Below are 144,179 nucleotides of genomic sequence, written 5' to 3' on the forward strand. Positions count from 1 at the left end.
TAATACTATCCTGATTTCCCTTGATAGCCACGGTTGAGCCACCTTCCCTTTTGTTATTTTTACGCCAGATAGGAATGTACAATTGTTGTAGTTCATCCATGCGGTCTCTAAATGTCTGCCATTGCCCATCCACAGTCAACCCTTAAGTATCATTCGCCAATTTATCCTAGTCAATTCACGCCTCATACCTTCAAAGTTACCCTTCTTTAAGTTCTGGACCATGGTCTCTGAATTAACGGTTGCATTCTCCATCCTAATGCAGAATTCCACCAAGGGGCCTCGCACAACGAGATTGCTAATTAATCCTCTCTCATTACTCAACACCCAGTCTAACATGGCCTCCCCCCGAGTTGGCTCCTCGACATATTGGTCTAGAAAACCATCCCTTATGCACTCCAGGAAATCCTCCTCCACCGTATTGCTTCCAGTTTGGTTAGCCCAATCTATATGCATATTATAGTCACCCATTATAACTGCTGCACCTTTATTGCACGCACCCCTAATTTCCTGTTTGATGCCCTCCCCAACATCACTACTACAGTTTGGAGGTCTGTACACAACTCCCACTTACGTTTTTTGCCCTTTAGTGTTCTGCAGCCCTACCCATATAGATTCCACATCATCCAAGCAAATGTCCTTCCTAACTATTGCATTAATCTCCTCTTTAACCAGCAATGCTACCCCACCTCCTTTTCCTTTTATTCTATCCTTCCTGAATTGTTGCATACCCATGGATGTTGAGTTCCCAGCCCTGATCATCCTGGAGCCACGTCTCCGGAATCCCAATCACATCATATCTGTTAACATCTATTTGCACAGTTAATTCATCCACCTTATTACGCATACTCCCTGCATTAAGACACAAAGCCTTCAGGCTTGTTTTTTTAACACACTTTGTCCTTTTAGAATTTTGCTGTACAGTGGCCCCTCGGTCCCTTCTTCCAAGTCGTTAATATAGATTGTAAATAGTTGGGGTCCCAGCACTGATACCTGCGGCACCCCACTCATTACTGATTGCCAACCCGAGAATGAACCATTTACCCAGACTCTCTGTTGTCTGTTAGTTAGCCAATCCTCTATCCATGCTAATATATTACCCCCAGCCCCGTGAACTTTTATCTTGTGCAGAAACCTTTTATGTGGCACCTTGCAAATGCCTTCTGGAAGTCCAAATACACCACACCCACTTTATCCACCCTGGCCCATGATATGAAGTGGAACATAATTCATCGAAAGCACCTCTGACAGTGTTGAGGAGAAACTGACCGACCAAATGTGAAAAATGAATTCCTGAAGGTTTGGTATTGTACAAGACAAAAATAGAAAGAATGCATTTCTTCCAAATGTCCAGGCCTGGTCTGAATGATGGATTAGTGATTTTGAGATGAGATAAAATTAGAACTTTCGCATACTGTTTAAAAATATACTGATAATTGAGGACAAAAATATTTCTTTCAGAATTTTTTTCAACATGGTACAAGCAGAGAAGGAGTTTGATGACGTATGCCATTGCCTAATAGAGAACTGATTTAGTTGGCTACTATTGCATATTTTCTTCAAATTTTTTAAAGTTTTGATTTGCTGTGAATTTCAAGTTCCAAGTTCCAAGTCCACCTGTTTTGAATAACACCAAAAATGAAAATAATCATTGCATTTAGGATAAGGGGTAGGCCATTTAGGACTGAGATGAGGAGAATCTTCTTCACTCAAGAGAGTTGTTAACCTGTGGAATTCCCTGCCGCAGAGAGTTGTTGAGGCCAGTTCACTGGATATATTCAAGAGGGAGTTAGATATGGCTCTTACGGTTAAGGGGATCAAGAGGTATGGAGAGATAGCAGGAAAGAGGTACCGAAGGAATGATCAGCCATGATATTGAATGGTGGTGCAGGCTCGAAGGGCCGAATGGCCTACTCCTGCACCTATTTTTCTATGTTTCTATGTTCGCTACATGCTCAAAGAATTCAAGCAAATTTGTCAAACTTAACTTTCCCGTCATAATTCCATGCTGACTCTGCCTGACCGAATTATGTTTTTCCAAATGTCGTGCTAATGCTTCTTTAAGAATGAACTCTTCAACATTTTACCAACCACAGCTGTTAGGCTGACTGGTCGAAAGTTTCCTGCTTTTTGTCTGCCTCCTTTTTAACCGAGTGTGGCTCTCAGTCCCCGGGCAACACCGAGTGTGGCTCTCAGTCCCGGGCAACACCGAGTGTGGCTCTCAGTCCCCGGGCAACACCGAGTGTGGCTCTCAGTCCCCGGGCAACACCGAGTGTGGCTCTCGGTCCCCGGGCAACACCGAGTGTGGCTCTCAGTCCCCGGGCAACACCAAGTGTGGCTCTCAATCCCCGGGCAACACCGAGTGCGGCTCTCAGTCCCCGGGCAACACTGAGTGCGGCTCTCAGTCCCCGGGTAACACCGAGTGCGGCTCTTGGTCCCCCGGCAACACCGAGTGTGGCTCTCGGGGCCTGACTCAGAGCCACCGGACCCAGCACCTCCCCCACACCAGGAATACAACAACTTAAATTTTTGCAGCAGGTCCAGCAATTCCCAGCCGCTCTGTATCAGGTGGGCGCTGGATGTGGAAGTCACTCACTGGCCTCCTGTGTGGGTCTGTTTGTTACATCAGTTTGAGCTGGATGGAGAGGGGGAGAAGCTGCTGGGTTTCACCCCCAGTACTTCTGGGCCCAGTGGGACCAACAGTTTCCCATGTGGGCCTGTCGAGGGAGGTGGGTTCCCTTCCCCGAAGGACAGTACTGACCCAGATGTGTTTTTACAACAATCCAGCAGCTTTCATGGTCATTTTTTTCTCGTGCCGGCCCCATAAATGAACAGACTCATTAAGCTCAATTTCACAACCTGCCTTTGTGTTTTTGTGGGTTCTCTCTCACACTCACTTCTCCTGTTTGAAATTCACTTTACAGGATGTTAAAAGGGGAGGATTTGTAGACTGGAAGTTCAAACCAAACATCACCTCAAGATCTGACAGTCACTCGATACATCGGGACTGGAATATCATCAGCTTTTGACCATGGAAGCAGAAGGCACCGTTTACAGTGGGGAGAAATGGTACACATGCTCTGTGTGTGGCTTCAGCCAATCGTCCAAACTGGAGAGACACAAGTGCAGTCACACTGGGGAGAAACCCTGTAAATATGGGGATTGTGAGAAACGATTCAACTCCCCGTCCTTTTAATTCCTGGATTCTTTTACCTCAATCTGGTTCAGTAAAATTACTGAGTCGAATACCTCTTGTGCTTTGAACAAAGCAGTCTTTATTTTACCGGCCGGCAAGACTTATCAGAAAGAGGATATACATTCTCGATCGAGTGTACACACTCCCTATGGATAAGTGAAGTTACATCGTAAAGCGACAACAGTTATACATTCTCGGCAAAAGATAACAAGATAGGGCTAGAGTGACATCCTAGTTCAACCTATCTCTTTTGGTCCCTCTTTCCCTTTGTCCACTCATAAGCCGACCTAAGTATGGTCTGATTTTAAACAAAGACCTTCTGTTAATGTTTCAAGTTAATAACATGATTTAATAAGACCTTGAGGTTTTTCTGCAAGCTGTGGGTTTTGTTTCAATATGCGTTAGTGTTGTAACATTTCGCAGTCTCGAGTCCGAGATGTCATGGCTATTCCTCCATGAATTCTTTGTTAGCTTATACTGTCCCTATACAATTCCCATGTTCTCAACTTCAATGTCTCTATACATTTTAAACATTCACATTCCCCCCTTTTATCATTCCATGATAACACTTAGGATCATTCCAGGACTAAAATGTATAGGGAATGTGAACACACCTAATATCCAGAAAAGTTCCCATTTTTTGCATAAACATAAGACATGTAGCTTTCGTCTCTGTCTCCCCTCCCATGCGCCGAAACTGTCATATATCAACACTTTATACAGACTTTGGCATACAGACAGCTTCATCTTATGGCTCAGGATTCAGATAAATAGTCCAATTATTTTGCTGATTAAAAGAGTTCAGTTTTCCCGTCTCTCTTCTCAGGTCACCGTTGGAGTAGCTGGCTGTCTATCACTACGGGTAAAAGTTCAAACTGGTCCACGTTCCAATTTGGATGCCAACGGTCTTGTTCAGCTATGGAGAAGAGGAAGTCTGGAACTGAAACAGGAATTAGAATAACCAGTAAAATAGGTTCGTTAGAGGGTGGTGAGCTTGCAGTGGTGCAGGTGAACCCAGGCACTTTTCCCCTCAACCTTGGCTGCAGTGGGGGTAGTGAGTAACACCTGAAAAGGCCCCTTCCATTGTGGCTCTAATCCCTTCCGAATCCATACTTCCCTGGTGCCACGAGGGACAATTCGTGTAAAACTGGGAGGTCGAGTTGAGTATCTTGAACCTGGTTGTGAACTAGTCGCAGAGCCTGAGTCAGAGAAAGAACATAGGTGGTCATCAGTCGAGCTGAGATCTCATATCTAGGAACAATTTCCCTCATTAACACCTTAACAACAGTTTGAGCCTTATTGTCCAATTTAGGGTAGGCTTCAATCCATCTGCTAAACACATCTACTATTACCAACACATATTTGTAACAGTGAACGTTTTGCAACTCAATATAGTCCAACTGAAATGTCGCAAAGGGACCTTCGGGTAGGGGTGTTTTACCCCAATCACAGGGGACTCCCTTCCCTGGATTATGTTGCTGGCAAACCAGGCAACGACTACTGATGTTCTGGGTGAGCGCCTGAAGTCTAGGGTGCCCCCAAGTAGCCAAAAGTGTGTCACTCGTGGTCCTTGCTCCACAATGAGTAGCAAAATGCATACATTCAATAATCCATAGAGCCAACTTGTCAGACATGCAAGTCTGTTCCGCGGGAGTGGTCCAGAGTTTAGAAATATTGTCATAAGTACATGCATAATATTTCCACAACAGTTTATCTTTTTCAGGAGCATCCTCCTTTGCTTTTATAACATCTTGGATGGTTGGCATTGGTTTTTCCGAGGCTAACTTATCCTTCGCAGGACTTTTAGTCTGACTCATAATTTTGGGCACTACCATCTGTTAGTCTCGAGAGGCATGTTTGGCCTCTTGGTCAGGACAACGATTCCCTATATCAACCAGAGAATTTCCGGTAGTGTGGGCGGTACATTTGACAATGGCAATGCGTTTGGGGAACATGAGGGCTTGCAACAAATCAGATACTAGATGTTTATGTGATATCTCATTCCCCTGTGAGGTTAGGAATCCCCTATTTTTCCATACTTGTCCGAAATCATGGGCCACCCCAAAGGCATACCTAGAGTCGGTATAGATATTGACTTTGAGATCTTTGCCAAGATACAGGCTCGGGTGAGTGCGAATAGTTCAGCTTGTTGAGCAGAATAGGCGGTCTCAAAAGTGGCAGATTACAAGACCTGATTCTCCTGGTTTACTATGGCGTATCCTGAGATTCGTGAATCTTCTGGATTAATAGAGTTACTTCCATCAACATACATAAACAATCATGACTGGGTTCTTCCTCATCTTGGGGTGGCTCAGTAAGAAAACAGGCCGGATTAATTGCAGTACAGTGCAGAAAGGTCAGTTTAGGATTGCCTGTGATTTCAGTGGGTTCTGTCGTATAGAGGGCCAGTCCACATTGCCCTGTAGTGGGATCTCAATCGGATCAATGGGAGAATAACCCACTTGGGAGGGGTCCTCTGCCCACACATGAGGATCCACATAGTCAGGTATGTCCGAGCCAGTATGATGCTGTAGAGTCGTTAAAACCTTCTCGGGGTCTCCATGAAATTGGTATGTTCGGCCATGTTTTACGATTTGCACATCCCGGCTGGTAGGGTCAGCCTCATCTATGGCCTTGCGTACCATAACTCCCAAATCTTTAGCATGGTGAGGGTCTAATACTTCACGAGCAATATGGGGTGCCATTGTTAGGGGCTGTTTCCACAGATTCTTATCCACATCCACAAAATCTGCCTCTCTTTCCAGTCCAGTCACTCTAGCCCTTAATAGAATTCCCTTCACTTCCCCATCGTGATCCTGATAAAAGTTCTGCAGGTCCTGATTCTTTCCACTGCGATCGTATGCTAGGGTCACGTGATAGGGTGCCTGCGGCAGGTCCAGAGACCACCACTGAGGGGTTCTAGTGGTATAATACTGCCGCTTAAGGGTTTCCTGTTTTACAATAATCCCATCATCTCCACACTCCAAATGCAACTGGAATTTGCAGAAGAGGTCTCTAGCCATCAAGTTACAGTCCAGATTGGTTGTGATAACAACTCGATGTTCCACCAATTCTTCCTGGTAACCCATTTTAACCGGTTCTGACACTGGGAATGTCGAGATTTATCCCAGGAATCCTGAAAATTCCTCTGTTTCAGGAGAGGCAGGGAGTTTAAGATTTGATTGTACAGGAGACATGAAGACTCCCGTATCTATCAAAAAGGGTTGCCACTCATTCAGAATTTTTAACAATATCATTGGTTCGTCGTCCGGGGAGGATCCCTGCACAATCAAGCTGCGTAGTCAATTGGGGGACAATTGACCAAAGGGGTTGTTCTTGGAGAAGTTGGTGTAAGATCGTCCTCTCCCCCCTTGCCCCCCTCCTCTTCCTTTTCCATGCTGACGGTAGGGTCAATTTTTATTCAAATGTCCTTCCTGCCCACAATTCAAACAGGCAATTCCTCTTACCCAGTCCCGGCCTCTTCCCATACCATGCTGGGGACAATAGGGAGGTTTATTAGCAGGGCTCGGGCCGTTTGGTTGTTTTGTACAACCGTATCCTTGCTTATCCATCCAATCCTGTATGCAACACTGCGGTTCTATTGATCCTTCCTCCCGAGATGGCTCTTCCTTTCTAGTCACGTATTCAGTCTTGACCCGGGTTGGGGGCGCACCTCCCCCCTCCCCTTTCTTTTCCTGCCAATAATATCTAACTGCCCTTTCCATTTGTCCGGATAGCGTGAGCAATCAAATAGTTGTTCGAATATCACATTGACATCTTTAGTGGTGTGGTCTGCAGCTTGTTGTGCATCAGGGTTTGGCATTGGTCTGACAGGGAATTGGTGTCGGGACATTGGGATCTTGGAAATCATTTCTAGGTCGGAGGATGTTTCGGAGCTGTCTGACTGCTTGACAGTTCTGCGTCTCGATCGGCGGGGGTGTTTGCTATATCTTTCACAACTTGGACTGGTAGATTGACTAGAAGATTTACGGGACTGTCTGTGATGTCGAGATATAATTCTGCCCTTTCGAGTATGAGATCTGGTTCTTTCGGCTATATTGCTTGTGAACTGGGGATCCGAATCGCTATCAGAGGATGAGGAGTCAGTTTGGGTTTGTTGCTTTGGTGGTATGGGGTTATTTTTAACTCCTCTCGCTGGAGTGTAAGGTGGATGGTGTTGGCAAGAGGACTGGAGCAAGGGGCCAGGGGGTGCGGGGGGCGCCGTTGGGTGCTGAGTCAGTGACCACTCATCAATTTCATCATCAGCCTCGGTTAACACAAAGCCAGCCATTTTACTACGTAGTCGGTCAATTCCTTTCTCAGAGGTCCCAGAGGATCTCTTAGTAAGTTTCTCGTGCGCACATTCTCTTTTTTTTAAGACGTCTACAGTTTTAACATGTGTTCCCTCTATCAATGAAAGTCCTAATTTAACAGCATTTCTTTGCGAACTTGACAGAAGTGATGCATCTTTTAATTTTTTTTTTGACAATCCCTGTGCTTTTTTGCTACCTCTACGCTTCTAGTGCCACCTAGAGGCCACTGGTCATCTCCTAATAATTTGTTCAGGGCTCCTGATAATTTTCTAATGTCTTCAGCTCTTTCAGGGAATTCCTCACATAACTTTTGCAGAATACTTAAGATAAACAAAGACTCTAACACTGATCCGCGTCGCCCCGCGGTTCGCGTCGCCGCGCGATTAGAATACTTAAGATAAACAAAGACTCTAACACTGATCCGCGTCGCCCCGCGGTTCGTGTCGCTGCGCGATTTAAAACACTTAAGACTCCCGCGTCGCCCCACGGTTCGCGTCGCTGCGCGATTTAAAACACTTAAGACTCCCGCGTCGCCCCGCAGTTCATGGCGCCGCGCGATTTAAAACACTTAAAACTAACAAAGACTTACTGACACTAGCACTGACTTTCGCGGTTCGCATTGCTGCGCATTCGCCTCATCCCACGTTTACTCGGGCGTGTGCTGCCGCACGTCTCGCGTCACCACGCGTTAGCGCCACTGCGCGTCTCGCATCGGCCCTACCTTCCGAGTTACTGTGGGATTTAAATTCAATCAGAGTCTAGACGGGCCAAGTGATATACAAGGTCGACGTCGTACCTGAGTTGAACACCTATCCTCTATTTAAATCCCCATTTTATTCCCTGTGAGCCTAAGTTTCTAAATTTGATTTCTTATGAGCCTCAATTAATTTCTTTCAGTCTCCAAATTTCCCTATCCTTTCGCGTTATTGCGCAGTTTAAATTCAATCAGTCAATGAAAGCCCTAATTTAATGGAGTTTTTCAGCCAACTGGACAGTAGTGATTTCTTTTTTTTACTGCAGTTGAATTTTTCTCATAATTTAAAATCTCAGAACATTTATTTTCAGCACCTATTTAGTAGGTTACTTTTTTTTGTCTTTTCCATAACTAGAGAGAAGTCTGGCACGTAGGCTGTGGACTGCTTTTCGTTATCTCAATTGTTCCAGCCTCAAGGTCTTGTTATTTAATATCATATTTTTTTTTGAATCTTTTTGAATCCATCTCAGTTGTTTTGCTGTGCCTTCTCTGAATGTTTTCTTTCAACAAGTTTTTCTTTTTTTTAACCACCAGGACCATGTAATTTTTTTTTTCACAAACCTATACTTTGTGCATTTCCTGGCTCCGTAATTTATCATCCGAATATACATAATTCAATAAGGTTCACACTCTTTAACTTCCCACATACAGGACAACACTACGAAGGGTTAAAACAAACATTCATTCTGTTTGAGATAAAACAAACCACAACTCCCCGGCTTTTTTTTTACAGTAAAAATCACAGAAGCATTTCTCATTTAAACAGACATTCACAAGAGTCTCTTTTCTTTCCTATTAATTTTTGGATCCATGATTGATCATCTATCCCTATCTAGCTCGAACTATAAACTATCTTTCCAAGTCGCCGCTTGGTTTGCATCATCGCGCAATTTCCCTTTCTCTATCCCTATTCTAAGTTTGAAAGGTATTCACCAGATTGTCCTGGATCTCGTTCAGAACTACCTGAGAACCAGCGAGTGGCTAAACTTTCCTCAGACTTTTGAAACCGGGGGAAACTGGAGCAGTATTGACTCTGGAGCAGTTCCTATGGAGTGGAGGGTAGCCAATGTAACCCCACTTTTTAAAAAAGGAGGGAGAGAGAAAACAGTGAAGTATAGACCGGTCAGCCTGACCTCAGTAGTGGGTAAAATGATGGAATCAATTATTAAGGATGTCATAGCAGTGCATCTGGAAAATGGTGCCATGATAGGTCCAAGTCAGCATGGATTTGTGAAAGGGAAATTATGCTTGACAAATCTTCTGGAATTTTTTGAGGATGTTTCCAGTAAAGTGGACAAAGGAGAACCAGTTGATGTGGTATATTTGGACTTTCAGAAGGCTTTCGACAAGGTCCCACACAAGAGATTAATGTGCAAAGTTAAAGCACATGGGATTGGGGGTAGTGTGCTGACGTGGATTGAGAACTGGTTGACAGACAGGAAGCAAAGAGTAGGAGTAAACGGGTACTTTTGAGAATGGCAGGCAGTGACTAGTGGAGTGCCGCAAGGTTCTGTGCTGGGGCCCCAGCTGTTTACATTGTACATTAATGATTTAGACGAGGGGATTAAATGCAGTATCTCCAAATTTGCGGATGATACTAAGTTGGGTGGCAGTGTGAGCTGCGAGGAGGATGCTATTAGGCTGCAGAGTGACTTGGATAGGTTAGGTGAGTGGGCAAATGCATGGCAGATGAAGTATAATGTGGATAAATGTGAGGTTATCCACTTTGGTGGTCAAAACAGAGAGACAGACTATTATCTGAATGGTGACAGATTAGGAAAAGGAAAGGTGCAACGAGACCTGGGTGTCATGGTACATCAGTCATTGAAGGTTGGCATGCAGGTACAGCAGGCGGTTAAGAAAGCAAATGGCACGTTGGCCTTCATAGCGAGGGGATTTGAATACAGGGGCAGGGAGGTGTTGCTACAGTTGTACATGGCCTTGGTGAGGCCACACCTGGAGTATTGTGTACAGTTTTGGTCTCCTAACTTGAGGAAGGACATTCTTGCTATTGAGGGAGTCCAGCGAAGGTTCACCAGACTGATTCCCGGGATGGCGGGACTGACCTATCAAGAAAGATTGGATCAACTGGGCTTGTATTCACTGGAGTTCAGAAGAATGAGAGGGGACCTCATAGAAACGGTTAAAATTCTGACGGGTTGAGACAGGTTAGATGCAGAAAGAATGTTCCCAATGTTGGGGAAGTCCAGAACCAGGGGTCACAGTCTGAGGATAAGGGGTAAGCCATTTAGGACCGAGATGAGGAGAAACTTCTTCACCCAGAGAGTGGTGAACCTGTGGAATTCTCTACCACAGAAAGTAGTTGAGGCCAATTCACTAAATATATTCAAAAGGGAGTTCGATGAAGTCCTTACTACTCGGGGAATCAAGGGGTATGGCGAGAAAGCAGGAAGGGGGTACTGAAGTTTCATGTTCAGCCATGAACTCATTGAATGGCGGTGCAGGCTAGAAGGGCTGAATGGCCTGCTCCTGCACCTATTTTCTATGTTTCTATCATACTCACTCCAATGGCCACTTTCCCCTCGTCTCGTCCAAGGCTAATCTGGCTCTTAATTCGCAAGTTTTCGGCAGTCGTCCATTGAGATCCCATTTCTGACACCAAATGTTGATTCCTGGATTCTTTTACCTCAATCTGGTTCAGCAAAATGACTGAAACGAATACCGTTTGTGCTTTAAACAAAGCAAGCTTTTATTTAAAAAGCAAATCACGATCGGGGACTTTATCAGACAGAAGGAAATGCAAGTCTGTTCGAACGCACTCACTTCCTACGGACAAAGTGACGTTACATTGTAAAGGCACGATGGTTATACATTTTCGGCAAAAGATAACAAGATAGGGCCAGAGTGACATCCCAGCTCAGCCCATCTCTTTTGATCCCTCCTTCCCTTTGTCCACTCATAAGCCGACCCAAGCATGGTCCGATTTTAAACAAAGACCTTCTGTCAATGTTTCAGGTTAATAACATGATTTAATAAGACCTTGAGGTTCTGCTGCAAGCTGTGGGTTTTGTTTCAATATGTGTTAGTGTTGTAACATTTCGCAGTCTCGAGACTTTGATGTCATGGCTATTCCACCATGAATTGTTTGTTAGCTTATACTGGCTCTATACAATTCCCACGTTATCAACTTTAATGTCTCTATACGTTTTTAAACATTCACAACAAAAGAGAGACAGAGAAAGATACAGAGCGAGAGAGAGAGAGAAAGAGAGAGAGAGACACACAGAGACAGAGAGCGAAAGAGAGACAGAATTGTAGAGAGATACATAGAGTGAGACAGAGAGATACATAGAGAGAGGGAGACGGAGAGAGAGAGAGACAGAGATAGGCAGACAAAGAGATAGAGAGATAGACTCAGAGAGTGGGACAAACAGTCAGAGCGAGAGAGTGACAGAGATAGAGAGAGAGAGACAGAGCGTTGGAGAGAGAGAGAGAGTCAGAGAGATAGATAAACAGAGAGATACAGATAAACAACGCGAGAGAGAGAGACAGAACGTGAGAGACAGACAGAGTGAGAGAGCGAGAGATAGAGAGACAGACAGAGTGAAAGACACTGAGAGCGAGGGAGAGAGACAGAGAGACAGAGAGTGAGACAGATGGAGAGGCAGAGATGGAGAGAGACAGAGAGAGAGAGACAGACAGAGAGACAGTCAGCGGGAGAGATGAGACAGATAGAGAGAGAGAAACAGTGAGAGAGACAGACAGAGAGAGGCAAAAGAGAGAGAGCGAGATAGAAAGAGAGCGAGAGAGAGAGACAGAGAGAGGGAGACAGACAGAGAGAGAGACACACACAGAGGGAGAGAGATATAGACAGAGAGGAAGAGAGAACGACAGAGAGTGAGAGACAGACAGAGACAGAGAGGAGGAGATTGCGTGTGTGTGTCTCTCTATCTTTGTCTCTTCCTGCATAGATTCTGGGATTGATACAAGGCAATGGGGAGAGAGCGGGGCAGTGGGATTAGTTTGCGGATTGATACAGGGCTATGGGTAGAGAGCGGGGCAGCGGAACTAGTTTGGGATTGATACAGGACTATGGGGAGAGAGTGGGGCAGTGGGATTAGTTTCGGGATTGATACAGGGCTATGGGGAGAGAGCGGGGCAGTGGGATTAGTTTGGTGATTGATACAGGGCTATGGAGAGAGAGCGGGGCAATGGGATTAGTTTGGGGATTGATAAAGGGCTATGGGGAGAGAGCGGGGCAGTGGGGTTAGTTTGTAGATTGATACAGGTCTATAAGGAATGAGCGGGGCAGTGGGATTAGGTTGGGATTGATAGAGGGCTTTGAGGAGAGAGCGGGGCAGTGGGATTAGTTTGGGGATTGAAACAGGACTATGGGGAGAGAGCGGGGCAGTGGGATTAGTTCGGGCATTGAAACAGGTCTTTGAGGAGAGAGCGGGGCAGTGGGATTAGTTTGGGGATTAATTCAGTACGATGGGGAGAGAGCGCGGCAGTGGGATTAGCTTGGGGATTGATACAGGACTATGAGGAGAGAGCAGGGCAGTGGCATTAGTTTGGGGATTGATACAGGACTATGGGGAGAGAGCGGGACAGTGGGATTAGTTTGGGATTGATACAGGACTATGGGGAGAGAGCGGGAAAGTGGGAGGAGTTTGGGGATTGGTACAGGGCTATGGGGAGAGAGCGGGGCAGTGGGATTAGTTTGGGGATTGATACAGGACTATGGGGAGAGAGCGGGGCAGTGGGATTAGTTTGGGGATTGATACAGGACTATGGGGAGAGAGCGGGGCAGTGGGATTAGTTGCGGGATTGATACATGACTATGGGGAGAGAGCGGGGCAGTGGGATTAGTTTGGGGGTTGATACAAGACTATGGGGAGAGAGTGGGGCAGTGGGATTATTTTGGGACAGATACAGGATTATGGGGAGATAGCGGGGCAGTGGGATTAGTTTGGAATTGATACAGGACTATGGAGAGAGAGCGAGGCAGTGGGATTAGTTTGGGATTGATACAGGACTATGGGGAGGGAGCGGGGCAGTGGTCTTAGTTTGGGGATTGATACAGGACTATGGGGATAGAGCGGGGCAGTGGGATTAGTTAGTGGATTGATACAGGTCTATGGAAAGAGAGCGGGGCAGTGGGATTAGTTTGGGATTGATACAGGGCTCTTGGGAGAGAGCGGAGCAGTGGGATTAGTTTGGGGATTGATACAGGGCTATGGGGAGAGAGCGGGGCAGTGGGATTGGTTGGGGATTGATACAGGACTATGGGGAGAGAGCGGGGCAGTGGGATTAGTTTGGGGATTGATACAGGACTTTGGGGAGAGAGCGGCGCAGTGGGATTAGTTTGGGGTTTGATAAAGGACTGTGGGGAGAGAGCGGGGCAGTGGGATTAGTTTGGGGATTGATACAGGACTATGGGCAGAGAGCGGGGCAGTGTGATTAGTTTAGGGATTGATACAGGACTAATGGAGAGAGCGTGGTAGTGGGATTAGTTTGGGGATTGATACAGGACTCTGGGGAGAGAGCGGAGCAGTGGGATTATTTTGGGGATTGATACAGGGCTATGGGGAGAGAGCGGGGCAGTGGGATTAGTTTGGGGATTGAAACAGGGCTATGGGGAGAGAGCGTGGCTGTTGGATTAGTTTGGGGAATTGATACAGGGCTATGGGGAGAGAGGGGGGCAGTGGGATTAGTTTGGGGATTGATACAGGACGATGGGGAGAGAGCGGGGCAGTGGGATTAGTTTGGGGATTGATACAGGACTATGGGGAGATAGCGGGGCAGTGGGATTAGTTTGGGGATTGATACAGGGCTATGGGAAGAGAGCGGGGCAGTGGGATTTGTTTGGGTGAGATTGAGCAGCCATTTTACATGAGATGTGTGGTGACCATTTTACACCAGGACACGTGTTACAGAGAAAACGAGAGAGAGAGACAGAAAGAGAGAGAGAAGACAGTGATAGAGAGAGAGAGAGACAAGAGAGTGAGAGTGACGGAAATAGTGAGCGAGAGAGGCACAGAGAGGGAGGAAGGGAGAGACATAGAGAAAGAGACAGAGGGAGAGAGACAGATAGAGCCAGAGAGAGCGAGAGAGAGAGAGAGAGAGAAAGACAGGGAGAGACTGAGAGTGAGAGTCAGAGAGAGAGAAAAAACAGAGACACAGATAGACAGAGAAACAAAGAGAGAAAGGGAGAGTCAGAGATAGAGAGAGAGAGAAACAGAGAGAGATACAGAGCGAGATGGAGAGAGAGAGATTCAGAGAGAGAGACACAAAACATACAGAGCGAGGGAGAGAGAGAGAGAGAGATAGAGAGAGACAGAGAGAAAGAGAGAGAGACTCAGAGAGAGAGGAACAGAGGGACAGGGAGAGCGAGAGAGAGAGAGAGAGAGGTAAACTTATAGAGAGATAGAGAGAGAGAGACATAGAGATAGAGAGAGAATGATGGAGAGAGAGAGAGAGACAGAGAGAGAGACTCAGAGAGAGGGGACCAGAGGGACAGGGAGAGCGAGAGAGAGAGAGAGGTAAACTTATAGAGAGATAGAGAGAGAGAGAGACAGAGAGATAGAGAGAGAATGATGGAGAGAGAGAGAGAGAGACAGAGAGAGAGACTCAGAGAGAGGGGAACAGAGGGACAGGGAGAGCGAGAGAGAGAGAGAGGTAAACTTATAGAGAAAGAGAGAGAGAGATAGAGAGAGAATGATGGCGAGAGAGAGAGAGACAGAGAGAGAGACTCAGAGAGAGGGGAACAGAGGGACAGGGAGAGAGGGAGAGAGGTAAACTTACAGAGAGATAGAGAGAGAGAGATAGTGTGAGAATGATGGAGAGAGAGAGAGAGAGAGAGAGACAGAGATCGGCAGACAGAGAGATCTAGAGAGAGAGACTCAGAGAGAGAGACTCAGAGAGAGGGGAACAGAGGGACAGGGAGAGCGGGAGAGAGAGAGAGGTAAACTTATAGAGAGATAGAGAGAGAGAGACAGAGAGATAGAGAGAGAATGATGGAGAGAGAGAGAATGACAGAGAGAGAGACTCAGAGAGAGGGGAACAGAGGGAGAGGGAGCGCGAGAGAGAGAGAGAGGTAAACATATAGAGAGATAGAGATAGAGAGAGAATGATGGAGAGAGAGAGAGAGACAGAGAGAGAGACTCAGAGAGAGGGGAACAGAGGGACAGGGAGAGCGAGAGAGAGAGAGAGGTAAACTTATAGAGAGATAGAGAGAGAGAGACAGAGAGAGAGAGAGAGACAGAGAGAGAGACTCAGAGAGAGGGCAACAGAGGGACAGGGAGAGCGAGAGAGAGAGAGAGGTAAACTTATAGAGAGATAGAGAGAGAGAGAGAGAGAGATAGAGAGAGAATGATGGAGAGAGAGAGAGAGACAGAGAGAGAGACTCAGAGAGACGGGAACAGAGGGACACGGAGAGCGAGAGAGAGATAGAGGTAAACTTATAGAGAGATAGAGAGAGAGAGAGACAGAGAGATAGAGTGAGAATGATGGAGAGAGAGAGAGAGACAGAGATCGGCAGGCAGAGAGATCTAGAGAGAGAGACTCAGAGAGAGAGACTCAGAGAGAGGGGAACAGAGGGACATGGAGAGCGAGAGAGAGAGAGAGGTAAACTTATAGAGAGATAGAGTGAGAGAGAGACAGAGAGATAGAGAGAGAATGATGGAGATAGAGAGGGACAGAAATCGGCAAACATAGAGATCGAGGTGAGAGACTCAGAGAGAAAGGGACAGAGAGTGAGAGACTGAGAGAGAGAGAGTGTGTGTGAGAGTGTGTATCTCTATCTGTCTCCCTGTATAGATTCTGGAATTGATACAGGACTATGGGGAGAGAGCGGGGCAGTGGGATTAGTTTGGGGATTGATACAGGGCTATGGGGAGAGAGCGTGGCAGTGGGATTAGTTTGGGGATTGATACAGGACTATGGGAAGAGAGCGGGACAGTGGGATTAGTTTGGGGATTGATGCAGGACTGTGGGGAGAGAGCGGGGCAGTGGGATTAGTTTGGGTATTGATACAGGACTGTGGGGAGAGAGCAAGGCAGTGGGATTAGTTTGGGGGTTGATACAGGACTATGGGGAGACACCGGGGCAGTGGGATGAGTTTGGGATTGATACAGTACTATGGGGAGAGAGCGGGGCAGTGGGATTAGTTTGGGGATTGCTACAGGACTATGGGAAGAGAACGGCGCAGTGGGATTAGTTTGGGGATTGATACAGGAATGTGGGGAGAGAGCGAGGCAGTCAGATTAGTTTGGGGGTTGATACACGACTATGGGGAGAGAGTGGGGCAGTGGGATTATTTTGGGACAGATACAGGATTATGGGGAGAGAGCGGGGCAGTGGGATTAGTTTGGAGATTGATACAGGACTATGGGGAGAGAGCGGGGCAGTGGGATTAGTTCGGGATTGATACAGGACTATGGGGAGAGAGGCGGTCAGTGAGATTAGTTTGGCATTGACACAGGACTACGGGGAGAGAGCGGGGCAGTGCGATTAGTTTGGGGATTGATACAGGACTAAACGGAGAGACCGGGGCAGTGGGATCAGTTTGGGATTGATACAGGACTATGGGGAGAGAGCGGGGCAGTGGGATTAGTTTGGGGATTGATACAGGACTATGGGAAGAGAGCGGGGCATTGGGGTTAGTTTGGGGATTGATACAGGGCTATGGGGAGAGAGCGGGTCAGTGGGATTAGTTTGGGGAATTGATACAGGACTATGGGGAGAGAGCGGGGCAGTGGGATTAGTTTGGGATTGATACAGGGCTATGTGGAGAGAGTGGGGCAGTAGGAATAGTTTGGGGATTGATACAGGGCTATGGGGAGAGAGCGGGGCAGTGGGATTAGTTTGGGGATTGATACAGGACAATGGGGAGAGAGCAGGGCAGTGGGATTAGTTTGGGGATTGATACAGGACTATGGGGAGAGAGGGGGTCAGTGAGATTAGTTTGGCATTGGTACAGGACTATGGGGAGAGAGCGGGGCAGTGGGATTAGTTTGGGAATTGATACAGGACTATGGGGAGAGACCGGGGCATTGGGATCAGTTTGGGATTGATACAGGACTGTGGAAGAGAGCGGGGCAGTGGGATTAGTTTGGGGATTGATATAGGGCTATGGGGAGAGAGCGGGTCAGTGGGATTAGTTTGGGGAATTGATACAGGACTATGGGGAGAGAGCCGGGCAGTGGGATTAGTTTGGGGATTGGTATAGGACTGTGGGGAGAGAGCGGGGCAGTGGGATTAGTTTCGGGATTGAAACAGGACTATGGGGAGAGAGCGTGGCAGTGGGATTAGTTTGGGGATTGATACAGGACTATGGGGAGAGAGCGAGGCAATGGGATTAGTTTGGGGGTTGATACAGGACGATGGGGACAGAGTGGGGCAGTGAGATTATTTGGGACAGATACAGGATGATGGGCAGATAGCGGGGCAGTTGGATTAGTTTGGGATTTGAACGGGACTATGGAGAGAGAGCGAGGCAGTGGGATTAGTTTGGGATTGATACAGGACTATGGGGAGAGAGCGGGGCAGTGGGATTAGGTTGGAGATTGATACAGGACTATGGGGAGAGATCGGGGCAGTGGGATTAGTTCGGGATTGATACAGGATTATGGGGAGAGAGGGGGTCACTGAGATTAGTTTGGCATTGATACAGGACAATGGGGAGAGATCGGGGCAGTGGGATTAATTTGGGGATTGATACAGGACTATGGGGAGAGAGCAAGGCAGTGGGATTAGTTTGGGGATTGATACAGGACTAGGCGTAGAGCGCGTGGTAGTGGTATTAGTTTGGGGATTGATACAGGACTATGGGAAGAGAGCGCGGCAGTGCGATTAGTTTGGGGATTGATACAGGGCTATGGAGAGGGAGCGGGCAGTGGGATTAGTTTGGGGATTGATACAGGACTATGGGGAGAGAGCGGTGCAGTGGGATTAGTTTGGGGATTGATACAGGACTGTGGGGAGAGACCGGGGCAGTGGGAACAGTTTGGGATTGATACAGGACTATGGGGAGCGAGCGGGGCAGTGGGATTAGTTTTGGGATTGATACAGTATATGGGGAGAGACCGGGGCATTGGGATCAGTTTGGGATTGATACAGCACAATGGGGAGAGAGCGGGGCAGTGGGATTAGTTTGGGGATTGATACAGGGCTGTGGGGAGAGAGCGGGTCAGTGGGATTAGTTTGGGGAATTGATACAGGACTATGGGGAGAGAGCGGGGCAGTTGAATTAGTTTGGGGATTGATACAGGACTGTGGGGAGAGAGCGGGGCAGTGGGATTAGTTTGGGGATTGATACAGGACTATGGGGAGAGAGTGGTGCAGTGGGAATATTTTGGGACAGACACAGGATTATGGGGAGATAGCGGGACAGTGGGATGAGTTTGGGATTGATACAGGACTATGGAGAGAGAGCGAGGCAGTGCGATTAGTTTGGGATTGATACAGGACTATGGGGAGAGAGCGGGGCAGTGGGATTAGTTTGGAGATTGATACAGGACTATGGGAAGAGAACGGGGCAGTGGGATTAGTTTGGGATTGATACAGGGCTCTGGGGAGAGAGCGGGTCAGTGGGATGAGTTTGGGGATTGATACAGGAATGTGGGGAGAGAGCGGGGCAGTGGGATTAGTTTGTGGATTGATACAGGACTATGTGGAGAGAGCGGGGCAGTGGGATTAGTTTGGGGATTGATACCGGACTATGGGGAGAGAGCGAGGCAGTCAGATTAGTTTGGGGGTTGATACAGGACAATGGGGAGAGAGTGGGGCAGTGGGATTATTTTCGGACAGATACAGGATTATGGGGAGATAGAGGGGCAGTGGGATTAGTTTGGGATTGATACAGGACTATGGAGTGAGAGCGAGGCAGTGGGATTAGTTTGGGATTGAAACAGGACTATGGGGAGAGAGCGGGGCAGTGGGATTAGTTTGGAGATTGATACAAGTCTATGGGGAGAGCGCGGGGCAGTGGGATTAGTTCGGGATTGATACAGGACTATGGGGAGACAGCGGGGCAGTGCGTTTAGTTTGGGGATTGATACAGGACTATGGGGAGAGACCGGGGCAGTGGGATCAGTTTGGGATTGATACAGGACTATGGGGAGCGAGCGGGGCAGTGGGATTAGTTTTGGGATTGATACAGTATATGGGAAGAGAGCGGGGCAGTGGGATTAGTTTGGGGATTGATACAGGGCTGTGGGGAGAGAGCGGGTCAGTGGGATTAGTTTGGGGAATTGATACAGGACTATGGGGAGAGAGGGGGTCAGTGAGATTAGTTTGGCATTGATACAGGACTATGGGGAGAGAGCGGGGCAGTGCGATTAGTTTGGGATTTGATACAGGACTATGGGGAGAGACCGGGGCATTGGGATCAGTTTGGGATTGATACAGCACAATGGGGAGAGAGCGGGGCAGTGGGATTAGTTTGGGGATTGAGACAGGACTATGGGAAGAGAGCGGGACAGTGGGATTTGTTGGGGATTGATACAGGGCTATGGGGAGAGAGCGGGGCAGTGCGATTAGTTTGGGGATTGATACAGGACTATGGGGAGAGGCCGGGGAAGTGGGATCAGTTTGGGATTGATACAGTACTATGCGGAGAGAGCGGGGCATTGGGATTAGTTTGGGGATTGATACAGGAATGTGGGAAGAGAGCGAGGCAGTCAGATTAGTTTGGGGATTGATACAGGACTAGGCGTAGAGCGCGTGGTAGTGGTATTAGTTTGCGGATTGATACAGGACTATGGGAAGAGAGCGGGGCAGTGCGATTAGTTTGGGGATTGATACAGGGCTATGGCGAGGGAGCGGGCAGTGGGATTAGTTTGGGGATTGATACAGGACTATGGGGAGAGAGCGGTGCAGTGGGATTAGTTTGGGGATTGATACAGGACTGTGGGGAGAGAGCGGGGCAGTGGGATTAGTTTGGGGATTGATACAGGACTATGGGGAGAGAGTGGTGCAGTGGGAATATTTTGGGACAGACACAGGATTATGGGGAGATAGCGGGGCAGTGGGATGAGTTTGGGATTGATACAGGACTATGGAGAGAGAGCGAGGCAGTGCGATTAGTTTGGGATTGATAGAGGACTATGGGGAGAGAGCGGGGCAGTGGGATTAGTTTGGAGATTGATACAGGACTATGGGAAGAGAACGGGGCAGTGGGATTAGTTTGGGATTGATACAGGGCTCTGGGGAGAGAGTGGGGCAGTAGGAATAGTTTGGGGATTGATACAGGGCTATGGGGAGAGAGCGGGGCAGTGGGATTAGTTTGGGGATTGATACAGGACAATGGGGAGAGAGCAGGGCAGTGGGATTAGTTTGGGGATTGATACAGGACTATGGGGAGAGAGGGGGTCAGTGAGATTAGTTTGGCATTGGTACAGGACTATGGGGAGAGAGCGGGGCAGTGGGATTAGTTTGGGAATTGATACAGGACTATGGGGAGAGACCGGGGCATTGGGATCAGTTTGGGATTGATACAGGACTGTGGGAAGAGAGCGGGGCAGTGGGATTAGTTTGGGGATTGATATAGGGCTATGGGGAGAGAGCGGGTCAGTGGGATTAGTTTGGGGAATTGATACAGGACTATGGGGAGAGAGCCGGGCAGTGGGATTAGTTTGGGGATTGGTACAGGACTGTGGGGAGAGAGCGGGGCAGTGGGATTAGTTTGGGGATTGAAACAGGACTATGGGGAGAGAGCGTGGCAGTGGGATTAGTTTGGGGATTGATACAGGACTATGGGGAGAGAGCGAGGCAATGGGATTAGTTTGGGGGTTGATACAGGACGATGGGGACAGAGTGGGGCAGTGAGATTATTTGGGACAGATACAGGATGATGGGCAGATAGCGGGGCAGTGGGATTAGTTTGGGATTTGAATGGGACTATGGAGAGAGAGCGAGGCAGTGGGATTAGTTTGGGATTGATACAGGACTATGGGGAGAGAGCGGGGCAGTGGGATTAGGTTGGAGATTGATACAGGACTATGGGGAGAGATCGGGGCAGTGGGATTAGTTCGGGATTGATACAGGATTATGGGGAGAGAGGGGGTCACTGAGATTAGTTTGGCATTGATACAGGACAATGGGGAGAGATCGGGGCAGTGGGATTAATTTGGGGATTGATACAGGACTATGGGGAGAGAGCAAGGCAGTGGGATTAGTTTGGGGATTGATACAGGACTAGGCGTAGAGCGCGTGGTAGTGGTATTAGTTTGGGGATTGATACAGGACTATGGGAAGAGAGCGCGGCAGTGCGATTAGTTTGGGGATTGATACAGGGCTATGGAGAGGGAGCGGGCAGTGGGATTAGTTTGGGGATTGATACAGGACTATGGGGAGAGAGCGGTGCAGTGGGATTAGTTTGGGGATTGATACAGGACTGTGGGGAGAGAGCGGGGCAGTGGGATTAGTTTGGGGATTGATACAGGACTATGGGGAGAGAGTGGTGCAGTGGGAATATTTTGGGACAGACACAGGATTATGGGGAGATAGCGGGACAGTGGGATGAGTTTGGGATTGATACAGGACTATGGAGAGAGAGCGAGGCAGTGCGATTAGTTTGGGATTGATACAGGACTATGGGGAGAGAGCGGGGCAGTGGGATTAGTTTGGAGATTGATACAGGACTATGGGAAGAGAACGGGGCAGTGGGATTAGTTTGGGATTGATACAGGGCTCTGGGGAGAGAGCGGGTCAGTGGGATGAGTTTGGGGATTGATACAGGAATGTGGGGAGAGAGCGGGGCAGTGGGATTAGTTTGTGGATTGATACAGGACTATGGGGAGAGAGCGGGGCAGTGGGATTAGTTTGGGGATTGATACCGCACTGTGGGGAGAGAGCGAGGCAGTCAGATTAGTTTGGGATTGATACAGGACTATGGGGAGCGAGCGGGGCAGTGGGATTAGTTTGGGGATTGATACAGTATATGGGAAGAGAGCGGGGCAGTGGGATTAGTTTGGGGATTGATACAGGGCTGTGGGGAGAGAGCGGGTCAGTGGGATTAGTTTGGGGAATTGAAACAAGACTATGGGGAGAGAGCGGGGCTGTTGAATTAGTTTGGGATTGATACAGGACTATGGGGAGCGAGCGGGGCAGTGGGATTAGTTTGGGGATTGATACACTATATGGGAAGAGAGCGGGGCAGTGGGATTAGTTTGGGGATTGATACAGGGCTGTGGGGAGAGAGCGGGTCAGTGGGATTAGTTTGGGGAATTGAAACAAGACTATGGGGAGAGAGCGGGGCTGTTGAATTAGTTTGGGATTGATACAGGACTGTGGGGAGAGAGGGGGTCAGTGAGATTAGTTTGGCATTGATACAGGACTATGGGGAGAGAGTGGGGCAGTGGGATTATTTTCGGGCAGATACAGGATTATGGGGAGATAGCGGGGCAGTGGGATTAGTTTGGGATTGATACAGGACTATGGAGTGAGAGCGAGGCAGTGGGATTAGTTTGGGATTGAAACAGGACTATGGGGAGAGAGCGGGGCAGTGGGATTAGTTTGGAGATTGATACAAGTCTATGGGGAGAGCGCGGGGCAGTGGGATTAGTTCGGGATTGATACAGGACTATGGGGAGACAGCGGGGCAGTGCGTTTAGTTTGGGGATTGATACAGGACTATGGGGAGAGACCGGGGCAGTGGGATCAGTTTGGGATTGATACAGGACTATGGGGAGCGAGCGGGGCAGTGGGATTAGTTTGGGGATTGATACAGTATATGGGAAGAGAGCGGGGCAGTGGGATTAGTTTGGGGATTGATACAGGGCTGTGGGGAGAGAGCGGGTCAGTGGGATTAGTTTGGGGAATTGAAACAAGACTATGGGGAGAGAGCGGGGCTGTTGAATTAGTTTGGGATTGATACAGGACTGTGGGGAGAGAGGGGGTCAGTGAGATTAGTTTGGCATTGATACAGGACTATGGGGAGAGAGCGGGGCAGTGCGATTAGTTTGGGGATTGATACAGGACTATGGGGAGAGACCGGGGCATTGGGATCAGTTTGGGATTGATACAGCACAATGGGGAGAGAGCGGGGCAGTGGGATTAGTTTGGGGATTGAGACAGGACTATGGGAAGAGAGCGGGACAGTGGGATTGGTTGGGGATTGATACAGGGCTATGGGGAGAGAGCGGGGCAGTGCGATTAGTTTGGGGATTGATACAGGACTATGGGGAGAGGCCGGGGAAGTGGGATCAGTTTGGGATTGATACAGTACTATGCGGAGAGAGCGGGGCATTGGGATTAGTTTGGGGATTGATACAGGAATGTGGGAAGAGAGCGAGGCAGTCAGATTAGTTTGGGGATTGATACAGGACTAGGCGTAGAGCGCGTGGTAGTGGTATTAGTTTGCGGATTGATACAGGACTATGGGAAGAGAGCGGGGCAGTGCGATTAGTTTGGGGATTGATACAGGGCTATGGCGAGGGAGCGGGCAGTGGGATTAGTTTGGGGATTGATACAGGACTATGGGGAGAGAGCGGTGCAGTGGGATTAGTTTGGGGATTGATACAGGACTGTGGGGAGAGAGCGGGGCAGTGGGATTAGTTTGGGGATTGATACAGGACTATGGGGAGAGAGTGGTGCAGTGGGAATATTTTGGGACAGACACAGGTTTATGGGGAGATAGCGGGGCAGTGGGATGAGTTTGGGATTGATACAGGACTATGGAGAGAGAGCGAGGCAGTGCGATTAGTTTGGGATTGATACAGGACTATGGGGAGAGAGCGGGGCAGTGGGATTAGTTTGGAGATTGATACAGGACTATGGGAAGAGAACGGGGCAGTGGGATTAGTTTGGGATTGATACAGGGCTCTGGGGAGAGAGCGGGTCAGTGGGATGAGTTTGGGGATTGATACAGGAGTGTGGGGAGAGAGCGGGGCAGTGGGATTAGTTTGTGGATTGATACAGGACTATGGGGAGAGAGCGGGGCAGTGGGATTAGTTTGGGTATTGATACCGGACGATGGGTAGAGAGCGAGGCAGTCAGATTAGTTTGGGGGTTGATACAGGACAATGGGGAGAGAGTGGGGCAGTAGGATTATTTTCGGACAGATACAGGATTATGGGGAGATAGCGGGGCAGTGGGATTAGTGTGGGATTGATACAGGACTATGGAGTGAGAGCGAGGCAGTGGGATTAGTTTGGGATTGATACAGGACTATGGGGAGAGAGTGGTGCAGTGGGAATATTTTGGGACAGACACAGGATTATGGGGAGATAGCGGGGCAGTGGGATGAGTTTGGGATTGATACAGGACTATGGAGAGAGAGCGAGGCAGTGCGATTAGTTTGGGATTGATACAGGACTATGGGGAGAGAGCGGGGCAGTGGGATTAGTTTGGAGATTGATACAGGACTATGGGAAGAGAACGGGGCAGTGGGATTAGTTTGGGATTGATACAGGGCTCTGGGGAGAGAGTGGGGCAGTAGGAATAGTTTGGGGATTGATACAGGGCTATGGGGAGAGAGCGGGGCAGTGGGATTAGTTTGGGGATTGATACAGGACAATGGGGAGAGAGCAGGGCAGTGGGATTAGTTTGGGGATTGATACAGGACTATGGGGAGAGAGGGGGTCAGTGAGATTAGTTTGGCATTGGTACAGGACTATGGGGAGAGAGCGGGGCAGTGGGATTAGTTTGGGATTGATACAGGACTGTGGGAAGAGAGCGGGGCAGTGGGATTAGTTTGGGGATTGATATAGGGCTATGGGGAGAGAGCGGGTCAGTGGGATTAGTTTGGGGAATTGATACAGGACTATGGGGAGAGAGCCGGGCAGTGGGATTAGTTTGGGGATTGGTACAGGACTGTGGGGAGAGAGCGGGGCAGTGGGATTAGTTTGGGGATTGAAACAGGACTATGGGGAGAGAGCGTGGCAGTGGGATTAGTTTGGGGATTGATACAGGACTATGGGGAGAGAGCGAGGCAATGGGATTAGTTTGGGGGTTGATACAGGACGATGGGGACAGAGTGGGGCAGTGAGATTATTTGGGACATATACAGGATGATGGGCAGATAGCGGGGCAGTGGGATTAGTTTGGGATTTGAACGGGACTATGGAGAGAGAGCGAGGCAGTGGGATTAGTTTGGGATTGATACAGGACTATGGGGAGAGAGCGGGGCAGTGGGATTAGGTTGGAGATTGATACAGGACTATGGGGAGAGATCGGGGCAGTGGGATTAGTTCGGGATTGATACAGGTATATGGGGAGAGAGGGGGTCACTGAGATTAGTTTGGCATTGATACAGGACAATGGGGAGAGATCGGGGCAGTGGGATTAATTTGGGGATTGATACAGGACTATGGGGAGAGAGCAAGGCAGTGGGATTAGTTTGGGGATTGATACAGGATTAGGCGTAGAGCGCGTGGTAGTGGTATTAGTTTGGGGATTGATACAGGACTATGGGAAGAGAGCGCGGCAGTGCGATTAGTTTGGGGATTGATACAGGGCTATGGAGAGGGAGCGGGCAGTGGGATTAGTTTGGGGATTGATACAGGACTATGGGGAGAGAGCGGTGCAGTGGGATTAGTTTGGGGATTGATACAGGACTGTGGGGAGAGAGCGGGGCAGTGGGATTAGTTTGGGGATTGATACAGGACTATGGGGAGAGAGTGGTGCAGTGGGAATATTTTGGGACAGACACAGGATTATGGGGAGATAGCGGGACAGTGGGATGAGTTTGGGATTGATACAGGACTATGGAGAGAGAGCGAGGCAGTGCGATTAGTTTGGGATTGATACAGGACTATGGGGAGAGAGCGGCGCAGTGGGATTAGTTTGGAGATTGATACAGGACTATGGGAAGAGAACGGGGCAGTGGGATTAGTTTGGGATTGATACAGGGCTCTGGGGAGAGAGCGGGTCAGTGGGATGAGTTTGGGGATTGATACAGGAATGTGGGGAGAGAGCGGGGCAGTGGGATTAGTTTGTGGATTGATACAGGACTATGGGGAGAGAGCGGGGCAGTGGGATTAGTTTGGGGATTGATACCGCACTATGGGGAGAGAGCGAGGCAGTCAGATTAGTTTGGGGGTTGATACAGGACAATGGGGAGAGAGTGGGGCAGTGGGATTATTTTCGGGCAGATACAGGATTATGGGGAGATAGCGGGGCAGTGGGATTAGTTTGGGATTGATACAGGACTATGGAGTGAGAGCGAGGCAGTGGGATTAGTTTGGGATTGAAACAGGACTATGGGGAGAGAGCGGGGCAGTGGGATTAGTTTGGAGATTGATACAAGTCTATGGGGAGAGCGCGGGGCAGTGGGATTAGTTCGGGATTGATACAGGACTATGGGGAGACAGCGGGGCAGTGCGTTTAGTTTGGGGATTGATACAGGACTATGGGGAGAGACCGGGGCAGTGGGATCAGTTTGGGATTGATACAGGACTATGGGGAGCGAGCGGGGCAGTGGGATTAGTTTGGGGATTGATACAGTATATGGGAAGAGATCGGGGCAGTGGGATTAGTTTGGGGATTGATACAGGGCTGTGGGGAGAGAGCGGGTCAGTGGGATTAGTTTGGGGAATTGAAACAGGACTATTGGGAGAGAGCGGGGCTGTTGAATTAGTTTGGGATTGATACAGGACTGTGGGGAGAGAGGGGGTCAGTGAGATTAGTTTGGCATTGATACAGGACTATGGGGAGAGAGCGGGGCAGTGCGATTAGTTTGGGGATTGATACAGGACTATGGGGAGAGACCGGGGCATTGGGATCAGTTTGGGATTGATACAGCACAATGGGGAGAGAGCGGGGCAGTGGGATTAGTTTGGGGATTGAGACAGGACTATGGGAAGAGAGCGGGACAGTGGGATTGGTTGGGGATTGATACAGGGCTATGGGGAGAGAGCGGGGCAGTGCGATTAGTTTGGGGATTGATACAGGACTATGGGGAGAGGCCGGGGAAGTGGGATCAGTTTGGGATTGATACAGTACTATGCGGAGAGAGCGGGGCATTGGGATTAGTTTGGGGATTGATACAGGAATGTGGGAAGAGAGCGAGGCAGTCAGATTAGTTTGGGGATTGATACAGGACTAGGCGTAGAGCGCGTGGTAGTGGTATTAGTTTGCGGATTGATACAGGACTATGGGAAGAGAGCGGGGCAGTGCGATTATTTTGGGGATTGATACAGGGCTATGGCGAGGGAGCGGGCAGTAGGATTAGTTTGGGGATTGATACAGGACTATGGGGAGAGAGCGGTGCAGTGGGATTAGTTTGGGGATTGATACAGGACTGTGGGGAGAGAGCGGGGCAGTGGGATTAGTTTGGGGATTGATACAGGACTATGGGGAGAGAGTGGTGCAGTGGGAATATTTTGGGACAGACACAGGATTATGGGGAGATAGCGGGGCAGTGGGATGAGTTTGGGATTGATACAGGACTATGGAGAGAGAGCGAGGCAGTGCGATTAGTTTGGGATTGATACAGGACTATGGGGAGAGAGCGGGGCAGTGGGATTACTTTGGAGATTGATACCGGACGATGGGTAGAGAGCGAGGCAGTCAGATTAGTTTGGGGGTTGATACAGGACAATGGGGAGAGAGTGGGGCAGTGGGATTATTTTCGGACAGATACAGGATTATGGTGAGATAGCGGGGCAGTGGGATTAGTGTGGGATTGATACAGGACTATGGAGTGAGAGCGAGGCAGTGGGATTAGTTTGGGATTGATACAGGACTATGGGGAGAGCGCGGGGCAGTGGGATTAGTTTGGAGATTGATACAAGACTATGGGGAGAGCGCGGGGCAGTGGGATTAGTTCGGCATTGATACAGGACTATGGGGAGACAGCGGGGCAGTGCGTTTAGTTTGGGGATTGATACAGGACTATGGGGAGAGACCGGGGCAGTGGGATCAGTTTGGTATTGATACAGGACTATGTGGAGAGAGCGGGGCAGTGGGATTAGTTTGGGGATTGATACAGTATATGGGAAGAGAGCGGGGCAGTGGGATTAGTTTTGGGATTGATACAGGGCTGTGGGGAGAGAGCGGGTCAGTGGGATTAGTTTGGGGAATTGATACAGGACTATGGGGAGAGAGCCGGGCAGTTGAATTAGTTTGGGATTGATACAGGGCTATGTGGAGAGAGTGGGGCAGTAGGAATAGTTTGGGGATTTATACAGGGCTATGTGGAGAGAGCCGGGCAGTGGGATTAGTTTGGGGATTGATACAGGACTATGGGGAGAGAGCAGGGCAGTGGCATTAGTTTGGGGATTGATACAGGACTATGGGGAGAGAGGGAGTCAGTGAGATTAGTTTGGCATTGATACAGGACTATGGGGAGAGAGCGGGGCAGTGGGAGTAGTTTGGGGATTGATACAGGACTATGGGGAGAGACCGGGGCATTGGGATCAGTTTGGGATTGATACAGCACAATGGGGAGAGAGCGGGGCAGTGGGATTAGTTTGGGGATTGAGACAGGACTATGGGAAGAGAGCGGGACAGTGGGATTAGTTGGGGATTGATACAGGGCTATGGGGAGAGAGCGGGGCAGTGCGATTAGTTTGGGGATTGATACAGGACTATGGGGAGAGGCCGGGGCAGTGGCATCAGTTTGGGATTGATACAGTACTATGGGGAGAGAGCGGGGCATTGGGATTAGTTTGGGGATTGATACAGGAATGTGGGAAGAGAGCGAGGCAGTCAGATTAGTTTGGGGGTTGATACAGGACTATGGGGAGAAAGTGGGGCAGTGGGATTATTTTGGGACAGATACAGGATTATGGGGAGATAGCGGGGCAGTGCGATTAGTTTGGGATTGATAAAGGACTATGGGGAGAGAGCGAGGCAGTGGGATTAGTTTGGCATTGATAGAGGACTATGGGGAGAGAGCGGGGCAGTGGGATTAGTTTCGAGATTGATACAGGATATGGGGAGAGAGCGGGGCAGTGGGATTAGTTCGGGATTGATACAGGTCGATGGGGAGAGAGGGGGTCAGTGAGATTAGTTTGGCATTGATACAGGACTATGGGGAGAGAGCGGGGCAGTGCGATTAATTTGGGAATGATACAGGACTATGGGAAGAGGCCGGGGCAGTGGGATCAGTTTGGGATTGATACAGGACTATGGGGAGATAGCTGGGCAGTGGTATTAGTTTGGGGATTGATAGAGGACTATGGGAAGAGAGCGGGGCAGTGGGATTAGTTTGGGGATTGATACAGGGCTATGGGGAGAGAGCGGGGCAGTGGGATCAGTTTGGGATTGATACAGGACTATGTGGAGAGAGCGGGGCAGTGGGATTAGTTTGGGGATTGATACAGTATATGGGAAGAGAGCGGGGCAGTGGGATTAGTTTGGGATTGATACAGCACAATGGGGAGAGAGCGGGGCAGTGGGATTAGTTTGGGGATTGAGACAGGACTATGGGAAGAGAGCGGGACAGTGGGATTAGTTGGGGATTGATACAGGGCTATGGGGAGAGAGCGGGGCAGTGCGATTAGTTTGGGGATTGATACAGGACTATGGGGAGAGGCCGGGGCAGTGGCATCAGTTTGGGATTGATACAGTACTATGGGGAGAGAGCGGGGCATTGGGATTAGTTTGGGGATTGATACAGGAATGTGGGAAGAGAGCGAGGCAGTCAGATTAGTTTGGGGGTTGATACAGGACTATGGGGAGAAAGTGGGGCAGTGGGATTATTTTGGGACAGATACAGGATTATGGGGAGATAGCGGGGCAGTGCGATTAGTTTGGGATTGATAAAGGACTATGGGGAGAGAGCGAGGCAGTGGGATTAGTTTGGCATTGATAGAGGACTATGGGGAGAGAGCGGGGCAGTGGGATTAGTTTCGAGATTGATACAGGATATGGGGAGAGAGCGGGGCAGTGGGATTAGTTCGGGATTGATACAGGTCGATGGGGAGAGAGGGGGTCAGTGAGATTAGTTTGGCATTGATACAGGACTATGGGGAGAGAGCGGGGCAGTGCGATTAATTTGGGAATGATACAGGACTATGGGAAGAGGCCGGGGCAGTGGGATCAGTTTGGGATTGATACAGGACTATGGGGAGATAGCTGGGCAGTGGTATTAGTTTGGGGATTGATAGAGGACTATGGGAAGAGAGCGGGGCAGTGGGATTAGTTTGGGGATTGATACAGGGCTATGGGGAGAGAGCGGGTCAGTGGGATTAGTTTGGGGAATTGATATAGGACTATAGGGAGAGAGCGGGGCAGTGGGATTAGTTTGGGATTGATACAGGACTATGTGGAGAGAGTGGGGCAGTAAGAATAGTTTGGGGATTGATACAGGGCTATGGGGAGAGAGCGGGGCAGTCGGATTAGTTTGGGGATTGATACAGGACAATGGGGAGAGAGCAGGGCAGTGGCATTAGTTTTGAGATTGATACAGGAATATGGGGAGAGAGGGGGTCAGTGGGATTAGTTTGGGGATTGATACACGACTATGGGGAGAGGCCGGGGCAGTGGGATCAGTTTGAGATTGATACAGGACTATAGGGAGAGCGCGGGGCAGTGGGATTAGTTTGGGGATTGATACAGGACTATGGGGAGAGAGCGGGTCAGTGGGATTAGTTTGGGGAATTGATACAGGACTATGGGGAGAGAGCGGGGCAGTTGAATTAGTTTGGGATTGATACAGGGCTATGTGGAGAGAGTGGGGCAGTAAGAATAGTTTGGGGATTGATACAGGACTATGGGGAGAGAGCGGGTCAGTGGGATTAGTTTGGGGAATTGATACAGGACTATAGGGAGAGAGCGGGGCAGTGGGATTAGTTTGGGATTGATACAGGACTATGTGGAGAGAGTGGGGCAGTAAGAATAGTTTGGGGATTGATACAGTGCTATGGGGAGAGAGCGGGGCAGTGGGATTAGTTTGGGGATTGATACAGGACTATGGGGAGAGAGCAGAGCAGTGGCATTAGTTTTGAGATTGATACAGGAATATGGGGAGAGAGGGGGTCAGTGGGATTAGTTTGGGGATTGATACACGACTATGGGGAGAGGCCGGGGCAGTGGGATCAGTTTGAGATTGATACAGGACTATAGGGAGAGAGCGGGGCAGTGGGATTAGTTTGGGGATTGATATAGGGCTATGGGGAGAGAGCGGTTTAGTGGGATTAGTTTGGGGAATTGATACAGGACTATGGGGAGAGAGCGGGGCAGTTGAATTAGTTTGGGATTGATACAGGGCTATGTGGAGAGAGTGGGGCAGTAGGAATTGTTTGGGGATTGATACAGGGCTATGTGGAGAGAGCGGGGCAGTGGGATTAGTTTGGGGATTGATACGGGACTATGGGTAGAGAACAGGGCAGTGGCATTAGTTTGGGGATTGATACAGGACTATGGGGTGAGAGGGGGTCAGTGAGATTAGTTTTGCATTGATACAGGACTATGGGGAGAGAGCGGGGCAGTGGGATTAGTTTGGGGATTGATACAGGACTATGGGGAGAGAGCGGCGCATTGGGATTAGTTTGGGGATTGATACAGGACTATGGGGAGAAAGCGGGGCAGTGAGATTAGGTTGGAGATTGATACAGGACTATGGGGAGAGAGCGGGGAAGGGGGATTAGTTCGGGTTTGATACAGGATTATGGGGAGAGAGGGGGTCAGTGAGATTAGTTTGGCATTGATACAGGACAATGGGGAGAGATCGGGGCAGTGGGATTAGTTTGGGGATTGATACAGGACTATGGGGAGAGAGCAAGGCAGTTGGATTAGTTTGGGGATTGATACAGGACTATGGGGAGAGAGCGTGGGAGTGGGATTAGTTTGGGGAATGATACAGGACTATGGGGAGAGAACGGGGCAGTGCGATTAGTTTGGGGATTGATACAGGGCTATGGGGAGAGAGCGGGCAGTGGATTAGTTTGGCATTGATACAGGACTATGCGGAGAGAGCGGGGCAGTGGGAATAGTTTGGGGATTGATACAGGTCTATGGGAAGAGAGCGGGGCAGTGGGATTAGTTTGGGGATTGATACAGGGCTTTGGGGAGAGAGCGGGTCAGTGGGATTATTTTGGGGAATTGATACAGGACTATGGGGAGTGAGCTGGGCAGTTGAATTAGTTTGGGATTGATACAGGACTATGTGGAGAGAGTGGGGCAGTAAGAATAGTTTGGGGATTGATACAGGGCTATGGGGAGAGAGCGGGGCAGTGGCATTAGTTTGGGGACTGATACAGGACTATGGGGAGAGAGGGGGCCAGTGAGATTAGTTTGGCATTGATACAGGACTATGTGGAGAGAGCGGGGCAGTGGGATTAGTTTGGGGATTGATACAGGACTATGGGGAGAGGCCGGGGCAGTGGGATCAGTTGGGGATTGATACAGGACTATAGGGAGAGAGCGGGGCAGTGGGATTAGTTTGGGGATTGATACAGGACTATGGGAAGAGAGCGGGGCAGTGGGATTAGTTTGGGGATTGATACAGGGCTATGGGGAGAGAGGAAGTCAGTGGGATTAGTTTGGGGAATTGATACAGGACTATGGGGAGAGAGCAGGGCAGTTGAATTAGTTTGGGATTGATACAGGGCTATGTGGAGAGAGTGGGGCAGTAGGAATAGTTTGGGGATTGATACAGGGCTATGTGGAGAGAGCGGGGCAGTGGGATTAGTTTGGGGAATGATACAGGACTATGGGGAGAGAGCAGGTCAGTGGCATTAGTTTGGGGATTGATACAGGACTATGGGGAGAGAGGGGGTCAGTGAGATTAGTTTTGCATTGATACAGGACTATGGGGAGAGAGCGGTGCAGTGGGGTTAGTTTCGGGATTGATACAGGACTATGGGAAGAGAGCGGGACAGTGGGAAGTGTTTGGGGATTGATACAGGGCTATGGGGAGAGAGCGGGGCAGTGCGATTAGTTTGGGGATTGATACAGGACTATGGGGAGAGTCCGGGGCAGTGGAATCAGTTTGGGATTGATACAGTACAATGGGGACAGAGCGGGGCATTGGGATTAGTTTGGGGATTGATACAGGACTATGGGTAGAGAGCGGGGCAGTTGGATTAGGTTGGAGATAGATACAGGACTATGGGGAGAGAGCGGGGCAGTGGGATTAGGTTGGAGATTGATACAGGACTATGGGGAGAGAGCGGGGCATTGGGATTAGTTCGGGATTGATACAGGATCATGGGGAGAGAGGGGGTCAGTGAGATTAGTTTGGCATTGATACAGGACAAAGGGGAGAGATCGGGGCAGTGGGATTAGTTTGGGGATTGATACAGGACTCTGGGGAGAGAGCAAGGCAGTCGGATTAGGTTGGGGATTGATACAGGACTATGGGGAGAGAGCGTGGTAGTGGGATTAGTTTGGGGATTGATACAGGACTATGGGGAGAGAGCGGGGCAGTGCGATTAGTTTGGGGATTGATACAGGGCTGTGGGGAGAGAGCGGGCAGTGGGATTAGTTTGGGGATTGATACAGGACTATGGGGAGAGAGCGGGGCCGTGGGATTAGTTTGGGGATTGATACAGGACTGTGGGGAGAGAGCGGGGCAGTGGGATTAGTTTGGGGATTGATACAGGACTATGGGGAGAGAGCGGGGCAGTGGGATTAGTTTGGGGGTTGATACAGGACGATGGGGAGAGAGTGGGGCAGTGGGATTATTTTGGGACAGATACAGGACTATGGGGAGAGAGCGGGGCAGTGGGATCAGTTTGGAGATTGATACAGGACGATGGGGAGAGCGTGGGGCTGTGGGATTAGTTCGGGATTGATACAGGACTATGGGGAGAGAGGGGCTCTGTGAGATTAGTTTGCCATTGATACAGGACTATGGGGAGAGAGCGGGGCAGTGCGTTTATTTTGGGGATTGATACAGGACTATGGGGAGAGACCGGTGCAGTGGGATCAGTTTGGGATTGATACAGGACTATGGGGAGAGAGCGGGGCAGTGGGATTAGTTTGGGGATTGATACAGGTCTATGGGAAGAGAGCGGGGCAGTGGGATTAGTTTGGAGATTGATACAGGGCTATGGGGTGAGAGCGGGGCAGTGGGATTAGTTTGGGGATTGATACAGGTCTATGGTAAGAGAGCGGGGCAGTGGGATTAGTTTGGGGATTGATACAGAGCTATGGGGAGAGAGCGGGTCAGTGGGATTAGTTTGGGGAATTGATACAGGACTATGGGGAGAGAGCCGGGCAGTTGAATTAGTTTGGGATTGATACAGGGCTATGTGGAGAGAGTGTGGCAGTAGGAATAGTTTGGGGATTGATACAGGACTATGTGGAGAGATCCGGGCAGTGGGATTAGTTTGGGGATTGATACAGGACTATGGGGAGAGAGCAGGGCAGTGGCATTAGTTTGGGGATTGATGCAGGACTATGGGGAGAGAGGGGGTCAGTGAGATTAGTTTGGCATTGATACGGGACTATGGGGAGAAAGCGGGGCAGTGGGATTAGTAAGCGGATTGATACAGGACTATGGGGAGAGACCGGGGCATTGCGATCAGTTTGGGATTGATACAGGACTATGCGTATAGAGCGGTGCAGTGGGATTAGTTTGGGGATTGAGACAGGACTATGGGGAGAGAGCGGGTAGTGGGATTAGTTTGGGGATTGATACAGGACTATGGGGAGAGAGCGTGGTAGTGGGATTAGTTTGGGGATTGATACAGGACTATGGGGAGAGAGCGGGGCAGTGCGATTAGTTTGGGGATTGATACAGGGCTATGGGGAGAGAGCGGGCAGTGGGATTAGTAAGGGGATTGATACAGGATTATGGGGAGAGAGGGGGGTCAGTGAGATTAGTTTGGAATTGATACAGGACAATGGGGAGAGAGCGTGGTAGTGGGATTAGTTTGGGGATTGATACAGGACTATGGGGAGAGAGCGTGGTAGTGGGATTAGTTTGGGGATTGATACAGGACTATGGGGAGAGAGCGTGGTTGTGGGATTAGTTTGGGGATTGATACAGGACTATGGGGAGAGAGCGGGGCAGTGCGATTAGTTTGGGGATTGATACAGGGCTATGGGGAGAGAGCGGGGAGTGGGATTAGTTTGGGGATTGATACAGGACTATGGGGAGAGAGCGGGGCAGTGGGATTAGTTTGGGGATTGATACAGGGCTATGGGGAGAGAGCGGGGCAGTGGGATTATTTTGGGACAGATACAGGATTATGGGGAGATAGCGGGGCAGTGGGATTAGTTTGGGATTGATAAAGGACTATGGAGAGAGAGCGAGGCAGTGGGATTAGTTTGGGATTGATACAGGACTATGGGGAGAGAGGGGGTCAGTGAGATTAGTTTGGCATTGATACATGACTATGGGGAGAGAGCGGGACAATGCGATTAGATTGGGGATTGATACAGGACTATGGGGTGAGAGCGGGGCAGTGGGATTAGTTTGGGATTGATACAGGACTATGTGGAGAGAGTGGGGCAGTAAGAATAGTTTGGGGATTGATACAGGGCTATGGGGAGAGAGCGGGGCAGTGGGATCAGTTTGGAGATTGATACAGGACGATGGGGAGAGCGTGGGGCTGTGGGATTAGTTCGGGATTGATACAGGACTATGGGGAGAGAGGGGCTCTGTGAGATTAGTTTGCCATTGATACAGGACTATGGGGAGAGAGCGGGGCAGTGCGTTTATTTTGGGGATTGATACAGGACTATGGGGAGAGACCGGTGCAGTGGGATCAGTTTGGGATTGATACAGGACTATGGGGAGAGAGCGGGGCAGTGGGATTAGTTTGGGGATTGATACAGGTCTATGGGAAGAGAGCGGGGCAGTGGGATTAGTTTGGAGATTGATACAGGGCTATGGGGTGAGAGCGGGGCAGTGGGATTAGTTTGGGGATTGATACAGGTCTATGGTAAGAGAGCGGGGCAGTGGGATTAGTTTGGGGATTGATACAGAGCTATGGGGAGAGAGCGGGTCAGTGGGATTAGTTTGGGGAATTGATACAGGACTATGGGGAGAGAGCCGGGCAGTTGAATTAGTTTGGGATTGATACAGGGCTATGTGGAGAGAGTGTGGCAGTAGGAATAGTTTGGGGATTGATACAGGACTATGTGGAGAGATCCGGGCAGTGGGATTAGTTTGGGGATTGATACAGGACTATGGGGAGAGAGCAGGGCAGTGGCATTAGTTTGGGGATTGATGCAGGACTATGGGGAGAGAGGGGGTCAGTGAGATTAGTTTGGCATTGATACGGGACTATGGGGAGAAAGCGGGGCAGTGGGATTAGTAAGCGGATTGATACAGGACTATGGGGAGAGACCGGGGCATTGCGATCAGTTTGGGATTGATACAGGACTATGCGTATAGAGCGGTGCAGTGGGATTAGTTTGGGGATTGAGACAGGACTATGGGGAGAGAGCGGGTAGTGGGATTAGTTTGGGGATTGATACAGGACTATGGGGAGAGAGCGTGGTAGTGGGATTAGTTTGGGGATTGATACAGGACTATGGGGAGAGAGCGGGGCAGTGCGATTAGTTTGGGGATTGATACAGGGCTATGGGGAGAGAGCGGGCAGTGGGATTAGTAAGGGGATTGATACAGGATTATGGGGAGAGAGGGGGGTCAGTGAGATTAGTTTGGAATTGATACAGGACAATGGGGAGAGAGCGTGGTAGTGGGATTAGTTTGGGGATTGATACAGGACTATGGGGAGAGAGCGTGGTAGTGGGATTAGTTTGGGGATTGATACAGGACTATGGGGAGAGAGCGTGGTTGTGGGATTAGTTTGGGGATTGATACAGGACTATGGGGAGAGAGCGGGGCAGTGCGATTAGTTTGGGGATTGATACAGGGCTATGGGGAGAGAGCGGGGAGTGGGATTAGTTTGGGGATTGATACAGGACTATGGGGAGAGAGCGGGGCAGTGGGATTAGTTTGGGGATTGATACAGGGCTATGGGGAGAGAGCGGGGCAGTGGGATTATTTTGGGACAGATACAGGATTATGGGGAGATAGCGGGGCAGTGGGATTAGTTTGGGATTGATAAAGGACTATGGAGAGAGAGCGAGGCAGTGGGATTAGTTTGGGATTGATACAGGACTATGGGGAGAGAGGGGGTCAGTGAGATTAGTTTGGCATTGATACATGACTATGGGGAGAGAGCGGGACAATGCGATTAGATTGGGGATTGATACAGGACTATGGGGTGAGAGCGGGGCAGTGGGATTAGTTTGGGATTGATACAGGACTATGTGGAGAGAGTGGGGCAGTAAGAATAGTTTGGGGATTGATACAGGGCTATGGGGAGAGAGCGGGGCAGTGGGATTAGTTTGGGGATTGATACAGGACTATGGGAAGAGAGCGGGGCAGTGGGATTAGTTCGGGATTGATACAGGACTATGGGGAGAGAGGCGGTCAGTGGGATTAGTTTGGGGATTGATACAGAAATGTGGGGAGAGAGCGGGGCAGTGGGATTAGTTTGGGGATTGATTCAGGACTATGGGGAGAGAGTGGTGCAGTGGGAATATTTTGGGACAGACACAGGATTATGGGGAGATAGCGGGACAGTGGGATGAGTTTGGGATTGATACAGGACTATGGAGAGAGAGCCAGGCAGTGCGATTAGTTTGGGATTGATACAGGGCTCTGGGGAGAGAGCGGGTCAGTGGGATGAGTTTGGGGATTGGTACAGGAATGTGGGGAGAGAGCGGGGCAGTGGGATTAGTTTGTAGATTGATACAGGACTATGGGGAGAGAGCGGGGCAGTGGGATTAGTTTGGGGATTGATACCGGACTATGGGGAGAGAGCGAGGCAGTCAGATTAGTTTGGGGGTTGATACAGGACAATGGGGAGAGAGTGGGGCAGTGGGATTATTTTCGGACAGATACAGGATTATGGGGAGATAGCGGGGCAGTGGGATTAGTTTGGGATTGATACAGGACTGTGGAGTGAGAGCGAGGCAGTGGGATTAGTTTGGGATTGATACAGGACTATGGGGAGAGAGCGGGGCAGTGGGATTAGTTTGGAGATTGATACAAGACTATGGGGAGAGCGCGGGGCAGTGGGATTAGTTCGGGATTGATACAGGAGTATGGGGAGACAGCGGGGCAGTGCGTTTCGTTTGGGGATTGATACAGGACTATGGGGAGAGACCGGGGCAGTGGGATCAGTTTGGGATTGATACAGGACTATGGGGAGAGAGCGGGGCAGTGGGATCAGTTTGGGGATTGATACAGTATATGGGAAGAGAGCGGGGCAGTGGGATTAGTTTGGGGATTGACACAGGGCTGTGGGGAGAGAGCGGGTCAGTGGGATTAGTTTGGGGAATTGATACAGGACTATGGGGAGAGAGCGGGGCAGTTGAATTAGTTTGGGATTGATACAGGGCTATGTGGAGAGTGTGGGGCAGTAGGAATAGTTTGGGGATTTATACAGGGCTATGTGGAGAGAGCCGGGCAGTGGGATTAGTTTGGGGATTGATACAGGACTATGGGGAGAGAGCAGGGCAGTGGCATTAGTTTGGGGATTGATACAGGACTGTGGGGAGAGAGGGGGTCAGTGAGATTAGTTTGGCATTGATACAGGACTATGGGGAGAGAGCGGGGCAGTGGGATTAGTTTGGGGATTGATACAGGACTATGGGGAGAGACCGGGGCATTGGGATCAGTTTGGGATTGATACAGCACAATGGGGAGAGAGCGGGGCAGTAGGATTAGTTTGGGGATTGAGACAGGACTATGGGAAGAGAGCGGGACAGTGGGATTAGTTGGGAATTGATACAGGGCTAAGGGGAGAGAGCGGGGCGGTGCGATTAGTTTGGGGATTGATACAGGACTATGGGGAGAGGCCGGGGAAGTGGGATCAGTTTGGGATTGATACAGTACTATGGGGAGAGAGCGGGGCATTCGGATTAGTTTGGGGATTGATACAGGAATGTGGGAAGAGAGCGAGGCAGTCAGATTAGTTTGGGGGTTGATACAGGACTGTGGGGAGAGAGCAAGGCAGTGGCATTAGTTTGGGGATTGATACAGGACTAGGCGTAGTGCGCGTGGTAGTGGTATTAGTTTGGGGATTGATACAGGATTATGGGAAGAGAGCGGGGCAGTGCGATTAGTTTGGGGATTGATACAGGGCTATGGGGAGGGAGCGGGCAGTGGGATTAGTTTGGGGATTGATACAGGACTATGGGGAGAGAGCGGTGCAGTGGGATTAGTTTGGGGATTGATACAGGACTGTGGGGAGAGAGCTGGGCAGTGGGATTAGTTTGGGGATTGATACAGGACTATGGGGAGAGAGCTGGGCAGTGGGATTAGTTTGGGGATTGATACAGGACTATGGGGAGAGAGTGGTGCAGTGGGAATATTTTGGGACAGACACAGGATTATGGGGAGATAGCGGGGCAGTGGGATGATTTTGGGATTGATACAGGACTATGGAGAGAGAGCGAGGCAGTGCGATTAGTTTGGGATTGATACAGGACTATGGGGAGAGAGCGGGGCAGTGGGATTAGTTTGGAGATTGATACAGGACTATGGGATGAGAACGGGGCAGTGGGATTAGTTGGGGATTGATACAGGGCTCTGGGGAGAGAGCGGGTCAGTGGGATGAGTTTGGGGATTGATACAGGAATGTGGGGAGAGAGCGGGGCAGTGGGATTAGTTTGTGGATTGATACAGGACTATGGGGAGAGAGCGGGGCAGTGGGATTAGTTTGGGGATTGATACCGGACTATGGGTAGAGAGCGAGGCAGTCAGATTAGTTTGGGGGTTGATACAGGACAATGGGGAGAGAGTGGGGCAGTGGGATTATTTTCGGACAGATACAGGATTATGGGGAGATAGCGGGGCAGTGGGATTAGTTTGGGATTGATACAGGACTATGGAGTGAGAGCGAGGCAGTGGGATTAGTTTGGGATTGATACAAGACTATGGGGAGAGCGCGGGGCAGTGGGATTAGTTCGGGATTGATGCAGGACTATGGGGAGACAGCGGGGCAGTGCGTTTAGTTTGGGGATTGATACAGGACTATGGGGAGAGACCGGGGCAGTGGGATCAGTTTGGGATTGATACAGGACTATGGGGAGAGAGCGGGGCAGTGGGATTAGTTTGGGGATTGATACAGTATATGGGAAGAGAGCGGGGCAGTGGAATTAGTTTGGGGATTGATACAGGACTATGGGGAGAGAGCAAGGCAGTGGGATTAGTTTGGGGATTGATACAGGACTATGGGGAGAGAGCGGGGCAGTGCGATTAGTTTGGGGATTGATACAGGGCTATGGGGAGAGAGCGGGGCAGTGCGATGAGTTTGGGGATTGATACAGGGCTATGGGGAGAGAGCGGGCAGTGGGATTAGTTTGGGGATTGATACAGGACTATGGGGAGAGAGCGGGGCAGTGGGATTAGTTTGGGGATTGATAAAGGACTGTGGGGAGAGAGCGGGGCAATGGAATTAATTTGGGGATTGATACAGGACAATGGGGAGAGAGTGGGGCAGTGGTATTATTTTGGGACAGATACAGGATTATGGGGAGATAACCGGGCAGTGGGATTAGTTTGGGATTGATAAAGGACTATGGAGAGAGAGCGAGGCAGTGGGATTAGTTTGGGATTGATACAGGACTATGGGGAGAGAGGGGGTCAGTGAGATTAGTTTGGCATTGATACATGACTATGGGGATGAGCGGGACAGTGCGATTAGATTGGGGATTGATACAGGACTATGGGGAGAGAGCGGGGCAGTGGGATTAGTTTGGGATTGATACAGGACTATGTGGAGAGTGTGGGGCAGTAAGAATAGTTTGGGGATTGATACAGGGCTATGGGGAGAGAGCGGGGCAGTGGGATTAGTTTGGGGATTGCTACAGGACTATGGGAAGAGAACGGCGCAGTGGGATTAGTTTGGGGATTGATACAGGAATGTGGGGAGAGAGCGAGGCAGTCAGATTAGTTTGGGGGTTGATACACGACTATGGGGAGAGAGTGGGGCAGTGGGATTATTTTGGGACAGATACAGGATTATGGGGAGAGAGCGGGGCAGTGGGATTAGTTTGGAGATTGATACAGGACTATGGGGTGAGAGCGGGGCAGTGGGATTAGTTCGGGATTGATATAGGACTATGGGGAGAGAGGCGGTCAGTGAGATTAGTTTGGCATTGACACAGGACTATGGGGAGATAGCGGGGCAGTGCGATTAGTTAGGGGATTGATACAGGACTAAAGGGAGAGACCGGGGCAGTGGGATCACTTTGGGATTGATACAGGACTATGGGTAGAGAGCGGGGCAGTGCGATTAGTTTGGGGATTGATACAGGACTATGGGAAGAGAGCGGGGCAGTGGGATTAGTTCGGGATTGATACAGGACTATGGGGAGAGAGGCGGTCAGTGGGATTAGTTTGGGGATTGATACAGGAATGTGGGGAGAGAACGGGGCAGTGGGATTAGTTTGGGGATTGATACAGGACTATGTGGAGAGAATGGTGCAGTGGGAATATTTTGGGACAGACACAGGATTATGGGGAGATAGCGGGACAGTGGGATGAGTTTGGGATTGATACAGGACTATGGAGAGAGAGCGAGGCAGTGCGATTAGTTTGGGATTGATACAGGACTATGGGGAGAGAGCGGGGCAGTGGGATTAGTTTGGAGATTGATACAGGACTATGGGAAGAGAACGGGGCAGTGGGATTAGTTTGGGATTGATACAGGGCTCTGGGGAGAGAGCGGGTCAGTGGGATGAGTTTGGGGATTGATACAGGAATGTGGGGAGAGAGCGGGGCAGTGGGATTAGTTTGTGGATTGATACAGGACTATGGGGAGAGAGCGGGGCAGTGGGATTAGTTTGGGGATTGATACCGGACTATGGGTAGAGAGCGAGGCAGTCAGCTTAGTTTGGGGATTGATACAGGACTATGGGAAGAGAGTGGGGCAGTGGGATTAGTTCGGGATTGATACAGGACTATGGGGAGACAGCGGGGCAGTGCGTTTAGTTTGGGGATTGATACAGGACTATGGGGAGAGACCGGGGCAGTGAGATCAGTTTGGGATTGATACAGGACTATGGGGAGAGAGCGGGGCAGTGGGATTAGTTTCGGGATTGATACAGTATATGGGAAGAGAGCGGGGCAGTGGGATTAGTTTGGGGATTGATACAGGGCTGTGGGGAGAGAGCGGGTCAGTGGGATTAGTTTGGGGAATTGATACAGGACTATGGGGAGAGAGCGGGGCAGTTGAATTAGTTTGGGATTGATACAGGGCTATGTGGAGAGAGTGGGGCAGTAGGAATAGTTTGGGGATTTATACAGGGCTATGTGGAGAGAGCCGGGCAGTGGGATTAGTTTGGGGATTGATACAGGACTATGGGGAGAGAGCAGGGCAGTGGCATTAGTTTGGGGATTGATACAGGACTATGGGGAGAGATGGGGTCAGTGAGATTAGTTTGGCATTGATACAGGACTATGGGGAGAGAGCGGGGCAGTGGGATTAGTTTGGGGATTGATACATGACTATGGGGAGAGACCGGGGCATTGGGATCAGTTTGGGATTGATACAGCACAATGGGGAGAGAGCGGGGCAGTGGGATTAGTTTGGGGATTGAGACAGGACTATGGGAAGAGAGCGGGACAGTCAGATTAGTTTGGGGGTTGATACAGGACTGTGGGGAGAGAGCAAGGCAGTGGGATTAGTTTGGGGATTGATACAGGACTAGGCGTAGAGCGCGTGGTAGTGATATTAGTTTGGGGATTGATACAGGACTATGGAAGAGAGCGGGGCAGTGCGATTAGTTTGGGGATTGATACAGGGCTATGGGGAGGGAGCGGGCAGTGGGATTAGTTTGGGGATTGATACAGGACTATGGGGAGAGAGCGGTGCAGTGGGATTAGTTTGGGGATTGATACAGGACTGTGGGGAGAGAGCGGGGCAGTGGGATTAGTTTGGGGATTGATACAGGACTATGGGGAGAGAGTGGTGCAGTGGGAATATTTTGGGACAGACACAGGATTATGGGGAGATAGCGGGGCAGTGGGATGAGTTTGGGATTGATACAGGGCTATGGAGAGAGAGCGAGGCAGTGCGATTAGTTTGGGATTGATACAGGACTATGGGGAGAGAGCGGGGCAGTGGGATTAGTTTGGAGATTGATAAAGGACTATGGGAAGAGAACGGGGCAGTGGGATTAGTTTGGGATTGATACAGGGCTCTGGGGAGAGAGCGGGTCAGTGGGATGAGTTTGGGGATTGATACAGGAATGTGGGGAGAGAGCGGGGCAGTGGGATTTGTTTGTGGATTGATACAGGACTATGGGGAGAGAGCGGGGCAGTGGGATTAGTTTGGGGATTGATACCGGACTATGGGTAGAGAGCGAGGCAGTCAGATTAGTTTGGAGATTGATACAAGACTGTGGGGAGAGCGCGGGGCAGTGGGATTAGTTCGGGATTGATACAGGACTATGGGGAGACAGCGGGGCAGTGCGTTTAGTTTGGGGATTGATACAGGACTATGGGGAGAGACCGGGGCAGTGGGATCAGTTTGGGATTGATACAGGACTATGGGGAGAGAGCGGGGCAGTGGGATTAGTTTGGGGATTGATACAGGACTATGGGGAGATAGCGGGGCAGTTGAATTAGTTTGGCGATTGATACAGGGCTATGTGGAGAGAGTGGGGCAGTAGGAATAGTTTGGGGATTTATACAGTGCTATGTGGTGAGAGCCGGGCAGTGGGATTAGCTTGGGGATTGATACAGGACTATGGGGAGAGAGGGGGTCAGTGAGATTAGTTTGGCATTGATACAGGACAATGGGGAGAGATCGGGGCAGTGGGATTAGTTTGGGGATTGATACAGGACTATGGGGAGAGAGCAAGGCAGTGGGATTAGTTTGGGGATTGATACAGGACTATGGGGAGAGAGCGTGGCAGTGGGATTAATTTGGGGATTGAGACAGGACTATGGGAAGAGAGCGGGACAGTGGGATTAGTTGGGGATTGATACAGGGCTATGTGGAGAGAGCGGGGCAGTGCGATTAGTTTGGGGATTGACACAGGAATGTGGGAAGAGAGCGAGGCAGTCAGATTAGTTTGGGGGTTGATACAGGACTATGGGGAGAAAGTGGGGCAGTGGGATTAGTTTGGCATTGCTACAGGACTATGGGGAGAGAGCGGGGCAGTGGGATTAGTTTGGAGATTGATACAGGACTATGGGGAGAGAGCGGGGCAGTGGGATTAGTTCGGGATTGATACAGGACTATGGGGAGAGAGGGGGTCAGTGAGATTAGTTTGGCATTGATACAGGACTATGGGGAGAGAGCGGGGCAGTGCGATTAGTTTGGGAATGATACAGGACTATGGGAAGAGGCCGGGGCAGTGGGATCAGTTTGGGATTGATACAGGACTATGGGGAGATAGCTGGGAAGTGGTATTAGTTTGGGGATTGATAGAGGACTATGGGAAGAGAGCGGGGCAGTGGGATTAGTGTGGGGATTGATACAGGGCTATGGGGAGAGAGCGGGTCAGTGGGATTAGTTTGGGGAATTGATCCAGGACTTTCGGGAGAGAGCGGGGCAGTGGGATTAGTTTGGGATTGATACAGGACTATGTGGAGAGAGTGGGGCAGTAAGAATTGTTTGGGGATTGATACAGGGCTATGGGGAGAGGGCGGGGCAGTGGGATTAGTTTGGGGATTGATACAGGACTATGGGGAGAGAGCAGGGCAGTGGCATTCGTTTTGAGATTGATACAGGAATATGGGGAGAGAGGGGGTCAGTGGGATTAGTTTGGGGATTGATACAGGGCTATGGGGAGAGGCCGGGGCGGTGGGATCAGCTTGAGATTGATGCAGGACTATAGGGAGAGAGCGGGGCAGTGGGATTAGTTTGGGGATTGAAATAGGGCTATGGGGAGAGAGCGGGTCAGTGGGATTAGTTTGGGGACTTGATACAGTACTATGGGGAGAGAGCGGGGCAGTTGAATTAGTTTGGGATTGATACAGGGCTATGTGGAGAGAGTGGGGCAGTAGGAATTGTTTGGGGATTGATACAGGGCTATGTGGAGAGAGCGGGGCAGTGGGATTAGTTTGGGGATTGATACAGGACTATGGGTAGAGAGCAGGGCAGTGGCATTAGTTTGGGGATTGATACAGGACTATGGGGTGAGAGGGGATCAGTGAGATTAGTTTTGCATTGATACAGGACTATGGGGAGAGAGCGGGGCAGTGGGATTAGTTTGGGGATTGATACAGGACTATGGGGAGAGACCGGGGCATTGGGATCCGTTTGGGATTGATACAGTACTATGGGGAGAGAGCGGCGCATTGGGATTAGTTTGGGGATTGATACAAGACTGTGAGGAGAGAGCGGGGCAGTGGGATTAGGTTGGAGATTGATACAGGACTATGGGGAGAGAGCGGGGCAGTGGGATTAGGTTGGAGATTGATACAGGACTATGGGGAGAGAGCGGGGAAGTGGGATTAGTTCGGGTTTGATACAGGATTATGGGGAGAGAGGGGGTCAGTGAGATTAGTTTGGCATTGATACAGGATAATGGGGAGAGATCGGGGCAGTGGGATTAGTTTAGGAATGATACAGGACTATGGGAAGAGAGCGGGGCAGTGGGATCAGTTTGGGATTGATACAGGACTATGGGGAGATAGCTGGGCAGTGGTATTTGTTTGGGGAATTGATACAGGACTATAGGGAGAGAGCGGGGCAGTGGGATTAGTTTGGGATTGATACAGGACTATGTGGAGAGAGTGGGGCAGTAAGAATAGATTGGGGATTGATATAGGGCTATGGGGAGAGAGCGGGGCAGTGGGATTATTTTGGGGATTGATACAGGACTATGGGGAGAGAGCAGGGCAGTGGCATTCGTTTTGAGATTGATACAGGAATATGGGGAGAGAGGGGGTCAGTGGGATTAGTTTGGGGATTGATACAGGACTATGGGGAGAGGCCGGGGCAGTGGGATCAGTTTGAGATTGATACAGGACTATAGGGAGAGAGCGGGGCAGTGGGATTAGTTTGGGGATTGATACAGGACTATGGGAAGAGAGCGGGGCAGTGGGATTAGTTTGGGGATTGATATAGGGCTATGGTGAGAGAGCGGGTCAGTGGGATTAGTTTGGGGAATTGATACAGGACTATGGGGAGAGAGCGGGGCAGTTGAATTAGTTTGGGATTGAATCAGGGCTATGTGGAGAGAGTGGGGCAGTAGGAATTGTTTGGGGATTGATACAGGGCTATGTGGAGAGAGCGGGGCAGTGGGATTAGTTTGGGGATTGATACAGGACTATGGGTAGAGAGCAGGGCAGTGGCATTAGTTTGGGGATTGATACAGGAGTATGAGGTGAGAGGGGGTCAGTGAGATTAGTTTTGCATTGATACAGGACTATGGGGAGAGAGCGGGGCAGTGGGATTAGTTTGGGGATTGATACAGGACAATGGGGAGAGACCGGGGCATTGGGATCCGTTTGGGATTGATACAGTACTATGGGGAGAGAGCGGCGCATTGGGATTAGTTTGGGGATTGATACAGGACTATGGGGAGAGAGCGGGGCAGTGGGATTAGGTTGGAGATTGATACAGGACTATGGGGAGAGAGCGGGGCAGTGGGATTAGGTTGGAGATTGATACATGACTATGGGGAGAGAGCGGGGAAGTGGGATTAGTTCGGGTTTGATACAGGATTATGGGGAGAGAGGGGGTCAGTGAGATTAGTTTGGCATTGATACAGGACAATGGGGAGAGATCGGGGCAGTGGGATTAGTTTGGTGGATTGATACAGGACTATGGGGAGAGAGCAAGGCAGTGGGATTAGTTTGGGGATTGATACAGGACTATGGGGAGAGAGCGTGGGAGTGGAATTAGTTTGGGAAATGATACAGGACTATGGGGAGAGAGCGGGGCAGTGCGATTAGTTTGGGGATTGATACAGGGCTATGGGGAGAGAGCGGGCAGTGGGATTAGTTTGGCATTGATACAGGACTATGCGGAGAGAGCGGGGCAGTGGGAATAGTTTGGGGATTGATACAGGTCTATGGGAAGAGAGCGGGGCAGTGGGATTAGTTTGTGGATTGATACAGGGCTATGGGGAGAGAGCGGGTCAGTGGGATTATTTTGGGGAATTGATACAGGACTATGGGGAGTGAGCTGGGCAGTTGAATTAGTTTGGGATTGATACAGGACTATGTGGAGAGAGTGGGGCAGTAAGAATAGTTTGGGGATTGATACAGGGCTATGGGGAGAGAGAGGGGCAGTGGGATTAGTTTGGGGACTGATACAGGACTATGGGGAGAGAGCAGGGCAGTGGCATTAGTTTGGGGATTGATACAGGACTATGGGGAGAGAGGGGGTCAGTGAGATTAGTTTGGCATTGATACAGGACTATGTGGACAGAGCGGGGCAGTGGGATTAGTTTGGGGATTGATACAGGACTATGGGGAGAGGCCGGGGCAGTGGGATTAGTTTGGGGAATTGATACAGGACTATGGGGAGAGAGCGGGGCAGTTGAATTAGTTTGGGATTGATACAGGGCTATGTGGAGAGAGTGGGGCAGTAGGAATAGTTTGGGGATTGAAACAGGGCTATGTGGAGAGAGCGGGGCAGTGGGATTAGTTTGGGGATTGATACAGGACTATGGGGAGAGACCGGGGCATTGGGATCAGTTTGGGATTGATACAGCACAATGGGGAGAGAGCGGGGCAGTGGGATTAGTTTGGGGATTGAGACAGGACTATGGGAAGAGAGCGGGACAGTGGGATTAGTTGGGGATTGATACAGGGCTATGTGGAGAGAGCGGGGCAGTGCGATTAGTTTGGGGATTGATACAGGAATGTGGGAAGAGAGCGAGGCAGTCAGATTAGTTTGGGGGTTGATACAGGACTATGGGGAGAAAGTGGGACAGTGGGATTATTTTGGGACAGATACAGGATTATGGGGAGATAGCGGGGCAGTGCGATTAGTTTGGGATTGATAAAGGACTATGGAGTGAGAGCGAGGCAGTGGGATTAGTTTGGCATTGATACAGGACTATGGGGAGAGAGCGGGGCAGTGGGATTAGTTTGGAGATTGATACAGGACTATGGGGAGAGAGCAGGGCAGTGGGATTAGTTCGGGATTGATACAGGACTATGGGGAGAGAGGGGGTCAGTGAGATTAGTTTGGCATTGATACAGGACTATGGGGAGAGAGCGGGGCAGTGCGATTAGTTTGGGAATGATACAGGACTATGGGAAGAGGCCGGGGCAGTGGGATCAGTTTGGGATTGATACAGGACTATGGGGAGATAGCTGGGAAGTGGTATTAGTTTGGGGATTGATAGAGGACTATGGGAAGAGAGCGGGGCAGTGGGATTAGTTTGGGGATTGATACAGGGCTATGGGGAGAGAGCGGGTCAGTGGGATTAGTTTGGGGAATTGATCCAGGACTATAGGGAGAGAGCGGGGCAGTGGGATTAGTTTGGGATTGATACAGGACTATGTGGAGAGAGTGGGGCAGTAAGAATTGTTTGGGGATTGATACAGGGCTATGGGGAGAGGGCGGGGCAGTGGGATTAGTTTGGGGATTGATACAGGACTATGGGGAGAGAGCAGGGCAGTGGTATTCGTTTTGAGATTGATACAGGAATATGGGGAGAGACGGGGTCATTGGGATTAGTTTGGGGATTGATACAGGGCTATGGGGAGAGGCCGGGGCGGTGGGATCAGTTTGAGATTGATACAGGACTATAGGGAGAGAGCGGGGCAGTGGGATTAGTTGGGGGATTGATAGAGGACTATGGGAAGAGAGCGGGGCAGTGGGATTAGTTTGGGGATTGAAATAGGGCTATGGGGAGAGAGCGGGTCAGTGGGATTAGTTTGGGGAATTGATACAGTACTATGGGGAGAGAGCGGGGCAGTTGAATTAGTTTGGGATTGATACAGGGCTATGTGGAGAGAGTGGGGCAGTAGGAATTGTTTGGGGATTGATACAGGGCTATGTGGAGAGAGCGGGGCAGTGGGATTAGTTTGGGGATTGATACAGGACTATGGGTAGAGAGCAGGGCAGTGGCATTAGTTTGGGGATTGATACAGGACTATGGGGTGAGAGGGGGTCAGTGAGATTAGTTTTGCATTGATACAGGACTATGGGGAGAGAGCGGGGCAGTGGGATTAGTTTGGGGATTGATACAGGACTATGGGGAGAGACCGGGGCATTGGGATCCGTTTGGGATTGATACAGGACTATGGGGAGAGAGCAGCGCATTGGGATTAGTTTGGGGATTGATACAGGACTATGGTGAGAGAGCGGGGCAGTGGGATTAGGTTGGAGATTGATACAGGACTATGGGGAGAGAGCGGGGCAGTGGGATTAGGTTGGAGATTGATACAGGACTATGGGGAGAGAGCGGGGAAGTGGGATTAATTCGGGTTTGATACAGGATTATGGGGAGACAGGGGGTCAGTGAGATTAGTTTGGCATTGATACAGGACAATGGGGAGAGATCGGGGCAGTGGGATTAGTTTGGGAATGATACAGGACTATGGGAAGAGAGCGGGGCAGTGGGATCAGTTTGGGATTGATACAGGACTATGGGGAGATAGCTGGGCAGTGGTATTTGTTTGGGGAATTGATACAGGACTATAGGGAGAGAGCGGGGCAGTGGGATTAGTTTGGGATTGATACAGGACTATGTGGAGAGAGTGGGGCAGTAAGAATAGATTGGGGATTGATACAGGGCTATGGGGAGAGAGCGGGGCAGTGGGATTAGTTTGGGGATTGATACAGGACTATGGGGAGAGAGCAGGGCAGTGGCATTCGTTTTGAGATTGATACAGGAATATGGGGAGAGAGGGGGTCAGTGGGATTAGTTTGGGGATTGATACAGGACTATGGGGAGAGGCCGGGGCAGTGGGATCAGTTTGAGATTGATACAGGACTATAGGGAGAGAGCGGTGCAGTGGGATTAGTTTGGGGATTGATACAGGACTATGGGAAGAGAGCGGGGCAGTGGGATTAGTTTGGGGATTGATATAGGGCTATGGTGAGAGAGCGGGTCAGTGGGATTAGTTTGGGGAATTGATACAGGACTATGGGGAGAGAGCGGGGCAGTTGAATTAGTTTGGGATTGATACAGGGCTATGTGGAGAGAGTGGGGCAGTAGGAATTGTTTGGGGATTGATACAGGGCGATGTGGAGAGAGCGGGGCAGTGGGATTAGTTTGGGGATTGATACAGGACTATGGGGTGAGAGGGGGTCAGTGAGATTAGTTTTGCATTGATACAGGACTATGGGGAGAGAGCGGGGCAGTGGGATTAGTTTGGGGATTGATACAGGACTATGGGGAGAGACCGGGGCATTGGGATCCGTTTGGGATTGATACAGTACTATGGGGAGAGAGCAGGGCAGTGGCATTAGTTTGGGGGTTGATACAGGACGATGGGGAGAGAGTGGGGCAGTGGGATTATTTTGGGACAGATACAGGATTATGGGGAGATAGCGGGGCAGTGGGATTAGTTTGGGATTGATACAGGACTATGGGGAGAGAGCAGGGCAGTGGCATTAGTTTGGGGATTGATGCAGGACTATGGGGAGAGAGGGGGTCAGTGCGATTAGTTTGGCATTGATACAGGACTATGGGGAGAGAGCGGGGCAGTGGGATTAGTAAGGGGATTGATACAGGACTATGGGGAGAGACCGGGGCATTGCGATCAGTTTGGGATTGATACAGGACTATGCGTATAGAGCGGTGCAGTGGGATTAGTTTGGGGATTGAGACAGGACTATGGGAAGAGAGCGGGGCAGAGCGATTAGTTTGGGGATTCATACAGGACTATGGGGAGAGGCCGGGGCAGTGGGATCAGTTTGGGATTGATACAGTACTATGGGGAGAGAGCGGGGCATTGGGATTAGTTTGGGGATTGAAAGAGGAATGTGGGGAGAGAGCGAGGCAGTCAGATTAGTTTGGGGTTTGATACAGGACTATGGGGAGAGAGTGGGGCAGTGGGATTATTTTGGGACAGATACAGGATTATGGGGAGATAGCGGGGCAGTGGGATTAGTTTGGGATTGATAAAGGACTATGGAGAGAGAGCGAGGCAGTGGGATTAGATTGGGATTGACACAGGAGTATGGGGAGAGAGCGGGGCAGTGGGATTAGATTGGAGATTGATACAGGACTCTGGGGAGAAAGCGGGGCAGTGGGATTAGTTCGGGATTGATACAGGACTATGGGGAGAGAGGGGGTCAGTGAGATTAGTTTGGCATTGATAGAGGACTATGGGGAGAGAGCGGGGCAGTGGGATTAGTTTGGGAATTGATACAGGGCTATGGGGAGAGAGCGCGGCAGTGGGATTAGTTTGGGATTGATACAGGACTATGTGGAGAGAGTGGGGCAGTAAGAATAGTTTGGGGATTGATACAGGGCTATGGGGAAGAGAGCGGGTAGGTGGGATTAGTTTGGGGATTGATACAGGACTATGGGGAGAGAGCAGGGCAGTTGCATTAGTTTGGGGATTGATACAGGGCTATGGGGAGAGAGCGGGTCAGTGGGATTAGTTTGGGGAATTGATACAGCACTATGGGGAGAGAGCGGGACAGTTGAATTAGTTTGGGATTGATACAGGGCTATGTGGAGAGAGTGGGGCAGTAGGAATAGTTTGGGAATTGATACAGGGTTTTGTGGAGAGAGCGGGGCAGTGGGATTAGTTTGGGGATTGATACAGGACTATGGGGAGAGAGCAGGGCAGTGGCATAAGTTTGGGGATTGAAACAGGACTATGGGGAGAGATGGGGTCAGTGAGATTAGTTTTGCATTGATACAGGACTATGGGGAGAGAGCGGGGTAGTGGGATTAGTTAGGGGATTGATACAGGACTATGGGGAGAGACCGGGGCATTGCGATCAGTTTGGGATTGATACAGGACTATGCGTATAGAGCGGTGCAGTGGGATTAGTTTGGGGATTGAGACAGGACTATGGGAAGAGAGCGGGACAGTGGGATTAGTTTGGGCATTGATACAGGGCTATGGGGAGAGAGCGGGGCAGAGCGATTAGTTTGGAGATTCATACAGGACTATGGGGAGAGGCCGGGGCAGTGGGAACAGTTTGGGATTGATACAGTACTATGGGGAGAGAGCGGGGCATTGGGATTAGTTTGGGGATTGAAAGAGGAATGTGGGGAGAGAGCGAGGCAGTCAGATTAGTTTGGGGTTTGATACAGGACTATGGGGAGAGAGTGGGGCAGTGGGATTATTTTGGGACAGATACAGGATTATGGGGAGATAGCGGGGCAGTGGGATTAGTTTGGGATTGATAAAGGACTATGGAGAGAGAGCGAGGCAGTGGGATTAGTTTGGGATTGATACAGGACTATGGGGAGAGAGCGGGGCAGTGGGATTATTTTGGGACAGATACAGGATTATGGGGAGATAGCGGGGCAGTGGGATTAGTTTGGGATTGATAAAGGACTATGGAGAGAGAGCGAGGCAGTGGGATTAGTTTGGGATTGATACAGGACTATGGGGAGAGAGCGGGGCAGTGGGATTAGATTGGAGATTGATACAGGACTCTGGGGAGAAAGCGGGGCAGTGGGATTAGTTCGGGATTGATACAGGACTATGGGGAGAGAGGGGGTCAGTGAGATTAGTTAGGCATTGATAGAGGACTATGGGGAGAGAGCGGGGCAGTGGGATTAGTTTGGGAATTGATACAGGGCTATGGGGAGAGAGCGCGGCAGTGGGATTAGTTTGGGATTGATACAGGACTATGTGGAGAGAGTGGGGCAGTAAGAATAGTTTGGGAATTGATACAGGGCTATGGGGAAGAGAGCGGGGCAGTGGGATTAGTTTGGGGATTGATACAGGACTATGGGGAGAGAGCAGGGCAGTGGCATTAGTTTGGGGATTGATACAGGGCTATGGGGAGAGAGCGGGTCAGTGGGATTAGTTTGGGGAATTGATACAGCACTATGGGGAGAGAGCGGGGCAGTTGAATTAGTTTGGGATTGATACAGGGCTATGTGGAGAAAGTGGGGCAGTAGGAATAGTTTGGGAATTGATACAGGGTTTTGTGGAGAGAGCGGGGCAGTGGGATTCGTTTGGGGATTGATACAGGACTATGGGGAGAGAGCAGGGCAGTGGCATAAGTTTGGGGATTGATACAGGACTATGGGGAGAGATGGGGTCAGTGAGATTAGTTTTGCATTGATACAGGACTATGGGGAGAGAGCGGGGCAGTGGGATTAGTTTGGGGATTGATACAGGACTATGGGGAGAGACCGGGGCATTGGGATCAGTTTGGAATTGATACTGGACTATGGGTAGAGAGCGGAGCAGTGGGATTAGTTTGGGGATTGATACAGGACTATGGGTAGAGAGCGGTGCAGTGGGATTAGTTTAGGGATTGATACAGGACTATGGGAAGAGAGCGGGACAGTGGGATTAGTTTGGGGATTGATACAGGACTATGGGAAGAGAGCGGGACAGTGGGATTAGTTTGGGGATTGATACAGGGATATGGGGAGAGAGCGTGGCAGTGTGATTAGTTTGGTGATTGATACAGGACTATGTGGAGAGGCCGGGGCAGTGGGATCAGTTTGGGATTGATGCAGTACTATGGGGAGAGAGCGGGGCATTGGGATTAGTTTGAGGATTGATAGAGGACTATGGGGAGAGAGCGGGGCAGTGGGATTAGGTTGGAGATTGATACAGGACTATGGGGAGAGAACGGGGCAGTGGGATTAGGTTGGAGATTGATACAGGACTATGGGGAGAGAGCGGGGCAGTGTGATTAGTTCGGGATTGATACAGGATTATGAGGAGAGAGGGGGGTCAGTGAGATTAGTTTGGAATTGATACAGGACAATGGGGAGAGAGCAAGGCAGTGGGATTAGTTTGGGGATTGATACAGGACTATGGGGAGAGAGCGTGGTAGTGGGATTAGTTTGGGGATTGATACAGGACAATGGGGAGAGAGCGTGGTAGTGGGATTAGTTTGGGGATTGATACAGGACTATGGGGAGAGAGCGGGGCAGTGCGATTAGTTTGGGGATTGATACAGGGCTATGGGGAGAGAGCGGGCAGTGGGATTAGTTTGGGGATTGATACAGGACTATGGGGAGAGAGCGGGGCAGTGGGATTAGTTTGGGGATTGTTACAGGACTGTGTGGAGAGAGCGGGGCAGTGGGATTAATTTGGGGATTGATACAGCACTATGGGGAGAGAGTGGGGCAGTGGTATTATTTTGGGACAGATACAGGATTATGGGGAGATAGCGGGGCAGTGGGATTAGTTTGGGATTGATAAAGGACTATGGAGAGAGAGCGAGGCAGTGGGATTAGTTTGGGATTGATACAGGACTATGGGGAGAGAGGGGGTCAGTGAGATTAGTTTGGCATTGATACATGACTATGGGGAGAGAGCGGGACAGTACGATTAGATTGGGGATTGATACAGGACTATGGGGAGAGAGCGGGGCAGTGGGATTAGTTTGGGATTGATACAGGACTATGTGGAGAGAGTGGGGCAGTAAGAATAGTTTGGGGATTGATACAGGGCTATGGGGAAAGAGCGGGGCAGTGGGATTAGTTTGGGGAATTGATACAGGACTATGGGGAGAGAGCCGGGCAGTTGAATTAGTTTGGGATTGAAACAGGGCTATGTGGAGAGAGTGGGGCGGTAGGAATAGTTTGGGGATTGATACAGGACTATGGGGAGAGAGCGGGGCAGTGGGATTAGGTTGGAGATTGATACAGGACTATGTGGAGAGACCGGCCAGTGGGATTAGGTTGGAGATTGATACAGGACTATGGGGTGAGAGCGTGGCAGTGGGATTAGTTCGGGATTGATACAGGATTATGGGGAGAGAGGGGGTCAGTGAGATTAGTTTGGCAAATGATACAGGGCTATGGGGGGAAAGTAGGTAGTTGGATTAGTTTGGGGATTGATACAGGACTATGGGGAGAGAGCGGGGCAGTGGGATTAGTTTGGGGATTGATACAGGACTATGGGGAGAGAGCGGGGCAGTGGGATTAGTTTGGGGATTGATACAGGACTATGGGGAGAGAGCGGGGCAGTGGGATTAGTTTGGGGATTGATACAGGACTATGGGGAGAGAGCGAGGCAGTGGGATTAGTTTGGGGATTGATACAGGACTATGGGGAGTGAGTGGGGCAGTGAGATTATTTTGGGACAGATACAGGATTATGTTGAGATAGCGGGGCAGTGGGATTAGTTTGGGATTGATACAGGACTATGGAGAGAGAGCGAGGCAGTGGGATTAGTTTGGGATTGATACAGGATTATGGGGAGAGAGCGGGGCAGTGGGATTAGTTTGGAGATTGATAAAGGACTATGGGGAGAGAGCGGGGCAGTGCGATTAGTTCGGGATTGATACAGGACTATGGGGAGAGATGGGGTCAGTGAGATTAGTTTGGCATTGATACAGGACTATGCAGAGAGAGCGGGGCAGTAGGATTAGTTTGGGGGTTGATACAGGAATGTGGGGAGAGAGCGGGGCAGTGGGATTAGTTTGGGGATTGATACAGGATTATGGGGAGAGAGCGGGGCAGTGGGATTAGTTTGGGGATTGATACCGGACGATGGGGAGAGAGCGAGGCAGTCAGTTTAGTTTGGGGGTTGATACAGGACTATGGGGAGAGAGTGGTGCAGTGGGATTATTTTGGGACAGATACAGGATTATGGGGAGATAGCGGGGCAGTGGGATTAGTTTGGGATTGATACAGGACTATGGAGAGAGAGCGAGGCAGTGGGATTAGTTTGGGATTGATACAGGACTATGGGGAGAGAGCAGGGCAGTGGGATTAGTTTGGAGATTGATACAGGACTATGGGAAGAGAACGGGGCAGTGGGATTAGTTTGGGATTGATACAGGGCTGTGGGGAGAGAGCGGGTCAGTGGGATTAGTTTGGGGATTGATACAGGAATGTGGGGAGAGAGCGGGGCAGTGGGATTAGTTTGGGGATTGATACAGGACTATGGGGAGAGAGCGGGGCAGTGGGATTAGTTTGGGGATTGATACCGGACTATGGGGAGAGAGCGAGGCAGTCAGATTAGTTTGGGGATTGATACAGGACAATGGGGAGAGAGTGGGGCAGTGGGATTATTTTCGGACAGATACAGGATTATGGGGAGATAGCGGGGCAGTGGGATTAGTTTGGTATTGATACAGGACTATGGAGAGAGAGCGAGGCAGTGGGATTAGTTTGGGATTGATACAGGACTATGGGGAGAGAGCGGGGCAGTGAGATTAGTTTGGAGATTGATACAAGACTATGTGGAGAGCGCGGGGCAGTGGGATTAGTTCTGGATTGATACAGGACTATGGGGAGAGAGGGGGTCAGTGAGATTAGTTTGGCATTGATACAGGACTATGTGGAGAGAGCGGGGCAGTGGGATTAGTTTGGGGAATTGATACAGGACTATGGGGAGAGAGCTGGGCAGTTGAATTAGTTTGGGATTGATACAGGACTATGTGGAGAGAGTGGGGCAGTAAGAATAGTTTGGGGATTGATACAGGGCTATGGGGAGAGAGCGGGGCAGTGGGATTAGTTTGGGGATTGATACAGGACTATGGGGAGAGAGCAGGGCAGTGGCATTAGTTTGGGGATTGATACAGGACTATGGGGAGAGAGGGGGTCAGTGAGATTAGTTTGGCATTGATACAGGACTATGTATAGAGAGCGGGGCAGTGGGATTAGTTTGGGGATTGATACAAGACTATGGGGAGCGGCCGGGGCAGTGGGATCAGTTTGGGATTGATACAGGACTATAGGGAGAGAGCGGGGCAGTGGGATTAGTTTGGGGATTGATACAGGACTATGGGAAGAGAGCGGGGCAGTGGGATTAGTTTGGGGATTGATACAGGACTATGGGGAGAGAGCGAGGCAGTGGGATTAGTTTGGGGATTGATACAGGACTATGGGGAGTGAGTGGGGCAGTGAGATTATTTTGGGACAGATACAGGATTATGTTGAGATAGCGGGGCAGTGGGATTAGTTTGGGATTGATACAGGACTATGGAGAGAGAGCGAGGCAGTGGGATTAGTTTGGGATTGATACAGGATTATGGGGAGAGAGCGGGGCAGTGGGATTAGTTTGGAGATTGATAAAGGACTATGGGGAGAGAGCGGGGCAGTGGGATTAGTTTGGGGATTGATACCGGACTATGGGGAGAGAGCGAGGCAGTCAGTTTAGTTTGGGGGTTGATACAGGACTATGGGGAGAGAGTGGTGCAGTGGGATTATTATGGGACAGATACAGGATTATGGGGAGATAGCGGGGCAGTGGGATTAGTTTGGGATTGATACAGGACTATGGAGAGAGAGCGAGGCAGTGGGATTAGTTTGGGATTGATACAGGACTATGGGGAGAGAGCAGGGCAGTGGGATTAGTTTGGAGATTGATACAGGACTATGGGAAGAGAACGGGGCAGTGGGATTAGTTTGGGATTGATACAGGGCTGTGGGGAGAGAGCGGGTCAGTGGGATTAGTTTGGGGATTGATACAGGAATGTGAGGAGAGAGCGGGGCAGTGGGATTAGTTTGGGGATTGATACAGGACTATGGGGAGAGAGCGGGGCAGTGGGATTAGTTTGGGGAGTGATACAGGACTATGGGAAGAGAGCGGGGCAGTTGAATTAGTTTGGGATTGATACAGGGCTATGTGGAGAGTGTGGGGCAGTAGGAATAGTTTGGGGATTGATACAGGGCTATGTGGAGAGAGCGGGGCAGTGGGATTAGTTTGGGGATTGATGCAGGACTGTGGGGAGAGAGCGGTGCAGTGGCATTAGTTTGGGGATTGATACAGGACTATGGGGAGAGATGGGGTCAGTGAGATTAGTTTTGCATTGATACAGGACTATGGGGAGAGAGCGGGGCAGTGGGATTAGATTGAGGATTGATACAGGACTATGGGGAGAGACCGGGGCATTGGGATCAGTTTGGGATTGATACAGGACTATGGGTAGAGAGCGGGGCAGTGTGATTAGTTCTGGATTGATAAAGGGTTAGGGGGAGAGAGGGGGGTCAGTGAGATTAGTTTGGCATTGATACAGGACAATGGGGAGAGATCGGGGCAGTGGGATTAGTTTTGGGATTGATACAGGACTATGGGGAGAGAGGGGGTCAGTGAGATTAGTTTGGCATTGATACATGACTATGGGGAGAGAGCGGGACAGTGCGATTAGATTGGGGATTGATACAGGACTATGGGGAGAGACCGGGGCAGTGGGATCAGATTGGGATTGATACAGGACTATGGGGAGATAGCTGGGCAGTGGGATTAGTTGGGGATTGATACAGGGCTATGTGGAGAGAGCGGGGCAGTGCGATTAGTTTGGGGATTGATACAGGAATGTGGGAAGAGAGCGAGGCAGTCAGATTAGTTTGGGGGTTGATACAGGACTATGGGGAGAAAGTGGGGCAGTGGGATTAGTTTGGCATTGCTACAGGACTATGGGGAGAGAGCGGGGCAGTGGGATTAGTTTGGAGATTGATACAGGACTATGGGGAGAGAGCGGGGCAGTGGGATTAGTTCGGGATTGATACAGGACTATGGGGAGAGAGGGGGTCAGTGAGATTAGTTTGGCATTGATACAGGACTATGGGGAGAGAGCGGGGCAGTGCGATTAGTTTGGGAATGATACAGGACTATGGGAAGAGGCCGGGGCAGTGGGATCAGTTTGGGATTGATACAGGACTATGGGGTGATAGCTGGGAAGTGGTATTAGTTTGGGGATTGATAGAGGACTATGGGAAGAGAGCGGGGCAGTGGGATTAGTTTGGGGATTGATACAGGGCTATGGGGAGAGAGCGGGTCAGTGGGATTAGTTTGGGGAATTGATCCAGGACTTTCGGGAGAGAGCGGGGCAGTGGGATTAGTTTGGGATTGATACAGGACTATGTGGAGAGAGTGGGGCAGTAAGAATTGTTTGGGGATTGATACAGGGCTATGGGGAGAGGGCGGGGCAGTGGGATTAGTTTGGGGATTGATACAGGACTATGGGGAGAGAGCAGGGCAGTGGCATTCGTTTTGAGGTTGATACAGGAATATGGGGAGAGAGGGGGTCAGTGGGATTAGTTTGGGGATTGATACAGGGCTATGGGGAGAGGCCGGGGCGGTGGGATCAGCTTGAGATTGATACAGGACTATAGGGAGAGAGCGGGGCAGTGGGATTAGTTTGGGGATTGAAATAGGGCTATGGGGAGAGAGCGGGTCAGTGGGATTAGTTTGGGGACTTGATACAGTACTATGGGGAGAGAGCGGGGCAGTTGAATTAGTTTGGGATTGATACAGGGCTATGTGGAGCGAGTGGGGCAGTAGGAATTGTTTGGGGATTGATACAGGGCTATGTGGAGAGAGCGGGGCAGTGGGATTAGTTTGGGGATTGATACAGGACTATGGGTAGAGAGCAGGGCAGTGGCATTAGTTTGGGGATTGATACAGGACTATGGGGTGAGAGGGGGTCAGTGAGATTAGTTTTGCATTGATACAGGACTATGGGGAGAGAGCGGGGCAGTGGGATTAGTTTGGGGATTGATACAGGACTATGGGGAGAGACCGGGGCATTGGGATCCGTTTGGGATTGATACAGTACTATGGGGAGAGAGCGGCGCATTGGGATTAGTTTGGGGATTGATACAAGACTGTGAGGAGAGAGCGGGGCAGTGGGATTAGGTTGGAGATTGATACAGGACTATGGGGAGAGAGCGGGGCAGTGGGATTAGGTTGGAGATTGATACAGGACTATGGGGAGAGAGCGGGGAAGTGGGATTAGTTCGGGTTTGATACAGGATTATGGGGAGAGAGGGGGTCAGTGAGATTAGTTTGGCATTGATACAGGATAATGGGGAGAGATCGGGGCAGTGGGATTAGTTTAGGAATGATACAGGACTATGGGAAGAGAGCGGGGCAGTGGGATCAGTTTGGGATTGATACAGGACTATGGGGAGATAGCTGGGCAGTGGTATTTGTTTGGGGAATTGATACAGGACTATAGGGAGAGAGCGGGGCAGTGGGATTAGTTTGGGATTGATACAGGACTATGTGGAGAGAGTGGGGCAGTAAGAATAGATTGGGGATTGATATAGGGCTATGGGGAGAGAGCGGGGCAGTGGGATTATTTTGGGGATTGATACAGGACTATGGGGAGAGAGCAGGGCAGTGGCATTCGTTTTGAGATTGATACAGGAATATGGGGAGAGAGGGGGTCAGTGGGATTAGTTTGGGGATTGATACAGGACTATGGGGAGAGGCCGGGGCAGTGGGATCAGTTTGAGATTGATACAGGACTATAGGGAGAGAGCGGGGCAGTGGGATTAGTTTGGGGATTGATACAGGACTATGGGAAGAGAGCGGGGCAGTGGGATTAGTTTGGGGATTGATATAGGGCTATGGTGAGAGAGCGGGTCAGTGGGATTAGTTTGGGGAATTGATACAGGACTATGGGGAGAGAGCGGGGCAGTTGAATTAGTTTGGGATTGAATCAGGGCTATGTGGAGAGAGTGGGGCAGTAGGAATTGTTTGGGGATTGATACAGGGCTATGTGGAGAGAGCGGGGCAGTGGGATTAGTTTGGGGATTGATACAGGACTATGGGTAGAGAGCAGGGCAGTGGCATTAGTTTGGGGATTGATACAGGAGTATGAGGTGAGAGGGGGTCAGTGAGATTAGTTTTGCATTGATACAGGACTATGGGGAGAGAGCGGGGCAGTGGGATTAGTTTGGGGATTGATACAGGACTATGGGGAGAGACCGGGTCATTGGGATCCGTTTGGGATTGATACAGTACTATGGGGAGAGAGCGGCGCATTGGGATTAGTTTGGGGATTGATACAGGACTATGGGGAGAGAGCGGGGCAGTGGGATTAGGTTGGAGATTGATACAGGACTATGGGGAGAGAGCGGGGCAGTGGGATTAGGTTGGAGATTGATACATGTCTATGGGGAGAGAGCGGGGAAGTGGGATTAGTTCGGGTTTGATACAGGATTATGGGGAGAGAGGGGGTCAGTGAGATTAGTTTGGCATTGATACAGGACAATGGGGAGAGATCGGGGCAGTGGGATTAGTTTGGGGATTGATACAGGACTATGGGGAGAGAGCAAGGCAGTGGGATTAGTTTGGGGATTGATACAGGACTATGGGGAGAGAGCGTGGCAGTGGGATTAATTTGGGGATTGAGACAGGACTATGGGAAGAGAGCGGGACAGTGGGATTAGTTGGGGATTGATACAGGGCTATGTGGAGAGAGCGGGGCAGTGCGATTAGTTTGGGGATTGATACAGGAATGTGGGAAGAGAGCGAGGCAGTCAGATTAGTTTGGGGGTTGATACAGGACTATGGGGAGAAAGTGGGGCAGTGGGATTAGTTTGGCATTGCTACAGGACTATGGGGAGAGAGCGGGGCAGTGGGATTAGTTTGGAGATTGATACAGGACTATGGGGAGAGAGCGGGGCAGTGGGATTAGTTCGGGATTGATACAGGACTATGGGGAGAGAGGGGGTCAGTGAGATTAGTTTGGCATTGATACAGGACTATGGGGAGAGAGCGGGGCAGTGCGATTAGTTTGGGAATGATACAGGACTATGGGAAGAGGCCGGGGCAGTGGGATCAGTTTGGGATTGATACAGGACTATGGGGAGATAGCTGGGAAGTGGTATTAGTTTGGGGATTGATAGAGGACTATGGGAAGAGAGCGGGGCAGTGGGATTAGTTTGGGGATTGATACAGGGCTATGGGGAGAGAGCGGGTCAGTGGGATTAGTTTGGGGAATTGATCCAGGACTTTCGGGAGAGAGCGGGGCAGTGGGATTAGTTTGGGATTGATACAGGACTATGTGGAGAGAGTGGGGCAGTAAGAATTGTTTGGGGATTGATACAGGGCTATGGGGAGAGGGCGGGGCAGTGGGATTAGTTTGGGGATTGATACAGGACTATGGGGAGAGAGCAGGGCAGTGGCATTCGTTTTGAGATTGATACAGGAATATGGGGAGAGAGGGGGTCAGTGGGATTAGTTTGGGGATTGATACAGGGCTATGGGGAGAGGCCGGGGCGGTGGGATCAGCTTGAGATTGATGCAGGACTATAGGGAGAGAGCGGGGCAGTGGGATTAGTTTGGGGATTGAAATAGGGCTATGGGGAGAGAGCGGGTCAGTGGGATTAGTTTGGGGACTTGATACAGTACTATGGGGAGAGAGCGGGGCAGTTGAATTAGTTTGGGATTGATACAGGGCTATGTGGAGAGAGTGGGGCAGTAGGAATTGTTTGGGGATTGATACAGGGCTATGTGGAGAGAGCGGGGCAGTGGGATTAGTTTGGGGATTGATACAGGACTATGGGTAGAGAGCAGGGCAGTGGCATTAGTTTGGGGATTGATACAGGACTATGGGGTGAGAGGGGGTCAGTGAGATTAGTTTTGCATTGATACAGGACTATGGGGAGAGAGCGGGGCAGTGGGATTAGTTTGGGGATTGATACAGGACTATGGGGAGAGACCGGGGCATTGGGATCCGTTTGGGATTGATACAGTACTATGGGGAGAGAGCGGCGCATTGGGATTAGTTTGGGGATTGATACAAGACTGTGAGGAGAGAGCGGGGCAGTGGGATTAGGTTGGAGATTGATACAGGACTATGGGGAGAGAGCGGGGCAGTGGGATTAGGTTGGAGATTGATACAGGACTATGGGGAGAGAGCGGGGAAGTGGGATTAGTTCGGGTTTGATACAGGATTATGGGGAGAGAGGGGGTCAGTGAGATTAGTTTGGCATTGATACACGATAATGGGGAGAGATCGGGGCAGTGGGATTAGTTAGGAATGATACAGGACTATGGGAAGAGAGCGGGGCAGTGGGATCAGTTTGGGATTGATACAGGACTATGGGGAGATAGCTGGGCAGTGGTATTTGTTTGGGGAATTGATACAGGACTATAGGGAGAGAGCGGGGCAGTGGGATTAGTTTGGGATTGATACAGGACTATGTGGAGAGAGTGGGGCAGTAAGAATAGATTGGGGATTGATATAGGGCTATGGGGAGAGAGCGGGGCAGTGGGATTATTTTGGGGATTGATACAGGACTATGGGGAGAGAGCAGGGCAGTGGCATTCGTTTTGAGATTGATACAGGAATATGGGGAGAGAGGGGGTCAGTGGGATTAGTTTGGGGATTGATACAGGACTATGGGGAGAGGCCGGGGCAGTGGGATCAGTTTGAGATTGATACAGGACTATAGGGAGAGAGCGGGGCAGTGGGATTAGTTTGGGGATTGATACAGGACTATGGGAAGAGAGCGGGGCAGTGGGATTAGTTTGGGGATTGATATAGGGCTATGGTGAGAGAGCGGGTCAGTGGGATTAGTTTGGGGAATTGATACAGGACTATGGGGAGAGAGCGGGGCAGTGGGATTAGTTTGGGGATTGATACAGGACTATGGGTAGAGAGCAGGGCAGTGGCATTAGTTTGGGGATTGATACAGGAGTATGAGGTGAGAGGGGGTCAGTGAGATTAGTTTTGCATTGATACAGGACTATGGGGAGAGAGCGGGGCAGTGGGATTAGTTTGGGGATTGATACAGGACTATGGGGAGAGACCGGGGCATTGGGATCCGTTTGGGATTGATACAGTACTATGGGGAGAGAGCGGCGCATTGGGATTAGTTTGGGGATTGATACAGGACTATGGGGAGAGAGCGGGGCAGTGGGATTAGGTTGGAGATTGATACAGGACTATGGGGAGAGAGCGGGGCAGTGGGATTAGTTCGGGTTTGATACAGGAATATGGGGAGAGAGGGGGTCAGTGAGATTAGTTTGGCATTGATACAGGACAATGGGGAGAGATCGGGGCAGTGGGATTAGTTTGGGGATTGATACAGGACTATGGGGAGAGAGCAAGGCAGTGGGATTAGTTTGGGGATTGATACAGGACTATGGGGAGAGAGCGTGGGAGTGGAATTAGTTTGGGAAATGATACAGGACTATGGGGAGAGAGCGGGGCAGTGCGATTAGTTTGGGGATTGATACAGGGCTATGGGGAGAGAGCGGGCAGTGGGATTAGTTTGGCATTGATACAGGACTATGCGGAGAGAGCGGGGCAGTGGGAATAGTTTGGGGATTGATACAGGTCTATGGGAAGAGAGCGGGGCAGTGGGATTAGTTTGTGGATTGATACAGGGCTATGGGGAGAGAGCGGGTCAGTGGGATTATTTTGGGGAATTGATACAGGACTATGGGGAGTGAGCTGGGCAGTTGAATTAGTTTGGGATTGATACAGGACTATGTGGAGAGAGTGGGGCAGTAAGAATAGTTTGGGGATTGATACAGGGCTATGGGGAGAGAGAGGGGCAGTGGGATTAGTTTGGGGACTGATACAGGACTATGGGGAGAGAGCAGGGCAGTGGCATTAGTTTGGGGATTGATACAGGACTATGGGGAGAGAGGGGGTCAGTGAGATTAGTTTGGCATTGATACAGGACTATGTGGACAGAGCGGGGCAGTGGGATTAGTTTGGGGATTGATACAGGACTATGGGGAGAGGCCGGGGCAGTGGGATTAGTTTGGGGAATTGATACAGGACTATGGGGAGAGAGCGGGGCAGTTGAATTAGTTTGGGATTGATACAGGGCTATGTGGAGAGAGTGGGGCAGTAGGAATAGTTTGGGGATTGAAACAGGGCTATGTGGAGAGAGCGGGGCAGTGGGATTAGTTTGGGGATTGATACAGGACTATGGGGAGAGACCGGGGCATTGGGATCAGTTTGGGATTGATACAGAACAATGGGGAGAGAGCGGGGCAGTGGGATTAGTTTGGGGATTGAGACAGGACTATGGGAAGAGAGCGGGACAGTGGGATTAGTTGGGGATTGATACAGGGCTATGTGGAGAGAGCGGGGCAGTGCGATTAGTTTGGGGATTGATACAGGAATGTGGGAAGAGAGCGAGGCAGTCAGATTAGTTTGGGGGTTGATACAGGACTATGGGGAGAAAGTGGGACAGTGGGATTATTTTGGGACATATACAGGATTATGGGGAGATAGCGGGGCAGTGCGATTAGTTTGGGATTGATAAAGGACTATGGAGTGAGAGCGAGGCAGTGGGATTAGTTTGGCATTGATACAGGACTATGGGGAGAGAGCGGGGCAGTGGGATTAGTTTGGAGATTGATACAGGACTATGGGGAGAGAGCGGGGCAGTGGGATTAGTTCGGGATTGATACAGGACTATGGGGAGAGAGGGGGTCAGTGAGATTAGTTTGGCATTGATACAGGACTATGGGGAGAGAGCGGGGCAGTGCGATTAGTTTGGGAATGATACAGGACTATGGGAAGAGGCCGGGGCAGTGGGATCAGTTTGGGATTGATACAGGACTATGGGGAGATAGCTGGGAAGTGGTATTAGTTTGGGGATTGATAGAGGACTATGGGAAGAGAGCGGGGCAGTGGGATTAGTTTGGGGATTGATACAGGGCTATGGGGAGAGAGCGGGTCAGTGGGATTAGTTTGGGGAATTGATCCAGGACTATAGGGAGAGAGCGGGGCAGTGGGATTAGTTTGGGATTGATACAGGACTATGTGGAGAGAGTGGGGCAGTAAGAATTGTTTGGGGATTGATACAGGGCTATGGGGAGAGGGCGGGGCAGTGGGATTAGTTTGGGGATTGATACAGGACTATGGGGAGAGAGCAGGGCAGTGGTATTCGTTTTGAGATTGATACAGGAATATGGGGAGAGACGGGGTCATTGGGATTAGTTTGGGGATTGATACAGGGCTATGGGGAGAGGCCGGGGCGGTGGGATCAGTTTGAGATTGATACAGGACTATAGGGAGAGAGCGGGGCAGTGGGATTAGTTTGGGGATTGATAGAGGACTATGGGAAGAGAGCGGGGCAGTGGGATTAGTTTGGGGATTGAAATAGGGCTATGGGGAGAGAGCGGGTCAGTGGGATTAGTTTGGGGAATTGATACAGTACTATGGGGAGAGAGCGGGGCAGTTGAATTAGTTTGGGATTGATACAGGGCTATGTGGAGAGAGTGGGGCAGTAGGAATTGTTTGGGGATTGATACAGGGCTATGTGGAGAGAGCGGGGCAGTGGGATTAGTTTGGGGATTGATACAGGACTATGGGTAGAGAGCAGGGCAGTGGCATTAGTTTGGGGATTGATACAGGACTATGGGGTGAGAGGGGGTCAGTGAGATTAGTTTTGCATTGATACAGGACTATGGGGAGAGAGCGGGGCAGTGGGATTAGTTTGGGGATTGATACAGGACTATGGGGAGAGACCGGGGCATTGGGATCCGTTTGGGATTGATACAGGACTATGGGGAGAGAGCAGCGCATTGGGATTAGTTTGGGGATTGATACAGGACTATGGTGAGAGAGCGGGGCAGTGGGATTAGGTTGGAGATTGATACAGGACTATGGGGAGAGAGCGGGGCAGTGGGATTAGGTTGGAGATTGATACAGGACTATGGGGAGAGAGCGGGGAAGTGGGATTAATTCGGGTTTGATACAGGATTATGGGGAGACAGGGGGTCAGTGAGATTAGTTTGGCATTGATACAGGACAATGGGGAGAGATCGGGGCAGTGGGATTAGTTTGGGAATGATACAGGACTATGGGAAGAGAGCGGGGCAGTGGGATCAGTTTGGGATTGATACAGGACTATGGGGAGATAGCTGGGCAGTGGTATTTGTTTGGGGAATTGATACATGACTATAGGGAGAGAGCGGGGCAGTGGGATTAGTTTGGGATTGATACAGGACTATGTGGAGAGAGTGGGGCAGTAAGATTAGATTGGGGATTGATACAGGGCTATGGGGAGAGAGCGGGGCAGTGGGATTAGTTTGGGGATTGATACAGGACTATGGGGAGAGAGCAGGGCAGTGGCATTCGTTTTGAGATTGATACAGGAATATGGGGAGAGAGGGGGTCAGTGGGATTAGTTTGGGGATTGATACAGGACTATGGGGAGAGGCCGGGGCAGTGGGATCAGTTTGAGATTGATACAGGACTATAGGGAGAGAGCGGGGCAGTGGGATTAGTTTGGGGATTGATACAGGACTATGGGAAGAGAGCGGGGCAGTGGGATTAGTTTGGGGATTGATATAGGGCTATGGTGAGAGAGCGGGTCAGTGAGATTAGTTTGGGGAATTGATACAGGACTATGTGGAGAGAGCGGGGCAGTTGAATTAGTTTGGGATTGATACAGGGCTATGTGGAGAGAGTGGGGCAGTAGGAATTGTTTGGGGATTGATACAGGGCTATGTGGAGAGAGCGGGGCAGTGGGATTAGTTTGGGGATTGATACAGGACTATGGGGTGAGAGGGGGTCAGTGAGATTAGTTTTGCATTGATACAGGACTATGGGGAGAGAGCGGGGCAGTGGGATTAGTTTGGGGATTGATACAGGACTATGGGGAGAGACCGGGGCATTGGGATCCGTTTGGCATTGATACAGTACTATGGGGAGAGAGCAGGGCAGTGGCATTAGTTTGGGGGTTGATACAGGACGATGGGGAGAGAGTGGGGCAGTGGGATTATTTTGGGACAGATACAGGATTATGGGGAGATAGCGGGGCAGTGGGATTAGTTTGGGATTGATACAGGACTATGGGGAGAGAGCAGGGCAGTGGCATTAGTTTGGGGATTGATGCAGGACGATGGGGAGAGAGGGGGTCAGTGCGATTAGTTTGGCATTGATACAGGACTATGGGGAGAGAGCGGGGCAGTGGGATTAGTAAGGGGATTGATACAGGACTATGGGGAGAGACCGGGGCATTGCGATCAGTTTGGGATTGATACAGGACTATGCGTATAGAGCGGTGCAGTGGGATTAGTTTGGGGATTGAGACAGGACTATGGGAAGAGAGCGGGGCAGAGCGATTAGTTTGGGGATTCATACAGGACTATGGGGAGAGCCCGGGGCAGTGGGATCAGTTTGGGATTGATACAGTACTATGGGGAGAGAGCGGGGCATTGGGATTAGTTTGGGGATTGAAAGAGGAATGTGGGGAGAGAGCGAGGCAGTCAGATTAGTTTGGGGTTTGATACAGGACTATGGGGAGAGAGTGGGGCAGTGGGATTATTTTGGGACAGATACAGGATTATGGGGAGATAGCGGGGCAGTGGGATTAGTTTGGGATTGATAAAGGACTATGGAGAGAGAGCGAGGCAGTGGGATTAGATTGGGATTGACACAGGAGTATGGGGAGAGAGCGGGGCAGTGGGATTAGATTGGAGATTGATACAGGACTCTGGGGAGAAAGCGGGGCAGTGGGATTAGTTCGGGATTGATACAGGACTATGGGGAGAGAGGGGGTCAGTGAGATTAGTTTGGCATTGATAGAGGACTATGGGGAGAGAGCGGGGCAGTGGGATTAGTTTGGGAATTGATACAGGGCTATGGGGAGAGAGCGCGGCAGTGGGATTAGTTTGGGATTGATACAGGACTATGTGGAGAGAGTGGGGCAGTAAGAATAGTTTGGGGATTGATACAGGGCTTTGGGGAAGAGAGCGGGGCAGTGGGATTAGTTTGGGGATTGATACAGGACTATGGGGAGAGAGCAGGGCAGTTGCATTAGTTTGGGGATTGATACAGGGCTATGGGGAGAGAGCGGGTCAGTGGGATTAGTTTGGGGAATTGATACAGCACTATGGGGAGAGAGCGGGACAGTTGAATTAGTTTGGGATTGATACAGGGCTATGTGGAGAGAGTGGGGCAGTAGGAATAGTTTGGGAATTGATACAGGGTTTTGTGGAGAGAGCGGGGCAGTGGGATTAGTTTGGGGATTGATACAGGACTATGGGGAGAGAGCAGGGCAGTGGCATAAGTTTGGGGATTGAAACAGGACTATGGGGAGAGATGGGGTCAGTGAGATTAGTTTTGCATTGATACAGGACTATGGGGAGAGAGCGGGGTAGTGGGATTAGTTAGGGGATTGATACAGGACTATGGGGAGAGACCGGGGCATTGCGATCAGTTTGGGATTGATACAGGACTATGCGTATAGAGCGGTGCAGTGGGATTAGTTTGGGGATTGAGACAGGACTATGGGAAGAGAGCGGGACAGTGGGATTAGTTTGGGGATTGATACAGGGCTATGGGGAGAGAGCGGGGCAGAGCGATTAGTTTGGAGATTCATACAGGACTATGGGGAGAGGCCGGGGCAGTGGGAACAGTTTGGGATTGATACAGTACTATGGGGAGAGAGCGGGGCATTGGGATTAGTTTGGGGATTGAAAGAGGAATGTGGGGAGAGAGCGAGGCAGTCAGATTAGTTTGGGGTTTGATACAGGACTATGGGGAGAGAGTGGGGCAGTGGGATTATTTTGGGACAGATACAGGATTATGGGGAGATAGCGGGGCAGTGGGATTAGTTTGGGATTGATAAAGGACTATGGAGAGAGAGCGAGGCAGTGGGATTAGTTTGGGATTGATACAGGACTATGGGGAGAGAGCGGGGCAGTGGGATTAGATTGGAGATTGATACAGGACTCTGGGGAGAAAGCGGGGCAGTGGGATTAGTTCGGGATTGATACAGGACTATGGGGAGAGAGGGGGTCAGTGAGATTAGTTAGGCATTGATAGAGGACTATGGGGAGAGAGCGGGGCAGTGGGATTAGTTTGGGAATTGATACAGGGCTATGGGGAGAGAGCGCGGCAGTGGGATTAGTTTGGGATTGATACAGGACTATGTGGAGAGAGTGGGGCAGTAAGAATAGTTTGGGGATTGATACAGGGCTATGGGGAAGAGAGCGGGGCAGTGGGATTAGTTTGGGGATTGATACAGGACTATGGGGAGAGAGCAGGGCAGTGGCATTAGTTTGGGCATTGATACAGGGCTATGGGGAGAGAGCGGGTCAGTGGGATTAGTTTGGGGAATTGATACAGCACTATGGGGAGAGAGCGGGGCAGTTGAATTAGTTTGGGATTGATACAGGGCTATGTGGAGAGAGTGGGGCAGTAGGAATAGTTTGGGAATTGATACAGGGTTTTGTGGAGAGAGCGGGGCAGTGGGATTCGTTTGGGGATTGATACAGGACTATGGGGAGAGAGCAGGGCAGTGGCATAAGTTTGGGGATTGATACAGGACTATGGGGAGAGATGGGGTCAGTGAGATTAGTTTTGCATTGATACAGGACTATGGGGAGAGAGCGGGGCAGTGGGATTAGTTTGGGGATTGATACAGGACTATGGGGAGAGACCGGGGCATTGGGATCAGTTTGGAATTGATACTGGACTATGGGTAGAGAGCGGAGCAGTGGGATTAGTTTGGGGATTGATACAGGACTATGGGTAGAGAGCGGTGCAGTGGGATTAGTTTAGGGATTGATACAGGACTATGGGAAGAGAGCGGGACAGTGGGATTAGTTTGGGGATTGATACAGGACTATGGGAAGAGAGCGGGACAGTGGGATTAGTTTGGGGATTGATACAGGGATATGGGGAGAGAGCGTGGCAGTGTGATTAGTTTGGTGATTGATACAGGACTATGTGGAGAGGCCGGGGCAGTGGGATCAGTTTGGGATTGATGCAGTACTATGGGGAGAGAGCGGGGCATTGGGATTAGTTTGAGGATTGATAGAGGACTATGGGGAGAGAGCGGGGCAGTGGGATTAGGTTGGAGATTGATACAGGACTATGGGGAGAGAACGGGGCAGTGGGATTAGGTTGGAGATTGATACAGGACTATGGGGAGAGAGCGGGGCAGTGTGATTAGTTCGGGATTGATACAGGATTATGAGGAGAGAGGGGGGTCAGTGAGATTAGTTTGGAATTGATACAGGACAATGGGGAGAGAGCAAGGCAGTGGGATTAGTTTGGGGATTGATACAGGACTATGGGGAGAGAGCGTGGTAGTGGGATTAGTTTGGGGATTGATACAGGACAATGGGGAGAGAGCGTGGTAGTGGGATTAGTTTGGGGATTGATACAGGACTATGGGGAGAGAGCGGGGCAGTGCGATTAGTTTGGGGATTGATACAGGGCTATGGGGAGAGAGCGGGCAGTGGGATTAGTTTGGGGATTGATACAGGACTATGGGGAGAGAGCGGGGCAGTGGGATTAGTTTGGGGATTGATACAGGACTGTGTGGAGAGAGCGGGGCAGTGGGATTAATTTGGGGATTGATACAGCACTATGGGGAGAGAGTGGGGCAGTGGTTTATTTTGGGACAGATACAGGATTATGGGGAGATAGCGGGGCAGTGGGATTAGTTTGGGATTGATAAAGGACTATGGAGAGAGAGCGAGGCAGTGGGATTAGTTTGGGATTGATACAGGACTATGGGGAGAGAGGGGGTCAGTGAGATTAGTTTGGCATTGATACATGACTATGGGGAGAGAGCGGGACAGTACGATTAGATTGGGGATTGATACAGGACTATGGGGAGAGAGCGGGGCAGTGGGATTAGTTTGGGATTGATACAGGACTATGTGGAGAGAGTGGGGCAGTAAGAATAGTTTGGGGATTGATACAGGGCTATGGGGAAAGAGCGGGGCAGTGGGATTAGTTTGGGGAATTGATACAGGACTATGGGGAGAGAGCCGGGCAGTTGAATTAGTTTGGGATTGAAACAGGGCTATGTGGAGAGAGTGGGGCGGTAGGAATAGTTTGGGGATTGATACAGGACTATGGGGAGAGAGCGGGGCAGTGGGATTAGGTTGGAGATTGATACAGGACTATGTGGAGAGACCGGCCAGTGGGATTAGGTTGGAGATTGATACAGGACTATGGGGTGAGAGCGTGGCAGTGGGATTAGTTCGGGATTGATACAGGATTATGGGGAGAGAGGGGGTCAGTGAGATTAGTTTGGCAAATGATACAGGGCTATGGGGGGAGAGTAGGTAGTTGGATTAGTTTGGGGATTGATACAGGACTATGGGGAGAGAGCGGGGCAGTGGGATTAGTTTGGGGATTGATACAGGACTATGGGGAGAGAGCGGGGCAGTGGGATTAGTTTGGGGATTGATACAGGACTATGGGGAGAGAGCGGGGCAGTGGGATTAGTTTGGGGATTGATACAGGACTATGGGGAGAGAGCGAGGCAGTGGGATTAGTTTGGGGATTGATACAGGACTATGGGGAGTGAGTGGGGCAGTGAGATTATTTTGGGACAGATGCAGGATTATGTTGAGATAGCGGGGCAGTGGGATTAGTTTGGGATTGATACAGGACTATGGAGAGAGAGCGAGGCAGTGGGATTAGTTTGGGATTGATACAGGATTATGGGGAGAGAGCGGGGCAGTGGGATTAGTTTGGAGATTGATAAAGGACTATGGGGAGAGAGCGGGGCAGTGGGATTAGTTCGGGATTGATACAGGACTATGGGGAGAGATGGGGTCAGTGACATTAGTTTGGCATTGATACAGGACTATGCAGAGAGAGCGGGGCAGTAGGATTAGTTTGGGGGTTGATACAGGAATGTGGGGAGAGAGCGGGGCAGTGGGATTAGTTTGGGGATTGATACAGGATTATGGGGAGAGAGCGGGGCAGTGGGATTAGTTTGGGGATTGATACCGGACGATGGGGAGAGAGCGAGGCAGTCAGTTTAGTTTGGGGGTTGATACAGGACTATGGGGAGAGAGTGGTGCAGTGGGATTATTTTGGGACAGATACAGGATTATGGGGAGATAGCGGGGCAGTGGGATTAGTTTGGGATTGATACAGGACTATGGAGAGAGAGCGAGGCAGTGGGATTAGTTTGGGATTGATACAGGACTATGGGGAGAGAGCAGGGCAGTGGGATTAGTTTGGAGATTGATACAGGACTATGGGAAGAGAACGGGGCAGTGGGATTAGTTTGGGATTGATACAGGGCTGTGGGGAGAGAGCGGGTCAGTGGGATTAGTTTGGGGATTGATACAGGAATGTGGGGAGAGAGCGGGGCAGTGGGATTAGTTTGGGGATTGATACAGGACTATGGGGAGAGAGCGGGGCAGTGGGATTAGTTTGGGGATTGATACCGGACTATGGGGAGAGAGCGAGGCAGTCAGATTAGTTTGGGGATTGATACAGGACAATGGGGAGAGAGTGGGGCAGTGGGATTATTTTCGGACAGATACAGGATTATGGGGAGATAGCGGGGCAGTGGGATTAGTTTGGTATTGATACAGGACTATGGAGAGAGAGCGAGGCAGTGGGATTAGTTTGGGATTGATACAGGACTATGGGGAGAGAGCGGGGCAGTGAGATTAGTTTGGAGATTGATACAAGACTATGTGGAGAGCGCGGGGCAGTGGGATTAGTTCTGGATTGATACAGGACTATGGGGAGAGAGGGGGTCAGTGAGATTAGTTTGGCATTGATACAGGACTATGTGGAGAGAGCGGGGCAGTGGGATTAGTTTGGGGAATTGATACAGGACTATGGGGAGAGAGCTGGGCAGTTGAATTAGTTTGGGATTGATACAGGACTATGTGGAGAGAGTGGGGCAGTAAGAATAGTTTGGGGATTGATACAGGGCTATGGGGAGAGAGCGGGGCAGTGGGATTAGTTTGGGGATTGATACAGGACTATGGGGAGAGAGCAGGGCAGTGGCATTAGTTTGGGGATTGATACAGGACTATGGGGAGAGAGGGGGTCAGTGAGATTAGTTTGGCATTGATACAGGACTATGTATAGAGAGCGGGGCAGTGGGATTAGTTTGGGGATTGATACAAGACTATGGGGAGAGGCCGGGGCAGTGGGATCAGTTTGGGATTGATACAGGACTATAGGGAGAGAGCGGGGCAGTGGGATTAGTTTGGGGATTGATACAGGACTATGGGAAGAGAGCGGGGCAGTGGGATTAGTTTGGGGATTGATACAGGACTATGGGGAGAGAGCGAGGCAGTGGGATTAGTTTGGGGATTGATACAGGACTATGGGTAGTGAGTGGGGCAGTGAGATTATTTTGGGACAGATACAGGATTATGTTGAGATAGCGGGGCAGTGGGATTAGTTTGGGATTGATACAGGACTATGGAGAGAGAGCGAGGCAGTGGGATTAGTTTGGGATTGATACAGGATTATGGGGAGAGAGCGGGGCAGTGGGATTAGTTTGGAGATTGATAAAGGACTATGGGGAGAGAGCGGGGCAGTGGGATTAGTTCGGGATTGATACAGGACTATGGGGAGAGATGGGGTCAGTGAGATTAGTTTGGCATTGATACAGGACTATGGAGAGAGAGCGGGGCAGTAGGATTAGTTTGGGGATTGATACAGGAATGTGGGGAGAGAGCGGGGCAGTGGGATTAGTTTGGGGATTGATACAGGACTATGGGGAGAGAGCGGTGCAGTGGGATTAGTTTGGGGATTGATACCGGACTATGGGGAGAGAGCGAGGCAGTCAGTTTAGTTTGGGGGTTGATACAGGACTATGGGGAGAGAGTGGTGCAGTGGGATTATTTTGGGACAGATACAGGATTATGGGGAGATAGCGGGGCAGTGGGATTAGTTTGGGATTGATACAGGACTATGGAGAGAGAGCGAGGCAGTGGGATTAGTTTGGGATTGATACAGGACTATGGGGAGAGAGCAGGGCAGTGGGATTAGTTTGGAGATTGATACAGGACTATGGGAAGAGAACGGGGCAGTGGGATTAGTTTGGGATTAATACAGGGCTGTGGGGAGAGAGCGGGTCAGTGGGATTAGTTTGGGGATTGATACAGGAATGTGGGGAGAGAGCGGGGCAGTGGGATTAGTTTGGGGATTGATACAGGACTATGGGGAGAGAGCGGGGCAGTGGGATTAGTTTGGGGATTGATACCGGACTATGGGGAGAGAGCGAGGCAGTCAGATTAGTTTGGGGATTGATACAGGACAATGGGGAGAGAGTGGGGCAGTGGGATTATTTTCGGACAGATACAGGATTATGGGGAGATAGCGGGGCAGTGGGATTAGTTTGGGATTGATACAGGACTATGGAGAGAGAGCGAGGCAGTGGGATTAGTTTGGGATTGATACAGGACTATGGGGAGAGAGCGGGGCAGTGAGATTAGTTTGGAGATTGATACAAGACTATGTGGAGAGCGCGGGGCAGTGGGATTAGTTCTGGATTGATACAGGTCTATGGGGAGAGAGGGGGTCAGTGAGATTAGTTTGGCATTGATACAGGACTATGTGGAGAGAGCGGGGCAGTGGGATTAGTTTGGGGAATTGATACAGGACTATGGGGAGAGAGCTGGGCAGTTGAATTAGTTTGGGATTGATACAGGACTATGTGGAGAGAGTGGGGCAGTAAGAATAGTTTGGGGATTGATACAGGGCTATGGGGAGAGAGCGGGGCAGTGGGATTAGTTTGGGGATTGATACAGGACTATGGGGAGAGAGCAGGGCAGTGGCATTAGTTTGGGGATTGATACAGGACTATGGGGAGAGAGGGGGTCAGTGAGATTAGTTTGGCATTGTTACAGGACTATGTGGAGAGAGCGGGGCAGTGGGATTAGTTTGGGGATTGATACAAGACTATGGGGAGAGGCCGGGGCAGTGGGATCAGTTTGGGATTGATACAGGACTATGGGAAGAGAGCGGGGCAGTTGAATTAGTTTGGGATTGATACAGGGCTATGTGGAGAGTGTGGGGCAGTAGGAATAGTTTGGGGATTGATACAGGGCTATGTGGAGAGAGCGGGGCAGTGGGATTAGTTTGGGGATTGATGCAGGACTGTGGGGAGAGAGCGGTGCAGTGGCATTAGTTTGGGGATTGATACAGGACTATGGGGAGAGATGGGGTCAGTGAGATTAGTTTTGCATTGATACAGGACTATGGGGAGAGAGCGGGGCAGTGGGATTAGATTGAGGATTGATACAGGACTATGGGGAGAGACCGGGGCATTGGGATCAGTTTGGGATTGATACAGGACTATGGGTAGAGAGCGGGGCAGTGTGATTAGTTCTGGATTGATAAAGGATTAGGGGGAGAGAGGGGGGTCAGTGAGATTAGTTTGGCATTGATACAGGACAATGGGGAGAGATCGGGGCAGTGGGATTAGTTTTGGGATTGATACAGGACTATGGGGAGAGAGGGGGTCAGTGAGATTAGTTTGGCATTGATACATGACTATGGGGAGAGAGCGGGACAGTGCGATTAGATTGGGGATTGATACAGGACTATGGGGAGAGACCGGGGCAGTGGGATCAGTTTGGGATTGATACAGGACTATGGGGAGATAGCTGGGCAGTGGGATTAGTTTGGGGATTGATAGAGGACTATGGGAAGAGAGCGGGGCAGTGGGATTAGTTTGGGATTGATACAGGACTATGTGGAGAGAGTGGGGCAGTAAGAATAGTTTGGGGATTGATACAGGGCTATGGGGAGAGAGCGGGGCAGTGGGATTAGTTTGGGGATTGATACAGGACTATGGGGAGAGAGCAGGGCAGTGGCATTAGTTTGGGGATTGATACAGGACTATGGGGAGAGAGGGGGTCAGTGAGATTAGTTTGGCATTGATACAGGACTATGGGGAGAGAGCGGAGCAGTGGGATTAGTTTGGGGATTGATACAGGACTATGGGGAGAGAGCGGGACAGTGGGATTAGTTTGGGGATTGATACAGGGCTATGGGGAGAGAGCGGGGCAGTGCGATTAATTTGGGGATTGATACAGGACTATGGGGAGAGAGCGGGGCAGTGGGATTAGGTTGGAGATTGATACTGGACTATGGGGAGAGACCGGGCAGTGGGATTAGGGTGGAGATTGATACAGGACTATGGGGTGAGAGCGGGGCAGTGGGATTAGTTCGGGATTGATACAGGATTATGGGGAGAGAGGGGGTCAGTGAGATTAGTTTGGCATTGATACAGGACAATGGGGAGAGATCGGGGCAGTGGGATGAGTTTGGGGATTGATACAGGACTATGGGGAGAGAGCAAGGCAGTGGGATTAGTTTGGGGATTGATACAGGACTATGTGGAGAGAGCGTGGTAGTGGGATTAGTTTGGGGATTGATACAAGACTATGGGGAGAGAGCGGGGCAGTGGGATTAGTTTGGGATTGATACAGGGCTGTGGGGAGAGAGCGGGTCAGTGGGATTAGTTTGGGGATTGATACAGGAATGTGGGGAGAGAGCGGGGCAGTGCGATTAGTTTGGGGATTGATACCGGACTATGGGGAGAGAGCGAGGCAGTCAGATTAGTTTGGGGGTTGATACAGGACAATGGGGAGAGAGTGGGGCAGTAGGATTATTTTCGGACAGATACAGGATTATGGGGAGATAGCGGGGCAGTGGGATTAGTTTGGGATTGATACAGGACTATGGAGAGAGAGCGAGGCAGTGGGATTAGTTTGGGATTGATACAGGTCTATGGGGAGAGAGCGAGGCAGTGGGATTAGTTTGGAGATTGATACAAGACTATGGGGAGAGCGCGGGGCAGTGGGATTAGTTCTGGATTGATACAGGACTATGGGGAGAGAGGGGGTCAGTGAGATTAGTTTGGCATTGATACAGGACTATGGGGAGAGAGCGGGGCAGTGGGATTAGTTTGGGGTTGATACAGGACTATGGAGAGAGACCGGGGCATTTGGATCAGGTTGGGATTGATACAGGACTATGGGTAGAGAGCGGTACAGTGGGATTAGTTTGGGGATTGATACAGGACTGTGGGAAGTGAGCGGGACAGTGGGATTAGTTTGGGGAATTGATACAGGACTATGAGGAGAGAGCTGGGCAGTTGAATTAGTTTGGGATTGAGACAGGACTATGTGGAGAGAGTGGGACAGTAAGAATAGTTTGGGGATTGATACAGGACTATGGGGAGAGAGCACGGCAGTGGGATTAGTTTGGGGATTGATACAAGACTATGGGGAGAGAGCGGGGCAGTGGGATTAGTTTGGGGATTGATACAGGACTATGGTGAGAGAGCAGGGCAGTGGCATTAGTTTGGGGATTGATACAGGACTATGGGGAGAGAGGGGGTCAGTGAGATTCGTTTGGCATTGATACAGGACTATGTGGAGAGAGCGGGGCAGTGGGATTAGTTTGGGAATTGATACAGGACTATGGGGAGAGGCCGGCTCAGTGGGATCAGTTTGGGATTGATACAGGACTACAGGGAGAGAGCGGTGCAGTGGGATTAGTTTGGGGATTGATACAGGACTATGGGAAGGGAACGGGGCAGTGGGATTAGTTTGGGATTGATACAGTACTATGGGGAGAGAGCGGGGCATTGGGATTAGTTTGGGGATTGATACAGGACTATGGGGAGAGGCCGGGGCAGTGGGATCAGTTTGGGATTGATACAGTACTATGGGGAGAGAGCGGGGCATTGGGATTAGTTTGGGGATTGATAGAGGACTATGGGGAGAGAGCGGGGCAGTGGGATTATGTTGGAGATTGATACAGGACTATGGGGAGAGAGCGGGGCAGTGGGATTAGGTTGGAGATTGATACAGGACTATGGGGAGAGAGCGGGGCAGTGGGATTAGTTCGGGATTGATACAGGATTATGGGGAGAGAGGGGGTCAGTGAGATTAGTTTGGCATTGATACAGGACAATGGGGAGAGATCGGGGCAGTGGGATTAGTTTGGGGATTGATACAGGACTATGGGGAGAGAGCAAGGCAGTGGGATTAGTTTGCGAATTGATACAGGACTATGGGGAGAGAGCGTGGTAGTGGGATTAGTTTGGGGATTGATATAGGACTATGGGGAGAGAGCGGGGCAGTGCGATTAGTTTGGGAATTGATACAGGGCTATGGGGAGAGAGCGGGCAGTGGGAATAGTTTGGGGATTGATACAGGACGATGGGGAGAGAGCGGGGCAGTGGGATTAGTTTAGGGATTGAGACAGGACTGTGGGGAGAGAGCGGGGCAGTGGGATTAGTTTGGGGATTGATACAGGACTATGGGGAGAGAGCGGGGCAGTGGGATTAGATTGGGGGTTGATACAGGACTTTGGGGAGAGAGTGGGACAGTGGGTTTATTTTGGGACAGATACAGGATTATGGGGATATAGCGGGGCAGTGGGATTAGTTTGGGATTGATAAAGGACTATGGAGAGAGAGCGAGGCAGTGGGATTAGTTTGGGATTGATACAGTGCTATGGGGAGAGAGCGAGGCAGTGGGATTAGTTTGGAGATTGATACAGGACGATGGGGAGAGCGCGGGGCTGTGGGATTAGTTCGGGATTGATACAGGACTATGGGGAGAGAGGGGATCAGTGAGATTAGTTTGGCATTGATACAGGACTATGGGGAGAGAGCGGGGCAGTGCGTTTAGTTTGGTGATTGATACAGGACTATGGGGAGAGACCGGGGCAGTGGGATCAGTTTGGGATTGATACAGGACTATGGGGAGAGAGCGGGGCAGTGGGATTAGTTTGGGGATTGATACAGGTCTATGGGAACAGAGCGGGGCAGTGGGATTAGTTTGGGGATTGATACAGGGCTCTGGGGAGAGACCGGGTCAGTGGGATTAGTTTGGGGAATTGATACAGGACTATGCGGAGAGAGCGGGGCAGTTGAATTAGTTTGGGATTGATACAGGGCTATGTGGAGAGAGTGGGGCAGTAGGAATAGTTTGGGGATTGATACAGGGCTATGTGGAGAGAGCCGGGCAGTGGGATTAGTTTGGGGATTGATACCGGACTATGGGGAGAGAGCGAGGCAGTCAGATTAGTTTGGGGATTGATACAGGACAATGGGGAGAGAGTGGGGCAGTGGGATTATTTTCGGACAGATACAGGATTATGGGGAGATAGCGGGGCAGTGGGATTAGTTTGGGATTGATACAGGACTATGGAGAGAGAGCGAGGCAGTGGGATTAGTTTGAGATTGATACAGGACTATGGGGAGAGAGCGGGGCAGTGAGATTAGTTTGGAGATTGATACAAGACTATGTGGAGAGCGCGGGGCAGTGGGATTAGTTCTGGATTGATACAGGACTATGGGGAGAGAGGGGGTCAGTGAGATTAGTTTGGCATTGATACAGGACTATGTGGAGAGAGCGGGGCAGTGGGATTAGTTTGGGGAATTGATACAGGACTATGGGGAGAGAGCTGGGCAGTTGAATTAGTTTGGGATTGATACAGGACTATGTGGAGAGAGTGGGGCAGTAAGAATAGTTTGGGGATTGATACAGGGCTATGGGGAGAGAGCGGGGCAGTGGGATTAGTTTGGGGATTGATACAGGACTATGGGGAGAGAGCAGGGCAGTGGCATTAGTTTGGGGATTGATACAGGACTATGGGGAGAGAGGGGGTCAGTGAGATTAGTTTGGCATTGTTACAGGACTATGTGGAGAGAGCGGGGCAGTGGGATTAGTTTGGGGATTGATACAAGACTATGGGGAGAGGCCGGGGCAGTGGGATCAGTTTGGGATTGATACAGGACTATAGGGAGAGAGCGGGGCAGTGGGATTAGTTTGGGGATTGATACAGGACTATGGGAAGAGAGCGGGGCAGTTGAATTAGTTTGGGATTGATACAGGGCTATGTGGAGAGTGTGGGGCAGTAGGAATAGTTTGGGGATTGATACAGGGCTATGTGGAGAGAGCGGGGCAGTGGGATTAGTTTGGGGATTGATGCAGGACTGTGGGGAGAGAGCGGTGCAGTGGCATTAGTTTGGGGATTGATACAGGACTATGGGGAGAGATGGGGTCAGTGAGATTAGTTTGCATTGTTACAGGACTATGGGGAGAGAGCGGGGCAGTGGGATTAGATTGGGGATTGATACAGGACTATGGGGAGAGACCGGGGCATTGGGATCAGTTTGGGATTGATACAGGACTATGGGTAGAGAGCGGGGCAGTGTGATTAGTTCTGGATTGATAAAGGATTAGGGGGAGAGAGGGGGGTCAGTGAGATTAGTTTGGCATTGATACAGGACAATGGGGAGAGATCGGGGCAGTGGGATTAGTTTTGGGATTGATACAGGACTATGGGGAGAGAGGGGGTCAGTGAGATTAGTTTGGCATTGATACATGACTATGGGGAGAGAGCGGGACAGTGCGATTAGATTGGGGATTGATACAGGACTATGGGGAGAGACCGGGGCAGTGGGATCAGTTTGGGATTGATACAGGACTATGGGGAGATAGCTGGGCAGTGGGATTAGTTTGGGGATTGATAGAGGACTATGGGAAGAGAGCGGGGCAGTGGGATTAGTTTGGGATTGATACAGGACTATGTGGAGAGAGTGGGGCAGTAAGAATAGTTTGGGGATTGATACAGGGCTATGGGGAGAGAGCGGGGCAGTGGGATTAGTTTGGGGATTGATACAGGACTATGGGGAGAGAGCAGGGCAGTGGCATTAGTTTGGGGATTGATACAGGACTATGGGGAGAGAGGGGGTCAGTGAGATTAGTTTGGCATTGATACAGGACTATGGGGAGAGAGCGGAGCAGTGGGATTAGTTTGGGGATTGATACAGGACTATGGGGAGAGAGCGGGACAGTGGGATTAGTTTGGGGATTGATACAGGGCTATGGGGAGAGAGCGGGGCAGTGCGATTAATTTGGGGATTGATACAGGACTATGGGGAGAGAGCGGGGCAGTGGGATTAGGTTGGAGATTGATACTGGACTATGGGGAGAGACCGGGCAGTGGGATTAGGGTGGAGATTGATACAGGACTATGGGGTGAGAGCGGGGCAGTGGGATTAGTTCGGGATTGATACAGGATTATGGGGAGAGAGGGGGTCAGTGAGATTAGTTTGGCATTGATACAGGACAATGGGGAGAGATCGGGGCAGTGGGATGAGTTTGGGGATTGATACAGGACTATGGGGAGAGAGCAAGGCAGTGGGATTAGTTTGGGGATTGATACAGGACTATGTGGAGAGAGCGTGGTAGTGGGATTAGTTTGGGGATTGATACAAGACAATGGGGAGAGAGCGGGGCAGTGGGATTAGTTTGGGATTGATACAGGGCTGTGGGGAGAGAGCGGGTCAGTGGGATTAGTTTGGGGATTGATACAGGAATGTGGGGAGAGAGCGGGGCAGTGCGATTAGTTTGGGGATTGATACCGGACTATGGGGAGAGAGCGAGGCAGTCAGATTAGTTTGGGGGTTGATACAGGACAATGGGGAGAGAGTGGGGCAGTAGGATTATTTTCGGACAGATACAGGATTATGCGGAGATAGCGGGGCAGTGGGATTAGTTTGGGATTGATACAGGACTATGGAGAGAGAGCGAGGCAGTGGGATTAGTTTGGGATTGATACAGGTCTATGGGGAGAGAGCGAGGCAGTGGGATTAGTTTGGAGATTGATACAAGACTATGGGGAGAGCGCGGGCAGTGGGATTAGTTCTGGATTGATACAGGACTATGGGGAGAGAGGGGGTCAGTGAGATTAGTTTGGCATTGATACAGGACTATGGGGAGAGAGCGGGGCAGTGGGATTAGTTTGGGGTTGATACAGGACTATGGAGAGAGACCGGGGCATTTGGATCAGGTTGGGATTGATACAGGACTATGGGTAGAGAGCGGTACAGTGGGATTAGTTTGGGGATTGATACAGGACGGTGGGAAGTGAGCGGGACAGTGGGATTAGTTTGGGGAATTGATACAGGACTATGAGGAGAGAGCTGGGCAGTTGAATTAGGTTGTGATTGATACAGGACTATGTGGAGAGAGTGGGACAGTAAGAATAGTTTGGAGATTGATACATGACTATGGGGAGAGAGCACGGCAGTGGGATTAGTTTGGGGATTGATACAAGACTATGGGGAGAGAGCGGGGCAGTGGGATTAGTTTGGGGATTGATACAGGACTATGGTGAGAGAGCAGGGCAGTGGCATTAGTTTGGGGATTGATACAGGACTATGGGGAGAGAGGGGGTCAGTGAGATTCGTTTGGCATTGATACAGGACTATGTGGAGAGAGCGGGGCAGTGGGATTAGTTTGGGAATTGATACAGGACTATGGGGAGAGGCCGGCTCAGTGGGATCAGTTTGGGATTGATACAGGACTACAGGGAGAGAGCGGTGCAGTGGGATTAGTTTGGGGATTGATACAGGACTATGGGAAGGGAGCGGGGCAGTGGGATTAGTTTGGGATTGATACAGTACTATGGGGAGAGAGCGGGGCATTGGGATTAGTTTGGGGATTGATACAGGAATGTGGGGAGAGAGCGAGGCAGTCAGATTAGTTTGGGGGTTGATACAGGACTATGGGGAGAGAGTGGGGCAGTGGGATTATTTTGGGACAGATACAGGGCTATGGGGAGAGAGCGGGGCAGTGCGATTCGTTTGGGGATTGATACAGGACTATGGGGAGAGGCCGGGGCAGTGGGATCAGTTTGGGATTGATACAGTACTATGGGGAGAGAGCGGGGCATTGGGATTAGTTTGGGGATTGATAGAGGACTATGGGGAGAGAGCGGGGCAGTGGGATTATGTTGGAGATTGATACAGGACTATGGGGAGAGAGCGGGGCAGTGGGATTAGGTTGGAGATTGATACAGGACTATGGGGAGAGAGCGGGGCAGTGGGATTAGTTCGGGATTGATACAGGATTATGGGGAGAGAGGGGGTCAGTGAGATTAGTTTGGCATTGATACAGGACAATGGGGAGAGATCGGGGCAGTGGGATTAGTTTGGGGATTGATACAGGACTATGGGGAGAGAGCAAGGCAGTGGGATTAGTTTGCGAATTGATACAGGACTATGGGGAGAGAGCGTGGTAGTGGGATTAGTTTGGGGATTGATACAGGACTATGGGGAGAGAGCGGGGCAGTGCGATTAGTTTGGGAATTGATACAGGGCTATGGGGAGAGAGCGGGCAGTGGGAATAGTTTGGGGATTGATACAGGACGATGGGGAGAGAGCGGGGCAGTGGGATTAGTTTGGGGATTGAGACAGGACTGTGGGGAGAGAGCGGGGCAGTGGGATTAGTTTGGGGATTGATACAGGACTATGGGGAGAGAGCGGGGCAGTGGGATTAGATTGGGGGTTGATACAGGACTTTGGGGAGAGAGTGGGACAGTGGGATTATTTTGGGACAGATACAGGATTATGGGGATATAGCGGGGCAGTGGGATTAGTTTGGGATTGATAAAGGACTATGGAGAGAGAGCGAGGCAGTGGGATTAGTTTGGGATTGATACAGGGCTATGGGGAGAGAGCGAGGCAGTGGGATTAGTTTGGAGATTGATACAGGACGATGGGGAGAGCGCGGGGCTGTGCGATTAGTTCGGGATTGATACAGGACTATGGGGAGAGAGGGGATCAGTGAGATTAGTTTGGCATTGATACAGGACTATGGGGAGAGAGCGGGGCAGTGCGTTTAGTTTGGTGATTGATACAGGACTATGGGGAGAGACCGGGGCAGTGGGATCAGTTTGGGATTGATACAGGACTATGGGGAGAGAGCGGGGCAGTGGGATTAGTTTGGGGATTGATACAGGTCTATGGGAACAGAGCGGGGCAGTGGGATTAGTTTGGGGATTGATACAGGGCTCTGGGGAGAGACCGGGTCAGTGGGATTAGTTTGGGGAATTGATACAGGACTATGCGGAGAGAGCGGGGCAGTTGAATTAGTTTGGGATTGATACAGGGCTATGTGGAGAGAGTGGGGCAGTAGGAATAGTTTGGGGATTGATACAGGGCTATGTGGAGAGAGCCGGGCAGTGGGATTAGTTTGGGGATTGATACAGGACTATGGGGAGAGAGCAGGGCAGTGGCATTAGTTTGGGGATTGATACAGGACTATGGGGAGAGAGCGGGGCAGTGGGATTAGTTTGGGGATTGATGCAGGACTATGGGGAGAGACCGGGGCATTGGGATCAGTTTGGGATTGATACAGGACTATGCGTATAGAGCGGTGCAGTGGGATTAGTTTGGGGATTGAGACAGGACTATGGGAAGAGAGCGGGACAGTGGGATTAGTTTGGGGATTGATACAGGGCTATGGGGAGAGAGCGGGGCAGTACGAGTAGTTTGGGGATTGATACAGGACTATGGGGAGAGGCCGGGACAGTGGGATCAGTTTGGGATTGATACAGTACTATGGGGAGAGAGCGGGGCATTGGGATTAGTTTGGGGATTGATACAGGAATGTGGGGAGAGAGCGAGGCAGTCAGATTAGTTTGAGGGTTGATACAGGACTATGGGGAGAGAGTGGGGCAGTGGGATTATTTTGAGGATAGGTAGAGGACTATGGGAAGAGAGCGGGGCAGTGGGATTAGTTTGGGGATTGATACAGGGCTATGGGGAGAGAGCGGATCAGTGGGATCAGTTTGGGGAATTGATACAGGGCTATTGGGAGAGAGCGGGGCAGTGGGATTAGTTTGTGATTGATACAGGACTATGTGGAGAGAGTGGGGCAGTAAGAATAGTTTGGGGATTGATACAGGGCTATGGGGAGAGAGCGGGGCAGTGGGATTAGTTTGGGGATTGATACAGGTATATGAGGAGAGAGCAGGGCAGTGGCATTAGTTTGGGGATTGATACAGGACTACAGGGAGAGAGGGGGTCAGTGAGATTAGTTTGGCATTGATACAGGACTATGTGGAGAGAGCGGGGCAGTGAGATTAGTTTGGGATTGATACAGGACTACAGGGAGAGAGCGGGGCAGTGGGATTAGTTTGGGGATTGATACAGGACTATGGGAAGAGAGCGGGGCAGTGGGATTAGTTTGGGGATTGATACAGGGCTATGGAGGGAGAGCGGGTCAGTGGGATTAGTTTGGGGAATTGATACAGGGCTATGTGGAGAGAGCGGGGCAGTGGGATTAGTTTGGGGATTGATACAGGACTATGGGGAGCGAGCAGGGCAGTGGCATTAGTTTGGGGATTGATACAGGACTATGGGGAGAGATGGGGTCAGTGAGATTAGTTTCGCATTGATACAGGACTATGGGGAGAGAACGGGGCAGTGGGATTAGTTTGGGGATTGATACAGGACTATGGGGAGAGACCGGGGCATTGGGATCAGTTTGGGATTGATACAGTACTATGGGTAGAGAGCGGTGCAGTGGGATCAGTTTGGGATTGATACAGTACTATGGGGAGAGAGCGGGGCATTGGGATTAGTTTGGGGATTGATAGAGGACTATGGGGAGAGAGCGGGGCAGTGGGATTCGGTTGGAGATTGATACAGGACTATGGGGAGATAGCGGGGCAGTGGGATTAGGTTGGAGATTGATACAGGACTATGGGGAGAGAGCGGGACAGTGGGATTAGGTTGGAGATTGATACAGGACTATGGGGAGAGAGTGGGGCATTAGGATTAGTTCGGGATTGACACAGGATTATGTTTAGAGAGGGCGGTCAGTGAGATTAGTATGGCATTGATACAGGACAATGGGGAGAGATCGGGGCAGTGGGATTAGTTTGGGGATTGATACAGGACTATGGGGAGAGAGCAAGGCAGTGGGATTAGTTTGGGGATTGATACAGGACTATGGGGAGAGAGCGTGGTAGTGGGATTAGTTTGGCGATTGATACAGGACTATGGGGAGAGAGCGGGGCAGTGCGAATTGTTTGGGGATTGATACCGGGCGATGGGGAGAGAGCGGGCAGTGGATTTAGTTTGGGGATTGATACAGGACTGTGGAGAGAGAGCGGGGCAGTGGGATTAGTTTGTGGATTGAAACAGGACTATGGGGAGAGAGCGGGGCAGTGGGATTAGTTTGGGGGTTGATACAGGACTATGGGTAGAGAGTGGGGCAGTGGGATTATTTTGGGACAGATACAGTATTATGGGGAGAAAGCGGGGCAGTGGGATTAGTTTGGGATTGATAAAGGACTATGGAGAGAGAGCGAGGCAGTGGGATTATTTTGGGTTTGATACAGGAGTATCGGGAGAGACCGGGGCAGTGGAATCAGTTTGGGTTTGTTACAGGACTATGGGGAGATAGCTGGGCAGTGGGATTAGTTTGGGGATTGATAGAGGACTATGGGAAGAGAGCGGGGCAGTGGGATTAGTTTGGGGATTGATACAGGGCTATGGGGAGAGAGCGGGTCAGTGGGATTATTTGGGGAATTGATACAGGACTATGGGGAGAGAGCGGGGCAGTGGGATTAGCTTGGGATTGATACAGGACTATGTGGAGAGAGTGGGGCAGTAAGAATAGTTTGGGGATTGATACAGGGCTATGGGGAGAGAGCGGGGCAGTGGGATTAGTTTGGGGATTGATACAGGACTATGAGAAGAGAGCGGGGCAGTGGGATTAGTTTGGGGATTGATACAGGACTATGGGGAGAGAGCGGGGCAGTGGGATTAGTTTGGGATTGATACAGGACTATGTGGAGAGAGTGGGGCAGTAAGAATAGTTTGGGGATTGATACAGTACTATGGGGAGAGAGCGGGGCATTGGGATTAGTTTGGGGATTGATACAGGACTATGGGGAGAGAGCGGGGCAGTGGGATTAGGTTGGATATTGATACAGGACTATGGGGAGAGACCGGGCAGTGGGATTAGGTTGGAGATTGATACAAGATTATGTGGAGAGAGGGGGTCAGTGAGATTAGTTTGGCATTGATACAGGACAATGGGGAGAGATCGGGGCAGTAGGATTAGTTTGGGGATTGATACAGGACAATGAGGAGAGAACAAGGCAGTGGGATTAGTTTGGGGATTGATACAGGACTCTGGGGAGAGGGCGTGGTAGTGGGATTAGTTTGGGGATTGATACAGGACTATGGGGATAGAGCGGGGCAGTGCGATTTGTTTGGGGAATGATACAGGGCTATGGGGGTGAGCGGGCAGTTGGATTAGTTTGGGGATTGATACAGGACTATGGGGAGAGAGCGGGGCAGTGGGATTAGTTTGGGGATTGTTACAAGACTATGGGGAGAGAACGGGGCAGTGGGATTAGTTTGGGGATTGATACAGGACTATGGGGAGAGAGCGCGGCAGTGGGATTAGTTTGGGATTGATACAGGATTATGTGGAGAGAGCGGGGCAGTGGGATTAGTTTGGAGATTGATAAAGGACTATGGGGAGAGAGCGGGGCAGTGCGATTAGTTTGGGGAGAGAGCGGGCAGATGGATTAGTTTGGGGATTGATACAGGACTATGGGGAGAGAGCGGGGCAGTGGGATTAGTTTGGGGATTGATACAGGACTGTGGGGAGAGAGCGGGGCAGTGGGATTAGTTTGGGGATTGATACAGGACTATGGGGAGAGAGCGGGGCAGTGGGATTAGTTTGGGATTGATACAGGACTATGGAGAGAGAGGGAGGCAGTGGGATTAGTTTGGGATTGATAAAGGATTATGGGGAGAGAGCGCGGCAGTGGGATTAGTTTGTAGATTGATAAAGGACTATGAGGAGAGAGCGGGGCAGTGGGAATAGTTCGGGATTGATACAGGACAATGGGGAGAGATGGGGTCAGTGAGATTAGTTTGGCATTGAAACAGGACTATGGGGAGAGAGCGGGGCAGTAGGATTAGTTTGGGATTGATACAGGACTATGGAGAGAGAGCGAGGCAGTGGGATTAGTTTGGGATTGATAGAGGACTATGGGGAGAGAGCGGGGCAGTGGGATTAGTTTGGAGATTGATACAAGACTATGGGGAGAGCGCGGGGCAGTGGGATTAGTTCGGGGATTGATACAGGGCTATGGGGAGAGAGCGGGGCAGTGCGATTAGTTTGGGGATTAATACAGGACTAAGGGGAGAGACCGGGGCATTGGGATCGGTTTGGGATTGATACAGGACTATGGGTAGAGTGCGGTGCAGTGGGATCAGTTTGGGGATTGATACAGGACTGTGGGAAGAGAGCGGGACAGTGGGATTAGTTTGGGGATTGATACAGGGCTATGGGGAGAGAGCGGGGCAGTGCGATTAGTTTGGGAATTAATACAGGACTATGGGGAGAGGCCGGGGCAGTGGGATCAGTTTGGGATTGATACAGTACTATGTGGAGAGAGCGGGGCATTGGGATTAGTTTGGGGATTGATACTGGACTATGGGGAGAGAGCGGTGCAGTGGGATTAGTTTGGGGATTGATGCAGGACTATGGGGAGAGAGCGAGGCAGTGGGATTAGTTTGGCGGTTGATACAGGACAATGGGGATAGAGTGGGGCAGTGAGATTATTTTGGGACAGATACAGGATTATGGTGAGATAGCGGGGCAGTGGGATTAGTTTGGGATTGTAACAGGACTATGTGGAGAGAGCGAGGCAGTGGGATTAGTTTGGGATTGATACAGGATTATGGGGAGAGAGCGCGGCAGTGGGATTAGTTTGGAGATTGATAAAGGACTATGGGGAGAGAGCGGGGCAGTGGGATTAGTTCGGGATTGATACAGGACTATGGGGAGAGATGGGGTCAGTGAGATTAGTTTGGCATTGATACAGGACTATGGGAAGAGAGCGGGGCAGTTGGATTAGTTTGGGGATTGATACAGGAATGTGGCGACAGAGCGGGGCAGTGGGATTAGTTTGGGGATTGATACAGGACTATGGGGAGAGAGCGGGGCAGTGGGATTAGTTTGGGGATTGATACAGGACTGTGGGGAGAGAGCGGGACAGTGGGAGTAGTTTGGGGATTGATACAGGACTATGGGGAGAGAGCGGGGTAGTCAGATTAGTTTGGGGGTTGATACAGGACAATGGGGAGAGAGTGGGGCAGTGGGATTATTTTCGGACGATACAGGATTATGGGGAGATAGCGGGGCAGTGGGATCAGTTTGGGATTGATACAGGACTATGGGTAGAGAGCGGGGCAGTGGGCTTAGTTTGGGGATTGATACAGGACTATGGGGAGAGAGCGTGGCAGTGGGATTAGTTTGGGGATTGATACAGGACTATGGGGAGAGAGCGAGGCAGTGGGATTAGTTTGGGGGTTGATACAGGACGATGGGGAGAGAGTGGGGCAGTGAGATTATTTTGGGACAGATGCAGGATTATGGGGAGACAGCGGGGCAGTGGGATTAGTTTGGGGAATTGATACAGGACTATGGGGAGAGAGCGGGGCAGTGGGATTAGTTTGGGGATTGATACAGGACTGTGGGGAGAGAGCGGGGTAGTGGGATTAGTTTGGGGATTGATACAGGTCTATGGGGAGAGAGAGTGGCAGTGGGATTGTTTGGGGATTGATACAGAACTATGGGGAGAGAGCGAGGCAGTGGGATTAGTTTGGGGGTTGATACAGGACGATGGGGAGAGAGTGGGGCAGTGAGATTATTTTGGGACAGATGCAGGATTATGGGGAGATAGCGGGGCAGTGGGATTAGTTTGAGATTGATACAGGACTATGGGGAGAGAGCGGGGCAGTGGGATTAGTTTGGGGATTGATACCGGAATATGGGGAGAGAGCGAGGCAGTCAGATTAGTTTGGGGGTTGATACAGGACTATGGGGAGAGAGTGGGGCAGTGGGATTATTTTGGGACAGATACAGGATTATGGGGAGATAGCGGGGCAGTGGGATTAGTTTGGCATTGATACAGGACTATGGGGAGAGAGCGGGGCAGTGCGATTAGTTTGGGGATTGAAACAGGACTATGGGGAGAGACCGGGGCAGTGGGATCAGTTTGGGATTGATACAGGACTATGGGGAGAGAGCGGGGCAGTGGTATTAGTTTGGGGATTGATACAGGACTATGGGAAGAGAGCGGGGCAGTGGGATTAGTTTGGGGATTGATACAGGGCTATGGGGAGAGAGCGGGTCAGTGGGATTAGTTTGGGGAATTGATACAGGACTATAGGGAGAGAGCGGGGCAGTGGGATTATTTTGGGACAGATACAGGATTATGGGGAGATAGCGGGGCAGTGGGATTAGTTTGGGATTGATACAGGACTATGGAGAGAGGGCGAGGCAGTGGGATTAGTTTGGGATTGATACAGGACTATGGGGTGAGAGCGGGGCAGTGGGATTAGTTTGGGGATTGATACAGGGCTGTGGGGAGAGAGCGGGTCAGTGGGATTAGTTTGGGGATTGATACAGGAATGTGGGGAGAGAGCGGGGCAGTGGGATTAGTTTGGGGATTGATACAGGACTATAGGGAGAGAGCGGGGCAGTGGGATTAGTTTGGGGATTGATACCGGACTATGGGGAGAGAGCGAGGCATTCAGATTAGTTTGGGGGTTGATACAAGACTATGGGGAGAGAGTGGGGCAGTGGGATTATTTTGGGACAGATACAGGATTATGGGGAGATAGCGGGGCACTGGGATTAGTTTGGGATTGATACAGGACTATGGAGAGAGGGCGAGGCAGTGGAATTAGTTTGGGATTGATACAGGACTATGGGGTGAGAGCGGGGCAGTGGGATTAGTTTGGAGATTGATACAGGACTATGGGGAGAGAGCGGGGCAGTGCGATTAGTTCGGGATTGACACAGGACTATGGGGAGAGAGGGGTTCAGTGAGATTAGTTTTGCATTGATACAGGACTATGGGGAGAGAGCGGGGCAGTGCGATTAGTTTGGGGATTGATACAGGAATATGGGGACAGACCGGGGCAGTGGGATCGGTTTGGGATTGATACAAGACTATGGGGAGAGAGCGGGGCAGTGGTATTAGTTTGGGGATTATTATAGGACTATGGGAAGAGAGCGAGGCAGTGGGATTAGTTTGTATTGATAGATACAGTGCTGTGGGGAGAGAGCGGGTCAGTGGGATTAGTTTGGGGAATTGATACAGGACTATGGGGAGGGAGCGGGGCAGTGGCATTAGTTTGGGGATTCATACATGACTATGGGGAGAGAGGGGGTCAGTGAGATTAGTTTGGCATTGATACAGGACAATGGGTAGAGAGCGGGGCAGTGGGATTATTTTGGGAATTGATACAGGACTATGGGAAGAGAGCGGGGCAGTGGGATTAGTTTGGGGATTGATACAGGGCTATGGGGAGAGAGCGGGTCAGTGGGATTAGTTTGGGGAATTGATACAGGACTATGGGCAGAGAGCGGGGCAGTGGGATTAGTTTGGGATTGATACAGGGCTATGTGGAGACAGTGGGGCCGTGGGAATAGTTTGGGGATTGATGCAGCGCTATGGGGAGAGAGCGGGGCAGTGCGATTAGTTTGGAGATTGATACAGGACAATGGGGAGAGACCGGGGCAGTGGGATCAGTTTGGGATTGATACAGTACTATGGGGAGAGAGCGGGGCAGTGGGATTAGTTTGGGGATTGATACAGGGCTATAGGAAGAGAACGGCGCAGTGGGATTAGTTTGGGGATTGATACAGGGCTATCGGGAGAGAGCGGGTCAGTGGGATTAGTTTGGGGATTGATACAGGAATGTGGGGAGAGAGCGGGGCAGTGGGATTAGATTGGGGATTGATACAGGACTCTGGGAAGAGAGCGGGGCAGTGGGATTAGTTTGGGGATTGATACCGAAATATGGGGAGAGAGCGAGGCAGTGGGATTAGTTTGGGGGTTGATACAGGACGATGGGGAGAGAGTGGGGCAGTGAGATTATTTAGGACAGATACAGGATTATCGGGAGATAGCGGGGCAGTGGGATTAGTTTGGGATTGATACAGGACTATGGAGAGAGAGCGAGGCAGTGGGATTTGTTTGGGATTGATACAGGACTATGGGGATAGAACGGGGCAGTGGGATTAGGTTGGAGATTGATACAGGACTATGGGGAGAGAGCGGGGAATTGGGATTAGTTCGGGATTGATACAGGACGATGGGGAGAGAGGGGGTCAGTGAGATTAGTTTGGCATTGATACAGGACAATGGTGAGAGAGCGGGGCAGTGGGATTAATTTGGGGATTGACACAGAACTGTGGGGAGAGAGCGGAGCAGTGGGATTAGTTTGGGAATTGACACAGGACTATGGGGAGCGAGCGTGGTAGTGGGATTAGTTTGGGGATTGATACAGGACTATGGGGAGAGAGCGGGGCAGTGCGATTAGTTTGGGGACTGATACAGGGCTATGGGGAGAGAGCGGGCAGTGGGATTAGTTTGGGGATTGATACAGGACTATGGGGAGAGAGCGGGGCAGTGGGATTAGTTTGGGGATTGAGACAGGACTGTGGGGAGAGAGCGGGGCAGTGGGATCAGTTTGGGGATTGACACAGGACTATGAGGAGAGAGCGGCGCAGTGTGATTAGTTTGGGGGTTGATACAGGACTATGGGGAGAGAGTGGGGCAGTGGGATTATTTTGGGGATTGATACAGGACTATGGGGAGAGAGCGAGGCAGTGGGATTAGTTTGGGGGTTGATACAGGACGATGGGGAGAGAGTGGGGCAGTGGGATTAGTTTGGGGATTGATACAGGACTATGGGGAGAGAGCGAGGCAGTGGGATTAGTTTGGGGGTTGATACAGGACTATGGGGAGAGAGTGGGGCAGTGGGATTATTTTGGGACAGATACAGGATTCTGGGGAGATAGCGGGGCAGTGGGATTAGTTTCGGATTGATACAGGACTATCGAGCGAGAGCGAGGCAGTGGGATTAGTTTGGGATTGATACAGTACTATGGGGAGAGAGCGGGGCAGTGGGATTAGGTTGGGGGTTGATACAGGACTATGGGGAGAGAGTGGGGCAGTGGGATTATTTTGGGGATTGATACAGGACTATGGGGAGAGAGCGAGGCAGTGGGATTAGTTTGTATTGATAGATACAGTGCTATGGGGAGAGAGCGGGTCAGTGGGATTAGTTTGGGGAATTGATACAGGACTATGGGTAGAGAGCGGGGCAGTGGGCTTAGTTTGGGGATTGATACAGGACTATGGGAAGAGAGCGGGGCAGTGGGATTAGTTTGGGATTGATACAGGACTATGGGTAGAGAGCGTGGCAGTGGCATTAGTTTGGGGATTGGTACAGGACTATGGGGAGAGAGAGAGGCAGTGGGATTAGTTGGGGGTTGATACAGGACGATGGGGAGAGAGTGGGGCAGTGGGATTAGTTTGGGGAATTGATACAGGACTATGGGGAGAGAGCGGGGCAGTGGGATTAGTTTGGGATTGATACAGGACCATGTGGAGAGAGTGGGGCAGCAAGAATAGTTTGGGGATTGATACAGGGCTATGGGGAGAGAGCGGGGCAGTGGGATTAGTTTGGGGATTGATACAGGACTATGGGAAGAGAGCGGGGCAGTGCGATTAGTTCGGGATTGACACAGGACTATGGGGAGAGAGGGGTTCAGTGAGATTAGTTTGGCATTGATACAGGACTATGGGGAGAGAGCGGGGCAGTGCGATTAGTTTGGGGATTGATACAGGACTATGGGGACAGACCGGGGCAGTGGGATCGGTTTGGGATTGATACAAGACTATGGGGAGAGAGCGGGGCAGTGGGATTAGTTTGGGGATTATTATAGGACTATGGGAAGAGAGCGAGGCAGTGGGATTAGTTTGTATTGATAGATACAGTGCTGTGGGGAGAGAGCGGGTCAGTGGGATTCGTTTGGGGAATTGATACAGGACTATGGGGAGGGAGCGGGGCAGTGGCATTAGTTTGGGGATTCATACAGGACTATGGGGAGAGAGGGGGTCAGTGAGATTAGTTTGGCATTGATACAGGACAATGGGTAGAGAGCGGGGCAGTGGGATTAGTTTGGGGATTGATACAGGACTATGGGAAGAGAGCGGGGCAGTGGGATTAGTTTGGGGATTGATACAGGGCTATGGGGAGAGAGCGGGTCAGTGGGATTAGTTTGGGGATTGATACAGGAATGTGGGGAGAGAGCGGGGCAGTGGGCTTAGTTTGGGGATTGATACAGGACTCTGGGAAGAGAGCGGGGCAGTTGGATTAGTTTGGGGATTGATACAGGACTATGGGGAGAGAGCGAGGCAGTGGGATTAGTTAGGGTGTTGATACAGGACTATGGGGAGAGAGTGGGGCAGTGGGATTATTTTGGGACAGATACAGGAATCTGGGGAGATAGCGGGGCAGTGGGATTAGTTTGGGATTGATACAGGACTATGGGTAGAGAGCGTGGCAGTGGGATTAGTTTGGGGATTGATACAGGACTATGGGGAGAGAGAGGCAGTGGGATTAGTTTGGGGGTGGATACAGGACGATGGGGAGAGAGTGGGGCAGTGAGATTATATTGGGACAGATAGAGGATTATCGGGAGATAGCGTGGCAGTGGGATTAGTTTGGGGAATTGATACAGGACTATGGGGAGAGAGCGGGACAGTGGGATTAGTTTGGGGTTGATACAGGATTGTGGGCAGAGAGCGGGGCAGTGGGATTAGTTTGGGACAGATGCTGGATTATGGGGAGACAGCGGGGCAGTGGGATTAGTTTGGGGAATTGATACATGACTATGGGGAGAGAGCGGGGCAGTGGGATTAGTTTGGGGATTGATACAGGACTGTGGGGAGAGAGCGGGGCAGTGGGATTAGTTTGGGGATTGATACAGGTCTATGGGGAGAGAGAGTGGCAGTGGGATTGTTTGGGGATTGATACAGAACTATGGGGAGAGAGCGAGGCAGTGGGATTAGTTTGGGGGTTGATACAGGACGATGGGGAGAGAGTGGGGCAGTGAGATTATTTTGGGACAGATGCAGGATTATGGGGAGATAGCGGGGCAGTGGGATTAGTTTGGGATTGATACAGGACTATGGGGAGAGAGCGGGGCAGAGGGATTAGTTTGGGGATTGATACCGGAATATGGGGAGAGAGCGAGGCAGTCAGATTAGTTTGGGGGTTGATACAGGACTATGGGGAGAGAGTGGGGCAGTGGGATTATTTTAGGACAGATACAGGATTATGGGGAGATAGCGGGGCAGTGTGATTAGTTTGGCATTGATACAGGACTATGGGGAGAGAACGGGGTCAGTGAGATTAGTTTGGCATTGATACAGGACAGTGGGGAGAGAGCGGGGCAGTGCGACTAGTTTGGGGATTGAAGCAGGACTATGGGGAGAGACCGGGGCAGTGGGATTAGTTTGGGATTGATACAGGACTATGGGGAGAGAGCGGGGCAGTGGTATTAGTTTGGGGATTGATACAGGACTATGGGAAGAGAGCGGGGCAGTGGGATTAGTTTGTGGATTGATATGGGCTATGGGGAGAGAGCGGGTCAGTGGGATTAGTTTGGGGAATTGATACAGGACTATAGGGAGAGATCGGGGCAGTGGGATTATTTTTGGACAGATACATGATTATGGGGAGATAGCGGGGCAGTGGGATTAGTTTGGGATTGATACAGGACTATGGAGAGAGGGCGAGGCAGTGGGATTAGTTTGGGATTGATACAGGACTATGGGGTGAGAACGGGGCAGTGGGATTAGTTTGGGGATTGATACAGGGCTGTGGGGAGAGAGCGGGTCAGTAGGATTAGTTTGGGGATTGATACAGGAATATGGGGAGAGAGCGGGGCAGTGGGATTAGTTTGGGGATTGATACAGGACTATGGGGAGAGAGCGGGGCAGTGGGATTAGTTTGGGGATTGATACCGGACTATGGGGAGAGAGCGAGGCATTCAGATTAGTTTCGGGGTTGATACAGGACTATGGGGAGAGAGTGGGGCAGTGGGATTATTTTGGGACAGATACAGGATTATGGGGAGATAGCGGGGCAGTGGGATTAGTTTGGGATTGATACAGGACTATGGAGAGAGGGCGAGGCAGTGGGATTAGTTTGGGATTGATACAGGACTATGGGGTGAGAGCGGGGCAGTGGGATTAGTTTGGAGATTGATACAGGACTATGGGGAGAGAGCGGGGCAGTGCGATTAGTTCGGGATTGACACAGGACTATGGGGAGAGAGGGGTTCAGTGAGATTAGTTTGGCATTGATACAGGACTATGGGGAGAGAGCGGGGCAGTGCGATTAGTTTGGGGATTGATACAGGACTATGGGGACAGACCGGGGCAGTGGGATCGGTTTGGGATTGATACAAGACTATGGGGAGAGAGCGGGGCAGTGGGATTAGTTTGGGGATTATTATAGGACTATGGGAAGAGAGCGAGGCAGTGGGATTAGTTTGTATTGATAGATAGAGTGCTGCGGGGAGAGAGCGGGTCATGGGATTAGTTTGGGGAATTGATACAGGACTATGGGGAGGGAGCGGGGCAGTGGCATTAGTTTGGGGATTCATACAGGACTATGGGGAGAGAGGGGGTCAGTGAGATTAGTTTGGCATTGATACAGGACAATGGGTAGAGAGCGGGGCAGTGGGATTAGTTTGGGGATTGATATAGGACTATGGGAAGAGAGCGGGGCAGTGGGATTAGTTTGGGGATTGATACAGGGCTATGGGGAGAGAGCGGGTCAGTGGGATTAGTTTGGGGATTGATACAGGAATGTGGGGAGAGAGCGGTGCAGTGGGCTTAGTTTGGGGATTGATACAGGACTCTGGGAAGAGAGCGGGGCAGTGGGATTAGTTTGGGGATTGATACCGAAATATGGGGAGAGAGCGAGGCAGTGGGATTAGTTTGGGGGTTGATACAGGACGATGGGGAGAGAGTGGGGCAGTGAGATTATTTTGGGACAGATACAGGATTATCGGGAGATAGCGGGGCAGTGGGATTAGTTTGGGATTGATACAGGACTATGGAGAGAGAGCGAGGCAGTGGGTTTAGTTTGGGATTGATACAGGACTATGGGGAGAGAACGGGGCAGTGGGATTAGCTTGGAGATTGATACAGGACTATGAGGAGAGAGCGGGGCAGTGTGATTAGTTTGGGGGTTGATACAGGACTATGGGGAGAGAGTGGGGCAGTGGGATTACTTTGGGGTTTGATACAGGACTATGGGGAGAGAGCGAGGCAGTGGGATTAGTTTGGGGGTTGATACAGGACTATGGGGAGAGAGTGGGGCAGTGGGATTAGTTTGGGGATTGATACAGGACTATGGGGAGAGAGCGAGGCAGTGGGATTAGTTTGGGGGTTGATACAGGACTATGGGGAGAGAGTGGGGCAGTGGGATTATTTTGGGACAGATACAGGAATCTGGGGAGATAGCGGGGCAGTGGGATTAGTTTGGGATTGATACAGTCTATCGCGCGAGAGCGAGGCAGTGGGATTAGTTTGGGATTGATACAGTACTATGGGGAGAGAGCGAGGCAGTGGCATTAGGTTGGGGGTTGATACAGGACTATGGGGATAGAGTGGGGCAGTGGGATTATTTTGGGGATTGATACAGGACTATGGGGAGAGAGCGAGGCAGTGGGATTAGTTTGTATTGATAGATACAGTGCTATGGGGAGAGAGCGGGTCAGTGGGATTAGTTTGGGGAATTGATACAGAACTATGGGTAGAGAGCGGGGCAGTGGGCTTAGTTTGGGGATTGATACAGGACTATGGGAAGAGAGCGGGGCAGTGGGATTAGTTTGGGATTGATACAGGACTATGGGTAGAGAGCGTGGCAGTGGGATTAGTTTGGGGATTGATACAGGACTATGGGGAGAGAGAGAGGCAGTGGGATTAGTTTGGGGGTTGATACAGGACGATGGGGAGAGAGTGGGGCAGTGGGATTAGTTTGGGGAATTGATACAGAACTATGGGGAGAGAGCGGGGCAGTGGGATTAGTTTGGGATTGATACAGGACTATGTGGAGAGAGTGGGGCAGTAAGAATAGTTTGGGGATTGATACAGGGCGATGGGGAGAGAGCGGGGCAGTGGGATTAGTTTGGGGATTGATACAGGACTATGGGGAGAGAGCAGGGCAGTGGCATTAGTTTGGGGATTGATACAGGACTATGGGGAGAGAGGGGGTCAGTGAGATTAGTTTGGCATTGATACAGGACTATGGGGAGAGAGCGGGGCAGTGGGATTAGTTTGGGGATTGATACAGGACTATGGGGAGAGACCGGGGCATTGGGATCAGTTTGGGATTGATACAGGACTATGGGTAGAGAGCGGGGCAGTGGGCTTAGTTTGGGGATTGATACAGGACTATGGGAAGAGAGCGGGGCAGTGGGATTAGTTTGGGATTGATACAGGACTATGGGTGGAGAGCGTGGCAGTGGGATTAGTTTGGGGATTGATACAGGACTATGGGGAGAGAGAGAGGCAGTGGGATTAGTTTGGGGGTGGATACAGGACGATGGGGAGAGAGTGGGGCAGTGAGATTATATTGGGACAGATAGAGGATTATCGGGAGATAGCGTGGCAGTGGGATTAGTTTGGGGAATTGATACAGGACTATGGGGAGAGAGCGGGACAGTGGGATTAGTTTGGGGTTGATACAGGATTGTGGGCAGAGAGCGGGGCAGTGGGATTAGTTTGGGACAGATGCTGGATTATGGGGAGACAGCGGGGCAGTGGGATTAGTTTGGGGAATTGATACATGACTATGGGGAGAGAGCGGGGCAGTGGGATTAGTTTGGGGATTGATACAGGACTGTGGGGAGAGAGCGGGGCAGTGGGATTAGTTTGGGGATTGATACAGGTCTATGGGGAGAGAGAGTGGCAGTGGGATTGTTTGGGGATTGATACAGAACTATGGGGAGAGAGCGAGGCAGTGGGATTAGTTTGGGGGTTGATACAGGACGATGGGGAGAGAGTGGGGCAGTGAGATTATTTTGGGACAGATGCAGGATTATGGGGAGATAGCGGGGCAGTGGGATTAGTTTGGGATTGATACAGGACTATGGGGAGAGAGCGGGGCAGAGGGATTAGTTTGGGGATTGATACCGGAATATGGGGAGAGAGCGAGGCAGTCAGATTAGTTTGGGGGTTGATACAGGACTATGGGGAGAGAGTGGGGCAGTGGGATTATTTTAGGACAGATACAGGATTATGGGGAGATAGCGGGGCAGTGTGATTAGTTTGGCATTGATACAGGACTATGGGGAGAGAACGGGGTCAGTGAGATTAGTTTGGCATTGATACAGGACAGTGGGGAGAGAGCGGGGCAGTGCGACTAGTTTGGGGATTGAAGCAGGACTATGGGGAGAGACCGGGGCAGTGGGATTAGTTTGGGATTGATACAGGACTATGGGGAGAGAGCGGGGCAGTGGTATTAGTTTGGGGATTGATACAGGACTATGGGAAGAGAGCGGGGCAGTGGGATTAGTTTGTGGATTGATATGGGCTATGGGGAGAGAGCGGGTCAGTGGGATTAGTTTGGGGAATTGATACAGGACTATAGGGAGAGATCGGGGCAGTGGGATTATTTTTGGACAGATACATGATTATGGGGAGATAGCGGGGCAGTGGGATTAGTTTGGGATTGATACAGGACTATGGAGAGAGGGCGAGGCAGTGGGATTAGTTTGGGATTGATACAGGACTATGGGGTGAGAACGGGGCAGTGGGATTAGTTTGGGGATTGATACAGGGCTGTGGGGAGAGAGCGGGTCAGTAGGATTAGTTTGGGGATTGATACAGGAATATGGGGAGAGAGCGGGGCAGTGGGATTAGTTTGGGGATTGATACAGGACTATGGGGAGAGAGCGGGGCAGTGGGATTAGTTTGGGGATTGATACCGGACTATGGGGAGAGAGCGAGGCATTCAGATTAGTTTCGGGGTTGATACAGGACTATGGGGAGAGAGTGGGGCAGTGGGATTATTTTGGGACAGATACAGGATTATGGGGAGATAGCGGGGCAGTGGGATTAGTTTGGGATTGATACAGGACTATGGAGAGAGGGCGAGGCAGTGGGATTAGTTTGGGATTGATACAGGACTATGGGGTGAGAGCGGGGCAGTGGGATTAGTTTGGAGATTGATACAGGACTATGGGGAGAGAGCGGGGCAGTGCGATTAGTTCGGGATTGACACAGGACTATGGGGAGAGAGGGGTTCAGTGAGATTAGTTTGGCATTGATACAGGACTATGGGGAGAGAGCGGGGCAGTGCGATTAGTTTGGGGATTGATACAGGACTATGGGGACAGACCGGGGCAGTGGGATCGGTTTGGGATTGATACAAGACTATGGGGAGAGAGCGGGGCAGTGGGATTAGTTTGGGGATTATTATAGGACTATGGGAAGAGAGCGAGGCAGTGGGATTAGTTTGTATTGATAGATAGAGTGCTGCGGGGAGAGAGCGGGTCATGGGATTAGTTTGGGGAATTGATACAGGACTTTGGGGAGGGAGCGGGGCAGTGGCATTAGTTTGGGGATTCATACAGGACTATGGGGAGAGAGGGGGTCAGTGAGATTAGTTTGGCATTGATACAGGACAATGGGTAGAGAGCGGGGCAGTGGGATTAGTTTGGGGATTGATATAGGACTATGGGAAGAGAGCGGGGCAGTGGGATTAGTTTGGGGATTGATACAGGGCTATGGGGAGAGAGCGGGTCAGTGGGATTAGTTTGGGGATTGATACAGGAATGTGGGGAGAGAGCGGTGCAGTGGGCTTAGTTTGGGGATTGATACAGGACTCTGGGAAGAGAGCGGGGCAGTGGGATTAGTTTGGGGATTGATACCGAAATATGGGGAGAGAGCGAGGCAGTGGGATTAGTTTGGGGGTTGATACAGGACGATGGGGAGAGAGTGGGGCAGTGAGATTATTTTGGGACAGATACAGGATTATCGGGAGATAGCGGGGCAGTGGGATTAGTTTGGGATTGATACAGGACTATGGAGAGAGAGCGAGGCAGTGGGTTTAGTTTGGGATTGATACAGGACTATGGGGAGAGAACGGGGCAGTGGGATTAGCTTGGAGATTGATACAGGACTATGAGGAGAGAGCGGGGCAGTGTGATTAGTTTGGGGGTTGATACAGGACTATGGGGAGAGAGTGGGGCAGTGGGATTACTTTGGGGTTTGATACAGGACTATGGGGAGAGAGCGAGGCAGTGGGATTAGTTTGGGGGTTGATACAGGACTATGGGGAGAGAGTGGGGCAGTGGGATTAGTTTGGGGATTGATACAGGACTATGGGGAGAGAGCGAGGCAGTGGGATTAGTTTGGGGGTTGATACAGGACTATGGGGAGAGAGTGGGGCAGTGGGATTATTTTGGGACAGATACAGGAATCTGGGGAGATAGCGGGGCAGTGGGATTAGTTTGGGATTGATACAGTCTATCGCGCGAGAGCGAGGCAGTGGGATTAGTTTGGGATTGATACAGTACTATGGGGAGAGAGCGAGGCAGTGGCATTAGGTTGGGGGTTGATACAGGACTATGGGGATAGAGTGGGGCAGTGGGATTATTTTGGGGATTGATACAGGACTATGGGGAGAGAGCGAGGCAGTGGGATTAGTTTGTATTGATAGATACAGTGCTATGGGGAGAGAGCGGGTCAGTGGGATTAGTTTGGGGAATTGATACAGAACTATGGGTAGAGAGCGGGGCAGTGGGCTTAGTTTGGGGATTGATACAGGACTATGGGAAGAGAGCGGGGCAGTGGGATTAGTTTGGGATTGATACAGGACTATGGGTAGAGAGCGTGGCAGTGGGATTAGTTTGGGGATTGATACAGGACTATGGGGAGAGAGAGAGGCAGTGGGATTAGTTTGGGGGTTGATACAGGACGATGGGGAGAGAGTGGGGCAGTGGGATTAGTTTGGGGAATTGATACAGAACTATGGGGAGAGAGCGGGGCAGTGGGATTAGTTTGGGATTGATACAGGACTATGTGGAGAGAGTGGGGCAGTAAGAATAGTTTGGGGATTGATACAGGGCGATGGGGAGAGAGCGGGGCAGTGGGATTAGTTTGGGGATTGATACAGGACTATGGGGAGAGAGCAGGGCAGTGGCATTAGTTTGGGGATTGATACAGGACTATGGGGAGAGAGGGGGTCAGTGAGATTAGTTTGGCATTGATACAGGACTATGGGGAGAGAGCGGGGCAGTGGGATTAGTTTGGGGATTGATACAGGACTATGGGGAGAGACCGGGGCATTGGGATCAGTTTGGGATTGATACAGGACTATGGGTAGAGAGCGGGGCAGTGGGCTTAGTTTGGGGATTGATACAGGACTATGGGAAGAGAGCGGGGCAGTGGGATTAGTTTGGGATTGATACAGGACTATGGGTGGAGAGCGTGGCAGTGGGATTAGTTTGGGGATTGATACAGGACTATGGGGAGAGAGAGAGGCAGTGGGATTAGTTTGGGGGTTGATACAGGACGATGGGGAGAGAGTGGGGCAGTGAGATTATTTTGGGACAGATGCAGGATTATGGGGAGACAGCGGGGCAGTGGGATTAGTTTGGGGAATTGATACAGGACTATGGGGAGAGAGCGGGGCAGTGGGATTAGTTTGGGGATTGATACAGGACTGTGGGGAGAGAGCGAGGCAGTGGGATTAGTTTGGGGATTGATACAGGTCTATGGGGAGAGAGAGTGGCAGTGGGATTGTTTGGGGATTGATACAGAACTATGGGGAGAGAGCGAGGCAGTGGGATTAGTTTGGGGGTTGATACAGGACTATGGGGAGAGAGCGGGACAGTGGGATTAGTTTGGGGATTGATACAGGATTGTGGGGATAGAGCGGGGCAGTGGGATTAGTTTGGGGATTGATACAGGACTATGGGGAGAGAGCGTGGCAGTGGGATTAGTTTGGGGATTGATACAGGACTATGGGGAGAGAGCGAGGCAGTGGGATTAGTTTGGGGGTTGATACAGGACGATGGGGAGAGAGTGGGGCAGTGAGATTATTTTGGGACAGATGCAGGATTATGGGGAGACAGCGGGGCAGTGGGATTAGTTTGGGGAATTGATACAGGGCTATGGGGAGAGAGCGGGGCAGTGGGATTAGTTTGGGGATTGATACAGGACTGTGGGGAGAGAGCGAGGCAGTGGGATTAGTTTGGGGATTGATACAGGTCTATGGGGAGAGAGAGTGGCAGTGGGATTGTTTGGGGATTGATACAGAACTATGGGGAGAGAGCGAGGCAGTGGGATTAGTTTGGGGGTTGATACAGGACTATGGGGAGAGAGCGGGGCAGTGGGATTAGTTTGGGGATTGATACCGGAATATGGGGAGAGAGCGAGGCAATCAGATTAGTTTGGGGGTTGATACAGGACTATGGGGAGAGAGTGGGGCAGTGGGATTATTTTGTTATAGATACAGGATTATGGGGAGATAGCGGGGCAGTGGGATTAGTTTGGCATTGATACAGGACTATGGGGAGAGAGGGGGTCAGTGAGATTAGTTTGGCATTGATACAGGACTGTGGGGAGAGAGCGGGGCAGTGCGATTAGTTTGGGGATTGAACCAGGACTATGGGGAGAGACCGGGGCAGTGGGATCAGTTTGGGATTGATACAGGACTATGGGGAGAGAGCGGGGCAGTGGTATTAGTTTGGGGATTGATACAGGACTATGGGAATAGAGCGGGGCAGTGGGATTAGTTTGGGGATTGATACAGGGCTATGGGAAGAGAGCGGGTCAGTGGGATTAGTTTGGGGAATTGATACAGGACTATAGGGAGAGAGCGGGGCAGTGGGATTATTTTGGGACAGATACAGGATTATGGGTAGATAGCGGGGCAGTGGGATTAGTTTGGGATTGATACAGGACTATGGAGAGAGAGCGTGGCAGTGGGATTAGTTTGGGATTGATACAGGACTATGGGGTGAGAGCGGGGCAGTGGGATTAGTTTGGGGATTGATACAGGGCTGTGGGGAGAGAGCGGGTCAGTGGGATTAGTTTGGGGATTGATACAGGAATGTGGGGAGAGAGCGGGGCAGTGGGATTAGTTTGGGGATTGATACAGGACTATGGGGAGAGAGCGGGGCAGTGGGATTAGTTTGGGGATTGATACCGGACTATGGGGAGAGAGCGAGGCATTCAGATTAGTTTGGGGGTTGATACAGGACTTTGGGGAGAGAGTGGGGCAGTGGGATTATTTTGGGACAGATACAGGATTATGGGGAGATAGCGGGGCAGTGGGATTAGTTTGGGATTGATACAGGACTATGGAGAGAGGGCGAGGCAGTGGGATTAGTTTGGGATTGATACAGGACTATGGGGTGAGAGCGGGGCAGTGGGATTAGTTTGGAGATTGATGCAGGACTATGGGGAGAGAGCGGGGCAGTGCGATTAGTTAGGGATTGACACAGGACTATGGGGAGAGAGGGGTTCAGTGAGATTCGTTTGGCATTGATACAGGACTATGGGGAGAGAGCGGGGCAGTGCGATTAGTTTGGGGATTGATACAGGACTATGGGGACAGACCGGGGCAGTGGGATCGGTTTGGGATTGATACAAGATATGGGGAGAGAGCGGGGCAGTGGGATTAGTTTGAGGATTATTATAGGACTATGGGAAGAGAGCGAGGCAGTGGGATTAGTTTGTATTGATAGATACAGTGCTGTGGGGAGAGAGCGGGTCAGTGGGATTAGTTTGGGGAATTGATACAGGACTATGGGGAGGGAGCGGGGCAGTGGCATTAGTTTGGGGATTCATACAGGACTATGGGGAGAGAGGGGGTCAGTGAGATTAGTTTGGCATTGATACAGGACAATGGGTAGAGAGCGGGGCAGTGGGATTAGTTTGGGGATTGATACAGGACTATGGGAAGAGAGCGGGGCTGTGGGATTAGTTTGGGGATTGATACAGGGCTATGGGGAGAGAGCGGGTCAGTGGGATTAGTTTGGGGAATTGATACAGGACTATGGGGAGAGAGCGGGGCAGTGGGATTAGGTTTGGATTGATACAGGGCTATGTGGAGACAGTGGGGCAGTGGGAATAGTTTGTGGATTGATGCAGGGCTATGGGGAGAGAGCGGGGCAGTGCGATTAGTTTGGAGATTGATACAGGACAATGGGGAGAGACCGGGGCAGTGGGATCAGTTTGGGATTGATACAGTACTATGGGAAGAGAGCGGGGCAGTGGGATTAGTTTGGGGATTGATACAGGATTATAGGAAGAGAACGGCGCAGTGGGATCAGTTTGGGATTGATACAGTACTATGGGGAGAGAGCGGGGCAGTGGGATTAGTTTGGGGATTGATACAGGAATGTGGGGAGAGAGCGGGGCAGTGGGATTAGTTTGGGGATTGATACAGGACTCTGAGAAGAGAGCGGGGCAGTGGGATTAGTTTGGAGATTGATACCGAAATATGGGGAGAGAGCGAGGCAGTGGGATTAGTTTGGGGGTTGATACAGGACGATGGGGAGAGAGTGGGGCAGTGAGATTATTTTGGGACAGATACAGGATTATCGGGAGCTAGCGGGGCAGTGGGATTAGTTTGGGATTGATACAGGACTATGGAGAGAGAGCGAGGCAGTGGGATTAGTTCGGGATTGATACAGGACGATGGGGAGAGAGGGGGTCAGTGAGATTAGTTTGGCATTTATACAGGACAATGGTGAGAGAGCGGGGCAGTGGGATCAGTTTGGGGATTGACACAGGACTGTGGGGAGAGAGCGGGGCAGTGGGATTAGTTTGGGGATTGACACAGGACTATGGGGAGCGAGCGTGGTAGTGGGATTAGTTTGGGGATTGATACAGGATTATGGGGAGAGAGCGGGGCAATGCGATTAGTTTGGGGATTGATACAGGGCTATGGGTAGAGAGCGGGCAGTGGGATTAGTTTGGGGATTGATACAGTACTATGGGGAGAGAGCGGGGCAGTGGGATTAGTTTGGGGATTGAGACAGGACTGTGGGGAGAGAGCGGGGCAGTGGGATCAGTTTGGGGATTGACACAGGACTATGAGGAGAGAGCGGGGCAGTGTGATTAGTTTGGGGGTTGATACAGGACTATGTGGAGAGAGTGGGGCAGTGGGATTATTTTGGGGATTGATACAGGACTATGGGGAGAGAGCGAGGCAGTGGGATTAGTTTGGGGGTTGAAACAGGACTATGGGGAGAGAGTGGGGCAGTGGGATTAGTTTGGGGATTGATACAGGACTATGGGGAGAGAGCGAGGCAGTGGGATTAGTTTGGGGGTTGATACAGGACTATGGGGAGAGAGTGGGGCAGTGGGATTATTTTGGGACAGATACAGGATTCTGCGGAGATAGCGGGGCAGTGGTATTAGTTTGGGATTGATACAGGACTATCGAGCGAGAGCGAGGCAGTGGGATTAGTTTGGGATTGATACAGTACTATGGGGAGAGAGCGGGGCAGTGGGATTAGGTTGGGGGTTGATACAGGACTATGGGGAGAGAGTGGGGCAGTGGGATTATTTTGGGGATTGATACAGGACTATGGGGAGAGAGCGAGGCAGTGGGATTAGTTTGTATTGATAGATACAGTGCTATGGGGAGAGAGCGGGTCAGTGGGATTAGTTTGGGGAATTGATACAGGACTATGGGGAGAGAGCGGGGCAGTGGGATTAGTTTGCGATTGATACAGGGCTATGTGTAGCGAGTGGGGCAGTAGGAATAGTTTGGGGATTGACACAGGTCTATGGGGAGAGAGCGGGGCAGTGGGATTAGTTTGAGGATTGATACAGGACTATGGGGAGAGAGCGGGGCAGTGTGATTAGGTTGGGGGTTGATACAGGACTATGGGGAGAGAGTGGGGCAGTGGGATTATTTTGGGGATTGATACAGGAATATGGGGAGAGAGCGAGGCAGTGGGATTAGTTTGGGGGTTGATACAGGACTATGGGGAGAGAGTGGGGCAGTGGGATTAGTTTGGGGATTGATACAGGACTATGGGGAGAGAGCGAGGCAGTGGGATTAGTTTGGGGGTTGATACAGGACTATGGGGAGAGAGTGGGGCAGTGGGATTATTTTGGGACAGATACAGGATTCTGGGGAGATAGCGGGGCAGTGGGATTAGTTTGGGATTGATACAGGACTATCGAGCGAGAGCGAGGCAGTGGGATTAGTTTGGGATTGATACAGTACTATGGCGAGAGAGCGGGGCAGTGGGATTAGTTTGGGGATTGATACAGGACTATGGGCAGAGAACGGGACGGTGGGATTAGTTTGGGGATTGACACAGGACTATGGGGAGAGTGGGGCTCAGTGAGATTAGTTTGGCATTGATACAGGACTATGGGGAGAGAGCGGGGCAGTGCGATTAGTTTGGGGATTGATACAGGACTATGGGGACAGACCGGGGCAGTGGGATCGGTTTGGGATTGATACAGGACTATGGGGAGAGAGCGGGGCAGTGGGATTAGTTTGGGGATTATTATAGGACTGTGGGAAGAGAGCGAGGCTGTGGGATTAGATTGTATTGATAGATACAGTGCTATGGGGAGAGAGAGGGTCAGTGGGATTAGTTTGGGGAATTGATACAGGACTATGGGGAGAGAGCGGGGCAGTGGGATTAGTTTGCGATTGATACAGGGCTATGTGTAGCGAGTGGGGCAGTAGGAATAGTTTGGGGATTGAAACAGGGCTATGGGGAGAGAGCGGGGCAGTGGGATTAGTTTGGGGAGATAAAGGACTATGGGGAGAGAGCAGGGCAGTGGCATTAGTTTGGGGATTGATACAGGACTATGGGGAGAGAGGGGGTCAGTGAGATTAGTTTGGCATTGATACAGGACTATGGGGAGAGAGCGGGGCAGTGGGATTAGTTTGGGGATTGATACAGGACTATGGGTAGAGAGCGGGGCAGTGGGATTAGTTTGGGGATTGATACAGAGCTATGGGGAGAGAGCCGGTCAGTGGGATTAGTTTGGGGAATTGATACAGGACTATGGGGAGAGAGCGGGGCAGTGGGATTAGTTTGGGATTGATACAGGGCTATGTGGAGACAGTGGGGCAGTGGGAATAGTTTGGGGATTGATGCAGGGCTATGGGGAGAGAGCGGGGCAGTGCAATTAGTTTGGGGATTGATACAGGAATGTGGGGAGAGAGCGGGGCAGTGGGATTAGTTTGGGATTGATACAGGGCTATGTGTAGCGAGTGGGGCAGTAGGAATAGTTTGGGGATTGACACAGGGCTATGGGGAGAGAGCGGGGCAGTGGGATTAGTTTGGGGATTGATACAGGACTATGGGAAGAGAGCGCGGGAGTGGGATAATTTGGGGATTGATATAGGGCTATGGGGAGAGAGCGGGTCAGTGGGATTAGTTTGGGGAATTGATACAGGACTATGGGGAGAGAGCGGGGCAGTGGGATTAGTTTGGGATTGATACAGGGCTATGTGGAGACAGTGGGGAAGTGGGAATAGTTTGGGGATTGATGCAGGGCTATGGGGAGAGAGCGGGGCAGTGCGATTAGTTTGGGGATTGATACAGGACTATGGGGAGAGACCGGGGCAGTGGGATCAGTTTGGGATTGATACAGTACTATGGGGAGAGAGCGGGGCAGTGGGATTAGTTTGGGGATTGATACAGGACTATAGGAAGAGAACGGCGCAGTGGGATTAGTTTGGGGATTGATACAGGGCTATCGGGAGAGAGCGGGTCAGTGGGATTAGTTTGAGGATTGATACAGGAACGTGGGGAGAGAGCGAGGCATTGGGATTATTTTGGGGATTGATACAGGAATCTGGGGAGAGAGCGGGGCAGTGGGATTAGTTTGGGGATTGACACCGAACTATGGGGAGAGAGCGAGGCAGTGGGATTAGTTTGGGGGTTGATACAGGACGATCGGGAGAGAGTGGGGAAGTGAGATTATTTTGGGACAGATACAGGATTATCGGGAGATAGCGGGGCAGTGGGATTAGTTTGGGATTGATACAGGACTATGGAGAGAGAGCGAGGCAGTGGGATTAGTTTGGGATTGATACAGGACTATGGGGAGAGAGCGGGGCAGTGGGATTAGGTTGGAGATTGTTACAGGACTATGGGGAGAGAGCGGGGAAGTTGGATTAGTTCGGGATTGATACAGGACTATGGGGAGAGAGCGGGGCAGTGCGATTAGTTTGGGGATTGATACAGGGCTATGGGGAGAGAGCGGGCAGTGGGATTAGTTTGGGGATTGATACAGGACTATGGGGAGAGAACGGGGCAGTGGGATTAGTTTGGGGATTGACACAGGACTGTGGGGAGAGAGCGGGGCAGTGGGATTAGTTTGGGGATTGATACAGGACTGTGGGGAGAGAGCGGGGCAGTGGGATTAGTTTGGGGATTGATACAGACTATGGGGAGAGAGCGGGGCAGTGTGATTAGTTTGGGGATTGATACAGGTCTATGGGGAGAGAGTGGGGCAGTGGGATTATTTTGGGACAGATACAGGATTATGGGGAGATAGCGGCGCAGTGGGATTAGTTTGGGATTGATGCAGGACTATGGAGAGAGACCGAGGCAGTGGGATTAGGTTGGGATTGATACACAACTATGGGGAGAGAGCGGGGCAGTGGGATTAGTTTGGAGATTGATACAGGACTATGGCGAGAGAGCGGGGCAGTGGGATTAGTTCGGGATTGATACAGGACTATGGGGAGAGATGGCGTCAGTGAGATTAGTTTGGCATTGATACAAGACTCTGGGGAGAGAGCGGGGCAGTAGGATTAGTTTGGGGATTTAAACAGGAATGTTGTGAGAGAGCGGGGCAGTGGGATTAGTTTGGGATTGATACAGGACTATGGAGAGTGAGCGAAGCAGTGCGATTAGTTTGGGATTGATACAGGACTATGGGGTGAGAGCGGGGCAGTGGGATTAGTTTGGAGATTGATACAGGACTATGGGGAGAGAGCGGGGCAGTGGGATTAGTTCGGGATTGACACAGGACTATGGGGAGAGAGGGGGTCAGTGAGATTAGTTTGGCATTGATACAGGACTATGGGGAGAGAGCGGGGCAGTGCGATTAGTTTGGGGATTGATACAGGACTATGGGGACAGACCGGGGCAAGGGGATCTGTTTGGGATTGATACAGGACTATGGAGAGAGAGCGGGGCAGTGGGATTAGTTTGGGGATTATTATTGGAGTATGGGAAGAGAGCGAGGCAGTGGGATTAGTTTGTATTGATAGATACAGTGCTATGGGGAGAGAGCGGGTCAGTGGGATTAGTTTGGGGACTTGATACAGGACTATGGGGAGAGAGCGGGGCAGTGGGATTAGTTTGGGATTGATACAGGGCTATGTGTAGCGAGTGGGGCAGTAGGAATAGTTTGGGGATTGACACAGGGCGATGGGGAGAGAGCGGGGCAGTGGGATTAGTTTGGGGATTGATACAGGACTATGGGGAGAGAGCAGAGCAGTGGAATTAGTTTGGGGATTGATACAGGACTATGGGGAGAGAGGGGGTCAGTGAGATTAGTTTGGGATTGATACAGGAATATGGGGAGAGAGCGGGGCAGTGGGATTAGTTTGGGGATTGATACAGGGCTATGGGGAGAAAGCGGGTCAGTGGGATTAGTTTGGGGAATTGATACAGGACTATGGGGAGAGAGCGGGACAGTGGGATTAGTTTGGGATTGACACAGGGCTATGTGGAGACTGTGGGACAGTGGGAATAGTTTGGGGATTGATGCAGGGCTATGGGGAGAGAGCGGGGCAGTGCGATTAGTTTGGGGATTGATACAGGACCAAGGGGAGAGACCGGGGCAGTGGGATCAGGTTGGGATTGATACAGTACTAGGGGGAGAGAGCGGGACAGTGGGATTAGTTTGGGGATTGATACAGGACTATAGGAAGAGAACGGCGCAGTGGGATTAGTTTGGGGATTGATACAGGGCTATCGGGAGAGAGCGGGTCAGTGGGATTAGTTTGGGGATTGATACAGGAATGTGGGGAGAGAGCGGGGCAGTGGGATTAGTTTGGGGATTGATACAGGACTCTGGGGAGAGAGCGGGGCAGTGGGATTAGTTTGGGGATTGATACCGAACTATGGGGAGAGAGCGAGGCAGTGGGATTAGTTTGGGGGTTGATACAGGACGATGGGGAGAGAGTGGGGCATTGAGATTATTTTGGGACAGATAAAGGATTATCGGGAGATAGCGGGGCAGTGGGATTAGTTTGGGATTGATACAGGACTATGGAGAGAGAGCGAGGCAGTGGGATTAGGTTGGAGATTGATACAGGACTATGGGGAGAGAGCGGGGAAGTGGGATTAGTTCGGCATTGATACAGGACTATGGGGAGAGAGGGTATCAGTAAGTTTAGTTTAGCATTGATACAGGACAATGGGGAGAGATCCGGACAGTGGGATTAGTTTGGGGATTGATACAGGACTATGGGGAGAGAGCAAGGCAGTGGGATTAGTTTGGGGATTGATACAGGACTATGGGGAGAGAGCGTGGTAGTGGGATTAGTTTGGGGATTGATACAGGACTATGGGGAGAGAGCGGGGCAGTGCGATTAGTTTGGGGATTGATACAGGGCTATGGGGAGAGAGCGGGCAGTGGGATTAGTTTGGGGATTGACACAGGAATGTGGGGAGAGAGCGGGGCAGTGGGATTAGTTTGGTGATTGATACAGAACTGTGGGGAGAGAGCGGGGCAGTGGGATTAGTTTGGGGATTGATACAGGACTATGGGGAGAGAGCGGGGCAGTGCGATTAGTTTGGGGATTGATACAGGACTGTGGGGAAAGAGCGGGGCAGTGGGATCAGTTTGGGGATTGATACAGGACTATGGGGAGAAAGCGGGGCAGTGGGATTAGTTTGGGGATTGATACAGGACTATGCGGAGAGAGCGAGGCAGTGGGATTAGTTTGGGGGTTGATACAGGACTATGGGGAGAGAGTGGGGCAGTGGGATTATTTTGGGACAGATACAGGATTATGGGGAGATTGCGGGGCAGTGGGATTAGTTTGGGATTGATACAGGACTATCGAGCGAGAGCGAGGCAGTGGGATTAGATTGGGATTGATACAGGACTATGGAGAGAGAGCGGGTCAGTGGGATTAATATGGAGATTGATACAGTACTATGGGGAGAGAGCGGGTCAGTGGGATTAGTTCGGGATTGATACAGAACTATGGGGAGAGAGGGGGTCAGTGAGATTAGTTTAGCATTGATAGAGGACGATGGGGAGAGAGCGGGGCAGTGCGATTAGTTTGGGGATTGATACTGGACTATGGGGAGAGAGCGAGGCAGTCAGATTAGTTTGTGGGTTGATACAGGACTCTGGGGAGAGAGTGGGGCAGTGGGATTATTTTGCGACAGATACAGGATTATGGAGAGATAGCGGGGCAGTGGGATTAGTTTGGGATTGATACAGGACTATGGGGTGAGAGCGGGGCAGTGGGATTAGTTTGGAGATTGATACAGGACTATGGGGAGAGAGCGGGGCAGTGGGATTAGTTCGGGATTGACACAGGACTATGGGGAGAGAGGGGGTCAGTGAGATTAGTTTGGCATTGATACAGGACTATGGGGAGAGAGCGGGGCACTGCGATTAGTTTGGGGATTGATACAGGACTATGGGTACAGACCGGGGCAGTGGGATCGGTTTGGGATTGATATAGGACTATGGGGAGAGAGCGGGGCAGTGGGATTAGTTTGGGGATTATTATAGGACTATGGGAAGAGAGCGAGGCAGTGGGATTAGTTTGTATTGATAGATACAGTGCTATGGGGAGAGAGCGGGTCAGTGGGATTAGTTTGGGGAATTGATACAGGACTATGGGGAGAGAGCGGGGCAGTGGGATTAGTTTGGGATTGATACAGGGCTATGTGTAGCGAGTGGGGCAGTAGGAATAGTTTGGGGATTGACACAGGGCTATGGGGAGAGAGCGGGGCAGTGGGATTAGTTTGGGGATTGATACAGGACTATGGGGAGAGAGCAGGGCAGTGGCATTAGTTTGGGGATTGATACAGGACTATGGGGAGAGAGGGGGTCAGTGAGATTACTTTGGCATTGATACAGGACTATGGGGAGAGAGCGGGGCAGTGGGAATAGTTTGGGGATTGATACAGGACTATGGGGAGAGACCGGGGCATTGGGATCAGTTTGGGGATTGATACAGGACTATGGGAAGAGAGCGGGGCAGTGGGATTAGTTTGGGGAATTGATACAGGACTATGGGGAGAGACCGGGGCATTGGGATCAGTTTGGGGATTGATACAGGACTATGGGAAGAGAGCGGGGCAGTGGGATTAGTTTGGGGAATTGATACAGGACTATGGGGAGAGAGCGAGGCAGTGGGATTAGTTTGGGATTGATACAGGGCTATGTGGAGTAAGTGGGGCAGTGGGAATAGTTTGGGGATTGATGCAGGGCTATGGGGAGAGAGCGGGGCAGTGCGATTAGTTTGGGGATTGATACAGGAATGTGGGGAGAGAGTGGGGCAGTGGGATTAGTTTGGGATTGATACAGGGCTATGTGTAGCGAGTGGGGCAGTAGGAATAGTTTGGGGATTGACACAGGGCTATGGGGAGAGAGCGGGGCAGTGTGATTAGTTTGGGGATTGATAGAGGACTATGGGAAGAGAGCGGGGCAATGGGATTAGTTTGGGGATTGATACAGGACTATGGGGAGAGAGCGGGGCAGTGGGAATAGTTTGGGGATTGATACAGGACTATGGGGAGAGACCGGGGCATTGGGATCAGTTTGGGGATTGATACAGGACTATGGGAAGAGAGCGGGGCAGTGGGATTAGTTTGGGGAATTGATACAGGACTATGGGGAGAGACCGGGGCATTGGGATCAGTTTGGGGATTGATACAGGACTATGGGAAGAGAGCGGGGCAGTGGGATTAGTTTGGGGAATTGATACAGGACTATGGGGAGACAGCGGGGCAGTGGGATTAGTTTGGGATTGATACAGGGCTATGTGGAGACAGTGGGGCAGTGGGAATAGTTTGGGGATTGATGCAGGGCTATGGGGAGAGAGCGGGGCAGTGCGATTAGTTTGGGGATTGATACAGGAATGTGGGGAGAGAGTGGGGCAGTGGGATTAGTTTGGGATTGATACAGGGCTATGTGTAGCGAGTGGGGCAGTAGGAATAGTTTGGGGATTGACACAGGGCTATGGGGAGAGAGCGGGGCAGTGTGATTAGTTTGGGGATTGATACAGGACTATGGGAAGAGAGCGGGGCAATGGGATTAGTTTGGGGATTGATACAGGGCTATGGGGAGAGAGCAGGTCAATGGGATTAGTTTGGGGAATTGATACAGGAATATGGGGAGAGAGCGGGGCAGTGGGATTAGTTTGGGATTGATACAGGGCTATGTGGAGACAGTGGGGCATTGGGAATAGTTTCTGGATTGATGCAGGGCTATGGGGAGAGAGCGGGGCAGTGCGATTAGTTTGGGGATTGATACAGGACTATGGGGAGAAACCGGGGCAGTGGGATAAGTTTGGGATTGATACAGTACTATGGGGAGAGAGCGGGGCAGTGGGATTAGTTTGGGTATTGATACAGGACTATAGGAAGAGAACGGCGCAGTGGGATTAGTTTGGGGATTGATACAGGGCTATCGGGAGAGAGCGGGTCAGTGGGATTAGTTTAGGGATTGATACAGGAATGTGGGGAGAGAGCGGGGCAGTGGGATTAGTTTGGGGATTGATACAGGACTCTGGGGAGAGAGCGGGGCAGTGGGATTAGTTTGGGGATTGATACCGAACTATGGGGAGAGAGCGAGGCTGTGGGATTAGTTTGGGGGTTGATACAGGACGATGGGGAGAGAGTGGGTCAGTGAGATTATTTTGGGACAGATACAGGATTATCGGGAGATAGCGGGGCAGTGGGATTAGTTTGGGATTGATACAGGACTATGGAGAGAGAGAGAGGCAGTGGGATTAGTTTGGGATTGATACAGGACTATGGGGTGAGAGCGGGGCAGTGGGATTAGGTTGGAGATTGATACAGGACTATGGGGAGAGAGCGGGGCAGTGCGATTAGTTTGGGGATTGATACAGGGCTATGGGGAGAGAGCGGGCAGTGGGATTAGTTTGGGGATTGATACAGGACTATGGGGAGAGAGCGGGGCAGTGGGATTAGTTCGGGATTGATACAGAACTGTGGGGAGAGAGGTGGACAGTGAGATTAGTTTTGCATTGATACAGGACAATGGGGAGAGATCGGGGCAGTGGGATTAGTTTGCGCTTTGATACAGGACTATGGGGAGAGAGCAAGGCAGTGGGATTAGATTGGGGATTGATACAGGACTATGGGGAGAGAGCGTGGTAGTGGGATTAGTTTGGGGATTGATACAGGACTATGGGGAGAGAGCGGGCAGTGGGATAAGTTTGGGGATTGATACAGGACTATGGGGAGAGAGCGGGGCAGTGGGATTAGTTTGGGGATTGACACAGGACTGTGGGGAGAGAGCGGGGCAGTGGGATTAGTTTGGGGATTGATACAGGACTATGGGGAGAGAGCGGGGCAATGTGATTAGTTTGGGGATTGATACAGGTCTATGGGGAGAGAGTGGGGCAGTGGGATTATTTTGGGACAGATACAGGATTATGGGGAGATAGCGGGGCAGTGGGATTAGTTTGGGATTGATACAGGACCATGGAGAGAGACCGAGGCAGTGGGATAAGTTTGGAATTGATACAGAACTATGGGGAGAGAGCGGGGCAGTGGGATTAGTTTGGAGATTGATACAGGACTATGGGGAGAGAGCGGGGCAGTGGGATTAGTTCGGGATTGATACAGGACTATGGGGAGAGATGGCGTCAGTGAGATTAGTTTGGCATTGATACAGGACTATGGGGAGAGAGCGGGGCAGTAGGATTAGTTTGGGGATTGATACCGAACTATGGGGAGAGAGCGAGGCAGTGGGATTAGTTTGGGGATTGATACAGGACTATGGGGAGAGAGCGTGGTAGTGGAATTAGTTTGGGGATTGATACAGCACTATGGGGAGAGAGCGGGGCAGTGGGATTAGTTTGGGGATTGAAACAGGACTGTGGGGAGAGAGCGGGGCAGTGGGATTAGTTTGGTGATTGATACAGGACTGTGGGGAGAGAGCGGGGCAGTGGGATTAGTTTGGGGATTGATACAGGACTATGGGGAGAGAGCGGGGCAGTGTGATTAGTTTGGGGATTGATACAGGTCTATCGGGAGAGAGCAAGGCAGTGGGATTAGTTTGAGGATTGATACAGGACTATGGGGAGCGAGCGTGGTAGTGGGATTAGTTTGGGGATTGATACAGGACTATGGGGAGAGAGCGGACAGTGGGATTAGTTTGGGATTGACACAGGACTATCGAGCGAGAGCGAGGCATTGGGATTAGTTTGGGATTGATACAGGACTATGGGGAGAGAGCGGGTCAGTGGGATTAATTTGGAGATTGATAAAGTACTATGGGGAGAAAGCGGGTCAGTGGGATTAGTTCGGGATTGATACAGCACTATGGGGAGAGAGGGGGTCAGTGAGATTAGTTTAGCATTGATAAAGAACTATGGGGAGAGAGCGGGGCAGTGGGATTAGTTTGGGGATTGATACAGGACTATGGGGAGAGAGCAAGGCAGTGGGATTAGTTTGGGGATTGATACAGGACTATGGGGAGAGAGCGTGGTAGTGGGATTAGTTTGGGGATTGATACAGGACTATGGGGAGAGAGCGGGGCAGTGCGATTAGTTTGGGGATTGATACAGGGCTCTGGGGAGAGAGCGGGCAGTGGGATTAGTTTGGGGATTGATACAGGACTGTGGGGAGAGAGCGGGGCAGTGGGATTAGTTTCGGGATTGACACAGGACTGTGGGGAGAGAGCGGGGCAGTGGGATTAGTTTGGGGATTGATACAGGACTGTGGGGAGAGAGCGGGGCAGTGGGATTAGTTTGGGGATTGATACAGGACTATGGGGAGAGAGCGGGGCAGTGTGATTAGTTTGGGGATTGATACAGGTCTATGGGGAGAGAGTGGGGCAGTGGGATTATTTTGGGACAGATACAGGATTATGGAGAGATAGCGGGGCAGTGGGATTAGTTTGGGATTGATACAGGACTATGGGGTGAGAGCGGGGCAGTGGGATTAGTTTGGAGATTGATACAGGACTGTGGGGAGAGAGCGGGGCAGTGCGATTAGTTTGGGGATTGATACAGGGCTATGGGGAGAGAGCGGGCAGTGGGATTAGTTTGGGGATTGATACAGGACTATGGGGAGAGAGCGGGGCAGTGGGATTAGTTTGGGGATTGAAACAGGACTGTGGGGAGAGAGCGGGGCAGTGGGATTAGTTTGGGGATTGATACAGGACTGTGGGGAGAGAGCGGGGCAGTGGGATTAGTTTGGGGATTGATACAGGACTATGGGGAGAGAGCGGGGCAGTGTGATTAGTTTGGGGATTGATACAGGTCTATGGGGAGAGAGTGGGGCAGTGGGATTATTTTGGGACAGATACAGGATTATGGGGAGATAGCGGGGCAGTGGGATTAGTTTGGGATTGATGCAGGACTATGGAGAGAGACCGAGGCAGTGGGATTAGCTTGGGATTGATACACAACTATGGGGAGAGAGCGGGGCAGTGGGTTTAGTTTGGAGATTGATACAGGACTATGGGGAGAGAGCGGGGCAGTGGGATTAGTTCGGGATTGATACAGGACTATGGGGAGAGATGGCGTCAGTGAGATTAGTTTGGCATTGATACAGGACTCTGGGGAGAGAGCGGGGCAGTAGGATTAGTTTGGGGATTTAAACAGGAATGTTGGGAGAGAGCGGGGCAGTGGGATTAGTTTGGGATTGTTACAGGACTATGGAGAGAGAGCGAGGCAGTGCGATTAGTTTGGGATTGATACAGGACTATGGGGTGAGAGCGGGGCAGTGGGATTAGTTTGGAGATTGATACAGGACTATGGGGAGAGAGCGGGGCAGTGGGATTAGTTCGGTATTGACACAGGACTATGGGGAGAGAGGGGGTCAGTGAGATTAGTTTGGCATTGATACAGGACTATGGGGAGAGAGCGGGGCAGTGCGATTAGTTTGGGGATTGATACAGGGCTATGGGGAGAGAGCGGAGCAGTGGGATTAGTTTGGGGATTATTATAGGAGTATGGGAAGAGAGCGAGGCAGTGGGATTAGTTTGTATTGATAGATACAGTGCTATGGGGAGAGAGCGGGTCAGTGGGATTAGTTTGGGGACTTGATACAGGACTATGGGGAGAGAGCGGGGCAGTGGGATTAGTTTGGGATTGATACAGGGCTATGTGTAGCGAGTGGGGCAGTAGGAATAGTTTGGGGATTGACACAGGTCTATGGGGAGAGAGCGGGGCAGTGGGATTAGTTTGGGGATTGATACAGGACTATGGGGAGAGAGCAGGGCAGTGGAATTAGTTTGGGGATTGATACAGGACTATGGGGAGAGAGGGGGTCAGTGAGATTAGTTTGGGATTGATACAGGAATATGGGGAGAGAGCGGGGCAGTGGGATTAGTTTGGGGATTGATACAGGGCTATGGGGAGAAAGCGGGTCAGTGGGATTAGTTTGGGGAATTGATACAGGACTACGGGGAGAGAGCGGGGCAGTGGGATTAGTTTGGGATTGACACAGGGCTATGTGGAGACAGTGGGGCAGTGGGAATAGTTTGGGGATTGATGCAGGGCTATGGGGAGAGAGCGGGGCAGTGCGATTAGTTTGGGGATTGATACAGGACCAAGGGGAGAGACCGGGGCAGTGGGAGCAGTTTGGGATTGATACAGTACTAGGGGGAGAGAGCGGGACAGTGGGATTAGTTTGGGGATTGATACAGGACTATAGGAAGAGAACGGCGCAGTGGGATTAGTTTGGGGATTGATACAGGGCTATCGGGAGAGAGCGGGTCAGTGGGATTAGTTTGGGGATTGATACAGGAATGTGGGGAGAGAGCGGGGCAGTGGGATTAGTTTGGGGATTGATACAGGACTCTGGGGAGAGAGCGGGGCAGTGGGATTAGTTTGGGGATTGATACCGAACTATGGGGAGAGAGCGAGGCAGTGGGATTAGTTTGGGGGTTGATACAGGACGATGGGGAGAGATTGGGGCATTGAGATTATTTTGGGACAGATACAGGATTATCGGGAGATAGCGGGGCAGTGGGATTAGTTTGGGATTGATACAGGACTATGGAGAGAGAGTGAAGCAGTGGGATTAGGTTGGAGATTGATACAGGACTATGGGGAGAGAGCGGGGAAGTGGGATTAGTTCGGCATTGATACAGGACTATGGGGAGAGAGGGTATCAGTAAGTTTAGTTTAGCATTGATACAGGACAATGGGGAGAGATCCGGACAGTGGGATTAGTTTGGGGATTGAAACAGGACTATGGGGAGAGAGCAAGGCAGTGGGATTAGTTTGGGGATTGATACAGGACTATGGGGAGAGAGCGTGGTAGTGGGATTAGTTTGGGGATTGATACAGGACTATGGGGAGAGAGCGGGGCAGTGCGATTAGTTTGGGGATTGATACAGGGCTATGGGGAGAGAGCGGGCAGTGGGATTAGTTTGGGGGTTGATACAGGACTATTGGGAGAAAGCGGGGCAGTGGGATTAGTTTGGGGATTGACACAGGAATGTGGGGAGAGCGCGGGGCAGTGGGATTAGTTTGGTGATTGATAGAGGGCTATGTGTAGCGAGTGGGGCAGTAGGAATAGTTTGGGAATTGACACAGGGCTATGGGGAGAGTGCGGGGCAGTGGGATTAGTTTGGGGATTGATACAGGACTATGGGGAGTGAGCAGGGCAGTGGCATTAGTTTGGGGATTGATACAGGACTATGGGGAGAGAGGGGGTCAGTGAGATTAGTTTGGCATTGATACAGGACTATGGGGAGAGAGCGGGGCAGTGGGAATAGTTTGGGGATTGATACAGGACTATGGGGAGAGACCGGGGCATTGGGATCAGTTTGGGGATTGATACAGGACTATGGGAAGAGAGCGGGGCAGTGGGATTAGTTTGGGGAATTGATACAGGACTATGGGGAGAGAGCGGGGCAGTGGGATTAGTTTGGGATTGATACAGGGCTATGTGGAGACAGTGGGGCAGTGGGAATAGTTTGGGGATTGATGCAGGGCTATGGGGAGAGAGCGGGGCAGTGCGATTAGTTTGGGGATTGATACAGGAATGTGGGGAGAGAGTGGGGCAGTGGGATTAGTTTGGGATTGATACAGGGCTATGTGTAGCGAGTGGGGCAGTAGGAATAGTTTGGGGATTGACACAGGGCTATGGGGAGAGAGCGGGGCAGTGTGATTAGTTTGGGGATTGATACAGGACTATGGGAAGAGAGCGGGGCAGTGGGATTAGTTTGGGGATTGATACAGGGCTATGGGGAGAGAGCAGGTCAGTGGGATTAGTTTGGGGAATTGATACAGGAATATGGGGAGAGAGCGGGGCAGTGGGATTAGTTTGGGATTGATACACGGCTATGTGGAGACAGTGGGGCATTGGGAATAGTTTCTGGATTGATGCAGAGCTATGGGGAGAGAGCGGGGCAGTGCGATTAGTTTGGGGATTGATACAGGACTATGGGGAGAAACCTGGGCAGTGGGATAAGTTTGGGATTGATACAGGACTATGGGGAGAGACCGGGGCATTGGGATCAGTTTGGGGATTGATACAGGACTATGGGAAGAGAGCGGGGCAGTGGGATTAGTTTGGGGAATTGATACAGGGCTATGTGGAGACAGTGGGGCAGTGGGAATAGTTTGGGGATTGATGCAGGGCTATGGGGAGAGAGCGGGGCAGTGCGATTAGTTTGGGGATTGATACAGGAATGTGGGGAGAGAGTGGGGCAGTGGGATTAGTTTGGGATTGATACAGGGCTATGTGTAGCGAGTGGGGCAGTAGGAATAGTTTGGGGATTGACACAGGGCTATGGGGAGAGAGCGGGGCAGTGTGATTAGTTTGGGGATTGATACAGGACTATGGGAAGAGAGCGGGGCAATGGGATTAGTTTGGGGATTGATACAGGGCTATGGGGAGAGAGCAGGTCAGTGGGATTAGTTTGGGGAATTGATACAGGAATATGGGGAGAGAGCGGGGCAGTGGGATTAGTTTGGGATTGACACAGGGCTATGTGGAGACAGTGGGGCATTGGGAATAGTTTCTGGATTGATGCAGGGCTATGGGGAGAGAGCGGGGCAGTGCGATTAGTTTGGCGATTGATACAGGACTATGGGGAGAAACCGGGGCAGTGGGATAAGTTTGGGATTGATACAGTACTATGGGGAGAGAGCGGGGCAGTGGGATTAGTTTGGGTATTGATACAGGACGATAGGTAGAGAACGGCGCAGTGGGATTAGTTTGGGGATTGATACAGGGCTATCGGGAGAGAGCGGGTCAGTGGGATTAGTTTGGGGATTGATACAGGAATGTGGGGAGAGCGCGGGGCAGTGGGATTAGTTTGGGGATTGATACAGGACTCTGGGGAGAGAGCGGGGCAGTGGGATTAGTTTGGGGATTGATACCGAACTATGGGGAGAGAGCGAGGCAGTGGGATTAGTTTGGGGGTTGATACAGGACGATGGGGAGAGAGTGGGGCAGTGAGATTATTTTGGGACAGATACAGGATTATCGGGAGATAGCGGGGCAGTGGGATTAGTTTGGGATTGATGCAGGACTATGGAGAGAGAGAGAGGCAGTGGGATTAGTTTGGGATTGATACAGGACTATGGGGTGAGAGCGGGGCAGTGGGATTAGGTTGGAGATTGATACAGGACTATGGGGAGAGAGCGTGGTAGTGGTATTAGTTTGGGGATTGATACAGGACTATGGGGAGAGAGCGGGGCAGTGCGATTAGTTTGGGGATTGATACAGGGCTATGGGGAGAGAGCGGGCAGTGGGATTAGTTTGGAATTGATACAGGACTGTGGGGAGAGAGGGGGTCAGTGAGATTAGTTTGGCATTGATACAGGACAATGGGGAGAGATCGGGGCAGTGGGATTAGTTTGCGGTTTGATACAGGACTATGGGGAGAGAGCAAGGCAGTGGGATTAGATTGGGGATTGATACAGGACTATGGGGAGAGAGCCTGGTAGTGGGATTAGTTTGGGGATTGATACAGGACTATGGGGAGAGAGCGGGCAGTGGGATTAGTTTGGGGATTGATACAGGACTATGGGGAGAGAGCGGGGCAGTGGGATTAGTTTGGGGATTGACACAGGACTGTGGGGAGAGAGCGGGGCAGTGGGATTAGTTTGGGGATTGATACAGGACTATGGGGAGAGAGCGGGGCAGTGTGATTAGTTTGGGGATTGATACAGGTCTATGGGGAGAGAGTGGGGCAGTGGGATAATTTTGGGACAGATACAGGATTATGGGGAGATAGCGGGGCAGTGGGATTAGTTTGGGATTGATACAGGACCATGGAGAGAGACCGAGGCAGTGGGATAAGTTTGGAATTGATACAGAACTATGGGGAGAGAGCGGGGCAGTGGGATTAGTTTGGAGATTGATACAGGACTATGGGGAGAGAGCGGGGCAGTGGGATTAGTTCGGGATTGATACAGGACTATGGGGAGAGATGGCGTCAGTGAGATTAGTTTGTCATTGATACAGGACTATGGGGAGAGAGCGGGGCAGTAGGATTAGTTTGGGGATTGATACCGAACTATGGGGAGAGAGCGAGGCAGTGGGATTAGTTTGTGGATTGATACAGGACTATGGGGAGAGAGCGTGGTAGTGGGATTAGTTTGGGGATTGATACAGCACTATGGGGACAGAGCGGGGCAGTGGGATTAGTTTGGGGATTGACACAGGACTGTGGGGAGAGAGCGGGGCAGTGGGATTAGTTTGGTGATTGATACAGGACTGTGGGGAGAGAGCGGGGCAGTGGGATTAGTTTGGGGATTGATACAGGACTATGGGGAGAGAGCGGGGCAGTGTGATTAGTTTGGGGATTGATACAGGTCTATCGGGAGAGAGCAAGGCAGTGGGATTAGTTTGAGGATTGATACAGGACTATGGGGAGCGAGCGTGGTAGTGGGATTAGTTTGGGGATTGATACAGGACTATGGGGAGAGAGCGGACAGTGGGATTAGTTTTGGATTGACACAGGACTATCGAGCGAGAGCGAGGCAGTGGGATTAGTTTGGGATTGATACAGGACTATGGGGAGAGAGCGGGTCAGTGGGATTAATTTGGAGATTGATAAAGTACTATGGGGAGAAAGCGGGTCAGTGGGATTAGTTCGGGATTGATACAGGACTATGGGGAGAGAGCGGGGCAGTGCGATTAGTTTGGGGATTGAAACAGGGCTCTGGGGAGAGAGCGGGCAGTGGGATTAGTTTGGGGATTGATACAGGACTGTGGGGAGAGAGCGGGGCAGTGGGATTAGTTTGGGGATTGACACAGGACTGTGGGGAGAGAGCGGGGCAGTGGGATTAGTTTGGGGATTCATACAGGACTGTGGGGAGAGAGCGGGGCAGTGGGATTAGTTTGGGGATTGATACAGGACTATGGGGAGAGAGCGGGGCAGTGTGATTAGTTTGGGGATTGATACAGGTCTATGGGGAGAGAGTGGGGCAGTGGGATTATTTTGGGACAGATACAGGATTATGGGGAGATAGCGGGGCAGTGGGATTAGTTTGGGATTGATACAGGACTATGGAGAGAGACCGAGGCAGTGGGATTAGTTTGGAATTGATACAGGACTATGGGGAGAGATGGCGTCAGTGAGATTAGTTTGGCATTGATACAGGACTATGGGGAGAGAGCGGGGCAGTGGGATTAGGTTGGAGATTGATACAGGACTATAGGGAGAGAGCGGGGAAGTGGGATTAGTTCGTGATTAATACAGGACTATGGGGAGAGAGGGGGTCAGTGAGATTAGTTTCGCCTTGATACAGGACAATGGGGAGAGATCGGGCCAGTGGGATTAGTTTGGGGATTGATACAGGACTATGGGGAGAGAGCAAGGCAGTGGGATTAGTTTGGTGATTGATACAGGACTGTGGGGAGAGAGCGGGGCAGTGGGATTAGTTTTGGGATTGATACAGGACTGTGGGGAGAGAGCGGGGCAGTGGGATTAGTTTGGGGATTCACACAGGACTGTGGGGAGAGAGCGGGGCAGTGGGATTAGTTTGGTGATTGATACAGGACTGTGGGGAGAGAGCGGGGCAGTGGGATTAGTTTGGGGATTGATACAGGACTATGGGGAGCGAGCGTGGTAGTGGGATTAGTTTGGGGTTTGATACAGGACTATGGGGAGAGAGCGGGGCAGTGCGATTAGTTTGGGGATTGATACAGGGCTATGGGGAGAGAGCTGGCAGTGCGATTAGTTTGGGGATTGATACAGGACTATTGGGAGAGAGCGGGGCAGTGGGATTAGTTGGGGGATTGATACAGGACTGTGGGGAGAGAGCAGGGCAGTGGGATCAGTTTGGGGATTGGTACAGGACTATGGGGATAAAGAGGGGCAGTGGGATTAGTTTGGGGATTGATACATGACTATGGGGAGAGAGCGAGGCAGTGGGATTAGTTTGGGGGTTGATACAGGACTATGGGGAGAGAGTGGGGCAGTGGGTTATTTTGGGATAGATACAGGATTATGGGGAGATAGCGGGGCAGTGGGATTAGTTTGGGATAGATGCAGGACTATCGAGCGAGAGCGACGCAGTGGGATTAGTTTGGGATTGATACAGGACTAAGGGGAGAGAGCGGGTCAGTGGGATTAATTTGGAGATTGATACAGTACTATGGGGAGAGAGCGGGTCAGTGGGATTAGTTCGGGATTGATACAGGACTATGGGGAGAGAGGGGGTCAGTGAGATTAGTTTAGCATTGATACAGGACTATGGGGAGAGAGCGGGGCAGTGCGATTAGTTTGGGATTGATACAGGACTATGGTGAGAGACCGGGGCAGTGGGATCAGTTTGGGATTGATACAGTACTATGGGGAGAGAGCGGGGCAGTGGGATTAGTTTTGGGATTGATACAGGGCTATGTGGAGACTTGGGGCAGTGGGAATAGTTTGGGGATTGATGCAGGGCTATAGGAAGAGAACGGCGCAGTGGGATTAGTTTGGGGATTGATACAGGGCTATCGGGAGAGAGCGGGTCAGTGGGATTAGTTTGGGGATTGATACAGGAATGTGGGGAGAGAGCGGGGCAGTGGGATTAGTTTGGGGATTGATACAGGACTGTGGGGAGAGAGCGGGGCAGTGGGATTAGTTTGGGGATTGATACAGGACTATGGGGAGAGAGCGGGGCAGTGTGATTAGTTTGGGGATTGATACAGGTCTATGGGGAGAGAGTGGGGCAGTGGGATTATTTTGGGACAGATACAGGATTATGGGGAGATAGCGGGGCAGTGGGATTAGTTTGGGATTGATACAGGACTATGGAGAGAGACCGAGGCAGTGGGATTAGTTTGGGATTGATACAGAACTATGGGGAGAGAGCGGGGCAGTGGGATTAGTTTGGAGATTGATACAGGACTATGGGGAGAGAGCGGGGCAGTGGGATTAGTTCGGGATTGATACAGGACTATGGGGAGAGATGGCGTCAGTGAGATTAGTTTGGCATTGATACAGGACTCTGGGGAGAGAGCGGGGCAGTAGGATTAGTTTGGGGATTTAAACAGGAATGTTGGGAGAGAGCGGGGCAGTGGGATTAGTTTGGGATTGATACAGGACTATGGAGAGAGAGCGAGGCAGTGCGATTAGTTTGGGATTGATACAGGACTATGGGTGAGAGCGGGGCAGTGGGATTAGTTTGGAGATTGATACAGGACTATGGGGAGAGAGCGGGGCAGTGGGATTAGTTCGGGATTGACACAGGACTATGGGGAGAGACGGGGTCAGTGAGATTAGTTTGGCATTGATACAGGACTATGGGGAGAGAGCGGGGCAGTGCGATTAGTTTGGGGATTGATACAGGACTATGGGGACAGACCGGGGCAGTGGGATCGGTTTGGGATTGATACAGGACTATGGGGAGAGAGCGGGGCAGTGGGATTAGTTTGGGGATTATTATAGGAGTATGGGAAGAGAGCGAGGCAGTGGGATTAGTTTGTATTGATAGATACAGTGCTATGGGGAGAGAGCGGGTCAGTGGGATTAGTTTGGGGACTTGATACAGGACTATGGGGAGAGAGCGGGGCAGTGGGATTAGTTTGGGATTGATACAGGGCTATGTCTAGCGAGTGGGGCAGTAGGAATAGTTTGGGGATTGACACAGGGCGATGGGGAGAGAGCGGGGCAGTGGGATTAGTTTGGGGATTGATACAGGACTGTGGGGAGAGAGCAGGGCAGTGGCATTAGTTTGGGGATTGATACAGGACTATGGGGAGAGAGGGGGTTAGTGAGATTAGTTTGGGATTGATACAGGAATATGGGGAGAGAGCGGGGCAGTGGGATTAGTTTGGGGATTGATACAGGGCTATGGGTAGAGAGCGGGTCAGTGGGATTAGTTTGGGGAATTGATACAGGACTATGGGGAGAGAGCGGGGCAGTGGGATTAGTTTGGGATTGATACAGGGCTATGTGGAGACAGTGGGGCAGTGGGAATAGTTTGGGGATTGATGCAGGGCTATGGGGAGAGAGCGGGGCAGTGCGATTAGTTTGGGGATTGATACAGGACCAAGGGGAGAGACCGGGGCAGTGGGATCAGTTTGGGATTGATACAGTACTATGGGGAGAGAGCGGGACAGTGGGATTAGTTTGGGGATTGATACAGGACTATAGGAAGAGAACGGCGCAGTGGGATTAGTTTGGGGATTGATACAGGGCTATCGGGAGAGAGCGGGACAGTGGGATTAGTTTGGGGATTGATACAGGAATGTGGGGAGAGAGCGGGACAGTGGGATTAGTTTGGGGATTGATACAGGATTCTGGGGAGAGAGCGGGGCAGTGGGATTAGTTTGGGGATTGATACCGAACTATGGGGAGAGAGCGAAGCAGTGGGATTAGTTTGGGGGTTGATACAGGACGATGGGGAGAGAGTGGGGCATTGAGATTATTTTGGGACAGATACAGGATTATCGGGAGATAGCGGGGCAGTGGGATTAGTTTGGGATTGATACAGGACTATGGAGAGAGAGCGAGGCAGTGGGATTAGGTTGGAGATTGATACAGGACTATGGGGAGAGAGCGGGGAAGTGGGATTAGTTCGGCATTGATACAGGACTATGGGGAGAGAGGGGGTCAGTAAGTTTAGTTTAGCATTGATACAGGACAATGGGGAGAGATCCGGACAGTGGGATTAGTTTGGGTATTGATACAGGACTATGGGGAGAGAGCAAGGCAGTGGGATTAGTTTGGGGATTGATACAGGACTATGGGGAGAGAGCGTGGTAGTGGGATTAGTTTGGGGATTGATACAGGACTATGGGGAGAGAGCGGGGCAGTGCGATTAGTTTGGGGATTGATACAGGGCTATGGGGAGAGAGCGGGGCAGTGGGATTAGTTTGGGGGTTGATACAGGACTATTGGGAGAGAGCGGGGCAGTGGGATTAGTTTGGGGATTGACACAGGAATGTGGGGAGAGAGCGGGGCAGTGGGATTAGTTTGGTGATTGATACAGGACTGTGGGGAGAGAGCGGGGCAGTGGGATTAGTTTGGGGATTGATGCAGGACTATGGGGAGAGAGCGGGGCAGTGCGATTAGTTTGGGGATTGATACAGGACTGTGGGGAGAGAGCGGGGCAGTGGGATCAGTTTGGGGATTGATACAGGACTATGGGGAGAAAGCGGGGCAGTGGGATTAGTTTGGGGATTGATACAGGACTATGGGGAGAGAGCGAGGCAGTGGGATTAGTTTGGGGGTTGATACAGGACTATGGGGAGAGATTGGGGCAGTGGGATTATTTTGGGACAGATACAGGATTATGGGGAGATTGCGGGGCAGTGGGATTAGTTTGGGATTGATACAGGACTATCGAGCGAGAGCGAGGCAGTGGGATTAGTTTGGGATTGATACAGGACTATGGAGAGAGAGCGGGTCAGTGGGATTAATATGGAGATTGATACAGTACTATGGGGAAAGAGCGGGTCAGTGGGATTAGTTCGGGATTAATACAGGACTATGGGGAGAGGGGGGTCAGTGAGATTAGTTTAGCATTGATACAGGACGATGGGGAGAGAGCGGGGCAGTGCGATTAGTTTGGGATTGATACAGGACTATGGGGAGAGACCGGGGCAGTGGGATCAGTTTGGGATTGATACAGTACTATGGGGAGAGCGTGGCAGTGGGATTAGTTTGGGGATTGATACAGGACTATGGGAAGAGAACGGGACAGTGGGATTAGTTTGGGGATTGATACAGGGCTGTGGGGAGAGAGCGGGTCAGTGGGATTTGTTTTGGGATTGATACAGGAATGTGGGGAGAGAGCGGGGCAGTGGGATTAGTTTGGGGATTGATACAGGACTATGGGGAGAGAGCGGGGCAGTGGGATTAGTTTGGGGATTGATACCGGACTATGGGGAGAGAGCGAGGCAGTCAGATTAGTTTGTGGGTTGATACAGGACTCTGGGGAGAGAGGGGGTCAGTGAGATTAGTTTGGCATTGATGAAGGACTATGGGGAGAGAGCGGGGCAGTGCGATTAGTTTGGGGATTGATACAGGACTATGGGGACAGACCGGGGCAGTGGGATCGGTTTGGGATTGATACAGGACTATGGGGAGAGAGCGGGCCATGGGATTAGTTTGGGGATTATTATAGGACGATGGGAAGAGAGCGAGGCAGTGGGATTAGTTTGTATTGATAGATACAGTGCTATGGGGAGAGAGCGGGTCAGTGGGATTAGTTTGGGGAATTGACACAGGACTATGGGGAGAGAGCGGGGCAGTGGGATTAGTTTGGGATTGATACAGGGCTATGTGTAGCGAGTGGGGCAGTAGGAATAGTTTGGGGATTGACACAGGGCTATGGGGAGAGAGCGGGGCAGTGGGATTAGTTTGGGGATTGATACAGGACTATGGGGAGAGAGCAGGGCAGTGGCATTAGGTTGGGGATTGATACAGGACTATGGGGAGAGAGGGGGTCAGTGGGATTAGTTTGGCATTGATACAGGACTATGGCGAGAGAGCGGGGCAGTGGGATTAGTTTGGGGATTGATACAGGACTATGGGGAGAGACCGGAGCATTGGGATCAGTTTGGGGATTGATACAGGACTATGGGAAGAGAGCGGGGCAGTGGGATTAGTTTGGGGAATTGATACAGGACTATGGGGAGAGACCGGGGCATTGGGGTCAGTTTGGGGATTGATACAGGACTATGGGAAGAGAGCGGGGCAGTGGGATTAGTTTGGGGAATTGATACAGGACTATGGGGAGAGAGCGGGGCAGTGGGATTAGTTTGGGATTGATACAGGGCTATGTGGAGACAGTGGGGCAGTGGGAATAGTTTGGGGATTGATGCAGGGCTATGGGGAGAGCGCGGGGCAGTGCGATTAGTTTGGGGATTGATACAGGAATGTGGGGAGAGAGTGGGGCAGTGGGATTAGTTTGGGATTGATACAGGGCTATGTGTAGCGAGTGGGGCAGTAGGAATAGTTTGGGGATTGACACAGGGCTATGGGGAGAGAGCGGGGCAGTGTGATTAGTTTGGGGATTGATACAGGACTATGGGAAGAGAGCGGGGCAGTGGGATTAGTTTGGGGATTGATACAGGACTATGGGGACAGACCGGGGCAGTGGGATCGGTTTGGGATTGATACAGGACTATGGGGAGAGGGCGGGGCAGTGGGATTAGTTTGGGATTGATACAGGGCTATGTGGAGACAGTGGGGCAGTGCGAATAGTTTCGGGATTGATGCAGGGCTATGGGGAGAGAGCGGGGCAGTGCGATTAGTTTGGGGATTGATACAGGACTATAGGAAGAGAACGGCGCAGTGGGATTAGTTTGGGGATTGATACAGGGCTATCGGGAGAGAGCGGGTCAGTGGGATTAGTTTGGGGATTGATACAGGAATGTGGGGAGAGAGCGGGGCAGTGGGATTAGTTTGGGGATTGATACAGGACTCTGGGGAGAGAGCGGGGCAGTGGGATTAGTTTGGGGATTGATACTGAACTATGGGGAGAGAGCGAGGCAGTGGGATTAGTTTGGGGGTTGATACAGGACGATGGGGAGAGAGTGGGGCAGTGAGATTATTTTGGGACAGATACAGGATTATCGGGAGATAGCGGGGCAGTGGGATTAGTTTGGGATTGATACAGGACTATGGAGAGAGATCGAGGCAGTAGGATTAGTTTGGGATTGATACAGGACTATGGGGTGAGAGCGGGGCAGTGGGATTAGGTTGGAGATTGATACAGGACTATGGGGAGAGAGCGTGGTAGTGGGATTAGTTTGGCGATTGATACAGGACTATGGGGAGAGAGCGGGCAGTGGGATTAGTTTGGGGATTGATACAGGACTATGGGGAGAGAGCGGGGCAGTGGGATTAGTTTGGGGATTGACACAGGACTCTGGGGAGAGAGCGGGGCAGTGGGATTAGTTTGGGGATTGATACAGGACTGTGGGGAGAGAGCGGGGCAGTCGGATTAGTTTGGGGATTGACACAGGACTATGGGGAGAGAGGGGCTCAGTGAGATTAGTTTGGCATTGATACAGGACTATGGGGAGAGAGCGGGGCAGTGCGATTAGTTTGGGGATTGATACAGGACTATGGGGACAGACCGGGGCAGTGGGATCGGTTTGGGATTGATACAGGACTATGGGGAGAGAGCGGGGCAGTGGGATTAGTTTGGGGATTATTATAGGACTGTGGGAAGAGAGCGAGGCTGTGGGATTAGATTGTATTGATAGATACAGTGCTATGGGGAGAGAGAGGGTCAGTGGGATTAGTTTGGGGAATTGATACAGGACTATGGGGAGAGAGCGGGGCAGTGGGATTAGTTTGCGATTGATACAGGGCTATGTGTAGCGAGTGGGGCAGTAGGAATAGTTTGGGGATTGACACAGGGCTATGGGGAGAGAGCGGGGCAGTGGGATTAGTTTGGGGAGATAAAGGACTATGGGGAGAGAGCAGGGCAGTGGCATTAGTTTGGGGATTGATACAGGACTATGGGGAGAGAGGGGGTCAGTGAGATTAGTTTGGCATTGATACAGGACTATGGGGAGAGAGCGGGGCAGTGGGATTAGTTTGGGGATTGATACAGGACTATGGGTAGAGAGCGGGGCAGTGGGATTAGTTTGGGGATTGATACAGAGCTATGGGGAGAGAGCCGGTCAGTGGGATTAGTTTGGGGAATTGATACAGGACTATGGGGAGAGAGCGGGGCAGTGGGATTAGTTTGGGATTGATACAGGGCTATGTGGAGACAGTGGGGCAGTGGGAATAGTTTGGGGATTGATGCAGGGCTATGGGGAGAGAGCGGGGCAGTGCAATTAGTTTGGGGATTGATACAGGAATGTGGGGAGAGAGCGGGGCAGTGGGATTAGTTTGAGATTGATACAGGGCTATGTGTAGCGAGTGGGGCAGTAGGAATAGTTTGGGGATTGACACAGGGCTATGGGGAGAGACCGGGGCAGTGGGATTAGTTTGGGGATTGATACAGGACTATGGGAAGAGAGCGCGGGAGTGGGATAGTTTGGGGATTGATATACGGCTATGGGGAGAGAGCGGGTCAGTGGGATTAGTTTGGGGAATTGATACAGGACTATGGGGAGAGAGCGGGGCAGTGGGATTAGTTTGGGATTGATACAGGGCTATGTGGAGACAGTGGGGCAGTGGGAATAGTTTGGGGATTGATGCAGGGCTATGGGGAGAGAGCGGGGCAGTGCGATTAGTTTGGGGATTGATACAGGCCTATGGGGAGAGACCGGGGCAGTGGGATCAGTTTGGGATTGATACAGTACTATGGGGAGAGAGCGGGGCAGTGGGATTAGTTTGGGGATTGATACAGGACTATAGGAAGAGAACGGCGCAGTGGGATTAGTTTGGGGATTGATACAGGGCTATCGGGAGAGAGCGGGTCAGTGGGATTAGTTTGAGGATTGATACAGGAACGTGGGGAGAGAGCGGGGCATTGGGATTATTTTGGGGATTGATACAGGAATCTGGGGAGAGAGCGGGGCAGTGGGATTAGTTTGGGGATTGACACCGAACTATGGGGAGAGAGCGAGGCAGTGGGATTAGTTTGGGGGTTGATACAGGACGATCGGGAGAGAGTGGGGAAGTGAGATTATTTTGGGACAGATACAGGATTATCGGGAGATAGCGGGGCAGTGGGATTAGTTTGGGATTGATACAGGACTATGGAGAGAGAGCGAGGCAGTGGGATTAGTTTGGGATTGATACAGGACTATGGGGAGAGAGCGGGGCAGTGGGATTAGTTTGGGATTGATACAGGGCTATGTGTAGCGAGTGGGGCAGTAGGAATAGTTTGGGGATTGACACAGGGCTATGGGGAGAGAGCGGGGCAGTGTGATTAGTTTGGGGATTGATACAGGACTATGGGAAGAGAGCGGGGCAATGGGATTAGTTTGGGGATTGATACAGGGCTATGGGGAGAGAGCAGGTCAGTGGGATTAGTTTGGGGAATTGATACAGGAATATGGGGAGAGAGCGGGGCAGTGGGATTAGTTTGGGATTGATACAGGGCTATGTGGAGACAGTGGGGCATTGGGAATAGTTTCTGGATTGATGCAGGGCTATGGGGAGAGAGCGGGGCAGTGCGATTAGTTTGGGGATTGATACAGGACTATGGGGAGAAACCGGGGCAGTGGGATAAGTTTGGGATTGATACAGTACTATGGGGAGAGAGCGGGGCAGTGGGATTAGTTTGGGTATTGATACAGGACTATAGGAAGAGAACGGCGCAGTGGGATTAGTTTGGGGATTGATACAGGGCTATCGGGAGAGAGCGGGTCAGTGGGATTAGTTTAGGGATTGATACAGGAATGTGGGGAGAGAGCGGGGCAGTGGGATTAGTTTGGGGATTGATACAGGACTCTGGGGAGAGAGCGGGGCAGTGGGATTAGTTTGGGGATTGATACCGAACTATGGGGAGAGAGCGAGGCTGTGGGATTAGTTTGGGGGTTGATACAGGACGATGGGGAGAGAGTGGGTCAGTGAGATTATTTTGTGACAGATACAGGATTATCGGGAGATAGCGGGGCAGTGGGATTAGTTTGGGATTGATACAGGACTATGGAGAGAGAGAGAGGCAGTGGGATTAGTTTGGGATTGATACAGGACTATGGGGTGAGAGCGGGGCAGTGGGATTAGGTTGGAGATTGATACAGGACTATGGGGAGAGAGCGGGGCAGTGCGATTAGTTTGGGGATTGATACAGGGCTATGGGGAGAGAGCGGGCAGTGGGATTAGTTTGGGGATTGATACAGGACTATGGGGAGAGAGCGGGGCAGTGGGATTAGTTCGGGATTGATACAGAACTGTGGGGAGAGAGGGGGACAGTGAGATTAGTTTGGCATTGATACAGGACAATGGGGAGAGATCGGGGCAGTGGGATTAGTTTGCGCTTTGATACAGGACTATGGGGAGAGAGCAAGGCAGTGGGATTAGATTGGGGATTGATACAGGACTATGGGGAGAGAGCGTGGTAGTGGGATTAGTTTGGGGATTGATACAGGACTATGGGGAGAGAGCGGGCAGTGGGATAAGTTTGGGGATTGATACAGGACTATGGGGAGAGAGCGGGGCAGTGGGATTAGTTTGGGGATTGACACAGGACTGTGGGGAGAGAGCGGGGCAGTGGGATTAGTTTGGGGATTGATACAGGACTATGGGGAGAGAGCGGGGCAATGTGATTAGTTTGGGGATTGATACAGGTCTATGGGGAGAGAGTGGGGCAGTGGGATTATTTTGGGACAGATACAGGATTATGGGGAGATAGCGGGGCAGTGGGATTAGTTTGGGATTGATACAGGACCATGGAGAGAGACCGAGGCAGTGGGATAAGTTTGGAATTGATACAGAACTATGGGGAGAGAGCGGGGCAGTGGGATTAGTTTGGAGATTGATACAGGACTATGGGGAGAGAGCGGGGCAGTGGGATTAGTTCGGGATTGATACAGGACTATGGGGAGAGATGGCGTCAGTGAGATTAGTTTGGCATTGATACAGGACTATGGGGAGAGAGCGGGGCAGTAGGATTAGTTTGGGGATTGATACCGAACTATGGGGAGAGAGCGCGGCAGTGGGATTAGTTTGGGGATTGATACAGGACTATGGGGAGAGAGCGTGGTAGTGGAATTAGTTTGGGGATTGATACAGCACTATGGGGAGAGAGCGGGGCAGTGGGATTAGTTTGGGGATTGAAACAGGACTGTGGGGAGAGAGCGGGGCAGTGGGATTAGTTTGGTGATTGATACAGGACTGTGGGGAGAGAGCGGGGCAGTGGGATTAGTTTGGGGATTGATACAGGACTATGGGGAGAGAGCGGGGCAGTGTGATTAGTTTGGGGATTGATACAGGTCTATCGGGAGAGAGCAAGGCAGTGGGATTAGTTTGAGGATTGATACAGGACTATGGGGAGCGAGCGTGGTAGTGGGATTAGTTTGGGGATTGATACAGGACTATGGGGAGAGAGCGGACAGTGGGATTAGTTTGGGATTGACACAGGACTATCGAGCGAGAGCGAGGCATTGGGATTAGTTTGGGATTGATACAGGACTATGGGGAGAGAGCGGGTCAGTGGGATTAATTTGGAGATTGATAAAGTACTATGGGGAGAAAGCGGGTCAGTGGGATTAGTTCGGGATTGATACAGGACTATGGGGAGAGAGGGGGTCAGTGAGATTAGTTTAGCATTGATAAAGAACTATGGGGAGAGAGCGGGGCAGTGGGATTAGTTTGGGGATTGATACAGGACTATGGGGAGAGAGCAAGGCAGTGGGATTAGTTTGGGGATTGATACAGGACTATGGGGAGAGAGCGTGGTAGTGGGATTAGTTTGGGGATTGATACAGGACTATGGGGAGAGAGCGGGGCAGTGCGATTAGTTTGGGGATTGATACAGGGCTCTGGGGAGAGAGCGGGCAGTGGGATTAGTTTGGGGATTGATACAGGACTGTGGGGAGAGAGCGGGGCAGTGGGATTAGTTTGGGGATTGACACAGGACTGTGGGGAGAGAGCGGGGCAGTGGGATTAGTTTGGGGATTGATACAGGACTGTGGGGAGAGAGCGGGGCAGTGGGATTAGTTTGGGGATTGATACAGGACTATGGGGAGAGAGCGGGGCAGTGTGATTAGTTTGGGGATTGATACAGGTCTATGGGGAGAGAGTGGGGCAGTGGGATTATTTTGGGACAGATACAGGATTATGGAGAGATAGCGGGGCAGTGGGATTAGTTTGGGATTGATACAGGACTATGGGGTGAGAGCGGGGCAGTGGGATTAGTTTGGAGATTGATACAGGACTATGGGGAGAGAGCGGGGCAGTGCGATTAGTTTGGGGATTGATACAGGGCTATGGGGAGAGAGCGGGCAGTGGGATTAGTTTGGGGATTGATACAGGACTATGGGGAGAGAGCGGGGCAGTGGGATTAGTTTGTATTGATAGATACAGTGCTATGGGGAGAGAGCGGGGCAGTGGGATTAGTTTGGGGATTGATACAGGACTATGGGGAGAGAGCAGGGCAGTGGAATTAGTTTGGGGATTGATACAGAACTATGGGGAGAGAGGGGGTCAGTGAGATTAGTTTGGGATTGATACAGGAATATGGGGAGAGAGCGGGGCAGTGGGATTAGTTTGGGGATTGATACAGGGCTATGGGGAGAAAGCGGGTCAGTGGGATTAGTTTGGGGAATTGATACAGGACTATGGGGAGAGAGCGGGGCAGTGGGATTAGTTTGGGATTGACACAGGGCTATGTGGAGACAGTGGGGCAGTGGGAATAGTTTGGGGATTGATGCAGGGCTATGGGGAGAGAGCGGGGCAGTGCGATTAGTTTGGGGATTGATACAGGACCAAGGGGAGAGACCGGGGCAGTGGGAGCAGTTTGGGATTGATACAGTACTAGGGGGAGAGAGCGGGACAGTGGGATTAGTTTGGGGATTGATACAGGACTATAGGAAGAGAACGGCGCAGTGGGATTAGTTTGGGGATTGATACAGGGCTATCGGGAGAGAGCGGGTCAGTGGGATTAGTTTGGGGATTGATACAGGAATGTGGGGAGAGAGCGGGGCAGTGGGATTAGTTTGGGGATTGATACAGGACTCTGGGGAGAGAGCGGGGCAGTGGGATTAGTTTGGGGATTGATACCGAACTATGGGGAGAGAGCGAGGCAGTGGGATTAGTTTGGGGGTTGATACAGGACGATGGGGAGAGATTGGGGCATTGAGATTATTTTGGGACAGATACAGGATTATCGGGAGATAGCGGGGCAGTGGGATTAGTTTGGGATTGATACAGGACTATGGAGAGAGAGTGAAGCAGTGGGATTAGGTTGGAGATTGATACAGGACTATGGGGAGAGAGCGGGGAAGTGGGATTAGTTCGGCATTGATACAGGACTATGGGGAGAGAGGGTATCAGTAAGTTTAGTTTAGCATTGATACAGGACAATGGGGAGAGATCCGGACAGTGGGATTAGTTTGGGGATTGATACAGGACTATGGGGAGAGAGCAAGGCAGTGGGATTAGTTTGGGGATTGATACAGGACTATGGGGAGAGAGCGTGGTAGTGGGATTAGTTTGGGGATTGATACAGGACTATGGGGAGAGAGCGGGGCAGTGCGATTAGTTTGGGGATTGATACAGGGCTATGGGGAGAGAGCGGGCAGTGGGATTAGTTTGGGTGTTGATACAGGACTATTGGGAGAAAGCGGGGCAGTGGGATTAGTTTGGGGATTGACACAGGAATGTGGGGAGAGAGCGGGGCAGTGGGATTAGTTTGGTGATTGATAGAGGGCTATGTGTAGCGAGTGGGGCAGTAGGAATAGTTTGGGAATTGACACAGGGCTATGGGGAGAGTGCGGGGCAGTGGGATTAGTTTGGGGATTGATACAGGACTATGGGGAGTGAGCAGGGCAGTGGCATTAGTTTGGGGATTGATACAGGACTATGGGGAGAGAGGGGGTCAGTGAGATTAGTTTGGCATTGATACAGGACTATGGGGAGAGAGCGGGGCAGTGGGAATAGTTTGGGGATTGATACAGGACTATGGGGAGAGACCGGGGCATTGGGATCAGTTTGGGGATTGATACAGGACTATGGGAAGAGAGCGGGGCAGTGGGATTAGTTTGGGGAATTGATACAGGACTATGGGGAGAGAGCGGGGCAGTGGGATTAGTTTGGGATTGATACAGGGCTATGTGGAGACAGTGGGGCAGTGGGAATAGTTTGGGGATTGATGCAGGGCTATGGGGAGAGAGCGGGGCAGTGCGATTAGTTTGGGGATTGATACAGGAATGTGGGGAGAGAGTGGGGCAGTGGGATTAGTTTGGGATTGATACAGGGCTATGTGTAGCGAGTGGGGCAGTAGGAATAGTTTGGGGATTGACACAGGGCTATGGGGAGAGAGCGGGGCAGTGTGATTAGTTTGGGGATTGATACAGGACTATGGGAAGAGAGCGGGGCAGTGGGATTAGTTTGGGGATTGATACAGGGCTATGGGGAGAGAGCAGGTCAGTGGGATTAGTTTGGGGAATTGATACAGGAATATGGGGAGAGAGCGGGGCAGTGGGATTAGTTTGGGATTGATACAGGGCTATGTGGAGACAGTGGGGCATTGGGAATAGTTTCTGGATTGATGCAGAGCTATGGGGAGAGAGCGGGGCAGTGCGATTAGTTTGGGGATTGATACAGGACTATGGGGAGAAACCTGGGCAGTGGGATAAGTCTGGGATTGATACAGGACTATGGGGAGAGACCGGGGCATTGGGATCAGTTTGGGGATTGATACAGGACTATGGGAAGAGAGCGGGGCAGTGGGATTAGTTTGGGGAATTGAAACAGGACTATGGGGAGAGAGCGGGGCAGTGGGATTAGTTTGGGATTGATACAGGGCTATGTGGAGACAGTGGGGCAGTGGGAATAGTTTGGGGATTGATGCAGGGCTATGGGGAGAGAGCGGGGCAGTGCGATTAGTTTGGGGATTGATACAGGAATGTGGGGAGAGAGTGGGGCAGTGGGATTAGTTTGGGATTGATACAGGGCTATGTGTAGCGAGTGGGGCAGTAGGAATAGTTTGGGGATTGACACAGGGCTATGGGGAGAGAGCGGGGCAGTGTGATTAGTTTGGGGATTGATACAGGACTATGGGAAGAGAGCGGGGCAGTGGGATTAGTTTGGGGATTGATACAGGGCTATGGGGAGAGAGCAGGTCAGTGGGATTAGTTTGGGGAATTGATACAGGAATATGGGGAGAGAGCGGGGCAGTGGTATTAGTTTGGGATTGACACAGGGCTATGTGGAGACAGTGGGGCATTGGGAATAGTTTCTGGATTGATGCAGGGCTATGGGGAGAGAGCGGGGCAGTGCGATTAGTTTGGGGATTGATACAGGACTATGGGGAGAAACCGGGGCAGTGGGATAAGTTTGGGATTGATACAGTACTATGGGGAGAGAGCGGGGCAGTGGGATTAGGTTGGGTATTGATACAGGACGATAGGTAGAGAACGGCGCAGTGGGATTAGTTTGGGGATTGATACAGGGCTATCGGGAGAGAGCGGGTCAGTGGGATTAGTTTGGGGATTGATACAGGAATGTGGGGAGAGCGCGGGGCAGTGGGATTAGTTTGGGGATTGATACAGGACTCTGGGGAGAGAGCGGGGCAGTGGGATTAGTTTGGGGATTGATACCGAACTATGGGGAGAGAGCGAGGCAGTGGGATTAGTTTGGGGGTTGATACAGGACGATGGGGAGAGAGTGGGGCAGTGAGATTATTTTGGGACAGATACAGGATTATCGGGAGATAGCGGGGCAGTGGGATTAGTTTGGGATTGATGCAGGACTATGGAGAGAGAGAGAGGCAGTGGGATTAGTTTGGGATTGATACAGGACTATGGGGTGAGAGCGGGGCAGTGGTATTAGTTTGGGGATTGATACAGGACTATGGGGAGAGAGCGGGGCAGTGCGATTAGTTTGGGGATTGATACAGGGCTATGGGGAGAGAGCGGGCAGTGGGATTAGTTTGGGATTGATACAGGACTGTGGGGAGAGAGGGGGTCAGTGAGATTAGTTTGGCATTGATACAGGACAATGGGGAGAGATCGGGGCAGTGGGATTAGTTTGCGGTTTGATACAGGACTATGGGGAGAGAGCAAGGCAGTGGGATTAGATTGGGGATTGATACAGGACTATGGGGAGAGAGCGTGGTAGTGGGATTAGTTTGGGGATTGATACAGGACTATGGGGAGAGAGCGGGCAGTGGGATTAGTTTGGGGATTGATACAGGACTATGGGGAGAGAGCGGGGCAGTGGGATTAGTTTGGGGATTGACACAGGACTGTGGGGAGAGAGCGGGGCAGTGGGATTAGTTTGGGGATTGACACAGGACTATGGGGAGAGAGCGGGGCAGTGTGATTAGTTTGGGGATTGATACAGGTCTATGGGGAGAGAGTGGGGCAGTGGGATTATTTTGGGACAGATACAGGATTATGGGGAGATAGCGGGGCAGTGGGATTAGTTTGGGATTGATACAGGACCATGGAGAGAGACCGAGGCAGTGGGATAAGTTTGGAATTGATACAGAACTATGGGGAGAGAGCGGGGCAGTGGGATTAGTTTGGAGATTGATACAGGACTATGGGGAGAGAGCGGGGCAGTGGGATTAGTTCGGGATTGATACAGGACTATGGGGAGAGATGGCGTCAGTGAGATTAGTTTGTCATTGATACAGGACTATGGGGAGAGAGCGGGGCAGTAGGATTAGTTTGGGGATTGATACCGAACTATGGGGAGAGAGCGAGGCAGTGGGATTAGTTTGTGGATTGATACAGGACTATGGGGAGAGAGCGTGGTAGTGGGATTAGTTTGGGGATTGATACAGCACTATGGGGACAGAGCGGGGCAGTGGGATTAGTTTGGGGATTGACACAGGACTGTGGGGAGAGAGCGGGGCAGTGGGATTAGTTTGGTGATTGATACAGGACTGTGGGGAGAGAGCGGGGCAGTGGGATTAGTTTGGGGATTGATACAGGACTATGGGGAGAGAGCGGGGCAGTGTGATTAGTTTGGGGATTGATACAGGTCTATCGGGAGAGATCAAGGCAGTGGGATTAGTTTGAGGATTGATACAGGACTATGGGGAGCGAGCGTGGTAGTGGGATTAGTTTGGGGATTGATACAGGACTATGGGGAGAGAGCGGACAGTGGGATTAGTTTGGGATTGACACAGGACTATCGAGCGAGAGCGAGGCAGTGGGATTAGTTTGGGATTGATACAGGACTATGGGGAGAGAGCGGGTCAGTGGGATTAATTTGGAGATTGATAAAGTACTATGGGGAGAAAGCGGGTCAGTGGGATTAGTTCGGGATTGATACAGGACTATGGGGAGAGAGGGGGTCAGTGAGATTAGTTTAGCATTGATAAAGGACTATGGGGAGAGAGCGGGGCAGTGGGATTAGTTTGGGGATTGATACAGGACTATGGGGAGAGAGCAAGGCAGTGGGATTAGTTTGGGGATTGATACAGGACTATGGGGAGAGAGCGTGGTAGTGGGATTAGTTTGGGGATTGATACAGGACTATGGGGAGAGAGCGGGGCAGTGCGATTAGTTTGGGGATTGAAACAGGGCTCTGGGGAGAGAGCGGGCAGTGGGATTAGTTTGGGGATTGATACAGGACTGTGGGGAGAGAGCGGGGCAGTGGGATTAGTTTGGGGATTGATACAGGACTGTGGGGAGAGAGCGGGGCAGTGGGATTAGTTTGGGGATTCATACAGGACTGTGGGGAGAGAGCGGGGCAGTGGGATTAGTTTGGGGATTGATACAGGACTATGGGGAGAGAGCGGGGCAGTGTGATTAGTTTGGGGATTGATACAGGTCTATGGGGAGAGAGTGGGGCAGTGGGATTATTTTGGGACAGATACAGGATTATGGGGAGATAGCGGGGCAGTGGGATTAGTTTGGGATTGATACAGGACTATGGAGAGAGACCGAGGCAGTGGGATTAGTTTGGAATTGATACAGGACTATGGGGAGAGATGGCGTCAGTGAGATCAGTTTGGCATTGATACAGGACTATGGGGAGAGAGCGGGGCAGTGGGATTAGGTTGGAGATTGATACAGGACTATAGGGAGAGAGCGGGGAAGTGGGATTAGTTCGTGATTAATACAGGACTATGGGGAGAGAGGGGGTCAGTGAGATTAGTTTCGCCTTGATACAGGACAATGGGGAGAGATCGGGCCAGTGGGATTAGTTTGGGGATTGATACAGGACTATGGGGAGAGAGCAAGGCAGTGGGATTAGTTTGGTGATTGATACAGGACTGTGGGGAGAGAGCGGGGCAGTGGGATTAGTTTTGGGATTGATACAGGACTGTGGGGAGAGAGCGGGGCAGTGGGATTAGTTTGGGGATTCACACAGGACTGTGGGGAGAGAGCGGGGCAGTGGGATTAGTTTGGTGATTGATACAGGACTGTGGGGAGAGAGCGGGGCAGTGGGATTAGTTTGGGGATTGATACAGGACTATGGGGAGCGAGCGTGGTAGTGGGATTAGTTTGGGGTTTGATACAGGACTATGGGGAGAGAGCGGGGCAGTGCGATTAGTTTGGGGATTGATACAGGGCTATGGGGAGAGAGCGGGCAGTGCGATTAGTTTGGGGATTGATACAGGACTATTGGGAGAGAGCGGGGCAGTGGGATTAGTTGGGGGATTGATACAGGACTGTGGGGAGAGAGCAGGGCAGTGGGATCAGTTTGGGGATTGGTACAGGACTATGGGGATAAAGAGGGGCAGTGGGATTAGTTTGGGGATTGATACATGACTATGGGGAGAGAGCGAGGCAGTGGGATTAGTTTGGGGGTTGATACAGGACTATGGGGAGAGAGTGGGGCAGTGGGATTATTTTGGGACAGATACAGGATTATGGGGAGATAGCGGGGCAGTGGGATTAGTTTGGGATTGATGCAGGACTATCGAGCGAGAGCGACGCAGTGGGATTAGTTTGGGATTGATACAGGACTAAGGGGAGAGAGCGGGTCAGTGGGATTAATTTGGAGATTGATACAGTACTATGGGGAGAGAGCGGGTCAGTGGGATTAGTTCGGGATTGATACAGGACTATGGGGAGAGAGGGGGTCAGTGAGATTAGTTTAGCATTGATACAGGACTATGGGGAGAGAGCGGGGCAGTGCGATTAGTTTGGGATTGATACAGGACTATGGTGAGAGACCGGGGCAGTGGGATCAGTTTGGGATTGATACAGTACTATGGGGAGAGAGCGGGGCAGTGGGATTAGTTTTGGGATTGATACAGGGCTATGTGGAGACTTGGGGCAGTGGGAATAGTTTGGGGATTGATGCAGGGCTATAGGAAGAGAACGGCGCAGTGGGATTAGTTTGGGGATTGATACAGGGCTATCGGGAGAGAGCGGGTCAGTGGGATTAGTTTGGGGATTGATACAGGAATGTGGGGAGAGAGCGGGGCAGTGGGATTAGTTTGGGGATTGATACAGGACTGTGGGGAGAGAGCGGGGCAGTGGGATTAGTTTGGGGATTGATACAGGACTATGGGGAGAGAGCAAAGCAGTGTGATTAGTTTGGGGATTGATACAGGTCTATGGGGAGAGAGTGGGGCAGTGGGATTATTTTGGGACAGATACAGGATTATGGGGAGATAGCGGGGCAGTGGGATTAGTTTGGGATTGATACAGGACTATGGAGAGAGACCGAGGCAGTGGGATTAGTTTGGGATTGATACAGAACTATGGGGAGAGAGCGGGGCAGTGGGATTAGTTTGGAGATTGATACAGGACTATGGGGAGAGAGCGGGGCAGTGGGATTAGTTCGGGATTGATACAGGACTATGGGGAGAGATGGCGTCAGTGAGATTAGTTTGGCATTGATACAGGACTCTGGGGAGAGAGCGGGGCAGTAGGATTAGTTTGGGGATTTAAACATGAATGTTGGGAGAGAGCGGGGCAGTGGGATTAGTTTGGGATTGATACAGGACTATGGAGAGAGAGCGAGGCAGTGCGATTAGTTTGGGATTGATACAGGACTATGGGGTGAGAGCGGGGCAGTGGGATTAGTTTGGAGATTGATACAGGACTATGGGGAGAGAGCGGGGCAGTGGGATTAGTTCGGGATTGACACAGGACTATGGGGAGAGACGGGGTCAGTGAGATTAGTTTGGCATTGATACAGGACTATGGGGAGAGAGCGGGGCAGTGCGATTAGTTTGGGGATTGATACAGGACTATGGGGACAGACCGGGGCAGTGGGATCGGTTTGGGATTGATACAGGACTATGGGGAGAGAGCGGGGCAGTGGGATTAGTTTGGGGATTATTATAGGAGTATGGGAAGAGAGCGAGGCAGTGGGATTAGTTTGTATTGATAGATACAGTGCTATGGGGAGAGAGCGGGTCAGTGGGATTAGTTTGGGGACTTGATACAGGACTATGGGGAGAGAGCGGGGCAGTGGGATTAGTTTGGGATTGATACAGGGCTATGTCTAGCGAGTGGGGCAGTAGGAATAGTTTGGGGATTGACACAGGGCGATGGGGAGAGAGCGGGGCAGTGGGATTAGTTTGGGGATTGATACAGGACTGTGGGGAGAGAGCAGGGCAGTGGCATTAGTTTGGGGATTGATACAGGACTATGGGGAGAGAGGGGGTTAGTGAGATTAGTTTGGGATTGATACAGGAATATGGGGAGAGAGCGGGGCAGTGGGATTAGTTTGGGGATTGATACAGGGCTATGGGTAGAGAGCGGGTCAGT

General features: G+C 51.1%; 1 long non-coding RNA gene across 1 annotated transcript in view; it reads left to right on the forward strand.

The window, feature by feature from the left end:
* The window catches only part of LOC139243246 (uncharacterized), a 14,024-nt gene extending 10,493 nt beyond the window's left edge, over positions 1-3,531 (forward strand). The window contains exon 3 of the long non-coding RNA XR_011589535.1: positions 2,922-3,531. This is a non-coding gene — a long non-coding RNA (uncharacterized lncRNA). The remainder of the gene's footprint in view (positions 1-2,921) is intronic.
* The last annotated feature ends 140,648 nt before the right edge of the window (positions 3,532-144,179 follow it).

The sequence above is a fragment of the Pristiophorus japonicus genome, unplaced genomic scaffold (assembly GCF_044704955.1).
Source record: "Pristiophorus japonicus isolate sPriJap1 unplaced genomic scaffold, sPriJap1.hap1 HAP1_SCAFFOLD_165, whole genome shotgun sequence".
Lineage (NCBI taxonomy): Eukaryota > Metazoa > Chordata > Chondrichthyes > Pristiophoridae > Pristiophorus > Pristiophorus japonicus.